Raw genomic sequence first — 144179 nt, forward strand, 5'->3', positions numbered from 1 at the left:
GGTAGGAGCTGTGTTGTTGTTGCTGTAGAGGGCAGAGGGTTAGCGCTTGGCCTTGCTGAAGTAGACTGTCTCTCTGAGAGGAGAGGAAAGGAAGAGAGGAAAGAGATGAGCGGAAAGGAAGAGGAAGGGAGGACAGCACTGAGATCTCTTCCTGTCTCTCTTGAGAATACATCTCACTGAATGATAGTCTACCGTTTGTCTGCCGTTCAGTCGCTGACAGCGCAGTGTTTTTTGAAGGTGTCTGAGTGCCGGCATTTTCGTCCATTTCTACACGTAAAATCGGTTCGCACTCGGTTGCCAAATTACGGCCGGCACTTTGTTCAGAGACGCTAAGTACCATCAGCTGGCAAACGTGAACTGTGTTGCTGTTCTGGGCAGATGGCAAGTGCTTGGCCCTGCTGGAGCAGAGGTCTCAGACTCTCTCTCTCTCAGCCCCTTGTCTTCTGTGTGTGGAGGGAATTTGATGTCTCTCTCTCCTCTCCCTCTGTTATCTTCCTGTGTGTGTGCAGTGGTGGTTGAGTTGTTTGTAATGGTGGTGACCCCCTGCCTGCTTTAAGACTGTTGTCCTGATGAAAATCTCTGTTCCACTGATGACATCACACTGATTAAGCCCTAGCATACTAATGAGCCTCGCTCTGGGTGTCTGGCAGCTGCTGTAGCAGCCTCAATTCAGAGACTAGACACACAGGGGCGAACACACACACACACACACAGGCGCAGACACACACAGGCGCACACTCAGGGGCGCAAACAAACATACACACACACGGGCGCAGACACACACAGGCGCGCAAACACACACACAAATGACATACACACAGAGCCGTGTACACACAACATTCCAGTCACAGAGGCAATGGAGACAATTGGGTCTGCCTCCACACTGTTAGCTGGCTCATTTGAAAACTGCTCTTTAAACCAGGATAATTGGTTTTGCATGAAGGGGAAGGATAATGTTCAACCTTTGGTAATAAAACCACACACACACACACACACACAGACATAGAAAGAGAAAGACAGAGCGACAGAGAGAGAGAGAGAGAGAGAGAGAGAGAGAGAGAGCTAGCTATTCTTGCATGGCTTTGTTTCTCTTGTTGTCCATGAAACCAAGATGTCACTCAGGGACAACACCAGGGTGGCAGCCATTTCCTGACTGTGAATCAATAACACTGACATCATGGTGCCAGGCTCTGGTCAAAAGTAGTGCACTATATAGGGAATAGGGTACCATTTGGGATGTGGACACACCTACTCATTCAAGGGTTTTTCTTTATTTATTATTTTCTACATTGTAGAATAATAGTGAAGACATCAAAACTATGAAATAACACATATGGAATCATGTAGCAACCCAAAAACTGTTAAACAAATCAAAATATATTTTAGATTTGAGATTCTTCAAATAGCCACCCTTTGCCTTGATAACAGCTTTGCACACTCTTGGCATTCTCTCAACCAGCTTCATGAGGAATGATTTTCCAACAGTCTTGAAGGAGTTCCCACATATGCCGAGCACTTGTTGGCTGCTTTTCCTTCACTCTACGGTCGTACTCATCCCAAACCATCTCAATTGGGTAGAGGTAGGGTGATTGTGGAGGCCAGGTCATCTGATGCAGCACTTCATCACTCTCCTTGGTCAAATAGCCCTTACACAGCCTGGTGGTGTGTTGGGTCATTGTCCTGTTGAAAAACAAATGATAGTCCCACTGATGGGATGGCATATTGCTGCAGAATACTGTAGTAGTCATGCTGGTTTAATGTGCCTTGAATTCTAAATAAATCAGACAGTGTCACCAGCAAAGAACCCCCACACCATCACACCTCCTCCTCCATGCTTCACGGTGGGAACCACACATGTGGACATCATCCATTCACCTATTCTGCGTCTCATTGAGACACAGTGGTTGGAACCAAAAATCTTAAAATTTGGACTCATCAGACCAAAATGACAGATTTCCACCAGTCTAATGTCCTTCGGTCGTGTTTCTTGGCCCAAGCCAGTTTCTTCTTCTTATTGGTGTCTTTTAGTGGTGGTTTCTTTGCAGCAATTTGACCATGAAGGACTGATTCACGCAGTCTCCTCTGAACAGTTGATGTTGAGATGTGTCTGTTACTTGAGCACTGTGAAGCATTTATTTGGGCTGCAATATCTGAGGCTGGTCACTCTAATGAACGTATCCTCTGCAGCAGAGGTACCTCTGGGTCTTCCTTTCCTGTGGTGGTCCTAATTAGAACCAGTTTCATCATAGCGCTTGATGGTTTTTGTGACTGCACTTGAAAAAACTTTAAAAGTCCTTGAACTGTTCCGGATTGACTGACCTTCATGTCTTAAAGTAATGATGGACTCGTTTCTCTTTGCTTATTTGAGCTGTTCTTGCCATAATATGGATTTGTTCTTTTACCAAATAGGCCTATCTTCTGTATACCACCCCTATCTTGTCACAACACAACTAATTGTCTCAAATGCATTAAGAAGGAAAAAATGACAACAAATGTCATTTTAACAAAGGCACACCTGTTAATTGAAATGCATTTCAGGTGACTACCTCATGAAGCTGGTTTAGAGAATGCCAAGAGAGTGCAGAGCGGTCATCAAGACAAAGGGTGGTTACTTTGAAGAATCTAAAATATATTTTGATTTCTTTAACACTTTTTTGGTTACTACATGATTCCATATGCGTTATTTCATAGATTTGATGTCTTCACTATTATTCTACAATGTAGAAAATAGTAAAAATAAAGAAAAACCCTTCAATATTTAAGTGTATCCAAACATTTGACTGGTACTGTACATTCACAGTCAGCTAGGCTTTGGCAGATGTCCCCTGGACAACCTTACCCACCATGACATAAGATTAGGGATGCACAATATATCTGTGAGCATATCGGAATCAGACGATATTAGCTAAAATGCCAACATCGGCATCGGCCCTGATGTCTAGTTTAACGCTGATGTGCAAAATTGATGTCAAAGCTGACGTGCATACCTATATAACGTAGGTAGATGGCGTGCATACCTATATAACGTAGGTAGATGACGTGCATACCTATATAACGTAGGTAGATGACGTGCATACCTATATAACGTAGGTAGATGACGTGCATACCTATATAACGTAAGTAGGTGACGTGCATACCTATATAACGTAGGTAGATGGCGTGCATACCTATATAACGTAGGTAGATGACGTGCATGCCTATATAACGTACATACCTATATAACGTAGGTAGGTGACATGCATACCTATATAACGTAGGTAGATGACCTACATACCTATATAACGTAGGTAGATGACGTGCATACCTATATAACGTAGGTAGATGACGTGCATACCTATATAACGTAGGTAGATGACGTGCATACCTATATAACGTACATACCTATATAACGTAGGTAGGTGACATGCATACCTATATAACGTAGGTAGATGACCTACATACCTATATAACGTAGGTAGATGACGTGCATACCTATATAACGTAGGTAGGTGACGTGCATACCTATATAACGTAGGTAGATGACCTACATACCTATATAACGTAGGTAGATGACGTGCATACCTATATAACGTAGGTAGATGACGTGCATACCTATATAACGTGCATACCTATATAACGTAGGTAGATGACGTACATACCTATATAATGTAGGTAGATGACGTGCATACCTATATAACGTAGGTAGATGATGTACATACCTATATAACGTAGGTAGATGACGTGCATACCTATATAACGTAGGTAGATGACCTACATACCTATATAACGTAGGTAGATGACGTGCATACCTATATAACGTAGGTAGATGACGTACATACCTATATAACATAGGTAGATGACGTGCATACCTATATAACGTAGGTAGATGACCTACATACCTATATAACGTAGGTAGATGACGTGCATACCTATATAACGTAGGTAGATGACGTACATACCTATATAACATAGGTAGATGACGTGCATACCTATATAAACCGTAGGTAGATGACGTGCATACCTATATAACGTAGGTAGATGACGTGCATACCTATATAACGTAGGTAGATGACGTGCATACCTATATAACGTAGGTAGATGACGTACATACCTATATAACGTAGGTAGATGACGTACATACCTATATAACGTAGGTAGATGACGTACATACCTATATAACGTAGGTAGATGACGTACATACCTATATAACGTAGGTAGATGACGTACATACCTATATAACGTAGGTAGATGACGTACATACCTATATAACGTAGGTAGATGACGTGCATACCTATATAACGTAGGTAGATGACGTGCATACCTATATAACGTAGGTAGATGACGTACATACCTATATAACGTAGGTAGATGACGTACATACCTATATAACGTAGGTAGATGACGTGCATACCTATATAACGTAGGTAGATGACGTGCATACCTATATAACGTAGGTAGATGACGTACATACCTATATAACGTAGGTAGATGACGTGCATACCTATATAACGTAGGTAGATGACGTACATACCTATATAACGTAGGTAGATGACGTACATACCTATATAACGTAGGTAGATGACGTACATACCTATATAACGTAGGTAGATGACGTACATACCTATATAACGTAGGTAGATGACGTACATACCTATATAACGTAGGTAGATGACGTACTGACGGCACGATAAATACAGAGCTACACAGAACAATACTAAGTGCACACCTTCCAACAACTAAACATGTTCAAGTCCAGCAGTCATTTGAAAAGAGTGAAAAAAATAAATTCAGCGAGACAACTCAAAGGCGAAATCCATGAATGTCAAGATAATGGAATTCATAGTCCTTGATAATCAACTGTTCTCTGTCGTGGATGATGTTGGCTTTCGCCGACTGGTCGAGCATCTTGAGCCCTGGTACACACTATCAAGTAGGCGCTATTTTTCAGATGTTGCCCTACCGGAGTTACACAGTATTGTTGAAACGTACATCTATGAGCTACTTGCTATGGGCGTCACTGCTATTAGCTTCACGACTGACATTTGCACCAGCGATGTCAGCCCCATGAGCATGCTGAGTGTGACAGCACAGTGGATCGACAAGGATTTCGTACTGAGCAAAGCCGTATTGCTCAAGAATGTGCTGGTTTTCATACCGCTGCTGCCATTTCAATGGCATTTGAGAACATGTTTGAAACATGGAAACATGAACACACTAGCTAGCTCCATTCAAACAACTGACTGGAGAAATAAGCTACTCAACTGTGTCTGCAGCAGACGTGATGCCCTCTGTCATGGCAGTGACACGCCTGCTCAACACAACTGCCCACACAGACCGTGGGGTTAAACTTACTAAAGTACTCAAAGCTGTGAACAAGCGATTCTGTGGCATTCTCTCTGAGCCTCTTTCCTGTGTCGCCAACATGCTGATGCTAGGTACAAGGACCGCTACTTTGATGCAGAACAGGAAAACAGGGTTTACGGAAAATGTTACAGACACAGCTGGACAAGATGGAAACGGACACAGTGACAGTGGGCACCAAGGAAGAGAGGCCACGGACAGACACAGCTGGACAAGATGGAAACGGACACAGTGACAGTGGGCACCGAGGAAGAGAGGCCACGGACAGACAGAGCTGGACAAGATGGAAACGGACACAGTGACAGTGGGCACCGAGGAAGAGAGGCCACGGACAGACAGAGCTGGACAATATGGAAACGGACACAGTGACAGTGGGCACCGAGGAAGAGAGGCCACGGACAGACAGAGCTGGACAAGATGGAAACGGACTCAGTGACAGTGGGCACCGAGGAAGAGAGGCCACGGACAGACAGAGCTGAAACTTCACTGCTTGACATGTATGATGAAATCCTGGTTGAGACTCTGAACAAATGAACAACAAAACAGCACAGCAAGTAAGTGAAAGAAATAGGTTTGATTATGTTTTACTAGTTATGGGGACATACATAAATGCCAACAAAATAACTTTTTGGTCAGAGTGTGTGTGTGTGTGTGTAACCTTTATTTAACCTGGACCACTAGATCCTCTACCACCATGACATAAGATGGATGATGTCCCCTGGACCACTAGATCCTCTACCACCATGACATAAGATGGATGATGTCCCCTGGACCACTAGATCCTCTACCACCATGACATAAGATGGATGATGTCCCCTGGACCACTAGATCCTCTACCACCATGACATAAGATGGATGATGTCCCCTGGACCACTAGATCCTCTACCACCATGACATAAGATGCATGATGTCTCCTGGACCACTAGATCCTTACCCACCATGACATAAGATGGATGATGTCCCCTGGACCACTAGATCCTCTACCACCATGACATAAGATGGATGATGTCCCCTGGACCACTAGATCCTCTACCACCATGACATAAGATGGATGATGTCCCCTGGACCACTAGATCCTCTACCACCATGACATAAGATGGATGATGTCCCCTGGACCACTAGATCCTCTACCACCATGACATAAGATGGATGATGTCTCCTGGACCACTAGATCCTCTACCACCATGACATAAGATGGATGATGTCCCCTGGACCACTAGATCCTCTACCACCATGACATAAGATGCATGATGTCCCCTGGACCACTAGATCCTCTACCACCATGACATAAGACGGATGATGTCCCCTGGAACACTAGATCCTCTACCACCATGACATAAGATGGATGATGTCCCCTGGACCACTAGATCCTCTACCACCATGACATAAGATGGATGATGTCCCCTGGACCACTAGATCCTCTACCACCATGACATAAGACGGATGATGTCCCCTGGACCACTAGATCCTCTACCACCATGACATAAGACGGATGATGTCCCCTGGACCACTAGATCCTCTACCACCATGACATAAGATGCATGATGTCTCCTGGACCACTAGATCCTCTACCACCATGACATAAGACGGATGATGTCCCCTGGAACACTAGATCCTCTACCACCATGACATAAGACGGATGATGTCCCCTGGACCACTAGATCCTCTACCACCATGACATAAGACGGATGATGTCCCCTGGACCACTAGATCCTCTACCACCATGACATAAGATGGATGATGTCTCCTGGACCACTAGATCCTCTACCACCATGACATAAGATGGATGATGTCCCCTGGACCACTAGATCCTCTACCACCATGACATAAGATGGATGATGTCCCCTGGACCACTAGATCCTCTACCACCATGACATAAGATGGATGATGTCCCCTGGACCACTAGATCCTCTACCACCATGACATAAGATGGATGATGTCCCCTGGACCACTAGATCCTCTACCACCATGACATAAGATGGATGATGTCCCCTGGACCATTAGATCCTCTACCACCATGACATAATATGGATGATGTCCCCTGGACCACTAGATCCTCTACCACCATGACATAAGATGGATGATGTCTCCTGGACCACTAGATCCTCTACCACCATGACATAAGATGGATGATGTCCCCTGGACCACTAGATCCTCTACCACCATGACATAAGATGGATGATGTCCCCTGGACCACTAGATCCTCTACCACCATGACATAAGATGGATGAAGTCCCCTGGACCACTAGATCCTCTACCACCATGACATAAGATGGATGATGTCCCCTGGACCACTAGATCCTCTACCACCATGACATAAGATGGATGATGTCCCCTGGACCACTAGATCCTCTACCACCATGACATAAGATGGATGATGTCCCCTGGACCACTAGATCCTCTACCACCATGACATAAGACGGATGATGTCCCCTGGACCACTAGATCCTCTACCACCATGACATAAGATGGATGATGTCCCCTGGACCACTAGATCCTCTACCACCATGACATAAGATGGATGATGTCCCCTGGACCACTAGATCCTCTACCACCATGACATAAGATGGATGATGTCCCCTGGACCATTAGATCCTCTACCACCATGACATAATATGGATGATGTCCCCTGGACCACTAGATCCTCTACCACCATGACATAAGATGGATGATGTCTCCTGGACCACTAGATCCTCTACCACCATGACATAAGATGGATGATGTCCCCTGGACCACTAGATCCTCTACCACCATGACATAAGATGGATGATGTCCCCTGGACCACTAGATCCTCTACCACCATGACATAAGACGGATGATGTCCCCTGGACCACTAGATCCTCTACCACCATGCCATAATATGGATGATGTCCCCTGGACCACTAGATCCTCTACCACCATGCCATAAGATGGATGACGAGAGCCGTGATGATTAAATACCAACCTGCCTCCTGCCCTCCACTCCCCCTTCCCTTTTCCCCTGACTTCATCAACACCACCATGACATAAGATAGATGACGAGAGCCATGATGATTAAATACCAACCTGCCTCCTGCCCTCCATTCCCCCTTCCCTTTTCCCCTGACTTCATCAACACCACCATGACATAAGATAGATGACGAGAGCCATGATGATTAAATACCAACCTGCCTCCTGCCCTCCATTCCCCCTTCCCTTTTCCCCTGACTTCATCAACACCACCAGCCTTATCAAAGTGTGTCTTTTTGTTTATTTTCTTTTTTTTATACCTTTGTTTAACCAGGCAAGTCAGTTAAGAATAAATTCTTATTTTCAATGACGGCCTACCGGGGAACAGTGGGTTAACTGCCTTGTTCAGGGGCAGAACAACAGACTTTTACCATGTCAGCTCGGGGATTCGATCTTGCAACCTTTCGGTTACTTGTCCAACGCTCTAACCACTAAGCTACCTGCCACCCCAGTGTGTGAGTGTCTGCAGTGTGTGTGTGTGTGTGTGAGTTGTCTGCAGTTTGTGTGTGTCTGCAGTGTGTGTGTGCGTAGTGTGTGTGTGCGCAGTGTGTGTGCTGCTCTAGAAGACTAATGTTCTCTCTCTCTCTCTCCACTCAGATGAGGTGTTAAGGTCATTTTAACCCCAGACAGGATGTGAGCATATCAACTAGCTTCTGTTCATGACCATCTACGTCTCTTATCTAAGACTTTGGCGATGTCATTTACAAAATAGCCTCCAACACCCTACTCAACCTATATGCTCTCGTTGCTAAACCCACTGGCTCCAGGTCATCTACAAGACCCTGCTAGGTAAAGTCCTGCCTTTTCTCTGCTCGCTGGTCACCATAGCTGCACCCACCAGTAGCACGCATTCCAGCAGGTATATCTCTCTGGTCACCCCCAAAGCCAATTCCTCCTTTGGCCGCCTCTCCTTCCAGTTCTCTGCTGCCAATGACTGGAACGAACTACAAAAATCTCTGGAAATGTAGTGCACTACATGGAATAGGGTGCCATTTGGGATGCCCACACATTACACTCTAATGGGTTTCATCATTATAACATGAAAGACACAAAACCTGAGATATTCCATCCTTGTTATTCCAATCCCCATGGCTGTGAGCATACTTTACATGTTGTATTTCACCTTTATTTATTAACCAGGTAGGCAAGTTGAGAACAAGTTCTCATTTACAACTGTGACCTGGCCAAGATAAAGCAAAGCAGTTCGACACAAACAACAACACAGAGTTACACATGGAGTAAAACAAACATACAGTCAATAAAACAGTAGAAAAATAAGTCTATATACAATGTGAGCAAATGAGTTGAGATAAGGGAGGTAAAGGCAAAAAAAGGCCATGGTGGCGAAGTAAATACAATATAGCAAGTAAAACACTGGAATGGTAGATTTGACAGTAGATGAGTGTGCAAAGTAGAAATACTGGGGTGCAAAGGAGTAAAATAAATAAATAAATAGAGTAGGGGAAGAGGTAGTTGTTTGGGCTAAATTATAGGTGGGCTATGTACAGGTGCAGTGATCTGTGAGCTGTTGACAGCTGGTGCTTAAAGCAGGTGAGGGAGAAAAGTGAGATAAAGTAGTGCACTACATAGGGAATAGGGTGCCATTTGGGACACCACCATGCTATGCCTTTCTAGTCTGGAAGGAAAGTTGCAGTTCAAGTTTTCAAAGGAAGCTATGAATCAGAGTGAAACTCGAACTACCTGTAACCTTTTTTCAATTAACACATCGGACCTGGCTCCACATCCTTCTTCAAACAACGACGACACGTGATTACAGAGCATTTTTCATGATTAGTTTCAAGGCAAGGGTAGCCTAGTTTCAGGGGAAGGACCTACTGTGACATGATTTGTATTTATTTCATCTTTATTTATTCAGGTAGTCTCATTGAGATAGCATCTCTTTCAAGAGAGACCTGGTAACTACTCTATAATGATTGCATAATAGCTGGTCATGTCACTTCACCTCTCTATTGTAGATAAAGACTTACACGTATTATTGCCGATTGTCCTCAGAATTGGCCTACATAGAGTTGGTATCAACTAGGCCAAATTAATTTAAAACATGTTTTTGCATTGTGCTTGACTATGCGTACAAATAGAGGTTGTTTTTCTAACTACAATAGGTTATAGTGATGACCATGTTTTTTTTAAGGATACTCCCTGTGTTCTTAGATGCACTCCATTTCATAATCAGCATCCATGCTGTTCCATGGAACACAATACAAATGAGGTTACTAGACAATCGCACACTGCACACACTGTGCAGCATAAAATACATCCAGATTTCTCATGTTTACATGCATCATTTCATAAACTAAAATTAATGGACACAACCTGATACAACAATACTTACAAATACGCGTGTAGACTATCCATTTGCACGAACATAATAGCATTTATCATCGAGCAAAATTAATCGTATCCACGTACCGTGTTGACGTCCCTTTCCTTACATCGCACATCATGCACTTGAAAGCCTCCGCGGTGTTCTTGTATGTGCAAACGCTACAGTCCCAATTTCCCTCTTCCGCCGAAGGCTTTGGTTGACGCTTCGGCCTTCGAACAAAACAAAAAGGACATAAAGCACATCAGTTTCACATCCCCAGTTCAGGGTGCTGCGTGTGCATCATGTGTAGGCTATAAGCTCGCGTTGTCAAACATCTGGGAAGATGATCCATTCAGTGTTCCGAAATTGTTCTGTTTTACGAGCTCGCGCTATGATTTGACACCGCAATAAAACAGACAGTCCGCCATGGTTGCTACACCGCGGCTACCACCCACACACACACACACACGCACGCACGCACGCACGCGCGCACACACACACACACACACACACACACAGACACACACACACAGAGAGAGGATTGTTTCAATTATGTGTCATGGTGTCCACTTCCAAGCATCAATGTCATCAGCGCAATGAATGAGTCAGACATTACCTGGTTGGACTCTTCTTGTCTCCCATGCCGCCAAAAGTTTGTTTGCGGATGTTGAAATAAGGACAGTCCCTACGTATTCTTTAAGAAAGCAATACGCGAGGAGGTATCGCACGGCTCCCAGCTGTCGTGGAAACTCCAGTTGGAGGATGGTCACATGACGCGGTTTGTCCAATCACATTTGAAGCCATTTCCTGAGGATATAGCGCAGACAGGAACAGACATTCCTGATTCGAATTGATACATTTGTAATAACACTCGTCTTTGTAACACATACGCTAATGTAACAGTAATTATGCATTATTAGGGTCTAATGAGGTGTCATTTGACATTTTATCATAAACTTCTTGAGATTGTTCAATGTCTTCGACGGGTGAATTCCCAATCATTATTGCGGCGGTGGAGAAAATGAGATTCCATCCTTTTGATTTATGATGATCTGACATTTAACGCAGTAGACAGACATAGTGCAAATGACATTAACATTATTGCATAGTTGAATGTTAAGCCCTATTCATGTTTCCTACTGTGATGGAGAGGCTACAGATTATGTACATAGTTAATAACTGGGGTTAGAAAAATGAATGACAGAACTGAAAAGTGAATTATGTATTTCACCTTGTATTTTAGTTGTCAAACATTTCTAAACCATAAATCTTTATAACGTAACTTCAGTGGCTCTCCTCCCATCCCACCTCATTGCTTTAAAAGGTAGCTCTTGAAGATGACCTGCCTAACAGACAGACGTGGCCTTGCAGGTATAAATCAGAATGTGCCAGGGCTGAGAGTTGCAGCCTGTACCGCCTGGCTTCCTGTCAGGACACTCCATCACATGGAGCTCTTGCTCTCTGATAGGGAACACGTCGTATATGAGAGGTGCACACTGCACTCATCAGGACAACATCCACCTTACTGTACTGTCAACAGCTATTGGAGGGGAAGAGTAGCCCCCACAGAATGGAAGATTAATATTGAAATACAGGAAGGAATGTTGCCTTGCTAGAGAACATGGAATATGGTGAGAAGCCCGGTGGACACATTAGGGTAACACTACAGTACACACACCTTACTACACCTTGCCTCTGGTTAGCAGCTGGTGGATGGGGAGCTGTGATCAATATTGAAATGCGGGAAGGAATGTTCATGACTTGAATGTTCTTTATTCCTATTTATCAGCAAAAGTGTGGTTCATTATTGTGAAAGACCACATGCCATCTGTGGTGTTCTACTCTTTCACTGGTGTTTCAATACCCTTTTCAAATAAATTGTGCATTCACCTAAAGATGGGGAAGGCTATCTTTAAACCGAATAGTTCTATTTCCCCTAATATTGACATACATAGGAAGGGTGAAAGACAGTAAAACAACTATGGTGTATTTACACAGCTGTTGAAAAGAAAAGCGCAGAAACACAGTTACTCTCCAATCACATTGTCCCAATGCCTGCGAAGAACAGTGGCGGAGTCCTCATTATAAAAAGGACACTAAGGATCAGAACAAATACTGATACAGAAACAGTTGTGGACTTCAACTAAACAATGGTACACTGTAACCCTTTTCATCAAACACATCTTTTCTCTTTTCTTTTCTCAGGTCGATGATGCCCTTGCAGATCTTGACAAACAGAATGTCCCCCCTCGTTCATTTTCAAATATTTGCTACTCAAGAGTCTGAATTATATCTGTGAAATCCCCTCAGTCGCTCAGTTCTTCCTCGTCACTGAAGTAGACACTCTTTTTGATCCTGGGTTTCTTGGAGTCGTCCGATGTGGAAGCCTCCTGACCGGCCTCCTCAGCCACAAAGGCCGTCTGCTGTCGCCTATGCTGCTCCTCCTCAAGTCGTGCTTGCTGTGGAACACATGATCCCACGTGCGATTTTAAAAGAGGGGTCAGATAAGGACAAATACCAAGTAAATAAATAGAGGGTTTCAAGTAATACAATAGCCTACTAACTTCCCCCTTGAAGTACATTTGTGCACATACCTGGAATGCTATGGCTTGACTTAAGCTGTCGAGAGCAGGGTCCTCTCCCTCTTCCTCACTTTCCTCCTCTTCTCTGTAAACGACAGAGGAAAAAGTAGAAAAGTCATAGAAACAAAAACACACACAGAGGACTTCACAAACAATGACAAATACGACACCACAATCAAACAAAGAATCTCTGAACTAAAGTCCATCTGAAATAGAACAGTTACTGTTAATATCAAGGACACGCTGCTGTTGACCACGATCATAGCCGTTTGCAAACACGGTAGAGTGGCATCAATGTCCTGATAAGACACTTACACTTCATCAGGCTCTTCAACCTTTTTCTTCTTCTTCTTTTCTTTCTTCTTCGGGGGTTCTCGTTCACCAAGCAAGTTTTTGGGGCATGCATAGCTTAAGTGCCCTGTATCCTATGACGTGAAAAGGACAGAAATGTTGTATAAATAGCACTAACATCCGGCTACACATTCCGGATGGGTGAAGAGGGAAATGGAGATGGCTTATCTAGGTAGAGAGTATCAACTTACCCCACATTCATAACATTTGGACTTGTCTGTGTAGTTTCGCCTCCTGATAAATTCAGTTGCTCGCCCGTTGTCGATTGCAATGCTCGCTTTCACTGTTCTTCCAAACAACTGCGGGGCGAAAAAGATGGGGACTTAAACACAAAAACAACACATCAGATATGTAACTTTTTATGAAAACAAGGAGAGGAAAAATGCCCACCTGTTTATTGTTGAGCGATCTAAAGCAGCTCTGTGCAGACTCTTTGTCCAGGAAGAGCACAAAAGCCACACCTTTACTTTTGCGTGTTTCTTTATCTTTGACTATTGTCACCCTGAAAGCATGAGACCATCATTATCTTCTCTGATCACCACAATACCAACATAGCTATAGATTTTGCTATAGATTTTTAGTTATTCACTATGTATTTATTAATCGTGTCACTATTTAAAAAAAAACATCTTTATCTTTAACTCTGCATTATTGGAAACAGACCCGTAACTAGGAAGTTCACTGTTAGTTTACGAAGCATGTGACCATTTTTTTGGTTTGTATTTGAGCTTTGTATAGCTCATTATTTTGAAACCAGTAACTTACTTCACAACTTTGCCATATTTGGTGAAAAGCTGAAATGAAAAGATCCAAGACATTATTTGAGGTCATTTTTCCAAATGGCATAAACAGCAGGATCACGAACTTGTGAAATAGTGTTAGGGAGGGGTTAAGTAGTTCTATTCCATTACTCTATATATGAAGACATTACAGCAGGTAGCCTTGTGGTTAGAGTGTTGGACCTGTAACCGAACGGTTGCAAGCTCGAATCCCTGAGCTGACAAGGTAAACATCTGTCGTTCTGCCCCCTAGCATTAGTTAACCCACTGTTCCTAGTCTGTCATTGAAAATAATAATTTGTTCTTAACTGACTAGTTAAATAGAGGTAAAAAATTGTTTTACCTTGTGTAGATCACTGTTGGTTAGAGAGAAGGGCAGGTTGGACACATAGACTGTGCTTCTACTGGGAGCCAAACCACCACTCATCTTGACTTCACCATCAGAGTGAGACAGTCACTGAAAACAGATTCATGGTGATGAATATTCAGATTGAAGCTAGTTAGTTATCTATTTCATTGAGCGATATGCAAGCTAGCCGTGATGCTAGCTCGAATCCGATGTATATTACCTGGAAATACACATTCAAGGAATCGAATAAATCACTTACCTAAATAGACAACATTGGTGACGTATAGTTATTGAGTAGAGTGGGCAAAAACATTGGTAAATATGTTGCTTTCTATTAGTTATTCAATCTCAGTAACATGTGTTTGCTATCTAGCTGCCAAAAACAAACGAGAACTGTTCGTCGTCACAGGAATATGACGTTTCACGTGACAGACTTTTTGTCAATCCAATCCAAATTCAGTGTGTACATGCGCCAACCGGAAGAAGGTGAAAAGTAGGCTATGATGAGCTTGTTTTCATATCTTTTGTGAAGACGACTTTATTTTCTCCAACGTGCGTATTGTTTATAGCGTGTCTAAATGTTTGTGTTAGTAAATATGTATTTGTTCTAAATATTGATTTCGTTTTGAGCGAATTAACTCAGCATGGACTGTGGACTAGCTTGAGCATGTAGCTAGCTAACGTAAGCATACGTAGCTAGCAGTTAAATCTACACAACCTGCGAAATATATATTAGAACAACGTTATGTGCTAAATACGGTAGCTAATTAGCAAGCCAGTAGAAATAGGTGTTTTCATATCACTAATCTCAGTGGTTGAATGTTTGCTTGAAAGAAGAAGAAGAGGAGGAGGAGGAGTAGTAGTAGTAGTTAGCTAGGAGTTAGTGCGGTTTTCTAACGCTGAACCAAAGATTATGGCTGAGCCTCAGAGGAACGCGCGCTAACATCCTGCCAGTACTTCTGGATCAGAGCTAGCTATTAGCTACAGTAGTTTCCTTACTATCACACATACTGATTTGACATATCTCTATGCTTGGGATTTCCTAACCTACATTGTTAATAGCTAATGTGCACGCCATGCAGTATTGTCAAACTAATACGTAACATCTTCTCTTTTCCCCAGTTAGTATTGACTGTCTCTATTGGCATAACCAACTCCCAATACTACTACATAGACTTGTCCAGACAAAACAAGTAAGTGGAAAATATCTTGCTTTCTTCCCAAAAAAGGTTTCTGGTTCTGCATACTAAACAATTCCACCAGGTCCACATGTAGGCATATTCATGAACACCTACCACAACTGTGATTGTCATTAACTGTGTAAAACTCCGGGTGGGTGTCATTTGTGGAACGTTCCAACAGGAATCTGTTCCATAAAACTTAGTAAATAACAGGGTTGCCAACAAACAACGCATACGCAGTTGTATAGTGGCAGAATAAGATACCGGGTAGGGGGTGGGCTATTTCATTAAGTTTTTCAGTCACCATGTTTGTTCTGAAAAATGTCTGTTCTCACTCTGGTAGCCTATGGACAAACATTAGGAATAAGCTACGTGGTGAGTTGATGCTTTTTCGACAGCTAGTTAGCCAGGTGAATTGATCATGATACTTTGTATATGTTGTTTGTTGGCATCCTTGTACTTTACGATGTTTTTGGAACAGATTCCTGTTGGAACGTTCCACAAATGATACCCACCCTAAAACCTCCCCTGCTGTCTACTTTGCAGTGGCCTACAGGAGAGACAGAAACATGAGGGATGTCTACGATGAACGCTTCCTACCAGACAGACCGGTGAGAGTTTCTGCCTGTGGAAAATGTTGTTTGGTTTATATATTTATAATTGTACTAATTTACTTTCCATTATAATACTTAACAGAACTTAACTGAGGAACGCTCAACTCCGTTCTCTTGTACAGAGGCGGAGGTGAGTATTGATAACTGGTCGCACGATTTGCTAGCAACAACATGGTCTCGCCGTCATTCGATACTTGTGAATATTTCTGAAAACACTTACCGTTCCTTCTGTGAGGTGCTGAAATTCTAGTTCTAGTGGCCTTGACGTACTAATCAGCTGAAATTCAATTGGCGCAAAAGTTGATCGACACAAATGAGGTGGTTGTATTAAATAAAAGCTGTTATTAAACGTATGAACTTCAGCACCTGCAGTTGTCCAGCGTTTTCAGAATGAACATTTGTTCAAGTATCAACTGATGGGGACTCAATGGCGTTGCTAGCAAGTCATGTGACTAGTTATCAATACTCAACTCCGCCTTGATATTAGAGGTCAACCATTATGATTTTTCAACGCCGATACCGATTTATTGGTGGACCCCAAAAAAAAGCCGATACAGATTAATCAGACAATTTTTTTTAAATATATATTTGTAATATTGACAATTACAACAATACTGAATGAACAATGAACCCTTTTGTTTGAGTTTAATATAATGCATCAAATCTATTTAGTCTCTAATGAAACGTTCGATTTGGTTTAAATAATGCAAAAACAAAGTGTTGGAGAAGAAAGTTAAAGTGCAAAATGTGCCATGTAAAAAAGCTAACGTTTGAGTTCCTTGCTCAGAACATGAGAACATATGAAAGCTGTTGGTTCAATATTCCCAGTTAAGAAGTTTTAGGTTGTAGTTATTATAGGAATTATGACTACTTCTCTCTATACCATTTGTATTTCATATATCTTTGACTATTGGATGTTCTTATAGACACTTTAGTATTACCAGCCTAATCTCGAGAGTTGATAGGCTTGAAGTCATAAACAGCACTGTGCTTTAAGCATTGTTAACAGCTGCTCGCAAATGCAGGAAAGTGTTTGAATGAATGCTTACGAGCCTGCTGCTGCCTACCTCCGCTCAGTCAGACTGCTCTATCAAATATCAAATCATAGACTTAATTATAATAAACACACAAAAATACGAGCCTTTGGTCATTAATATGGTCAAATCCAGAAACAGTCATTTAGAAAACAAAACGTTTATTCTTTCCGTGAAATACGGAACCATTTAGGTCCATTTGGAAGACCCACTGGTGGTGAAAATAGTTGAGTGTTCCTGAGCTCCACAGAACAACTGTGTCTTGTTTCCATCCTGAAAATTACATCAATTCTATGATTCACTGAGAATTACAATACATCATTTTTTCTAAAATAAACATTTTCATCTAGAAATAAAAATAGTAAATAGCTTACTAGAGGACATAACCCTAATCTTGTTTCTCTTTCTCTTCTTTCCCATCTAAATGTAATTAATTGTAGGCCCCATATCCCAGATCAGCTGGAGCAGGGCCTGTAGAGAGGAGGCCGGCTGGTTTCGGAAGGCCAGACGAGGAGTACAATCGAGGGTTTGAGTATGACGGGCCTCGCTTTTATCCAAATGGAGGCCCTCGAGGTTACCATGGCGAGGATCAAAGAGGCTACCATGGCGACAGCCTTCATTTTCCTAATGAGCGCAGAGGTATCCCACCTTCCCGGAGAGTAAGTGGCGCAGACAATGAATAAACCATTATTGTATACGCACAATTTAAGCCACATGCCAAGGAAGCATAATATCTGACCATCGATCTACTGTACATGCTGGGTTTACAAGCACAAAAGAATGTGCCCCATATCAAATCAAATGTATTTATAAAGCCCTTCGTACATCAGCTGATATCTCAAAGTGCTGTACAGAAACCCAGCCTAAAACCCCAAACAGCAAGCGATGCAGGTGTAGTTAGTATGATTTGAGAAACTGCAAGAAATATTTCTCTAAAGTGCTTCTACATCTTCATTGCTTGCTCTTTGGGGTTTTAGGCAGGGTTTCTTTATAAGCACTTTGTGATATCTGCTGATGTAAAAACGACTGTATAAATGCATTTGATTGAAGTACTGAATTTAGCTCATAGTACAGTCAATGCTGAAGTTGTAGGGTATATGATTATAGTACAGCTACAAATCCATTATATACACAGCCAACTGTATGAGGAGTTTATTTCAACCTCTGACGCCACTTGGTGTTCAGATAAAGAATTACATGTTGAGTAGAAGATGCTCTGTCAATCACTTTCATTGGTGCATGGACCCCAAGAAGAGTAGCTGTGGGCCCCAGGAAGAGTAGCTGTGGGCCCCAGGAAGAGTAGCTGTGGGCCCCAGGAAGAGTAGCTGTGGGCCCCAGGAAGAGTAGCTGTGGACCCCAGGAAGAGTAGCTGTGGGCCCCAGGAAGAGTAGCTGTGGACCCCAGGAAGTGTAGCTGTGGACCCCAGGAAGAGTAGCTGTGGGCCCCAGGAAGAGTAGCTGTGGGCCCCAGGAAGAGTAGCTGTGGACCCCAGGAAGAGTAGCTTTTGCAACCGCTAATGGGGATCCTAATAAAATACCAAATACAGAGGATTTGAATATAATATTTTAGAAAATACTGTCTAATCAACAGCAGCATCATTGTGTGTTTCGCAGGATAGGACACCTGTAGATAAAGTTGAAGTCAGAAGTTTACATCCACTTAGGTTGCAGGCATTAGAACTTGTTTATCAACCACTCCACACATTTCTTGCTAACAAACTATAGTTTTGGCAAGTCGGTTAGGGCATCTACTTTGAATGACACAAGTGATTTTTCCAACAATTGTTTACAGACCGATAATTCACTGTGTCACAATTCCAGTGGGTCAGAAGTTTACATACACTAAGTTGACTGTGCCTTTAAACAGCTTGGGAAATTCCAGAAAATGATGTCATGGCTTTAAAAGCTTCTGATAGGCTAATTGACATCATTTGAGTCAGTTGGAGGTGAACCTGTGGATGTATTTCAAGGCCTTCCTTCAAACTCAGTGCCTCTTTGCTTGACATCATGGGAAAATCAAAAGAAATCAGCCAAGACCTCAGAAAAAAAAATTGGAGACCTCCACAAGTCTTGTTCATCCTTGGGAGCAATTTCCAAATGCCTGAAGGTACCACGTTCATCTGTACAAACAATAGTACACAAGTATAAACACCATGGGACCACGCAGCCGTCATACCGCTCAGGAAGGAGACGCGTTCTGTCTCCTAGAGATGAACGTACTTTGGTGTGAAAAGTGCTAATCAATCCCAGAACAACAGCAAAGGACCTTGTGAAGATGCTGGAGGAACAAAAAGTATCTATAGCCACAGCAAAACACGTCCTATATCGACATAACCTGAAAGGCCGCTCAGCAAGGAAGAAGCCACTGCTCCAAAACCACCATTAAAAGAGCACATGGGGACAAAGATCATACTTTTTGGAGAAATGTCCTCTGGTCTGATGAAAGGAAATTAGAACTGTTTGGCCAGAATGACCATCGTTATGTTTGGAGGAAAAAGGGGGAAGCCGAAGAACACCATCCCAACCGTGAAGCACGGGGGTGGCAGCATCATGTTGTGGTGGTGCTTTACTGCAGGAGGGACTGGTGCACTTCACAAAAGAGATGGCATCATGAGGCAGGGAAATTATATGGATATATTGAAGCAACATCTCAAGACATCAGTCAGGAAGTTAAAGCTTGGTCGCAAATGGGTCTTCTAAATGGACAATGACCCCAAGCATACTTCCAAAGTTGTGGCAAAATGGCTTAAGTACAACAAAGTCAAGGTATTGGAGTGGCCATCACAAAGCCCTGACCTCAATCCTATAGAATATTTGTGGGCAGAACTGAAAAATTGTGTGCGAGCAAGGAGGCCTACAAACCTGACTCAGTTACACCAGCTCTGTCAGGAGGAATGGGCCACAATTCACCCAACTTATTGTGGGAAGCTTGTGGAAGGCTACCCAAAACGTTTGACCCAAGTTCAACAATTTAAATTTAATGCTACCAAATACTAATTGGGTGTATGTAAACTTCTGACCCACTGGGAATGTGATGAAAGAAATTAAATCTGAAATAAATAATTATCTATATTATTCTGACATTTTACATTCTTAAAATAAAGTGGTGATCCTAACTGACCTAAGACAGGGAATTTTTACTGGGATTAAATGTCAGGAATTGTGAAAAACTGAGTTTAAATGTATTTGGCTAAACTTCCAACTTCAACTGTATGTTCTCCAGTACTGTCTAATCAACAGCGGCATCACAGTGTTTCTCAGGATGGGACACCTGTAGATATGTTGTTCAGTACTGTCTAATCAACAGCATCACAGTGTTTCTCAGGATGGGACACCTGTAGATATGTTGTTCAGTACTGTCTAATCAACAGCATCAGTGTTTCTCAGGATGGGACACCTGTAGATATGTTGTTCAGTACTGTCTAATCAACAGCATCAGTGTTTCTCAGGATGGGACACCTGTAGATATGTTGTTCAGTACTGTCTAATCAACAGCAACATCACAGGGTTTCTCAGGATGGGACACCTGTAGATATGTTGTTCAGTACTGTCTAATCAACAGCATCAGTGTTTCTCAGGATGGGACACCTGTAGATATGTTGTTCAGTACTGTCTAATCAACAGCATCACAGGGTTTCTCAGGATGGGACACCTGTAGATACGTTGTTCAGTACTGTCTAATCAACAGCATCACAGGGTTTCTCAGGATGGGACACCTGTAGATATGTTGTTCAGTACTGTCTAATCAACAGCAACATCACAGTGTTTCTCAGGATGGGACACCTGTAGATATGTTGTTCAGTACTGTCTAATCAACAGCAACATCACAGTGTTTCTCAGGATGGGACACCTGTAGATATGTTGTTCAGTACTGTCTAATCAACATCACAGTGTTTCTCAGGATGGGACACCTGTAGATATGTTCTCCAGTACTGTCTAATCAACAGCATCACAGTGTTTCTCAGGATGGGACACCTGTAGATACGTTGTTCAGTACTGTCTAATCAACAGCATCACAGGGTTTCTCAGGATGGGACACCTGTAGATATGTTGTTCAGTACTGTCTAATCAACAGCAACATCACAGTGTTTCTCAGGATGGGACACCTGTAGATATGTTGTTCAGTACTGTCTAATCAACATCAGTGTTTCTCAGGATGGGACACCTGTAGATATGTTGTTCAGTACTGAAACAATAAAAGTAGTTGTCTGTGTTCTAGCCGGAGGAGCCGTACCCCTACCCTTCTAGACCACCTCCTAGAGAGGACCCCCATACAACACGCCAGATGGAGTTCAGGTAGGCTCAACTCTCTCACACACTCCTGGATATTTATTTTGAAACTTTCGTCAGGAGAATTGGAGTTTAATGTTCAAGCAGTCTAACCTTGTATAACCAAACTGATCACCATTCTGTTTCACTACAAGTAGCTCTCCTGAACCCCCCCCCCCAGGGAAAAATTATGCACTGTCATTATCGAAGTGACCAGAAGATGGCATTGTTGCACCACTTGTTTACCATGACAACCCGTCTTTTTGACACAGCCTCCCCAATCAGCCCTGTAGACTGAAGCCCATGTCATGTCTGTACTGATTTGCATATCTGTGTGTCTCATTCTGTGTGAAATGTTTACATAGTACCAGAGAATAATCACATACGCATCAGGTCTGGGCCACATCGGGCCCCGTCCACCTCTCTGCTCACATAGCTCTCTCCTGGGACAGGGAGAGAAACACACAAACACCTCAGGGTCGACTGCTGCCGCTCTGCTTTCACGCCACACCTGGGTTCAAATGGTACTTGAATTCATTTCAAATATTTTATCTTGGCTTGATTCAGCTTTGCCTGGCTGAATGGCTCCATAAAATAGTCCCAAAACAGAAAACCCTGCCCATCTGACACTCCAGGCAGACTAGAGCAAAAACTGAAAAGATTTCAAGTGGTATTTGAACCCAGGTCGGCACAGCGATGAGCGTACCATTCCTTGTGGCAGCCCGAGGTCGCATACTAGTCTTTAAAACCCTATCTGTCTGTCTGTCTGTCTGGTGTAACCTGACATGATAGAGGTGAAGGAAGGTACAGGGTTAACAATGGCGTCTACTGAGTCACCCTCCGGACAGCACCATCACTATGACAGGAGTCATAACAGGACATAGGTCTTGTCACAACTGTGTTGTAAGGTGATGGCCAGAGTGTGACAGAGCAGGGTTCTGTGACTGTCCCGGGGTCAGGAGAGGTACGTGCAGCAGCAGGACCCGTCTGTTATTTTAAGGGCCAGGTGTTCAAGGTTCTTTCTTCTCACCTTCTTCAGTTCCTCAGGTGAAATAATAGAGAAAGTAATTACTGCCATAAATCAAGTTAATGTTGAGAGGTTATGATAGTCACACACGCCCCGAGGCCCCCTGTAATCCGGTTAGTTAGGTCTGGCCGTTGTTGTTTGTCTTGGCGTATTTACCTGTCGTGATGGTGGAACGGTAAGGATGCATGAAGAGACTGAGAGATTACTTGGTCTGATTCAACCTGAAGTTGACTGATGTTCAAACTGTATTTCTCATACAGTTGTACTCTTGACCTGAACTCTAATCACCAGGACTAAAGTCATTAGATTGAGTTCTCCTTTTAGTGATCACTGATAATGTACATTTTAGGTAGTCATTTTGAGGTCCGTTCAGACACATGATTTAAAGACTGCAATATATATATATAATACAGTAACCACAGGTTTGGGTGTGAGGGCAACCACCTTACTTAATCAACACAGCAGCAATATATATATATATAGAATACAGTAACCACAGGTTTGGGTGTGAGAGCAACCACCTTACTTAATCAACACAGCAGCAATATATATATATATAGAATACAGTAACCACAGGTTTGGGTGTGAGAGCAACCACCTTACTTAATCAACACAGCAGCAATATAAATATATATATATATAATACAGTAACCACAGGTTTGGGTGTGAGAGCAACCACCTTACTTAATCAACACAGCAGCAATATAAATATATATAATACAGTAACCACAGGTTTGGGTGTGAGAGCAACCACCTTACTTAATCAACACAGCAACAATATATATATAGAATACAGTAACCACAGGTTTGGGTGTGAGAGCAACCACCTTACTTAATCAACACAGCAACAATATATATATATAATACAGTAACCACAGGTTTGGGTGTGAGAGCAACCACCTTACTTAATCAACACAGCAGCAATATATATATATAGAATACAGTAACCACAGGTTTGGGTGTGAGAGCAACCACCTTACTTAATCAACACAGCAACAATATATATAAATATATATATAGAATACAGTAACCACAGGTTTGGGTGTGAGAGCAACCACCTTACTTAATCAACACAGCAGCAATATATATATATATATATATATATATAAATATATAATACAGTAACCACAGGTTTGGGTGTGAGAGCAACCGCCTTACTTAATCAACACAGCAGCAATATAAATATATATATAATACAGTAACCACAGGTTTGGGTGTGAGAGCAACCACCTTACTTAATCAACACAGCAGCAATATATATATATATATATATATATATATATAGAATACAGTAACCACAGGTTTGGGTGTGAGAGCAACCGCCTTACTTAATCAACACAGCAGCAATATATATATATATATATATATATATATATATATAATACAGTAACCACAGGTTTGGGTGTGAGAGCAACCACCTTACTTAATCAACACAGCAGCAATATAAATATATATAATACAGTAACCACAGGTTTGGGTGTGAGAGCAACCACCTTACTTAATCAACACAGCAACAATATATATAAATATATATATATAATACAGTAACCACAGGTTTGGGTGTGAGAGCAACCACCTTACTTAATCAACACAGCAGCAATATAAATATATATAATACAGTAACCACAGGTTTGGGTGTGAGAGCAACCACCTTACTTAATCAACACAGCAGCAATATAACAAAATATGTTCTGATTGAACAACCGTCTCTAATTCAACACCTAGACTTTTCATTTCACCCCGTGGGTCAGTTAGAGCCCAGTGTTAAACAGCCAGGGGTCACAGTTCCAGCTCAGAAGAGGGAGGGGAAAGTAGCAGGCTAATATTTAGGGGTAATATCGGCAGTAAAGACGTGGCCATTTCCTTTGAGCACAGATGGGGTCAGACGAGGTCAGGTACCCTTCAAACAACACCCTGGCTGCGTTCCAAACGGTACCCATTCCCCTGTGTAGTGCACCCCTTTTAACCAGAGCCCACAGTGCAGTATGTAGGGGATAGGGGGCCATTTGGGATGCATCCCTTGGGTCATTAAAGTTTTGTGAGGTTGGTCACTCCAAGCTGCTGGTTGGTTGGTTGGAGGACGGGGGGAGATGAGGTTCACGCTGGGGTCGCTGAGACCAGGTGCCTTTCATTTGTTTATACCCCCTCCTGCCCCTTGGCCTGCCTGGCTGCCTGGCTGGGTCATTCTACTGCCTGTCGTATAGGAGGCACATCATCAGCGAGGGCAACAAACCAGAGAGGATCAACAATCCCAACAGGAGAGGAGAGAGAGGGCTGGAGGGTAAACTAATGTTCCTGGTTTTACTGCTGCTAACACAGATGTGTGTTTAGGAAGATAAAACTACTAGGGCTTAGCCTTTGCACAGAGAGCAACGGTAGAGTTTTAACAGAGTCATTAAAACCTCTTAGAAATACCATTTAGCCTGAAGATATTTAGATAAATATGTAGTTGGTTAGGTTTCTGTCCCAATTAATTTTGGAAGAAGCATTGATTCATGATGTGATGTTCTTGTGGACTTTCAGTCCTGATCTGTAGCAGAACTTTTCCCTCATTTTATAATGTCAGACATGAGAGGAAATGTGCAGATTATTCATGTTTGGTGCTCAGATTGTGACCAGGGTGGTGTCCTGTTGCTGTGGTGGTATGTCCTCTCTACGGTACCTCATCTGTACACCATCTACCTCGGCCCGGTGCTCCCCTGTCTAGGAGCCTGTCTCACCGGTCTCCGACCTTCACCCCTGCGACCACGGGGTCACCCCTCTCCCTCCTGTCCGTGTCTGTCCTGGCAGCACGACAGGCTCCAGTGCTGATCCACCGTGGCCAGGGGAGGAGTTATCTAAATAAACCCTTCAACATCTTGACAGGAGTGTCTTGTGTCCAGGAACGGCCCTTCTTAACCCAGATGTAGCAGAAGGTGGAGATCAACAGAGGAGGTTAATGGTTTCTCTGAGTGGAGTCGGACTCCTGGATACTTAGTGCTCAGTGACCGCCGTCAAATGACAGTTGGAGCAGTCTTGTTGAGCAGTCTTGTTGAGATGTCTTGTTGAGCAGTCTTGTTGAGCTGTTTTGCTGAGCAGTCCCTCTAAAGTCAGGCCTAATCGCTCTGACACAGTTCAGGCGGAAAGCTTTGAGGAACAGCAGATGTAGGCTAGTGACCAAGACTCCAAGACATTCCCCTCCTACCTTTTTATATACCAGTATGCAAAGTGATGGTGACCTTTGGTTAGATATAGTCCACTGCTTCCACTGATTTACTGTTTTTTAACCTCTTAGTTTACCTTAGTCCTTTAAAGGCCAAGTACCTCCAGTATTAAAGCTGATGTGTACAGTCTGCTGATGAGATGTGGTCCTTGATGTGTGATTGTCTTTCCACCCAGAAGCAGTGGCCGTGCAGCACCCCCTCCCCCCAGCGTCAGGGCTCAGGGGATGTACCCTGCACCCCGCTCCCTGTCTGCTGTGGTCCCAGAGGGGGGTGATGACACCCTGATGCAGGCCATCCTAAACCTGGACAGAGGGTATGTATCTGTCTGGTACTACTATCCATTACTAACTAGACAGAGGGTATGTATCTGTCTGGTACTACTATCCATTACTAACTAGACAGAGGGTATGTATCTGTCTGGTACTACAATCCATTACTAACTAGACAGAGGGTATGTATCTGTCTGGTACTACTACTATCCATTACTAACTAGACAGAGGGCATGTATCTGTCTGGTACTACTATCCATTACTAACTAGACAGAGGGTATGTATCTGTCTGGTACTACTACTATCCATTACTAACTAGACAGAGGGTATGTTTATCTGTCTGGTACTACTATCCATTACTAACTAGACAGAGGGTATGTATCTGTCTGGTACTACTACTACTATCCATTACTAACTAGACAGAGGGTATGTATCTGTCTGGTACTACTATCCATTACTAACTAGACAGAGGGTATGTATCTGTCTGGTACTACTATCCATTACTAACTAGACAGAGGGTATGTGTCTGTCTGGTACTACTACTATCCATTACTAACTAGACAGAGGGTATGTATCTGTCTGGTACTACTATCAATTACTAACTAGACAGAGGATATGTATCTGTCTGGTACTACTATCCGTTACTAACTAGACAGAGGGTATGTATCTGTCTGGTACTACTACTATCCATTACTAACTAGACAGAGGGTATGTATCTGTCTGGTACTACTATCCATTACTAACTAGACAGAGGGTATGTATCTGTCTGGTACTACTATCCATTACTAACTAGTCAGAGGGTATGTATCTGTCTGGTACTACTACTATCCATTACTAACTAGACAGAGGGTATGTATCTGTCTGGTACTACTATCCATTACTAACTAGTCAGAGGGTATGTATCTGTCTGGTACTACTACTATCCATTACTAACTAGTCAGAGGGTATGTATCTGTCTGGTACTACTATCCATTACTAACTAGACAGAGGGTATGTATCTGTCTGGTACTACTACTATCCATTACTAACTAGACAGAGGGTATGTATATCTGTCTGGTACTACTATCCATTACTAACTAGACAGAGGGTATGTATCTGTCTGGTACTACTACTACTATCCATTACTAACTAGACAGAGGGTATGTATCTGTCTGGTACTACTATCCATTACTAACTAGACAGAGGGTATGTATCTGTCTGGTACTACTATCCATTACTAACTAGACAGAGGGTATGTGTCTGTCTGGTACTACTATCAATTACTAACTAGACAGAGGATATGTATCTGTCTGGTACTACTACTATCCATTACTAACTAGACAGAGGGTATGTATCTGTCTGGTACTACTATCAATTACTAACTAGACAGAGGATATGTATCTGTCTGGTACTACTATCCGTTACTAACTAGACAGAGGGTATGTATCTGTCTGGTACTACTACTACTATCCATTACTAACTAGTCAGAGGGTATGTATCTGTCTGGTACTACTACTATCCATTACTAACTAGACAGAGGGTATGTATCTGTCTGGTACTACTATCCATTACTAACTAGACAGAGGGTATGTATCTGTCTGGTACTACTATCCATTACTAACTAGACAGAGGGTATGTGTCTGTCTGGTACTACTATCCATTACTAACTAGACAGAGGGTATGTATCTGTCTGGTACTACTATCCATTACTAACTAGACAGAGGGTATGTATCTGTCTGGTACTACTATCCATTACTAACTAGTCAGAGGGTATGTATCTGTCTGGTACTACTACTATCCATTACTAACTAGACAGAGGGTATGTATCTGTCTGGTACTACTATCCATTACTAACTAGTCAGAGGGTATGTATCTGTCTGGTACTACTACTATCCATTACTAACTATTCAGAGGGTATGTATCTGTCTGGTACTACTATCCATTACTAACTAGACAGAGGGTATGTATCTGTCTGGTACTACCACTATCCATTACTAACTAGACAGAGGGCATGTATCTGTCTGGTACTACTATCCATTACTAACTAGACAGAGGGTATGTATCTGTCTGGTACTACTATCCATTACTAACTAGACAGAGGGTATGTATCTGTCTGGTACTACTATCCATTACTAACTAGACAGAGGATATGTATCTGTCTGGTACTACTATCCATTACTAACTAGACAGAGGGTATGTATCTGTCTGGTACTACTATCCATTACTAACTAGTCAGATGTTATGTATCTGTCTGGTACTACTATCCATTACTAACTAGTCAGAGGGTATGTATCTGTCTGGTACTACTATCCATTACTAACTAGACAGAGGGTATGTATCTGTCTGGTACTACTATCCATTACTAACTAGACAGAGGGTATGTATCTGTCTGGTACTACTATCCATTACTAACTAGACAGAGGGTATGTATCTGTCTGGTACTACTATCCATTACTAACTAGATAGAGGGTATGTATCTGTCTGGTACTACTATCCATTACTAACTAGACAGAGGGCATGTATCTGTCTGGTACTACTATCCATTACTAACTAGACAGAGGGTATGTATCTGTCTGGTACTACTATCCATTACTAACTAGACAGAGGGTATGTATCTGTCTGGTACTACTATCCATTACTAACTAGACAGAGGGTATGTATCTGTCTGGTACTACTATCCATTACTAACTAGACAGAGGGTATGTATCTGTCTGGTACTACTATCCATTACTAACTAGACAGAGGGTATGTATCTGTCTGGTACTACTATCCATTACTAACTAGACAGAGGGCATGTATCTGTCTGGTACTACTATCCATTACTAACTAGACAGAGGGTATGTATCTGTCTGGTACTACTATCCATTACTAACTAGACAGAGGGTATGTATCTGTCTGGTACTACTATCCATTACTAACTAGACAGAGGGTATGTATCTGTCTGGTACTACTATCCATTACTAACTAGACAGAGGGTATGTATCTGTCTGGTACTACTACTATCCATTACTAACTAGTCAGAGGGTATGTATCTGTCTGGTACTACTATCCATTACTAACTAGACAGAGGGTATGTATCTGTCTGGTACTACTATCCATTACTAACTAGACAGAGGGTATATATCTGTCTGGTACTACTATCCATTACTAACTAGACAGAGGGTATGTATCTGTCTGGTACTACCACTATCCATTACTAACTAGACAGAGGGTATGTATCTGTCTGGTACTACTATCCATTACTAACTAGTCAGATGGTATGTATCTGTCTGGTACTACTATCCATTACTAACTAGACAGAGGGTATGTATCTGTCTGGTACTACTATCCATTACTAACTAGACAGAGGGTATGTATCTGTCTGGTACTACTATCCATTACTAACTAGACAGAGGGTATGTATCTGTCTGGTACTACTATCCATTACTAACTAGTCAGAGGGTATGTATATGTCTGGTACTACTACTATCCATTACTAACTAGTCAGAGGGTATGTATCTGTCTGGTACTACTATCCATTACTAACTAGACAGAGGGTATGTATCTGTCTGGTACTACTACTATCCATTACTAACTAGTCAGAGGGTATGTATCTGTCTGGTACTACTATCCATTACTAACTAGTCAGAGGGTATGTATATGTCTGGTACTACTACCACTATCCATTACTAACTTATTCAGTTGGATATATAGTGTTAGTTTTAATGTCACATACACAAGTACAGTGAATGCCTTTCTTGTGGCTCTAACCCCAACAATGCAGTCATCAATATCAATGTATTACTAGAAACATGAGGTAGGACAAAAACACACAAGAAATACGTAAGTAAGCACCCTATATACAGGGTCGGTTCCAGTAGCATATTTACAATGTGCAGGGATACTGGAGTAATGGAGGTAGATATGTATAGTGGTACGGAGACAGGGATACTGGAGTGATGGAGGTAGATATGTATAGTGGTAAGGTTACTATATACAGGGTCAGTTCCAGTAGCATATTTACAATGAGCAGGGATACTGGAGTGATGGAGGTAGATATGTGTAGGAGTGTGTCCGTGTGTAGGGCCCTGTGAGTGTGTCCGTGTGTAGGGCCCTGTGAGTGTGTCTGTGTGTAGGGCCCTGTGAGTGTGTCGGTAGGGCCCTGGGAGTGTGTCTGTGTGTAGGGCCCTGGGAGTGTGTCTGTGTGTAGGGCCCTGGGAGTGTGTCTGTGTGTAGGGCCCTGGGAGTGTGTCTGTGTGTAGGGCCCTGGGAGTGTGTCTGTGTGTAGGGCCCTGGGAGTGTGTGTGTGTAGGGCCCTGGGAGTGTGTCTGTGTGTAGGGCCCTGGGAGTGTGTCTGTGTGTAGGGCCCTGGGAGTGTGTCGGTGTGGCAGTGTGTAGGGCCCTGGGTGTGTGTAGGGCCCTGGGTGTGTGTAGGGCACACTGTGTATAGAGACAAAAATAAGAATAAAATACAAGGGGCAACTCAGTCTGTGTAGACATTTAGTTAGCTATGTATCAGTCATGGCATGGGGATAGAAGCTGTTCTGGAGCCTGTTGGTGTCAGACTTGATACATCGGTTCCACTAAGACTAGATATGTGAAGATGCTGATCTGATCTCTGTGTATCTTCTGTCTTGTCTTCTGTTATTTGACCCTTTACCATCTTTAGTTGAATGTACCGATTATATGTCACTCTAAGAGCATCTACAGGTGACTAAAATCCCCCTTGTCTCTCACACCCACAGAAGGAAAGGCCCCTTGCCTCCCCTGAGAGCAGACGTCCCCCCCTCCCCCCACAGCCGGTCCGGCTCCACTGTCAGTAGCAAGAGCTACTCTCCTGACAGAGCCAAGGGTCTCCCCCACCCCGCCCAGCAGAAAAGTAAGTACCTCCCCCACCACTCACTCCCCACCAATCATGTTCCTCTTGGGTTGCATTTAGTTCAGCAGCTTATGAAGAGCTGGGATTCCAGCTGAACTTGTCCAATAGACAGATGATAGCCCTGTGAATTGACATTTTGACCCCACTACATTATTGGAACCAGGGGGGAATCCTCAGCCTCTGTAGTTTCATCTTGTCGTCCCCATCTGATGATGTCATGGCGTGCTTTTAGGTGTGGACTATCCTGAAGCGCTCTCTGGTACCCCTGTGGCTGAGCAGCCCTGGGGTGGGTGTCTGTTCCCCAAACATGCCCGTGGACAAGTACCCATGGGTCAGTGGTGCCCTGTGCTGTGTTACAGGCCCAGCTTTAGGAGTCCACTACTCCATAGTAGCATGCAGTGTGGAGCATGGACGACTAACTCTCTATCCATACGGTGCTACCTGATTCACAATCTAGGGTCCAACTGGCCCGGTTCGGTTTCACATCCACATTAGTCTCTGGAACCGAGCTGGAAAGGACATTCTGGAGCCAGCAGCGTCCAGTTTGGGTCGCCCCTATAGTGTGAATCAGTCATAGGTGTGATTGTCTCTTCCGCTGAAAGAAAGCTCAGCATGTTGATTCTGCTCCTCCTCATCCGTGTATTGGTTCTAACAGCCATAATGATGGTCTATAGTAGCTCATTAGTCGACAGGAGCCGTTCCCAGCCGGCTGGCGGCCTGTGTGATTATAGTCTCAGTGACGTCCATGTTCTCTTCTCCATGGTCTCAGGGTGTGAGGAGTTTTGTCAGAGCGGGATGTCTGGTAAGTACAGGGAACAGAGGAAACTAGGATGGCTTCTAGAGACTATAGTGTGTGTTTTAGTCTAGAGAATGAACCGTTTCTGTAGCTAATATCATGAACAGAAATGTGTCTGCCGACTCAATGCTGGATTACTGTTGTTTCATCATAAGACTTCTGTCCTGTGTTTTTAATGACACACTATCGATCTAACCAAGGACGAAGTATGGAGAAATGGCTCTTTAGCTCCGTGGTCAAACACCAGCTCCCAAAAGGTTGAACCTCAACGTTGAATTGAGATATAGAATGAGGTTTAACAGTGAACCAACGTTCCCACCCTACGTCCAGCTCCGCCCATAAAAAAGAGATCTAGGTTTGACGTTTTTTGTGAAGGTCTTTGTCCTGCTGGGTCTTTTTCAGCTGAGGTAACCTGAGGGAGAGGTTTCTGTGAAGGTCTTTATACTGCTGGGTCTGTTTCAGCTGAGGTAACCTGAGAGAGTGGTTTCTGTGAAGGTCTTTATACTGCTGGGTCTGTTTCAGCTGAGGTAACCTGAGAGAGAGTTTTCCGTGAGGGTCTTTATACTGCTGGGTCTGTTTCAGCTGAGGTAACCTGAGAGAGAGTTTTCTGTGAAGGTCTTTATACTGCTGGGTCTGTTTCGGCTGAGGTAACCTGAGAGAGAGGTTTCTGTGAAGGTCTTTATACTGCTGGGTCTGTTTCAGCTGAGGTAACCTGAGGGAGAGGTTTCTGTGAAGGTCTTTATACTGCTGGGTCTGTTTCAGCTGAGGTAACCTGAGGGAGAGGTTTCTGTGAAGGTCTTTATACTGCTGGGTCTGTTTCAGCTGAGGTAACCTGAGGGAGAGGTTTCTGTGAAGGTCTTTATACTGCTGGGTCTGTTTCAGCTGAGGTAACCTGAGAGAGTTTTCCGTGAGGGTCTTTATACTGCTGGGTCTGTTTCAGCTGAGGTAACCTGAGGGAGAGGTTTCTGTGAAGGTCTTTATACTGCTGGGTCTGTTTCTGCTGAGGTAACCTGCGGGAGAGGTTTCTGTGAGGGTCTTTATACTGCTGGGTCTGTTTCAGCTGAGGTAACCTGCGGGAGAGGTTTCTGTGAGGGTCTTTATACTGCTGGGTCTGTTTCAGCTGAGGTAACCTGAGAGAGAGTTTTCCGTGAAGGTCTTTATACTGCTGGGTCTGTTTCGGCTGAGGTAACCTGAGAGAGAGCGTGGCTAATTGGTCGGCTGGCCTGCCGTCTTCACGCTCTCTCTGCCACTTTGTTATGGATCATAAAAACGCTGTCAGCTTGTGTGTGTAGAGACATGGAGGAAGGAGTAGGGTGTCGACTCTCTCTAATGGATATAACTGCTGTGTGGGTCGACATGTTAGTGTGGGAGATGGATGTTACTGGCCACCATGTTGGCTCTGTCAACCCTTTTCCAGGGGCAAGACCAAGCTAATATCCTCCACCCACAGGTTCTCTCTCTCTGGTCTTTCTGAATCCCACTTTCACATTCAGTTATGGAGTGTTTTTGATAACATGGAAATGAATTCTGTTCAACCCACAAAGTCGGCCAAGGGATTTGACACAGTCCCACATCTCTCCACTAGAGATGTCATTCAGAACGTATCGTCCATCAGAGTTGAGTTCATCAGTCTATCTGAATAATGGTATGTGGTGCAGGCAGAAGGGGCCCTCTTAATTAAATATGGAACCAGCACCTCATTTGAATTTCTCCTGGGAGTGTCTGAGCATGGTGTTTGAAGAACACAGACATGGACCTAATGGGTAATTGACCATGGCGCCCGCGGTGGTGCCCACTGGGCATCGATGCTGCTTGGGCATCAAGCCTCTGGCAACACAGGTCAGAGAGAGCGAGAGACAGAAAGAGGAGAGTGCCAACTGACGAATGAGGGCATGCAATTCAGTCTGACTAGCCTGCAGGGTGTCTCCTAATGCAGGCTTATTATGCAACCATCCACAGGATCTGATCAGTGCAGAGGGGATAGGAGGGGACAAGCCTGGCTGGAGAGGACTACAGAGGTTTAAACACATCCCAAATAATAACAGGAGCTGGACAAAGATCCAATGCAATGGTGGATGGAGACAGTCTCGCGGTGTGTCGGATGGAGACTGTCTGGCGGTGTGTCGGATGGAGACTGTCTGGGGGTGTGTCGGATGGAGACAGTCTGGGGGTGTGTCGGATGGAGACAGTCTGGCGGTGTGTCGGATGGAGACTGTCTGGCGGTGTGTCGGATGGAGACTGTCTGGCGGTGTGTCGGATGGAGACTGTCTGGCGGTGTGTCGGATGGAGACTGTCTGGGGGTGTGTCGGATGGAGACTGTCTGGCGGTGTGTCGGATGGAGACTGTCTGGCGGTGTGTCGGATGGAGACTGTCTGGCGGTGTGTCGGATGGAGACTGTCTGGGGGTGTGTCGGATGGAGACAGTCTGGCGGTGTGTCGGATGGAGACAGTCTGGCGGTGTGTCGGATGGAGACTGTCTGGCGCTGTGTCGGATGGAGACTGTCTGGCGCTGTGTCGGATGGAGACTGTCTGGCGCTGTGTCGGATGGAGACTGTCTGGCGCTGTGTCGGATGGAGACTGTCTGGCGCTGTGTCGGATGGAGACTGTCTGGAGCTGTGTCGGATGGAGACTGTCTGGCGCTGTGTCGGATGGAGACTGTCTGGCGCTGTGTCGGATGGAGACTGTCTGGCGCTGTGTCGGATGGAGACTGTCTGGCGCTGTGTCGGATGGAGACTGTCTGGCGCTGTGTCGGATGGAGACTGTCTGGCGCTGTGTCGGATGGAGACTGTCTGGCGCTGTGTCGGATGGAGACTGTCTGGCGCTGTAGACCAGGTGTGGTCTACACCGCCAAATCCCCTTGCTCCCCCCTCCACAGGAACCTACCTGGCGGTGTGGTGTATCCCCCTGCTCCCCCCCCCTCCCCTCCACAGGAACCTACCTGGCGGTGTGGTGTATCCCCCTGCTCCCCCCCCCTCCCCTCCACAGGAACCTACCTGGCGGTGTGGTGTATCCCCCTGCTCCCCCCCCCCCCCCCCTCCACAGGAACCTACCTGGCGGTGTGGTGTATCCCCCTGCTCCCCCCCCCTCCCCTCCACAGGAACCTACCTGGCGGTGTGGTGTATCCCCCTGCTCCCCCCCCCTCCCCTCCACAGGAACCTACCTGGCGGTGTGGTGTATCCCCCTGCTCCCCCCCCCTCCCCTCCACAGGAACCTACCTGGCGGTGTGGTGTATCCCCCTGCTCCCCCCCCCTCCCCTCCACAGGAACCTACCTGGCGGTGTGGTGTATCCCCCTGCTCCCCCCCCCCCCCCCTCCACAGGAACCTACCTGGCGGTGTGGTGTATCCCCCTGCTCCCCCCCCCTCCCCTCCACAGGAACCTACCTGGCGGTGTGGTGTATCCCCCTGCTCCCCCCCCCTCCCCTCCACAGGAACCTACCTGGCGGTGTGGTGTATCCCCCTGCTCCCCCCCCCTCCCCTCCACAGGAACCTACCTGGCGGTGTGGTGTATCCCCCTGCTCCCCCCCCCCCTCCACAGGAACCTACCTGGCGGTGTCAGAACATGTCAGACACCTTTGTTACCCCCAATAAGATCACACTATACACTGAGCTGTCTTTTTCATTGTACTGGCTCGAGGTGTTGTTCTGAATGAATCCCTCCTCCTCCATCCCTCAGACTCTGTGTTCTTTCTCTCTCCCTCTCCAGACAAAGACAGGCCCCCTGGTCATTCTCAGGACGGGTCACCACAGAGCATAGCGTCCACTAAGGTGAGTCCTGCTGACGAAGTGTTTTACACATTAAAAACAGGGGGAGGGGGCTGGACAAAAAGGAAGAGTCACCACTATAGTTAGCTGTTCATGCTTCAATTCATGTCAGTGTGTGATTTATTTAAGCAATAAGGCCCAAGGGGGTGTGGTATATGGCCAATATACCGCGGCTAAGGGCTGTTCTTAAGCACGACGCAACGCGGAGGTGCCTTATTGCTATTTAAAAACTGGGAGGAGAGAGAGAGACTGGCTGGCTGGCTGGCTGGCTGGCTGGCTGGCTGGCTGGCTGGCTGGCTGGCTGGCTGGCTGTTTCCTCTGCCTTTCTCTCGACGACTGAAGTGATACTGACTGAGTGGAACTAGACTCCCATGGGGATATGGGATAGTGAATGTGTGATGCTCCACCGTACTGAAAACACAGAGCTGCCTGATGCTCCACCGTACTGAATACACAGAGCTGCCTGATGTTCCACCGTACTGAATACACACAGCTGCCTGATGCTCCACCGTACTGAATACGCACAGCTGCCTGATGCTCCACCATACTGAATACACACAGCTGCCTGATGCTCCACCGTACTGAATACACACAGCTGCCTGATGCTCCACCATACTGAATACACAGAGCTGCCTGATGCTCCACCGTACTGAATACACAGAGCTGCCTGATGCTCCACCGTACTGAATACACAGAGCTGCCTGATGCTCCACCGTACTGAATACACACAGAGCTGCCTGATGCTCCACCGTACTGAATACACAGAGCTGCCTGATGCTCCACCGTACTGAATACACAGAGCTGCCTGATGCTCCACCGTACTGAATACACACAGAGCTGCCTGATGCTCCACCATACTGAATACACACAGCTGCCTGATGCTCCACCGTACTGAATACACACAGCTGCCTGATGCTCCACCGTACTGAATACACAGCTGCCTGATGTTCCACCGTACTGAATACACAGAGCTGCCTGATGCTCCACCGTACTGAATACACACAGCTGCCTGATGCTCCACCGTACTGAATACACAGAGCTGCCTGATGCTCCACCGTACTGAATACACAGAGCTGCCTGATGCTCCACCGTACTGAATACACACAGAGCTGCCTGATGCTCCACCGTACTGAATACACACAGAGCTGCCTGATGCTCCACCGTACTGAATACACAGAGCTGCCTGATGCTCCACCGTACTGAATACACACAGCTGCCTGATGCTCCACCGTACTGAATACACACAGCTGCCTGATGCTCCACCGTACTGAATACACACAGCTGCCTGATGCTCCACCGTACTGAATACACACAGCTGCCTGATGCTCCACCGTACTGAATACACACAGCTGCCTGATGCTCCACCGTACTGAATACACACAGCTGCCTGATGCTCCACGTTACTGAATACACAGAGCTGCCTGATGCTCCACGTTACTGAATACACAGAGCTGCCTGATGCTCCACCGTACTGAATACACAGAGCTGCCTGGCACGCTATTGACGCTACATTATCTCTGTTTCATCATATCTCTAACAAACAAACCTCTTGACAAATTATTCTGGAACATCTTAGAAGTGTTAAAGTGCTGTGAATCATCTGATGCCAGTTGTGTTGGTAAATATTTTCTGGATACTCTGGGTAGAATCATCCTTTTGATTTGGGCTGACATTTAGACAACCGTTTGAACCTAGCCAGACACTTTCTGAAACTTTATCCTCCGAGAGATCGGAAGGCGCACCGGTACCTCCCTTGGAGATCGTGTGTGTGTGTGTGTGTGTGTGTGTGTGTGTGTGTGTGTGTGTGTGTGTGTGTGTGTGTGTGTGCACCAATAAACCCTCTGTGATGAAAGTATATTTTTTTAGTGAGAGCCCCGCCGCGACCTCCTCCACCCCTCCAACCCTCTGTTTGATCTGGTCACGACAGGCAGGCGGGCGGTGTGTTCCCCTCCTCCACTCTCTCCCTGGTTTAGAACCCAGAACCTTAGCCAAGATCAAAGAGCTCTGCCATTAGTAAACTCATTTTATTGGGAGAGCGTGTAGGTTCAACAAACACTCTTGCTTTTGGGAGTTATCCTTAGGAGAACACAGACGCACACAGGCACCATGTCTCCCTGGGTAACTGCTCAGGCTTACACAGATCTGGGATGTTTAGGGTGTGTTCATGATGTGTTCTTAAAAGGCTAGACATTGAAGTGGGACTGGGAGAGAAAGAGAGCCTGACTGTGCTTACACAGGCAGACCAATTCTGATATTTTTCCCACTAATTGGTGTTTTGGCCAATCACATCAGATATTTTTTAGAGCCCCACTCTCTCTCTCTTCCTGGTTGCCCCCTCCCCCTCCCCTACACGCTTGGCTCTGTGATTGCCCCCCCCCCCTCCCCCTACACGCTTGGCTCGGTGATTGCCCCCCCCCCCCCCTCCCTACACGCTTGGCTCTGTGATGCCCCCCCCTCCCTACACGCTTGGCTCTGTGATGCCCCCCCCTCCACCTACACGCTTGGCTCTGTGATGCCTCCCCCTACACGCTTGGCTCTGTGATGCCCCTCCCCCTACACGCTTGGCTCTGTGATGCCCCCCCCCTCCCTACACGCTTGGCTCTGTGATGCCCCCCCCCTCCCCCTACACGCTTGGCTCTGTGATGCCCCCCCTCCCCCTACACGCTTGGCTCTGTGATGCCCCCCCCTACACGCTTGCCTCTGTGATGCCCCCCCCCTCCCCCTACACGCTTGGCTCTGATGCCCCCCCCCCTACACGCTTGGCTCTGTGATGCCCCCTCCCTCCCCCTACACGCTTGCCTCTGTGATGTCCCCCCCTCCCCCTACACGCTTGGCTCTGTGATGCTCCCCCTACACGCTTGCCTCTGTGATGCCCGTTTTCATATATTTGTCTTGTTTTTGAATGACTTAGGGTCACTAATGCGACTTGACTCTAACTTGCTTCCTCTCTCCAGAATGTTTAATCAAGCATAGCCAGCTCTCTGCATCCCCAGTCCCCTAGCTAGCCCCTTAAAGGACAATACGAAATGAGGACTGAGCGATGCAGAGGGAGAGGGGTAGAAAGAGCGAGAGACGGAGAGGGGTAGAAAGAGAGATGGAGAGAACCAGAGGGAGAGGGGTAGAGAGACAGAGAGGGGTAGAGGGACTGAGAGAGGGGTAGAGGGACTGAGAGAGGGGTAGAGAGACTGAGAGAGGGGTAGAGAGACTGAGAGAGGGGTAGAGAGACTGAGAGAGGGGTAGAGAGACTGAGAGAGGGGTAGAGAGACTGAGAGAGGGGTAGAGAGACTGAGAGAGGGGTAGAGAGACTGAGAGAGGGGTAGAGAGACTGAGAGAGGGGTAGAGAGACTGAGAGAGGGGTAGAGAGACTGAGAGAGGGGTAGAGAGACTGAGAGAGGGGTAGAGAGACTGAGAGAGGGGTAGAGAGACTGAGAGAGGGGTAGAGAGACTGAGAGAGGGGTAGAGAGACTGAGAGAGGGGTAGAGAGACTGAGAGAGGGGTAGAGAGACTGAGAGAGGGGTAGAGAGACTGAGAGAGGGGTAGAGAGACTGAGAGAGGGGTAGAGAGACTGAGAGAGGGGTAGAGAGACTGAGAGGTAGAGCGACTGAGAGAGGGGTAGAGAGACTGAGAGAGGGGTAGAGAGACTGAGAGAGGGGTAGAGAGACTGAGAGAGGGGTAGAGAGACTGAGAGAGGGGTAGAGAGACTGAGAGAGGGGTAGAGAGACTGAGAGAGGGGTAGAGAGACTGAGAGAGGGGTAGAGAGACTGAGAGAGGGGTAGAGAGACTGAGAGAGGGGTAGAGAGACTGAGAGAGGGGTAGAGAGACTGAGAGAGGGGTAGAGAGACTGAGAGGGGTAGAGCGACTGAGAGAGGGGTAGAGCGACTGAGAGAGGGGTAGAGCGACTGAGAGAGGGGTAGAGAGGGGTAGAGAGACTGAGAGAGGGGTAGAGAGAGACTGAGAGAGGGGTAGTGAGAGACAGAGAGGGGTAGAAAGAGAGATGGAGAGAACCAGAGGGAGCGGGGTAGAGCGAGCGAGGCGAAGAGGGGTAGGGAGAGGGGTAGAGAGAGAGATCCAGCAGTATAGAAGCAATGATCTAAGTTGGCCTCATTTTCTCCTCGTTTCTCCCTGTCTTAGTCTCTGACACATGGGGGGCCAGCGCTGGGGGGCCAGACTGTTATACCCAGTGGGGGGAGGGATAATGCTGTTGGCTGGCTGATCTCTCTCTATTAAAGAGGGTTAATTGGAGCTCTGCTGTGTGATTTGATCACCGTACTTAATGCAATGTTAACATCTCATTTTGTTTTGGGGTTTATTTGAACTTTTCCCATGATGCACATATGCAGAGTCTAGCTGAGCCCTAAAAGTAGGGAACGCTCCACTTCGATGCTGACCAGAGCACTGTGTGTGTTTGGACTCTCTGGACATGACCACACTGTTTGAGGGGATCACCCATATCGATTCACTGGTATTGATAGCAGAGTGGACAATGTAGAAGGACTTTATGCTTACAAAAGTTACGTTTTTTGTCTTAAATTGATCACTTAAAATAGACACTTGAATAAAATGAAATAAATTAAAATAAAAGCTTGGGATGAATCGGTTTTCAGAAATCCTTCTTCCAGCCAGCGGAGCGACCCAGGACACCATCTCTCTCTGTCTCTCTCCCCAGGAGGAGGCTCATGTCCTAGAGTGGGACCGTGAGGAGGGCTTGCCCCCCATCGATGAGACCCCCAAGACCCAGGATGACTTCCAGGAGCGCCGAGCGCAGGCCATCGGAGCCAAGGCCCGGGAAATAGAGCAGGTACCCAACACAGCCATGTCTGTGGCGTGGTGAGCCCACATACACACTTCAGCCCAACACAGCCATGTCTCTGGCGTGGTGAGCCCACATACACACTTCAGGTGTTTTATCATATGTATAATGATACAGAGACGTCACATTAAACAGTCCGGCCATGTGGTCTGGAAAAGTGGAATTCGGGCCTTGAGTTTTTCCTTATCCTGTCATCTGAAGCAGGAGAAACTCCTGGGCCGAGTCATGGTTTCTTATCAGTGTATTACTGCAAACAGCCAGATGCCCATACATACCAGGTTTATATACCACCCCCACCTGGCCTAGTTCTACCCAGGTTAATATACCACCCCCACCCGGCCTAGTTCAACCCAGGTTAATATACCACCCCCACCCAGCCTAGTTCTACCCAGGTTAATATACCACCACCACCCAGTCTAGTACTACCCAGGTTTATATACCACCCCCACCCAGCCTAGTTCTACCCAGGTTAATATACCACCCCCACCCAGCCTAGTTCTACCCAGGTTAACATACCACCCCCACCCAGCCTAGTGCTACCCAGGTTAACATACCACCACCCAGCGTAGTGCTACCCAGGTTAACATACCACCACCACCCAGCCTAGTGCTACCCAGGTTAACATCCCTCCACCACCCAGCCTAGTTCTACCCAGGTTAACATACCACCACCACCCAGCCTAGTGCTACCCAGGTTAACATCCCTCCACCACCCAGCCTAGTGCTACCCAGGTTAACATCCCTCTACCACCCAGCCTAGTGCTACCCAGGTTAACATCCCTCCACCACCCAGCCTAGTGCTACCCAGGTTAACATCCCTCCACCACCCAGCCTAGTGCTACCCAGGTTAACATACCACCACCACCCAGCCTAGTTCTACCCAGGTTAACATACCACCACCACCCAGTCTAGTGCTACCCAGGTTAACATACCACCACCACCCAGTCTAGAAGGGATAGAAAGCACCTGAGGCGTATGTTTTTATTTTATTTATTTATTTATTTAACCAGACAAGTCAGTTAAGAACAATATTATTATTTACAATGACGGTCTAGTAACAGTTACTGGCCGTTGTTCACCTTGTCAACTTTGGGATTCAATCGAGCAATCTTTCGGTTAGTGGCCCAATACTCTCCCCACTAGGCTACCTGCCGCCCCATGTGTGTGTATGTGTTGTCCTATGCTCCCAGTGAGCTAATTAAGGGCATCTGTGCTATTCTACTGAGTTCATTAAATCTGAGTGTCCTCCTGGGGTAGAAACCTAACACACACAGAGCCCTTCTGTAGAGCTGCACCTCAGAGCATGACCCTTACAACAGCCATTTGATGTCCTCTTCCCTCAGAGGAAAAAAAGCATGTTTGAGGGGCCATAGTAAGGATCCTGTCGTTAAACATAGCTCTCCTCTAGGTCTAGTCAGAACACATCTGGTCAGCTCTCCTCTAGGTCTAGTAGGGGGAACACATCTGGTCAGCTCTCCTCTAGGTCTAGTAGGGGGAACACATCTGGTCAGCTCTCCTCTAGGTCTAGTCAGGGAACACATCTGGTCAGCTCTCCTCTAGGTCTAGTCAGAACACATCTGGTCAGCTCTCCTCTAGGTCTAGTCAGGGAACACATCTGGTCAGCTCTCCTCTAGGTCTAGTCAGAACACATCTGGTCAGCTCTCCTCTAGGTCTAGTCAGGGAACACATCTGGTCAGCTCTCCTCTAGGTCTAGTCGGTGAACACATCTGGTCAGCTCTCCTCTAGGTCTAGTCAGAACACATCTGGTCAGCTCTCCTCTAGGTCTAGTCAGAACACATCTGGTCAGCTCTCCTCTAGGTCTAGTCGGGGAACACATCTGGTCAGCTCTCCTCTAGGTCTAGTCGGTGAACACATCTGGTCAGCTCTCCTCTAGGTCTAGTCGGTGAACACATCTGGTCAGCTCTCCTCTAGGTCTAGTCAGAACACATCTGGTCAGCTCTCCTCTAGGTCTAGTCAGAACACATCTGGTCAGCTCTCCTCTAGGTCTAGTCAGAACACATCTGGTCAGCTCTCCTCTAGGTCTAGTCAGAACACATCTGGTCAGCTCTCCTCTAGGTCTAGTAGGGGAACACATCTGGTCAGCTCTCCTTTAGGTCTAGTCGGGGAACACATCTGGTCAGCTCTCCTCTAGGTCTAGTCAGAACACATCTGGTCAGCTCTCCTCTAGGTCTAGTCAGAACACATCTGGTCAGCTCTCCTCTAGGTCTAGTCGGGGAACACATCTGGTCAGCTCTCCTTTAGGTCTAGTCGGGGAACACATCTGGTCAGCTCTCCTCTAGGTCTAGTAGGGGGACACATCTGGTCAGCTCTCCTCTAGGTCTAGTCAGGGAACACATCTGGTCAGCTCTCCTCTAGGTCTAGTCAGAACACATCTGGTCAGCTCTCCTCTAGGTCTAGTCAGAACACATCTGGTCAGCTCTCCTCTAGGTCTAGTCGGTGAACACATCTGGTCAGCTCTCCTCTAGGTCTAGTCAGGGAACACATCTGGTCAGCTCTCCTCTAGGTCTAGTCAGAGAACACATCTGGTCAGCTCTCCTCTAGGTCTAGTCAGGGAACACATCTGGTCAGCTCTCCTCTAGGTCTAGTCAGAACACATCTGGTCAGCTCTCCTCTAGGTCTAGTCGGGGAACACATCTGGTCAGCTCTCCTCTAGGTCTAGTCAGAACACATCTGGTCAGCTCTCCTCTAGGTCTAGTCAGGGAACACATCTGGTCAGCTCTCCTCTAGGTCTAGTCAGGGAACACATCTGGTCAGCTCTCCTCTAGGTCTAGTCAGAACACATCTGGTCAGCTCTCCTCTAGGTCTAGTCGGGGAACACATCTGGTCAGCTCTCCTCTAGGTCTAGTCAGAACACATCTGGTCAGCTCTCCTCTAGGTCTAGTCAGGGAACACATCTGGTCAGCTCTCCTCTAGGTCTAGTCAGAACACATCTGGTCAGCTCTCCTCTAGGTCTAGTCAGGGAACACATCTGGTCAGCTCTCCTCTAGGTCTAGTCAGAACACATCTGGTCAGCTCTCCTCTAGGTCTAGTAGGGGGACACATCTGGTCAGCTCTCCTCTAGGTCTAGTCAGGGAACACATCTGGTCAGCTCTCCTCTAGGTCTAGTCAGAACACATCTGGTCAGCTCTCCTCTAGGTCTAGTAGGGGGACACATCTGGTCAGCTCTCCTCTAGGTCTAGTCAGGGAACACATCTGGTCAGCTCTCCTCTAGGTCTAGTCAGAACACATCTGGTCAGCTCTCCTCTAGGTCTAGTCAGAACACATCTGGTCAGCTCTCCTCTAGGTCTAGTCAGAACACATCTGGTCAGCCCTCCTCTAGGTCTAGTCAGAACACATCTGGTCAGCTCTCCTCTAGGTCTAGTCAGAACACATCTGGTCAGCTCTCCTCTAGGTCTAGTCAGAACACATCTGGTCAGCTCTCCTCTAGGTCTAGTCAGAACACATCTGATCAGCTCTCCTCTAGGTCTAGTCAGAACACATCTGGTCAGCTCTCCTCTAGGTCTAGTCAGGGAACACATCTGGTCAGCTCTCCTCTAGGTCTAGTCAGAACACATCTGGTCAGCTCTCCTCTAGGTCTAGTCAGAACACATCTGGTCAGCTCTCCTCTAGGTCTAGTCAGAGAACACATCTGGTCAGCTCTCCTCTAGGTCTAGTCGGGGAACACATCTGGTCAGCTCTCCTCTAGGTCTAGTAGGGGGAACACATCTGGTCAGCTCTCCTCTAGGTCTTGTCTGAACACATCTGGTCAGCTCTCCTCTAGGTCTAGTCAGAACACATCTGGTCAGCTCTCCTCTAGGTCTAGTCAGAGAACACATCTGGTCAGCTCTCCTCTAGGTCTAGTCGGTGAACACATCTGGTCAGCTCTCCTCTAGGTCTAGTCGGGGAACACATCTGGTCAGCTCTCCTCTAGGTCTAGTAGGGGGAACACATCTGGTCAGCTCTCCTCTAGGTCTTGTCTGAACACATCTGGTCAGCTCTCCTCTAGGTCTAGTCAGGGAACACATCTGGTCAGCTCTCCTCTAGGTCTAGTCAGGGAACACATCTGGTCAGCTCTCCTCTAGGTCTAGTCAGGGAACACATCTGGTCAGCTCTCCTCTAGGTCTAGTCAGAACACATCTGGTCAGCTCTCCTCTAGGTCTAGTATGGGAACACATCTGGTCAGCTCTCCTCTAGGTCTTGTCTGAACACATCTGGTCAGCTCTCCTCTAGGTCTAGTATGGGAACACATCTGGTCAGCTCTCCTCTAGGTCTAGTAGGGGGAACACATCTGGTCAGCTCTCCTCTAGGTCTAGTCAGAGAACACATCTGGTCAGCTCTCCTCTAGGTCTAGTAGGGGGAACACATCTGGTCAGCTCTCCTCTAGGTCTAGTCGGGGAACACATCTGGTCAGCTCTCCTCTAGGTCTTGTCTGAACACATCTGGTCAGCTCTCCTCTAGGTCTAGTATGGGAACACATCTGGTCAGCTCTCCTCTAGGTCTAGTCGGTGAACACATCTGGTCAGCTCTCCTCTAGGTCTAGTAGGGGAACACATCTGGTCAGCTCTCCTCTAGGTCTAGTCTGAACACATCTGGTCAGCTCTCCTCTAGGTCTAGTCAGGGAACACATCTGGTCAGCTCTCCTCTAGGTCTTGTCTGAACACATCTGGTCAGCTCTCCTCTAGGTCTAGTATGGGAACACATCTGGTCAGCTCTCCTCTAGGTCTAGTAGGGGGAACACATCTGGTCAGCTCTCCTCTAGGTCTAGTCAGAGAACACATCTGGTCAGCTCTCCTCTAGGTCTAGTCAGGGAACACATCTGGTCAGCTCTCCTCTAGGTCTAGTCTGAACACATCTGGTCAGCTCTCCTCTAGGTCTAGTCGGGGAACACATCTGGTCAGCTCTCCTCTAGGTCTAGTAGGGGGAACACATCTGGTCAGCTCTCCTCTAGGTCTAGTCAGAGAACACATCTGGTCAGCTCTCCTCTAGGTCTAGTCAGGGAACACATCTGGTCAGCTCTCCTCTAGGTCTTGTCTGAACACATCTGGTCAGCTCTCCTCTAGGTCTAGTATGGGAACACATCTGGTCAGCTCTCCTCTAGGTCTAGTATGGGAACACATCTGGTCAGCTCTCCTCTAGGTCTAGTCGGGGAACACATCTGGTCAGCTCTCCTCTAGGTCTTGTCTGAACACATCTGGTCAGCTCTCCTCTAGGTCTAGTCAGGGAACACATCTGGTCAGCTCTCCTCTAGGTCTAGTCAGGGAACACATCTGGTCAGCTCTCCTCTAGGTCTAGTCAGAACACATCTGGTCAGCTCTCCTCTAGGTCTAGTCTGAACACATCTGGTCAGCTCTCCTCTAGGTCTAGTCAGGGAACACATCTGGTCAGCTCTCCTCTAGGTCTTGTCTGAACACATCTGGTCAGCTCTCCTCTAGGTCTAGTATGGGAACACATCTGGTCAGCTCTCCTCTAGGTCTAGTAGGGGGAACACATCTGGTCAGCTCTCCTCTAGGTCTAGTCAGAGAACACATCTGGTCAGCTCTCCTCTAGGTCTAGTCAGGGAACACATCTGGTCAGCTCTCCTCTAGGTCTAGTCTGAACACATCTGGTCAGCTCTCCTCTAGGTCTAGTCGGGGAACACATCTGGTCAGCTCTCCTCTAGGTCTAGTAGGGGGAACACATCTGGTCAGCTCTCCTCTAGGTCTAGTCAGAGAACACATCTGGTCAGCTCTCCTCTAGGTCTAGTCAGGGAACACATCTGGTCAGCTCTCCTCTAGGTCTTGTCTGAACACATCTGGTCAGCTCTCCTCTAGGTCTAGTATGGGAACACATCTGGTCAGCTCTCCTCTAGGTCTAGTATGGGAACACATCTGGTCAGCTCTCCTCTAGGTCTAGTCGGGGAACACATCTGGTCAGCTCTCCTCTAGGTCTTGTCTGAACACATCTGGTCAGCTCTCCTCTAGGTCTAGTCAGGGAACACATCTGGTCAGCTCTCCTCTAGGTCTAGTCAGGGAACACATCTGGTCAGCTCTCCTCTAGGTCTAGTCAGAACACATCTGGTCAGCTCTCCTCTAGGTCTAGTCTGAACACATCTGGTCAGCTCTCCTCTAGGTCTAGTCAGAACACATCTGGTCAGCTCTCCTCTAGGTCTAGTCAGAACACATCTGGTCAGCTCTCCTCTAGGTCTAGTATGGGAACACATCTGGTCAGCTCTCCTCTAGGTCTAGTATGGGAACACATCTGGTCAGCTCTCCTCTAGGTCTAGTCGGGGAACACATCTGGTCAGCTCTCCTCTAGGTCTAGTCAGAACACATCTGGTCAGCTCTCCTCTAGGTCTTGTCTGAACACATCTGGTCAGCTCTCCTCTAGGTCTAGTAGGGGGACACATCTGGTCAGCTCTCCTCTAGGTCTAGTCAGAACACATCTGGTCAGCTCTCCTCTAGGTCTAGTCGGTGAACACATCTGGTCAGCTCTCCTCTAGGTCTAGTCAGGGAACACATCTGGTCAGCTCTCCTCTAGGTCTAGTCAGAACACATCTGGTCAGCTCTCCTCTAGGTCTAGTCAGAACACATCTGGTCAGCTCTCCTTTAGGTCTAGTCGGGGAACACATCTGGTCAGCTCTCCTCTAGGTCTAGTAGGGGGACACATCTGGTCAGCTCTCCTCTAGGTCTAGTCGGTGAACACATCTGGTCAGCTCTCCTCTAGGTCTAGTCGGGGAACACATCTGGTCAGCTCTCCTCTAGGTCTAGTCAGAACACATCTGGTCAGCTCTCCTCTAGGTCTAGTCGGGGAACACATCTGGTCAGCTCTCCTCTAGGTCTAGTCAGAACACATCTGGTCAGCTCTCCTCTAGGTCTAGTCGGTGAACACATCTGGTCAGCTCTCCTCTAGGTCTAGTCAGAACACATCTGGTCAGCTCTCCTCTAGGTCTAGTCAGAACACATCTGGTCAGCTCTCCTCTAGGTCTAGTCAGAACACATCTGGTCAGCTCTCCTCTAGGTCTAGTCAGGGAACACATCTGGTCAGCTCTCCTCTAGGTCTAGTCAGAACACATCTGGTCAGCTCTCCTCTAGGTCTAGTCAGAACACATCTGGTCAGCTCTCCTCTAGGTCTAGTCAGAACACATCTGGTCAGCTCTCCTCTAGGTCTAGTCGGGGAACACATCTGGTCAGCTCTCCTCTAGGTCTAGTAGGGGGACACATCTGGTCAGCTCTCCTCTAGGTCTAGTCGGGGAACACATCTGGTCAGCTCTCCTCTAGGTCTAGTCAGGGAACACATCTGGTCAGCTCTCCTCTAGGTCTAGTCGGGGAACACATCTGGTCAGCTCTCCTCTAGGTCTAGTCAGGGAACACATCTGGTCAGCTCTCCTCTAGGTCTAGTAGGGGGACACATCTGGTCAGCTCTCCTCTAGGTCTAGTCGGGGAACACATCTGGTCAGCTCTCCTCTAGGTCTAGTCAGAACACATCTGGTCAGCTCTCCTCTAGGTCTAGTCAGAACACATCTGGTCAGCTCTCCTCTAGGTCTAGTCAGAACACATCTGGTCAGCTCTCCTCTAGGTCTAGTCAGAACACATCTGGTCAGCTCTCCTCTAGGTCTAGTAGGGGGAACACATCTGGTCAGCTCTCCTCTAGGTCTAGTCGGTGAACACATCTGGTCAGCTCTCCTCTAGGTCTAGTCAGAGAACACATCTGGTCAGCTCTCCTCTAGGTCTAGTCGGGGAACACATCTGGTCAGCTCTCCTCTAGGTCTAGTAGGGGGAACACATCTGGTCAGCTCTCCTCTAGGTCTAGTAGGGGGAACACATCTGGTCAGCTCTCCTCTAGGTCTAGTCAGGGAACACATCTGGTCAGCTCTCCTCTAGGTCTAGTCAGAACACATCTGGTCAGCTCTCCTCTAGGTCTAGTCGGGGAACACATCTGGTCAGCTCTCCTCTAGGTCTAGTCAGGGAACGCATCTGGTCAGCTCTCCTCTAGGTCTAGTAGGGGGACACATCTGGTCAGCTCTCCTCTAGGTCTAGTCGGGGAACACATCTAGCATTAAATTAATAATACAATTTTCCGTTTATGTTGAAAGCAATATCTTTGTGTGGCGTTGCTTATTGAAGCGTAGTATGTCTTGTCCTCATTGCAAACTGAGAGTGAGATAGACAGTGAGATTTCAATAGAAAGCTCATTTTTGTGTGTTTGAAGCGTAGGCGGTATGTGATGTGCTGGCCTAAGCTGTCAGATAACACCAAAGACACATCCCAAACCAGTACTTCAAAGCCAAGTGTTCAAACCTATTTCTATCTGCATAAAGAAGCATTGCTTCAGAGAAACTATCCCAGAGCGCACTGGGCCTCCCTCAACAACATCTGTTGATTTCCTCTGAGGTTTCACCTTGCTGCTCTTTCCACATCAAGTGATTGAAGTGTGTGTTTAGGTCCTCAGATCATGCATAGTTAAGTGACCCAGCATGGAAGCCTTTCAAGAAACAACCTCCTTATTTCACATTAGAAAGGTCTGTGAAGTGGGACTCTCCACTGCAGTAATGGTTAGCCGCTCAACAAGTGTCAAGCAGATGCCAACCACACACACACACACACACACACACACACAGAGAGAGCGAGATGTTTATTTTCCCTCCACAATCTGGTCTAGCCATCTCTTCCATTGTACACTTACACTGGCTCCCTCTACCCTTTTCACATATCACCTGTCGTCCCATATAGCCTACTGTGTTTGTGTAGCAAAGTGAAATTGGACTAAATTCCACCTCCATGGCCTTCTCACTGTAGAGGAGGAGGAAGATGAGGCATATGAATGGCGTTGACTTTGGCAGAGCTACCAGCTTAGCTCACTTCCATGGACTGGTTAAAAGGCAGAAAGGCATGGCTGGCATCCAGCTTCTATAGGGCCTATTCATCATCGTCTGGAATGTGGCACCAGACTAGGGCCCTATTCCCTTTAAAGTGCACTACCAGGGAGCCATTTGGGACACTGGTTTGAGGTCGACCATACCCCTCATAACCTGGAAAGCTGGGAGCATGTTTTGATTCATTAGCAACCCTTTAAGCTCCAGAGCCACACTGTGTGGCGCCTCCTCCTCCTCCTCAGCCCCCAGGCTCTAATCAGAGCGGGCTGTGGCCCCTGTCTCCGTGTCCCGGCTGGATCCCCTCCCTGTCCTTCCGGTATGCAGTATCTCTCTGATCCACAGCCCAGAGATCAGACCCTGCACTCCTACCAGTTGACGACTCCATGCTCAAAGCAATAGGCTCAACAACAGGACCCAAACCCACAGCCACCCACACCTCCAGTGGTCAAGAGCAACTTCCTCCCTGTTTGGGTAATGGGTTCAAGGGTCCCACAGGAAGTATGTGAAAGTACAGCGTGCTCTATGAAATGCGTTGTTAGGAGTTGGAACATGGCACTTCCTGCTTTGGACTGATTGGCTCCTCCTGTTATTAACAACTTAATTCCGTACACTTTCAGTGTAGCCTACCTATGAATCTGAACCGCTCATGGTAACTAGGGAGTTGAGGTTGGAAATACAGTCACTATGTTGCCTGACCATCTCACTATAGAACTAACAATACAGCCTTAACACAATGCAGTACTGATTATCACAGTCATGTATGTACGTGTGTGAATGGGTAGGGCTCTTGACTAACATACATATTGATATCGGGCGGCAGGATAGCCTAGTGGTTAGTGTTGGACTAGTAACCGGAAGTTCAAATCCCCGAGCTGACAAGGTACAAATGTCGTTCTGCCCCTGAACAGGCAACCCACTGTTCCTAGGCCATCATTGAAGTTAAGAATTTGTTCTTAACTGACTTGCCTAGTTAAATAAAGGTAAAATAAAAATATCATAGCCATTAGAAGTTTCATGCGATGTCATTATCATGGCCTCTGCCTTCCATACAGAGCCTGGCTCTAGTCCACAACCACCAACATTGTGATTGGCTAAAAATAGCCAGGAAGTGAAAAATGCCTAGCAGTACAGTAGCAACTGTTAATGGGGTTGGGTTGGGTGGAGGACTGAGGATGTGTCCCAAATGGCACCCTGTTCCCTACATGGCCCTATGGGTCTTGGTCAAAAGTAGTGCACTGGATAGGGTGCCATTTGGGATGCATCCTGAATGTAACCTGGCTTAGATGTCCTCATCTGACCCCCCCACCCCAACCTTCACATTCCTGCCCAGCCAAACTCAGCTGTGGTTCGTCTTCAACTCCAGCACGCACCCACTCACTCCCCCAGGCCTGTTAGCTTCCTGTATCGGCCTGGTCTTATCGAGCCCTAGAATCCAGATAATTAATAATCTAGTTTAAATTGGACTAAATCTATATTTGACCTAAACTCAACCTTGTGTCCTGATGACTTTCTGCTTGGTCTAATGAGCGTTAGTGAATGAATACATTTTTTATTAACATTTTATTTTCGTGTCAAATCGCCAGTTGGTAACCCGTCCCTTATGAGATTGTCACATAAACAAACATTATTACTTTGCTGTGATAATTCTTCTTCCGGGTTGCAGTGCACATCCCATCGAGTGAAACAAATACAATACCAATCAAACCACAATAAATAGTAAATAAGGTTATCCAAACAATACTTACATCACTAGAGCAGTAAAAGATCTACATCTAGAAAAATGAAAGCGAAGGCATTTGAACCCACAAAGAGAAGATTAATGGTAGTTCACCTCACTGTTCACACAGGACAGGAGCCAGTAGGAGAGAGAAGATTAGTGGTAGTTCACCTCACTGTTCACACAGGACAGGAGCCAGTAGGAGAGAGAAGATTAGTGGTAGTTCACCTCACTGTTCACACAGGACAGGAGCCAGTAGGAGAGAGAAGATTAGTGATAGTTCACCTCACTGTTCACACAGGACAGGAGCCAGTAGGAGAGAGAAGATTAGTGATAGTTCACCTCACTGTTCACACAGGACAGGAGCCAGTAGGAGAGAGAAGATTAGTGGTAGTTCACCTCACTGTTCACACAGGACAGGAGCCAGTAGGAGAGAGAAGATTAGTGATAGTTCACCTCACTGTTCACACAGGACAGGAGCCAGTAGGAGAGAGAAGATTAGTGATAGTTCACCTCACTGTCCACACAGGACAGGAGCCAGTAGGAGAGAGAAGATTAGTGATAGTTCACCTCACTGTTCACACAGGACAGGAGCCAGTAGGAGAGAGAAGATTAGTGGTAGTTCACCTCACTGTTCACACAGGACAGGAGCCAGTAGGAGAGAGAAGATTAGTGGTAGTTCACCTCACTGTCCACACAGGACAGGAGCCAGTAGGAGAGAGAAGATTAGTGATAGTTCACCTCACTGTTCACACAGGACAGGAGCCAGTAGGAGAGAGAAGATTAGTGATAGTTCACCTCACTGTTCACACAGGACAGGAGCCAGTAGGAGAGAGAAGATTAGTGGTAGTTCACCTCACTGTTCACACAGGACAGGAGCCAGTAGGAGAGAGAAGATTAGTGGTAGTTCACCTCACTGTCCACACAGGACAGGAGCCAGTAGGAGAGAGAAGATTAGTGGTAGTTCACCTCACTGTCCACACAGGACAGGAGCCAGTAGGAGAGAGAAGATTAGTGATAGTTCACCTCACTGTTCACACAGGACAGGAGCCAGTAGGAGAGAGAAGATTAGTGATAGTTCACCTCACTGTTCACACAGGACAGGAGCCAGTAGGAGAGAGAAGATTAGTGATAGTTCACCTCACTGTTCACACAGGACAGGAGCCAGTAGGAGAGAAAAGATTAGTGGTAGTTCACCTCACTGTTCACACAGGACAGGAGCCAGTAGGAGAGAGAAGATTAGTGGTAGTTCACCTCACTGTTCACACAGGACAGGAGCCAGTAGGAGAGAGAAGATTAGTGGTAGTTCACCTCACTGTTCACACAGGACAGGAGCCAGTAGGAGAGAGAAGATTAGTGGTAGTTCACCTCACTGTTCACACAGGACAGGAGCCAGTAGGAGAGAGAAGATTAGTGGTAGTTCACCTCACTGTTCACACAGGACAGGAGCCAGTAGGAGAGAGAAGATTAGTGGTAGTTCACCTCACTGTTCACACAGGACAGGAGCCAGTAGGAGAGAGAAGATTAGTGATAGTTCACCTCACTGTCCACACAGGACAGGAGCCAGTAGGAGAGAGAAGATTAGTGGTAGTTCACCTCACTGTTCACACAGGACAGGAGCCAGTAGGAGAGAAAGATGATTACACAGATCCACAAAGAATTCAACAGAAATAAATGTTTTTGATAAACTCCCATATCTACTGGGTGAAATACCAAGATTTGTGACCTTTTTCCACAAGAAAAGGGCAACCAGTGAAGAACAAACACCATTGTAAATACAACCCATATTTATGTTTATTTATTTTCCCGCTACTTTAACTATTTGCACATAATAAGACATTTTATGTCTATTATTTTGGAACTTTTGTGAGTGTAATGTTTACTGTACATTTTTTGTTTATTCCACCTTTCTTTATTATCTATTTCACTTGCTTTGGCAACGTTGACATATGTTTCCCATGTCAATAAAGCCCTTGAATTGAATTGAGAGAGAGACATAAAAAGAGATAAGAGAGCGAGTAGGGGAGAAAGGGAAAATAGAGTGACAGGTCTGTTTCCTAAAGGCCTTGACAGTGACTCACCTCTTATAGCTGCAGACTCAGAGGCCCTGGGAAAAGGACTGTAGCTGGAAGCTAAACTACTCTGGACGGCACAGCCCCGTGCTGTCTGAGACGGCTCACAGTGTGCAGTGGAGCGCTGTCAGGGTGTGGTAACCAAGGGCTAGTGAGTGGACCATGTTGGAATGTCCATAATGATCTTGACTGCATGTGTTCTCTGCTCCCATGTTGGTCTGTAGAAGGTCACAATTCTAAACAGGCCACTTTTCCACTTTTCTCTCTCCTTCTGCATGTTTATGATGAGAACCTTTTCCAGGTGTCACCCTGGGGCCATGGGGTGGACTGTTTTTCATCTTAATGACAGTTCAACAGTGTCTTCTCTTGGTGTTTTCCCTCCGTTATTTAAATCTTTCCTTGTCAGTGCATGTTTCCATTTGTGATTTATCGCGACGGGAAAGATTACAGATTTAAGGCCTTCTTTTATTTAGCTCTTGTAATCCAAATGTTGATGTTGGATTGAATTCATTTTAGATAAACTAGACAAATCCTCCTCTGATCAAATCATTAGACTGTGCACTAGGTCTGACCTTGTATGACATCCGCAGTGTATTTGCTGTATGGTCTGTGTGAGCCATTGAAGACTAGGTGTGGGGTCAGCAGTTCTCATCAAGGTTTTAACACCTCTCCTCTCATTGTTCCCCTCACACCTGTTACAAGCCCTAGAGCCTCAACTCCTCTACTTTACTGGGTTTTTATTGGCTCCGGGGCCAGGCTAGCCAATAAGAAGGCGTGTGTGCTGACAGGAGACCTGTGTCTACGTGTTAACACAATGAAGTGTGTGTTCACACCAGAGTGTTCTCTTCTCCCTTCGCAGGGCTATTGAACGAGCATGTAGATGTGAGCTAGCTCTGGGCTCATCAGGAAATAGTTTCTAAAACCAGACCCATTTTCCAAGGAAGTACTGATGTTCCTAATCTCTGAAGAGCTAGTACTGTTCATTTGTTCCAGCTCTGTAGTTGATGTTCACTACTTGTTGATCATGTTGTATTGTGATTGTTGTATTAGATTGCACTGACTGAAATTCCTTGTGGATAAGAGCATCTGCTAAATGACCAAAATGAAGTATTATTGGCTCCTGTTTCTGATGTTGTGTTGTTTTCCAGGTGTACCGGCAGGACTGTGAGACGTTTGGCATGGTAGTGAAGATGCTGGTTGCTAAGGACGCCAATCTGGAGAAGCAGCTGCAGACTCCACTCCGAGAGAACCTGGGAGAGATCAGGGAGCGTTGCCTTGACGACCTCAAGCACTTCATCACCGATCTGGATCAGGTGATTGAGGTCGTACGGCAACCGGAACCCTCCACCTGAGACAGACAGCCAATCGCGTCCCATCTTACTGTAAGGGAGCCAATCAGGTCCAGTCTTTTTTTTGGGCCTCCGGCATACAGTGAGGGCAGGACTCCCAGGGGTCTGCCATGTGTTAAGACTGTGGATATCTTGAGCAGTATTGGCCCCATGTTTTCCCATCTTTCTGGGTTTCAGGCCAGACGTGCACCAGGTGACCCATATGTACTGATAATGTCCAGCAGTAATTAGTCAATGTTGTCAAAAACAGTGTTCAAAGTTCTGTTCAGCTACTTCCTCACCACCCGATGAGGGTATTGGTTCTACAATGTCCTTAACAAGTAGAACTGGTATGTCAATTTAGGTTCATCTGGGATTTACTGATTTTAAAACTGTTGTTAACCAGTGTAACCATAGGGACTGGTCATCAGTGTTTTTTACTGAACTGGTAATCTAATGATGATGTGTGACGTGTTATAGCTCAGTATCCACTGGTACCACAAACAATGCTCTGCTACTACAGTACCAGTCAAAGGTTTGGACACACCTACTCATTCAAGGGTTTTTCTTTATTTTTACCATTTTCTACATTGTCGAATAATAGTGAAGGCATCAACACTATGAAATAACACATATGGAATCATGTAGCAACCAAGAAAGTGTTAAACAAATAAAAATATATTTTATATTTGAGAATCTTCAAAGTAGCCACCCTTTGCCTTGATGACAGCTTTGCACACTCTTGGTATTCTCTCAACCAGCTTCACCTGGAATGCTTTTCCAAAAGTCTTTAAGGAGTTCCCACATATGCTGAGCACTTGTTGGCTGCTTTTCCTTCACTCTGCGTTCGTACTCATCCCAAACCATCTCAATTGGGTAGAGGTCGGGTGATTGTGGAGGCCAGGTCATCTGATGCAGCACTGCATCACTCCTTCTTGGTCAGATAGTCTTTACAGAGCCTGGAGGTATGCTGGGTCATTGTCCTGTTGAAAAACAAATGATAGTCCCACTAAGCTCAAACCAGATAGGATGGCATTCGTAGCAGAATGCTGTGGTAGCCATGCTGGTTAAGTGTGCCTTGAATTCTAAAATCGCAGACAGTGTCACCAACAAAGCACCATCACACCACCTCCTCCATGCTTCACGGTGGGAACCACACACGTGGAGATCATCCGTTCATCTACTCTGCGTCTCACAACGACACGGCAGTTGGAGCCAAAAATCTCACATTTGGACTCATCAGACCAAAGGACAGATTTCCACCAGTCTAATGTCCATGGCTCGTGTTTTTTGGCCCAAGCAAGTCTCTTCTTATTATTGGAATCCTTTAGTAGTGGTTTCTTTGCAGCAATTCTACCATGAAGGCCTGATTCACACAGTCTCCTCTGAACAGTTGATGTTGATGTGTCTGATTCTTGAAGCATTTATTTGGGCTGGAAACTAATGAACCTACCCTCTGCAGCAGAGGTACCTCTGGGTCTTCCTTTCCTGTGGTGGTCCTCATGAGAGCCAGTTTCATCATAGTGCTTGATGGTTTTTGCGACTGCACTTGAAGAAACTTTTTAAAAGTTCTTGACGTTTTCCGGATTGACTGACCTTCATGTCTTAAAGTCGTTTCTCTTTGCTTATTTGAGCTCTTCTTGCCATACTATGGACTTGGTGTTTTACCAAATAGGGCTATCTTCTGTATACCACCCCTACCTTGTCACAACACAAATGATTGGCTCAAACGCATTAAGGAAAGAAATTATAAAAATGTACTTCTAACAAAGGCACATCTGTTAATTGAAATGCATTCCAGGTGACTACCTCGTGAAGCTGGTTGAGGGAATGCCAAGAGAGTGCAAAGCTGTCAGAATTGCAAATATAAAATATATTTTTTGTAACACTTTTTTTGGTTACTACATGATTTCATATGTGTTATTTCATAGTTTTGATGCCTTCGCTATTATTCTACAATGTAGAAAATGGCAAAAAATAAAGAAAATCCCAGGAATGAGTAGGTGTGTCCAAACTTTTGACTGGTATTGTATGAGTCCAGTTCTTGTTTTATGAACTCTTCCTGCTAGGTACATTTGATTTGAGATTGCTGCAGCTGAAGCAAGACTTTTGGTGCTACTGCCTGGGAGTAGGATTGTGCTACTTGTGTAAAGTCTTGTATGGTCTGAGAATATTCATGTTCTCGCTTTTCTTTTGTATGGAAAATGTGTTAATCTGACTATGTTCTACTTCAGCCAGTATGGCACTGGCCTGCTAAGTGTGATTTACATTTTGTGTTTCCTGGCAGAGTGTTGTATTCACCACCAGTGCTAATTTTCTCTGGCTGGGAGAAGAAGAAAAACACTTTCTAAACGTCAGATGCTCAACTCAACTTTCTATATGTGGAACTGACACATCTTTGATGATTTGTGGTTTAAAACGATTTTTGAGTGTGACAATAATAAAGATGGTTTTTATTATGTAAACGGTCTAGTAGACGGTGTAGTATCTACCATTCACGTATCAGGTTTGGTGCCATCCGATGAGACTGTGTGGGTCAGTGTTTGGTTTAGGTGCACTGCTGAAACACCAAGTTATTTGCATTGTATATTTGAATATTTACTATGTCTAAAAACGCTATCAAATCAGTTATTCTAGTACATACAAAAAACTGAAACATTTTCTGAAACGTTTGGTAAGAATATTTATTAAAAGCTTCTTTACATCACATAACCGTTAAGTATTCATGGTACAATGACTTGCGCTGTATAAAGGGCATGTATGGAGAAGAGCTCTGTAGTGTAACTGAATCTGGACAGGTTGGTTTTACGTTGTATTTTACACCCTGAGGGACAAGCGTGTTAGAGAATTAACATTGGAATACAGCGAAGACTCAGGGTATCACTTTGAAGTTGAGATGTTTAAGAGGTTTAAGAGCAACTTCATGTAAGTTGTTACCAGAAACCAGATATTATGGCATTTTGATTTGAGTAAGGAGATGGTTTGTATTCTGGCAATAATTGGTTTGTTTTTTGTAAAGCCTTGATTGGTTGACAAGTGATGCGTGCAAAATAGCTCTGCTTGTTACTACGACAACAGCTTGTCCCGCCTCCCTACGCCAACTTTGTTTACATCAAAACCAGAAAAATCTTAGTTAAAACTCAGGGATATAAAAATACCAGTATTAACATTTTAACTTAATATACACATTCCTATTTTGTACTATTAAATAATTATGTTGGTTAGTCCCTAGAAGTCTACTTTACTAACTATTCCTTTCCCTGTCAGCAATAACAATAGTGCATAATTGCCATTTAATGCACACAATGGTATTGCTGGAATACTTTCAATGGTTTATCATACAATGTAAAAACAAAAAAAGTGTTTTTTGATGAATTTTATAAAAAGAAAAGGAGAAAATGTCTTTTTTTTTTTAGGTCTTCTGGCATGGTTTGAGTTTTAGACATGACCCATAATAAGAAGTCCAATAATATGGACAATGTTTTGTCCAGCAAGTCCAACTACAAAGAACTGGTCTCACCTGTCCACAAATGATTAGTGCTGGAAGTAAAACAGAGAATGTACATCTGGATTATGAAATGATGCAGTTCTTGCCTCTGTGACCCTTCTTTCTGGATTTAGTCCGTGAGTCGTTGGGCGACATGGCCGTAACACGTGTTGGGAAGTCTTCAGTGTAGTATTGATACCTTCTAGGAACCCTGGGCTGGGGAATGAGCTGCCCCAGGAAGTAGCCTTCCTCCTCAGAGTCTGAGGAAGAGGAGGAGCAGGTGGAGCACCAGTCTTCCTCGTCAGCGTACAGGCCACCCAGGAAGCGGTCGCGATCCCGGTCACCCCGAGCCTGGAGGGAGTAGTCTGAAGTGGTGTGGGGATAGGTTGGTGGCCTGTGAGCACCAGGGCCAGGTTGGTTGAAGAGGGCCGCGTGGTGTTCCTGAAGGGAACTCAGACCATGTCCCTCGTAGGGCCTCTGCACCCGTTCCTTAGGCAGGAGGTTAAGAGCGTTGTCCGAGCGGGTTCTACGGTTGTGGTGGCGGCCGTGGTGGTGCCGGTGTGGCCTTTCGGGGTCCTCGTGGTGGTACACCCTCCGACGCGTCCTCTCACTCTGAGGAGGCTGACGCACCGCCAGGTTCTGGCAAGACCCGTTATCCACCGTGTCCTCGGAGAACTTGACCATCTGCTGGCCAGGTGGCCGTGTGGACTGGGACCTGCTCCTCCTCAACACTGGCAGCTGAAGGTGAGGTGGTGGAACCTCCTGTTTAGGAGGGAGGGGTGGGAGGGGCAAAGACACCGGCCCCTGTACCCTCTGCGCCCCCCTCCGCACCTCCTCTTCCTCCTGGTCTGCTGCCCCCTCCTGGTGATCCAGAGAGTTGGTGCTGCGGTGGAGCATGGAGGAGTTGAGGGTGCCCATGAGGCTCATCTTCTCACAGTCTTCTGGGTCCAGCAGGTTGTGGAGAGAGTAGAGGATCTGACCCTCCTTACTGTCTCCATCCGCTGACGCACCTGGGAGGACAGGACAATATAAAGCTGTGTTACTCGACAGAAGCAGGAAAACAAGAGTTATTTACTGTAGCTATTTTGTTTAATGGCTTTTCATACTATCTTTTCCTGTTCCATGTAAATCTCCATTATTAGACTGGAATGAATAACTGATCGCCGACTGCCTTTACCAGACTACTTTCACCAGAAGTTCACCAAACACTGTTTTACAGTGAACAAAGAAGCACATGTGATATGAACACTTACCAGTGATGTTAGAGAGGGCTAGAGAGTCCATGGAGTCTCCAACACTGTGCTCAGTCTTCCTCAGCTCGTCTGTGATACACTCCAGAGAGTCTTCACACCACTGCCTGGGGTCCAGCATCCATAACCCTGCTCCCCCAGCGCTAACCCTCTGGTCCATCAGCCCCTGGTCCAGCTCCAGATCATGGATCTTTCTGGCACTAGCAGGGCCCGGATGGCTTCCGTAAGCCGAATCCCCAAGCCCGTCTTGGGACTGTGCCCAGTACATCTCAGGCAGGTGCTTCTTACTGACCAGCCCATCCTGGGACTGGGCCCAGTACATCTCAGGCAGGTGGCTCTGGTTCGTGGGACTGGTGGTGGTGGAGGCTGGTTTAGTCTCAGGCTTCAGCCAGGGTTCGGCTGACCTACTGGTGCCGGGTTCCTCTGAAGGCTGCGTCTGGAACACCCCGGGGCGGGCCCCGAACTTGAGCAGGAGCTGTGTCATGTAGTCCTCGTGTTCGGCCCACTCCTCTGGATCCTCCGGAGCGTCCTCTCGGTCCCTCCAGGTGTGCTCCTCGGTGAAGCCCATGTGGGACAGCTTTTGACCCACAATATCCATTTCTCTGTCCCCTCTGTCTCCATATAGACTAGGAGTCTTGTTATAGTCAGCCACTGCAACCGGGTTGAAGAGCTGGGACTGCCTCCACTGTTCAGCCACCGGGTGGCTGCTCTTGCCCATGTGACTCTGGCGGGATTCACGAGAGCCGGCGGACTGGAAGACCGAGTCGGAGGAGTCTGAGGCGTAGACGTCCTCTCCCAGGCTGCAGGCCTTGGAGCAGTAGATACGGCCCTGCCTGGGAAGGAAGGGACAGCCCAGCAGGGAGCTCTTACACTGGGCACAGCAGAAACACGTGTCTGTAGCGTGCCAGTGGACACCCTCGTAGGTCATCTGGGCATGGTCCACTCCTGGTGGAGGCAAGAAGGGAGGGAGAGAGGAATGGAGGGAAGAGAGGGAGAGGTGGTGAATGTAGAGCAACATCTTTAAAAGGCTTCAGCAACAGGCTACACATTATGTCAACAACTCATAGTAGATTGACCACATATGAACCAGAGATATTGACTCACCTATATTCTCCCCGCAGGCTTCACAGTACTCCGCGTACAGAGACTCGAAGCAGCCGCAGCAGTAGGGGCGGCCATCTTTCATGATGTATCGCTGACCGCCGAGCACCGTCTCACACTCGAAACAGGCAAAGTGCTTCATGTGCCAGTGACGCCCCTCGGCCTCCGTGCACTCATCTGAAAAAATTATCTGAGAGGGGGGGATAAACAGACATGTTTAAATACTGTCTGCTACTTATAGAATAATTAGGAAACAGACAAACACAAGATGAATTCAACTTCAGTTACTAAATGTGCAATAAGTTTATTGGTCATGTCATGACGTTGGCCTGTGGGTAAGGTTTATGACCCCCCCCACCATAAACCCCTTTCTCCCTTCCCTCTCTCTTGACTCTATAGAGGGACTCTTGAATAGCCTTTGTTAAAGAGATTCTGGGAACATCAGAAGGTGGGGGGAAATGAACCATATTTTGGTAATCCAACCAGTTGAACGTATGTGTTGGTACTTAATGAATATGATGTCAGTTCGGTTGTCATCTGAGACATTCTCATCAATGATAGGATGACATAAACGATACAGTGGAAACTCTACACATTATAGTTATCAGATTCACATGGAATTGTTGTGCAATTTTAAATGTTTGAATATAAAATTGTTGGTGAAAAGATTAAATTTAATTTTAGCTTCCAATTGAGAGATTTGGGTTTTCATAAGGTTAGGGCTCTGCTCAATCAGTGGCCCGCCCCTGTGAAGAGACATGGGCTATAAACTATGAAACACACCCTTCTCCCTCCACTATATAAAAGCCCTTGACGAAAATGTAACCTCCTATTCCGGGTACATTAGGATGAAGGTCCGATGTCAGAAGGGTTCATATAATAACTACAGAACGAAGCCAACCTCAGCGTGAGCTTTGGTTGCGAATGGTATGAATTTTTAACTCTTATTCACTACAGAAGTGATACCTCCTAGCCGTTGAGTTAGCAACAGCAGCTGCAAACGTGGGCTAGGAAAGAACAGACAGAGTATCCCATCTACCACACAATGACGGTACTACAACGTATCCAATTTACCACCAGAGACATTCTTCAAAGGACTCTGTTGGGCAACGCGGCCTTCCATCTACCACCAACCTACCGAAGCGCAGCTCAGAGTAAATATTTATTGCATTTTCAAATGGGCGGTAATTTAGAATGCAGAAGATTCTGTATTTACGATAGAGTAGCTGCCTACGGCCCAATAGAGACATCGCTTCTCCCTTTGTTCTTCAGTCTTCCCGCTCTTTCACTCAAACCCAGCCCCCTTTTCTTTGGGTAACCAGCTGTCATATCTGTTCCGTCCGCAAGGGGCATTTTCCTTTATGATGTCATTTGTAATCAAGGTATGACTCCTTCTGTGTATATGTAATTCTGTGTGATTAGTTAGGTATTTAGTAAATAAATAATTAAACCCAATTTTGTATTGCTGATTCAACTTGTTAGCCAGGGTTCGTGAAGATATCTGAAAGTTGTAAATTCTTGGTTGAGACTGAGATAGGATTAATATTGACTGCCATTGATATAAAATATTTAAGAGTCTTTAAGAGTTTATTCGGAAGATAACAGCTCTATAAATATTATTTTGTGGTGCCCCGACTTTCTAGTTAATTACATTTACCTGATTAGCTCAATCAGGAAATTTTAATTACAGAGAAAAGATTTTATAGAATAGCATGTCCTATCACTTAATCCGGCATACAGTCACATCGTTTCAGTAGGCTACTGTCTATCTCCAGTGTTTAATGAGCAAACTGACTAAAGCCTAACTACTGTACTCTATGTTGAAAAAAAAGTCTGCCATTGTTTCAAGCCAACACTTCAATGTTTCATGTCTGCAATGAATTAACCTCATCACAGATTATGGATCACACACACACACAGTGATCTCACCTCATCGCAGGCTGAGCATCGTGGTTTCAGCAGCTCAGCGTGGTGTCGTCCACAGTGGATCTTTCCATCCTGGTGGAAGTAGATAAGGTCTACCAGTAGCTCCTGACACGTGGCGCACGCAAAGCATGCTGGGTGCCAGCACGGCCCCGGACCCGCCCGCGATGCAAAGATGGCCATCTCTCCTCCACTAATGCCCTCACCACACTGTGGATAAAACAACATGTTTTAAACGATGGGTCCTCAGTCCACACAAAAAACCAAGGAATGAGTCAATTGTTATGGTGTTTGTGTCCTTGTGTCTGTGTTGTTTTGTTCTGTACATGTTTAAGTAAAACCAAACAATATAATATAGTCTCATCCCTTCAGATTGTATGATTCCAGAAAGCTCACCAGAGCATGTCTGAACGTACAGTCATCAGTCTTTAAATAACTACTGCCAGACCTGGGTTCAAATACTATTAGAAATCTTTCAAATACTTTAATTGCTTGCTTTAACCTGCCTAGAGTGACAGATGGGCAGTGGTCCCATTGTGCTAGGCTAGCTCAATCAAGCCAGGCTAAAGTATTTGAAATTATTTCAAATATTATTTGAACCCAGGTGTGAGCACTAGGACCACAGGACACCACAGCTGTTGTCCATTATTACCAAGCCACCATCGGCCTTGGAAACCGGGGTGTTGTGTGTCCCCTGAAGGTACAGCAATCAAAACTACAGCTATGGGCAAAGCCACGCCGCTTTGTGAGTCTCTCTCTCGCTCTCTCTCTCTGTCGTGCTCTCTCTCGCTCGCTCTCTCTTTCTATGTCTCTATGTCTGTCTGTCTGTCGCTCTCTCTCTCTATGTCTATGTCTCTCTCTCTGTCTCTGTCTGTACGGGTAGTATTCCAACATGCCAGTACTCAGTCACTCAAACCAGCCATGCCTTTACAACATGCCAGTCACTAGTCTAATAGGATGTGGTCACTAGTCTAATATGATGTGGTCACTAGTCTAATAGGATGTGGTCACTAGTCTAATAGGATGTGGTCACTAGTCTAATATGATGTGGTCACTAGTCTAATAGGATGTGGTCACTAGTCTAATATGACGTGGTCACTAGTCTAATATGATGTGGTCACTAGTCTAATAGGATGTGGTCACTAGTCTAATAGGATGTGGTCACTAGTCTAATAGGATGTGGTCACTAGTCTAATAGAATGTGGTCACTAGTCTAATATGACGTGGTCACTAGTCTCATAGGATGTGGTCACTAGTCTAATAGGATGTGGTCACTAGTCTAATAGGATGTGGTCACTAGTCTAATAGGATGTGGTCACTAGTCTAATATGACGTGGTCACTAGTCTAATATGATGTGGTCACTAGTCTAATAGGATGTGGTCACTAGTCTAATAGGATGTGGTCACTAGTCACATAGGATGTGGTCACTAGTCTAATAGGATGTGGTCACTAGTCTAATAGGATGTGGTCACTAGTCACATAGGATGTGGTCACTAGTCACATAGGATGTGGTCACTAGTCCACAGTGATCAGAAAGGACTTATGGGATGTGGTCACTAGTCCACAGTGATCAGAAAGGACTTATGGGATGTGGTCACTAGTCCACAGTGATCAGAAAGGACTTATGGGATGTGGTCACTAGTCCACAGTGATCAGAAAGGACTAAATTAGTTTTTAAGGCCCTTTAACATGCCAAACTATGACCATTACATTTCACAAGCTGGAACTAAATCTATTGTACAGCACTAAGTCTTTTTAAACAGGATCTGAAGTCTTTCAACAAGCCAAACTGTGATCAATTCTATTCACAAGCTTTGGCAATATAAAAATGTGTTTCCCATGCCAAAAAAAAGCCCATTGAATTGAGAGGGAGGGAGCGAGAGAAAGAAAGAGAGAGTTTATTGTACAGTCTGTAGAGCACTGGGTTAACGGGTGCCTGCTGACCAGTGGTACAGTTAACCTTGTTAACATTTCTTTTTGACTGCAGGAAATTGGGCCCATTCTTTTTCCTGGAATAACTTCCACGCTCGGGTTGAGCATGAGCTCCTAATGTCCACACTTCCTCCTCTCTGCTCCTTCTGAGTGGGTTAGTTGTTAATGAGACAGACTCTGCCCTTGATTAAATCCTCACATTATCACTTGAGCTTTAGGGTCCCAAATGGCACCCTATTCCCTACATCGTGGCCTACTTCTCTCTGGGCCCTGGTCAAAAGAAGTGCACTATGTAGTGAATAGGATGCCATTTAGGACGCATACATTTAGAATAGAACAGAGCGAGGCCAAAGGGGGTCGGTAAGTCTTGAAATAAACAACTAATGTACTGCCCTGTGTTGTTAGCTTGTTGTCGTTTCCTGCTCTGCCTAGCAGGAAGAGCTTCAGGAGGAAGAAGCAGCTCTATATAGGATTGCTGCTCTGCCTACAGGAAGAGCTTCAGGAGGGAGAAGCAGCTCTTTATAGGATTGCTGCTCTGCCTACAGGAAGAGCTTCAGGAGGGAGAAGCAGCTCTTTATAGGATTGACATGTAATGAGGAAGGGAGAGACATATTTACTGGCTTTAACGTCATTTGGGAGAGATTTTCTTACTCACGTCCCAGACTTGTATTGAAATGTTTTATAAGATATCGATAGAGTTTGTACTCGCAGTGTGGGTGGGTGTGCATGTGTACGAACGTGTGTGTATGGTAATGTACATGTTCACAGAGTGTGTGTTGCAGGGCTCGGGGGAGCATCCTGGGGGTTCCTCTCCCCAGAGCCTCTCTCTTTCTCTGGACACTGAACATGTGGAGCTCCCTCTTCTCCTCCTCACTGAGAGAGTGGCAGTACCGTACCTGGGAGGGAGGGAGAGAGAGAGAGAGCAGGAGGGAGAGAGAAAGAGAGAGAGAGAAATAACACCAACTCAGATTTTACCCAACAGATAAAACCTAAACCCTCACTGCTTCCACCACAGATGTATTTTATGGTTATGTTATGGAAGGTGTTCTTCCCCTGGAGGCTCACCCCAAGGTTGGCATGAACGTGCACACATCAAGCCTGATGTTTAGAGCAGACAATTACCACACAGATAAATAAAAACGAGCGGAAGACTAACAACCAACAATGGGCCTTGTGGTTCCCTAACAACAGCAAACAACGCTGGTACACAACGAGAGCCCTCGGAGCGCCGCTCTCTAAACGTTCTCTGGTGTGTGTGTGTGTGTGTGTGTGTGTGTGTGTGTGTGTGTGCCCTACTTTACGGAGGCCTTGTAAACCACAGCTATGCCTGGAATCTCCCCTTCTCCCCTGCTGCAGTATGCCGCTCTGCTCTGAGCCTGGCAGCAAACATCATAAAGTCACTCAGTCAGACGCTTTATTGTTCCAAGGAACAAACGCCTGCCCACCTACAGGACTGGAGCAGAGCAGTCAAAGATGCCCTCTGTGATAGCCTCACATAGCCCCTCTGCACATCTCCCAGGGTAAACTGTGCTGACTAAAGGCGTGGTTTACAATGTGGGTCCAAGGAGTGCTGGTTTACAATCTAGAAAGACATTACAAGGATCCGGTTGTGTTTAAATGCAGTTATGCACCATATGTTACTATGGCGATCGTAGTAGGCGATGTGAGTGGTTTGTCTTTACTAGAATACCTCCACTGTGACGAGGTGACATTCTTTAGTCACCATTAACCTGGCCCGATCCCAAATCTGTGTGGTTAAAGCCATCTCCGCTGACTATCACTGTCTGGGTGAAGCACATTCAGATCTGGGACCAGGGCCTGTATTCACAAAGAGTGTCTAGGATCAGGTTTGTGAATACTAATCTCTCATGGACAGATGTATGTGAATTGAACTGGTACTGTAGAATCTGTTGGAATTGGAATGTGATCTGTGGGATAACGAGGAGCAGTAGGTGTTTTGCAGGTTATTCGGACTAATCACGATTTTGCAGGTGTTAGCATCCTTCGAATTTGGAAGGGGAGGGGACATTCAACCCGTAACTTGCACCGAGAGAGGGTGGAGCTCCTCGTTCTGGTTCCGTTCCTCGTTCTAGCATCTCTTAATTCCTTCTCTTAACACTTATGGACCCAGAACCTAATCAAGCAGCTGACCCATTACCTGAGACTTTAGTTCTGGGTTAACCGAGACTATGTGAATACAGACTCAGTAGATTAACTCTCTGTCCTGGGTTCAGTTCTTACCTCATTGTCATGAGGGGGCAGCTGGTAGAGCAGACCCAGTAGATTAACTCTCTGTCCTGGGTTCAGTTCTTACCTCATTGTCATGAGGCGGCAGCTGGTAGAGCAGCTGTCTGATCCTGTGTTTCTCTCCAGGACTGTTGACGTAGGGGACCTTGTCCTCCGGAAGACAGGAGAAATACTGCTGTACCTGGGGATGGGGGGACGGAGGGATGGGGGGAATGGTTAGAACAGTCTTAGTTCTGTCATACTGCAAATCCACCTTCAATCACACATGTTCCAGGTTGGTCTTAATGGTTCAGTAGTTCAGTTGGAGGGTGATGCTCACCCTAAAAGACCAGGCATACCTCCAGGATCTGTACTGCCCTGCAACATAAATACCCCACTGGGCTCCAGGACAAGAGCACAATCACAGCTGCTTAAAGAGCTTTGTTCGGGCCAGATCCACCATGGTATGCCAACAAAGGCCAGGGTCAGTCAGTCAGTCACAGTCAGTCAGTGGAAAATCACTCAGGTCACAGTTCATACAAGACTGGTGCTTCCGTTGACTGATTGACCATTTTTAAAATAGTTATCCCACCAACCAACTACCTTCTCTTGATGAATGTTTCCACCTCTCCACCATGAGTTCATGACTATCTATGAATATGAAGACCCTGTTTTACCTCCACACATTCTAGAGGTGTAGAGAGTGAAGGGCTGGGAAACATGGGGGACTGGTTGGGGGGGGAGTAAGGTTACAAAAACAAGGTATTTGGCTTGGGAGGCCTCCTGTTGATTTCAGACCTTCATTACTTCCATGTGTGCTCATGGTTAATGAGAGGGTGGGGGAGAGATAGAAGGAAGAGCGAGAGAGAGAGAGAGAGAGACAAGAGCTTTTGGGAAAGAGAGAGAGAGAGCTTTGGGAAAGTGCCACATAGCCTGGAGTCAGAGGCCAGCACTGTTTGCAGTCGGAGCTGAACTGTAAAGAAAGCAGCCAGTGTTAATGATGCTACAGCCACACAGTCAGTATCACTAGGAAGGAGGCATAAAACACTCTCAACCACTCTAGCCCCACAGGCTAACAGGCCACAGTAACGATCTGCTGAGGTTGCATGTTACTGCACTAACTGAAACAGGATGTGAACATGTTTTTATAATAGCTTGTACACTCTTAGAACCCTTTTAGGTTCTACACAGCACCTTCGGCTGTCCCCGTAGGATGATCCCTTGAAGAACCCTTTTGAGTTCCATGTAGAACCCTCTTCTACATGGAACTCAAAATGGTTCAACCTGGAACCGAAAAAGTTTATTCTAAGGATTGAACCTACCTGGAACCAAAAGGGGTTCTCCCATGGGGGCAGCTGTAGAACTGTTTGGAACCTTTTTTTGTAAGAGTGTATAGTTGATGCCACATTGGGACTTAATAGACTTCCGGTGCCGACAGAGATGGCCGCCTAGGTTCCTAGGAAACTATGCAGTATTTTGTTTTTTTACGTGTTATTTCTTACATTGGTACCCCAGGTAATCTCAGGTTTCATTACATACAGTCGGTAGGATAAGAGCAACGTCAACTCAACATCATTATGACCAGGAATACGACTTTCCCGAAGCGGATCCTGTGTTTTGCCCACCACCCAGGACAATGGATCGGATCCCATCCGGCGAACCAAAACAACGTCACCGTAAAAGGGGCAAACAAAGCAGTCTTCTGGTCAGGCTCCGGAGACGGGCACATTGCGCACCACTCCCTAGCATACTACTCGCCAATGTCCAGTCTCTTGACAACAAGGTTGATGAAATCCGAGCAAGGGTAGCACTCCAGAGAAACATCAGAGACTGTAACGTTCTTTGCTTCACGGAAACATGGCTCACTCGAGTGACGCTATCGGAGTCGGTGCAGCCAGCTGGTTTCTTCACACATCGCGCCGACAGAAACAAGCATCTTTCTGGTAAGAAGAGGGGCGGATGGGTATTCCTTATGATTAACGAGATGTGATGTGATCATAACAACATACAGGAACTCAAGTCCTTCTGTTCACCTGACTTAGAATTCCTCACAATCAAATGTCAACAGCATTATCTACCAAGAGAATTCTCTTCGATTATAATGACAGCCATATATATTCCCCCCCAAGCAGACACATCGATGGCCCTGAACAAACTTTATTTGACTCTATGTAAACTGGAAACCACATATCCTGAGGCTGAATTCATTGTAGCTGGGGATTTTAACAAGGCTAATCTGAGAACAAGACTCCCTAAATTCTATCAGCATATCGATTGTGCAACCAGGGCTGGTAAAACCCTGGATCATTGTTATTCTAACTTCCGCGACGCATATAAGGCCCTCCCCCGCCCTCCTTCCAGAAAAGCTGACCACGACTCTATTTTGTTGCTTCCAGCCTATAGACAGAAACTAAAACAGGAAGCTCCCGCGCTCAGGTCTGTTCAACGCTGGTCCGACCAATCTGATTCCACGCTTCAAGACTGCTTCGATCACGTGGATTGGGATATATGTTTCGCATTGCGTCCAACAACAACATTGACGAATACGCTGATTCGGTGAGCGAACTGAAAGCGCAAACCACTGCTTTTAACCAGGGCAAGGTGACCGGAAACATGACCGAACAGTGTAGCTATTCCCTCCGCAAGGCAATCAAACAAGCTAAGCGTTAGTATAGAGACAAAGTAGAGTTGCAATTCAACGGCTCAGACACAAGTGGCAGGTTCTACAGTCAATCATGGATTACAAAAAGAAAACCAGCCCCGTCACGGACCAGGATGTCTTGCTTCCAGACAGACTAAATAACTTCTTTGCTCGCTTTGAGGACAATACAGTGCCACTGACACGGCCCGCTACCAAAACCTGCGGACTCTCCTTCACTGCAGCCGAAGTGAGTAAAACATTTAAACGTGTTAACCCTCGCAGGGCTGCAGGCCCAGACGGCATCCCCAGCTGCGTCCTCAGAGCATGCGCAGACCAGCTGGCTGGTGTGTTTACGGACACATTCAATCAATCCTTATCCCAGTCTGCTTCAAGACATGCTTCAAGAGGTCCACCATTGTTCCTGTTCCCAAGAAAGCTAAACGACTACCGCCCGTAGCACTCACTTCCGTCATCATGAAGTTCTTTGAGAGACTAGTCAAGGACCATATCACCTCCACCCTACCTGACACCCTAGACCCACTCCAATTTGCTTACCGCCCCAATAGGTCCACAGACGACGCAATCGCAACCACACTGCACACTGCCCTAACCCATCTGGACAAGAGGAATGCCTACGTGAGAATGCTGTTCATCGACTACAGCTCAGCATTTAACACCATAGTACCCTCCAAACTCGTCATCAAGCTCGAGACCCTGGGTCTCGACCCCGCCCTGTGCAACTGGGTCCTGGATTTCCTGACGGGCAGCCCCCAGGTGGTGAGGGTAGGTAACAACATCTGGGAGGAGGTGAGGGCCCTCGGAGTGTGGTGTCAGGAAAATAAACTCACACTCAACGTCAACAAAACAAAGGAGATGATCGTGGACTTCAATAAACAGCAGAGGGAGCACCCCCCTATCCACATCGTCAGGACAGTAGTGGAGAGGGTAGTAAATGTTAAGTTCCTCGGCGTACACATCACGAGCAAACTGAATTGGTCCACCCACACAGACAGCGTTGTGAAGAAGGCTCAGCAGCGCCTCTTCAACCTCAGGAGGCCGAAGAAATTTGTCTTGTCACCAAAAGCACTCACAAACTTTTACAGATGCATAGTCGAGAGCATCCTGTCGGGCTGTATCACCGCCTGGTACGGCAACTGCTCCGCCCACAACCGTAAGGCTCTTTAGAGGGTAGTGAGGTCTGCACAATGCATCACCGGGGGCAAACTACCTGCCCTCTAGGACACCTACACCATCCGATGTCACAGGAAGGCCATAAAGATCATCAAGGACAACAACCACCTGAGCCACTGCCTGTTCACCCCACTATCATCCAGAAGGCGAGGTCAGTACAGGTGCATCAAAGCAGGGTCCAAGAGACTGAAAAACAGCTTCTATCTCAAGGCCATCAGACTGTTAAACAGCCACTACTAACATTGAGTGGCTGCTGCCAACATACTGACTCAACTCCAGCCACTTTAATAATGGAAATTGATGTCAAAATATATCACTAGCCACTTTAAACAATGCCACTTAATATAATGTTTACATACCCTACATTACTCATCTCATATGTATATACTGTACTCTATACCATCTACTGCATCTTGCCATCTGTATGTAATACATGTATCACTAGCCACTTTAAACTATGCCACTTTGTTTACATACCCTACGTTACTCATCTCATATGTACAGTGCCTTGCGAAAGTATTCGGCCCCCTTGAACTTTGCGACCTTTTGCCACATTTCAGGCTTCAAACATAAAGATATAAAACTGTATTTTTTTGTGAAGAATCAACAACAAGTGGGACACAATCATGAAGTGGAACGACATTTATTGGATATTTCAAACTTTTTTAACAAATCAAAAACTGAAAAATTGGGCGTGCAAAATTATTCAGCCCCTTTACTTTCAGTGCAGCAAACTCTCTCCAGAAGTTCAGTGAGGATCTCTGAATGATCCAATGTTGACCTAAATGACTAATGATGATAAATACAATCCACCTGTGTGTAATCAAGTCTCCGTATACATGCACCTGCACTGTGATAGTCTCAGAGGTCCGTTAAAAGCGCAGAGAGCATCATGAAGAACAAGGAACACACCAGGCAGGTCCAAGATACTGTTGTGAAGAAGTTTAAAGCCGGATTTGGATACAAAAAGATTTCCCAAGCTTTAAACATCCCAATGAGCACTGTGCAAGTGATAATATTGAAATGGAAGGAGTATCAGACCACTGCAAATCTACCAAGACCTGGCCGTCCCTCTAAACTTTCAGCTCATACAAGGAGAAGACTGATCAGAGATGCAGCCAAGAGGCCCATGATCACTCTGGATGAACTGCAGAGATCTACAGCTGAGGTGGGAGACTCTGTCCATAGGACAACAATCAGTCGTATATTGCACAAATCTGGCCTTTATGGAAGAGTGGCAAGAAGAAAGCCATTTCTTAAAGATATCCATAAAAAGTGTCGTTTAAAGTTTGCCACAAGCCACCTGGGAGACACACAAAACATGTGGAAGAAGGTGCTCTGGTCAGATGAAACCAAAATGGAACTTTTTGGCAACAATGCAAAACGTTATGTTTGGCGTAAAAGCAACACAGCTGAACACACCATCCCCACTGTCAAACATGGTGGTGGCAGCATCATGGTTTGGGCCTGCTTTTCTTCAGCAGGGACAGGGAAGATGGTTAAAATTGATGGGAAGATGGATGGAGCCAAATACAGGACCATTCTGGAAGAAAACCTGATGGAGTCTGCAAAAGACCTGAGACTGGGACGGAGATTTGTCTTCCAACAAGACAAATCCAAAACATAAAGCAAAATCTACAATGGAATGGTTTAAAAATAAACATATCCAGGTGTTAGAATGGCCAAGTCAAAGTCCAGACCTGAATCCAACCGAGAATCTGTGGAAAGAACTGAAAACTGCTGTTCACAAATGCTCTCCATCCAACCTCACTGAGCTCGAGCTGTTTTGCAAGGAGGAATGGGAAAAAATTTCAGTCTCTCGATGTGCAAAACTGATAGAGACATACCCCAAGCGACTTACAGCTGTAATCGCAGCAAAAGGTGGCGCTACAAAGTATTAACTTAAGGGGGCTGAATAATTTTGCACGCCCAATTTTTCAGTTTTTGATTTGTTAAAAAAGTTTGAAATATCCAATAAATGTCGTTCCACTTCATGATTGTGTCCCACTTGTTGTTGATTCTTCACAAAAAAATACAGTTTTATATCTTTATGTTTGAAGCCTGAAATGTGGCAAAAGGTCGCAAAGTTCAAGGGGTCCGAATACTTTCGCAAGGCACTGTATACACTGTACTCAATACCATCTACTGCATCTTGCCTATGCCGCTCTGTACCATCACTCATTCATATATCTTTATGTACATATTCTTCATCCCTTTACACTTGTGTGTATAAGGTAGTTGTTATGGAATTGTTTGGTTAGATTACTCGTTGGTTATTACTGCATTGTCGGAACTAGAAGCACAAGCATTTCGCTACAATCGCATTAACATCTGCTAACCATGTGTATGTGACAAATACAATTAGATTTGTTTTGATTTAATAGTCGACTGGTTTTAACAGAGAAAATAGAGGGAAGCAACTGAGACAAATATATTTCAACAACATTCCAGCAAAAACAAGAGGTAATAGGACGGTAGTACTATGAACCCCTAAACCATGGGATGTATAGCCTAGCCCTAGACTGACTCACTCTGAAACAGAACTCTAAACCATGGGATGTATAGCCTAGCCCTAGACTGACTCACTCTGAAACAGAACTCTAAACCATGGGATGTATAGTCTAGCCCTAGACCCTAGACTGACTCACTCTGAAACATAACTCTAAACCATGGGATGTATAGTCTAGCCCTAGACTGACTCACTCTGAAACAGAACTCTAAACCATGGGATGTATAGTCTAGCCCTAGACCCTAGACTGACTCACTCTGAAACAGAACTCTAAACCATGGGATGTATAGCCTAGCCCTAGACTGACTCACTCTGAAACAGAACTCTAAACCATGGGATGTATAGCCTCGCCCTAGACTGACTCACTCTGAAACAGAACTCTAAACCATGGGATGTATAGTCTAGCCCTAGACTGACTCACTCTGAAACAGAACTCTAAACCATGGGATGTATAGTCTAGCCCTAGACTGACTCACTCTGAAACAGAACTCTAAACCATGGGATGTATAGCCTAGCCCTAGACTGACTCACTCTGAAACAGAACTCTAAACCATGGGATGTATAGCCTAGCCCTAGACTGACTCACTCTGAAACAGAACTCTAAACCATGGGATGTATAGTCTAGCCCTAGACCCTAGACTGACTCACTCTGAAACAGAACTCTAAACCATGGGATGTATAGCCTAGCCCTAGACTGACTCACTCTGAAACAGAACTCTAAACCATGGGATGTATAGCCTCGCCCTAGACTGACTCACTCTGAAACAGAACTCTAAACCATGGGATGTATAGTCTAGCCCTAGACCCTAGACTAACTCACTCTGAAACAGAACTCTAAACCATGGGATGTATAGCCTCGCCCTAGACTGACTCACTCTGAAACAGAACTCTAAACCATGGGATGTATAGTCTAGCCCTAGACTGACTCACTCTGAAACAGAACTCTAAACCATGGGATGTATAGCCTAGCCCTAGACTGACTCACTCTGAAACAGAACTCTAAACCATGGGATGTATAGCCTAGCCCTAGACTGACTCACTCTGAAACAGAACTCTAAACCATGGGATGTATAGCCTAGCCCTAGACTGACTCACTCTGAAACAGAACTCTAAACCATGGGATGTATAGCCTAGCCCTAGACTGACTCACTCTGAAACAGAACTCTAAACCATGGGATGTATAGTCTAGCCCTAGACTGACTCACTCTGAAACAGAACTCTAAACCATGGGATGTATAGCCTAGCCCTAGACCCTAGACTAACTCACTCTGAAACATAACTCTAAACCATGGGATGTATAGTCTAGCCCTAGACTGACTCACTCTGAAACAGAACTCTAAACCATGGGATGTATAGCCTCGCCCTAGACTGACTCACTCTGAAACAGAACTCTAAACCATGGGATGTATAGTCTAGCCCTAGACTGACTCACTCTGAAACAGAACTCTAAACCATGGGATGTATAGTCTAGCCCTAGACTGACTCACTCTGAAACAGAACTCTAAACCATGGGATGTATAGTCTAGCCCTAGACTGACTCACTCTGAAACAGAACTCTAAACCATGGGATGTATAGCCTAGCCCTAGCCCTAGACTGACTCACTCTGAAACAGAACTCTAAACCATGGGATGTATAGCCTAGCCCTAGACTGACTCACTCTGAAACAGAACTCTAAACCATGGGATGTATAGCCTCGCCCTAGACTGACTCACTCTGAAACAGAACTCTAAACCATGGGATGTATAGTCTAGCCCTAGACTGACTCACTCTGAAACAGAACTCTAAACCATGGGATGTATAGCCTCGCCCTAGACTGACTCACTCTGAAACAGAACTCTAAACCATGGGATGTATAGTCTAGCCCTAGACCCTAGACTGACTCACTCTGAAACAGAACTCTAAACCATGGGATGTATAGCCTAGCCCTAGACCCTAGACTGACTCACTCTGAAACAGAACTCTAAACCATGGGATGTATAGCCTAGCCCTAGACTGACTCACTCTGAAACAGAACTCTAAACCATGGGATGTATAGTCTAGCCCTAGACCCTAGACTGACTCACTCTGAAACATAACTCTAAACCATGGGATGTATAGCCTCGCCCTAGACTGACTCACTCTGAAACAGAACTCTAAACCATGGGATGTATAGTCTAGCCCTAGACTGACTCACTCTGAAACAGAACTCTAAACCATGGGATGTATAGCCTAGCCCTAGCCCTAGACTGACTCACTCTGAAACAGAACTCTAAACCATGGGATGTATAGCCTCGCCCTAGACTGACTCACTCTGAAACAGAACTCTAAACCATGGGATGTATAGTCTAGCCCTAGACTGACTCACTCTGAAACAGAACTCTAAACCATGGGATGTATAGCCTAGCCCTAGACCCTAGACTGACTCACTCTGAAACAGAACTCTAAACCATGGGATGTATAACCTAGCCCTAGACTGACTCACTCTGAAACAGAACTCTAAACCATGGGATGTATAGCCTAGCCCTAGACTGACTCACTCTGAAACAGAACTCTAAACCATGGGATGTATAGTCTAGCCCTAGACCCTAGACTGACTCACTCTGAAACAGAACTCTAAACCATGGGATGTATAGTCTAGCCCTAGACCCTAGACTGACTCACTCTGAAACATAACTCTAAACCATGGGATGTATAGCCTAGCCCTAGACTGACTCACTCTGAAACAGAACTCTAAACCATGGGATGTATAGTCTAGCCCTAGACTGACTCACTCTGAAACATAACTCTAAACCATGGGATGTATAGCCTAGCCCTAGACTGACTCACTCTGAAACATAACTGTCATTGTTGGAAAACACTGAAAAACATTGACATGACGACCTGCGTTACCATGATTATTATTTGTCTTAAATCGTATAGATCAGTGTTGACTCCATCCTACTTTCTCCCCGCTCCTCCAGACGAACATTTCCAGGAGATCACAGGCACTCTGCAGGAGGGGCGAATGGCATGTCAGTATGTCTGTATTTATAGACTCCAGACATTAAACATTAAAGCCTGAAGTCTGGCTGCAGTTTGTTTGAGGATTTGTCTCGGATGGCCACACTTCTGTGTTCAGTCAGATCTCAGTGGAAGGCAGTGTGTGTGTGTGTGTGTGTGTGTGTGTGTGTGTGTGTGTGTGTGTGTGTGTGTGTGTGTGTGGAGGGGGGGGGGGGGGGGTTCTGTGTGTGTGTCACAGGAATTCTATGCCTGTGAGGGGTTGTTAGAATATCGAGGGCAGAGAGAGATATAGAATCTGTCAGGAGACATCAGTAGAGTTGGAGAATAGTCCTATTGCTGCTATTCTCTGTGTGCTGTAATGTCCACAGTTTGTGACACTGACAAATAGTGTGACTCTACATCTCACCACCAAAGGGATTTACAAATCAAATCAAATGGATCTATAAAGCCCTTTTTATGTCAGCATTCCTCCTGATCTCCAACAGTTAACATTAGGAGTGGACTGATTCCTCCTGATCTCCAACAGTTAACATCAGGAGTGGATTGATTCCTCCTGATCTGCAACAGTTACCATTAGGAGTGGACTGATTCCTCCTGATCTCCAACAGTTAACATTAGGAGTGGACTGATTCCTCCTGATCTCCAACAGTTAACATTAGGAGTGGACTGATTCCTCCTGATCTCCAACAGTTAACATTAGGAGTGGACTGATTCCTCCTGATCTCCAACAGTTAACATTAGGAGTGGATTGATTCCTCCTGATCTCCAACAGTTAACATTAGGAGTGGACTGATTCCTCCCGATCTCCAACAGTTAACATTAGGAGTGGACTGATTCCTCCTGATCTCCAACAGTTAACATTAGGAGTGGATTGATTCCTCCTGATCTCCAACAGTTAACATTAGGAGTGGACTGATTCCTCCCGATCTCCAACAGTTAACATTAGGAGTGGACTGATTCCTCCTGATCTCCAACAGTTAACATTAGGAGTGGACTGACTCCTCCTGATCTCCAACAGTTAACATTACGAGTGGATTGATTCCTCCTGATCTCCAACAGTTAACATTAGGAGTGGATTGATTCCTCCTGATCTCCAGCAGTTAACATTAGGAGTGGAATGATTCCTCCTGATCTCCAACAGTTAACATTAGGAGTGGATTGATTCCTCCTGGCAGGTCGGGGTCTAGTATTAGCCTATCTATGTGGATGGACATTCAGTTTGCCTGCTGTGTTTTGTGACATTCAGATATGGGTTACAACCAATGGTCACTGTGATGTGATCTGTCACCAACAGCTCCCCGCTACCTCTCCCCAGGAGGAGAGTCATGAACTGTTCCAGGTCCAGAGGCATGGTGAACTGGCCCCTTGTGTTCTACACTCAACGCTGCATCTCAGCCTCACCTCAGGAAGATGGCAACACCCTGTCACTTGGCTTTAAGTCCCTGTGACGTGTGTGTGTGTGTGTGTGTGTGTGTGTGTGTGTGTGTGTGTGTGTGTGTGTGTGTGTGTGTGTGTGTGTGAGAGTGAGAGTGAGAGTGAGAGTGAGAGTGAGAGAGAGAGAGAGAGAGAGAGAGAGATGCCCGTCCCAGTGTCACACCAGCCCTACCAGATGTTCTGTTTCCACCTCGAGCCGAAACTCTGGACTCATCCAACTCAATCCAATGGATGACAACACAGTATTGTCTATTGTCCATCATTATGTATCTCCATCATGTTATATTTACAGTCATATATCTCCATCATGTTATAGTTACAGTCATGTATCTCCATCATGTTATAGTTACAGTCATGTATCTCCATCATGTTATAGTTACAGTCATGTATCTCCATCATGTTATAGTTACAGTCATATATCTCCATCATGTTATAGTTACAGTCATGTATCTCCATCATGTTATAGTTACAGTCATATATCTCCATCATGTTATAGTTACAGTCATGTATCTCCATCATGTTATAGTTACAGTCATGTATCTCCATCATGTTATAGTTACAGTCATGTATCTCCATCATGTTATAGTTACAGGTTATAGTTACAGTCATGTATCTCCATCATGTTATAGTTACAGTCATATATCTCCATCATGTTATAGTTACAGTCATGTATCTCCATCATGTTATAGTTACAGTCATGTATCTCCATCATGTTATAGTTACAGGTTATAGTTACAGTCATATATCTCTATCATGTTATAGTTACAGTCATGTATCTCCATCATGTTATAGTTACAGTCATGTATCTCCATCATGTTATAGTTACAGTCATGTATCTCCATCTAATTTGACTGAAGGTGATGATGCTGTTGACCGTCATCTTGACTTAGCAGAGGCACCAAACACATATACACATGCATTAATTTACTGACTTTATGTGATGCCACTGAGGTGGTCGTTGTTAGCGACCGTAGTTACTGGAGAAGCTTGTGGTTGACTATTCAACAGACAAATGAGGATATGATGATGATGATGATGATGCCGTGCTGCTCACCTGTTCAGGTCTGAGTCCAGGCGGTACCCAGGCGTATTCCTCAAGGGCACAACCTGAGTCATCGTCTGACGTAGAGCTCCTCTGGAAGCCCATGGTCAGTTTCCCCAGCTTCCCCCCCGTCCGCTGCTCCATATCCAGGCCCCGGACACCCCCCGTTCGCTGCTCCACATCCAGGCCCCGGACACCCCCCGTCCGCTGCTCCACATCCAGGCCCCGGACACCCACCGTCCGCTGCTCCACATCCAGGCCCCGGACACCCCCCGTCCGCTGCTCCACATCCAGGCCCCGGACACCCCCCGTCCGCTGCTCCATATCCAGGCCCCGGACACCCCCCGTCCGCTGCTCCATATCCAGGCCCCGGACACCCACCGTCCGCTGCTCCATATGCAGGCCCCGGACACCCCCCGTCCGCTGCTCCATATCCAGGCCCCGGACACCCCCCGTCCGCTGCTCCATATCCAGGCCCCGGACACCCACCGGCCGCTCCAGGTTCATCACACGCGGGCGCTGCCCGAGGGAGACAGAAAAGGAGACGAAGTGTTATCAAATGCCCCCAAATTCAACGTTTAGAATAATTCCTCATTCAGTCAGTGGTTCTTCAGACTTTATATATCGGGAGGGACATCTCTATATCAAACGTTGTTGTCTGTTTCTGCTTTCCTGAAAACACTGGTCTGCTCTCGTATAGAAACAGAGCGGCAGGTAGCCTAGATCCTAGTGGTTAGAGCATTGGGCCAGTAACTGAAAGGTTCCTGGACCGAGCTGGCAAGGTAAAAATCTGTCATTCTGCCCCTGAACAAGGCAGTTAACCCACTGTTCCCCGGTAGGCCGTCATTGTAAATAAGAATCTGTTCTTAACTGACTTGCCTAGCTAAAGAAACAACAGTATCTGAATGGCAGGTTGTAGTTACAGTGGATGACAGGTTGTAGTGTGCCTATATCATGTACAGTGTGCCAATATAATCCTAGAGTTGAATCCCTACATGAAGTACCACTGTAACAGATACCTCCAACTCAGCATCGCTGCTGGAGGGCCTGGGTCTAACAGTGAGCTGGATGGATGCTCACAGCCCTCACTGTAGAGTTAAGACTGTGCAGTATATTAGACAGGTTAGTGGAGTACAGACTGACTGTTGGATCTGGTCTTATAATCATGATTAAATCCCCTTACATCACATGACACTGAACTGTACATTGAGTCAGAGACCTTTTGTACCGGTCACATCCAAAGCTGTGCGTGTGTAAAACATGTATTTAATACCTAGTGTGTGGCTTACAAGGACAGGACAGGGACAAGGACAGGACGCTTGTGGGACTGACACAGAGCGGTACATTCAGAGACCTGTTGTACTGGTCACAATCACAGTGAAACACTACTGGTTCATAGGTTGAGGTTGTATTGGGCACAGGGGGCTGGTGTCCATGACGACACCACAGTACACACGTAGGAGGACATGATATCTCCTCATATAACACAGCTTTGTGTCTGTGATTGTCTAAGGCACACACATCACTATTTCACAGAATCTCAGCCATTTTAGGTTCCTTTCAAAGCCTTTTAAAGGACCTGATAAGGAGGAGGTGTCGGGTTACATCAAGAGATGTTTATCACTTCAGTCTCTCTTCTCTCTTATCACTGTGTTCACCTACTTCAGAGCCCTCTCTCTATCCGCGTCGCAAATGGCACCCTATTCCCTATATAGTGCACTACTTTTGACCAGAGCTCTAAGGGAGCTCTATGTGCCCTGGTCTAAAGTAGTGCACTAAATAGGGAATAGTGTGCCATTTGGGATGTACGACTCTGTCGCTGTCAGATAACCTGGTTTAAGTCTTGGAGGTGTTAAAAACCCCACTTGTGTTTTGTTTGAGCTCCTTTGACGTGCAAATGAAGACCAGAATAGCCTGAGAAGAGCACCCTTGTTTGGGGAGAAAGTTTGAATTTCACAGACGCCCTCTAAACTTAATGGAAGTTCACTCTTGAGTCACAAGGAGGGACCTTCTTCTGAAAGATTAGGTATTTCACAAGGACTGTCACAAGAGACACCAAATGTCCCGAGAGTCTGAGTATGTAGGTCTAATACCTTTCTGTCTAATCATTTAAATAAAAAAGTTAAACAAAAACATGTCAGTAACCTGCTAGCTGTGGAAAATATATGTAAACTAATGTCAGCTAATGTATTCTGAGATATAATTTAAATGCCTTCACATGAGTTAATCACAGTCTAATGCCCATTCAAACAGAGATGGTAATTCTGACTCAGCCAGTCAACATCACTGTGGAGAAATGAATGGGGAAAGTTTGTTTGAATGTGAATACAGTTACAACAAGCCCTGCAGCTCCTAACCAACAAATACAAAAAGGGTTATAAAAGGCTCAGGCTGTAAAACTGGGACTGAGCTCATTTCACACACACAACACAACGTAGTGGCTCTGCCAGCTTTTTACCAAGTAGGACCAGATGACGACATAACTCATTAGTTCTTCTAATCTAACAGAACCCGAGCTCTCTGTGGTATGAGTAGTACTCAGTGTTGACAGCACACATATATATATTTTTAATTTAACTAGGCAAGTCAGTTAAGAGCAAGTTCTTATTGACAATGACAGCCTACCAGGGAACAGTGGGTTAACTGCCTTGTTGAGGGGCAAGAACAACAGATTTGACCTTGTCACCTCAGGGATTTGATCCAGCAACCTTTTGGTTACTGGCCCAACACTCTAACCACTAGACTACCTGCCACCCCGATATATCCTTTAATTAAATAACTGTATGTTTTATATGGATTTCTATGGTTGCCAGATTCTATTGACTCTTTCCCGCACAATCAGAGTCAATATCCTGCTCAATCCACTAAAAAGTAGCCCAATTTTAGATATACTTTCTTGCTACAGTAGGTGCTCAATGCCTTTCCTTGCGTGAGGTAAAACACTTTCCCTAAGTGCCCTTGAGACATTATCCAACGGCCAAGCAACCGAGTCACGAGATGGACGGAGAGATAGAGAGCCATTTGCTAAAGGCGTGTCATTACAATAATTGTCTAGGTCATGTCCTCAAGAGAAAACTGTGATGGATTTCTGGGAATAGCCTGCTAGCGCAGTGTCTAGACGTGAAATATGTTGTCCTCAAAACATTTAATTACAAGGGATAAAAATAACACATTTTGTGTAGCCCAGTTCTGACCACACCAAGAGAAGAGTTCCCTGTGAAAGAATCTAAGAAATTCTCCTGTCAATGTATTGCTAACCCCCATCCTCTTTACTCCAACCTCTGCTTTTAGAAAGTCAAGTAAGGAAAGTCAGAAAAAATCCCCAGCAGATTCCTGAGCCAACATACACAGGTATTCACATTACACCTTGTCACCCGCTGGCAATAACACAATGTGTCTTTAACATAAACAAAAACAAAACGTCTAACTTACTACCCTGCTCTGCTCCTTTAAACCCAGAGAGAGCCGACCGGAGGGAAAGAGAAACATTTGTTTAAAAAAAAAGGCATTTAAAAAGTCCCAACATCGGCACTATGTAAACACCCTCCAGGTGGAGGCCCTGTTGTTCCTATACTGACACATACTAAAGGCCTCTGAGTGGTGCAGCGGTCTGAGGCACTGCATCTCAGTGCTAGAGGTGTCATTACAGACCCTGGTTCGATTCCAGCCTGTATCACAACCGGCTGTGATTGGGAGTCCCATAGGGCGGTGCACAATTTGGCCCAGCATTGTCTGGATTAGGGTTTGGCTGGAGGTCAGCCGTCATTGTAAATAATAATTTGTTCTTAACTGACTTGCCTAGTTAAATAAAGATAAAAATAAAACATGGCAGTTTAAATGTAACAAGTAACCTAAGCAACAGGCGGTGCAAGGACTATGAAATTGTTCTCCAAATATGAAGTATTGGTACTTACGAGAACAGAAAATATGAGTGTAAGATTCATTACACAGTCATCTCCATTTTAAGTTTATTGTTTTGTTTTGCTTATTCTTTGGGGTTTTGAGTTCAATATTATGTTACGTAATGACTAGGCAAATAATATTTTATTTATCTAATGCAAATTATTACATTAGTTTAAAAATGCCTATAACAGATTTCATATGGCAATTTCCTGGAATATCAAATACAGTGTACGGAGATGTTGTTGTTATTACTACCAAATAGCATATACAGCCCTAGTGATTTACACTGAAGAATATGATGAATCCCTACATATAGGCAGAATACAATAGAAACACAATCATGTTGTTGTTATTACTACCAAATAGCATATACAGCTCTAGTGATTTACACTGAAGAATATGATGAATCCCTACATATAGGCAGAATACAATAGAAACACAATCATGTTGTTGTTATTACTACCAAATATACATATACAGCTCTAGTGATTTACACTGAAGAATATGATGAATCCCTACATATAGGCAGAATACAATAGAAACAACAATCAGAGCAGATAGTGAAAACAGTCATGCAGACAAGAGTCACTGACTCCTGCAGATGTAGGATCTTAATATAATCAGACATATGTAGGAGTTTCTCTTACCATAACCCTATAGAGAGGAGTATATCTAACCCCAACCCTATGTAGTATGTAGCTAGATCATTAGGGTTGGAGAGGGGACTCTAAAGCCAGAGGTCGTCCCTCACAGCCTGTCCTGATGAACTGATGAAGACTGTTATTCCAGGGCCAGATAGGTGTCAGGGCCAGATAGGGTGTCAGGGCCAGATATGTGTCAGGGCCAGATAGGTGTCACGGCCAGATAGGTGTCAGGGACAGATAGGTGTCAGGGCCAGATAGGTGTCAGGGCCAGATAGGTGTCAGGGCCAGATAGGGTGTCAGGGCCAGATAGGTGTCAGGGCCAGATAGGTGTCAGGGCCAGATAGGTGTCAGGGACAGATAGGTGTTAGGGCCAGATGGGTGTCAGGGCCAGATAGCTGTCAGGGCCAGATAGGTGTTAGGGCCAGGGATAGGGGGGCACAGGGGGACTAACACGGTTTGACTGAGACCACCTGCACACACACATCCTGCCTCGCTGTTGATACATATACTGGCAGCTGACAACACTGACAGTGGGAGCGGGCAGGGAGGCGAGAGAGAGACACACACCGATATAGAGCCTCATCTGGGAGGAGGAGAGAGAGAGACACACCGATATAGAGCCTAATCTGGGAGGAGGAGAGAGAGAGACACACACTGATATAGAGCCTCATCTGGGAAGAGAGAGAGACACACTGATATAGAGCCTAATCTGGGAGGAGGAGAGAGAGAGACACACACCGATATAGAGCCTCATCTGGGAGGAGAGAGAGACACACACTGATATATATAGAGCCCCATCTGTCTCACCTCCCCTCTGTTGACGTCAAACAACCACTCACGCATCACGTTCCACATACTTCTGAACTAAGCCTAACCATTCTGTCTGTCAACATATCGTTCATCCGTTTACAGCAGTTAGCTCCACCCATAACAAACCTGAATCTACCCAATAATTATAACTCTACATTCACAGAGCTTCCACTCCCTCTACATTGTAATGGTTTTAAATCAGTTTCCAAAAAGTATGAATTGCTCTCTGTTGCATCTGAAGGAGCCCAAGGCAGAACTCTTACCTCTATGAAAAGCATTGGTCCTCTCCTCTCTTCCCAAATCCCTCAGTCACAAGACGACTCTCCCAGCCTCCGCCACAGCGCTAGAGGTCCGGCTGCATGCCCACAACACTACTCCCACAGAGTCTAATCTATCCACAGGGTCCTCCAATTTCCTCCAACGTTGGTCTATCCAAGCTGTCTCAGTGTTAGACCAAGGATAATCAATTAGAAAATGCAAAGGTTTGAATCACAAACACATATACACATGGAGGTGATGTCTCTGTCTCCAGTGTCTGAGTGAGTGTGTGTGTGAGCTGCACTCACCCTGCTCTGGCACTCAGGCCAGCCCCTCCCCCTCATCCCTCCCCCCCCTCCTCCTCATCTCCCTCCTACTTATCCCCCTCCTTCCTCCCCCTCCCTCATCCTCCTCCCTCCTCCCCTTCTCTCCAGCCCTCACACTGCACTTCAAATACACTTCAAGAATCAACAGCCACAGCCAAGCTCCCCACCGTTCCCCTCACCCCTCTCCGCTGACCGTTCCCCTCACCCCCTCACCCCCTCCTCCTTTCCCCTCACCCCTCACCCCTCTTCCCTCCCATCCCCTCACCTTCCTTCTCTCTAACATCCCTCTGACCAGATGACTGTCCACAACATTTCCACACACTGACCGACGTTCCAATCACTGCACAGCCGTACACGTTCTCATTCTCAAGTGGGCAACAACTTACAGACACAAACGCTCTGCCTCTCTCTAACTCTCTCCCCCCCTTCTCTCTCTCTCTCTCTCTCTCTCTCTCTCTCTGCCTCTCTCTGCCTCTCTCTGTCTCTCTCTCTCTCCCTCTCTCCCTCTCTCTCTCTCTTGCTCTGCCTCTCTCTAACTCTCTCCCCCCCTTCTCTCTCTCTCTCTCCCTCTCCCTCTCCCTCTCCAAACCTCTGCTATCATCAAGTGGTTTCTCCTCACCAGAGAACAGATCCAGGGTTATGTCAGAGGCTCTCTGTAGAGAAAACATCTGTGGTTCAATCTGTTCCACCGTTTGTCTGATTTACTGGTGTTCCAGCTTTAAACCTCAAGTCCACAGAACAATAACCATTATGTGAAACAATCAAATATGGTTTAATTATTGCTTCCAGCTAAATAAATAGATGACCTCAGAATTATTGCAGGAAGCAAGCTGAGTGTTTTGGAAGTGTCTTCAAATCAAATTGTATTGATGTTTATGTGAGTGTAGCGAAATGCTTGTGTTTCTAGTTCCGACCTTGCAGTAATAACCAACAGGTAATCTAACAATTTCACACAACTACCTTTTACACACAAGTGCAAAGGAATTAATAAGAATATGTACATCGGCCATGAGCGATGGCCGAACGGCATAGGCAAGATGCAGTAGATGGTGTAGAGTACAGTATATACATATGAGATGAGTAATGTAGGGTATGTAAACATTATATAAAGTCGCATTGTGTAAAGTGACTAGTGATACATTTATTAAATCCATTTATTTTTATTTTTAAAGTGGCTAGTGACATGTAAACAGTGATACAAACTGTAGCCATCTCCTACTGTAGCCATCTCCTACTGTAGCCATCTCCTATCTGCGTCACATCTTTGTATATTTGACCTTTATCTATATTTTATCTTTTATCTTCTATCTTTAATCAGCATATGAAATATTCCCATGACGTTTTCTGCAGAGGCTGAGATGGTGAGAGTCCTCATCTATTCCTATGGATGTCACCACATACAACCCCAAACTGAGCTCCCCTACTCCCAGCCTGAATGAGTGTCACTGAGGAGTCACCTCTCATCTCAAATGATCCCAGAACAGTTCACATCAGCAGTGAACTCCCAACAGGCAGCCTAGTGGTTAAGCACATTGGGCCAGTTACCGAAAGGTCGCTGGTTTGAATCCCCAATCAACTAGGAGAAAAATCTGTTGATGTGTGCTTGAGCAATTCACTTAATCTCAGTTGCTCTGGATACGATCTTCTGCTAAATGATACACATGTATCACGCACATGTTCCAGAACCTCAACGCAATTCCATATAGGACAGAACGTTGTTTACTGGTCGGAGATCAACATTTAGAACGTCCATAAACAAGCTAGAGATGTTTCCTTGCTTTATTTGCACCAGGTCTTCACCATTGCTCATCATGAGGGGTTGATGGCTTCATTAAAGAGCTGAATGACAAATGTGTTTCCATCTTTGTGCCTGGGACAAAGGACCCTCCCTCAGGACGCCCTGCCACTGTCTATGGAGAATGGAGCAAAACAGTTTGTCACATGCCAAATTACCAGGTACACATGAGGAATAACTATGATTTAGGATTTGTGAGGGAGGGAGGGAGGGAGGGAGGGAGGGAAAGAGAGAAAAGGAGAGAGATACAGAGACAGTGAGAGAGAGAGCAAAGAGCAATTCTGGCATACCTTTCAGAGAGAGGCGAACAGACTCTCCAGGTTTCCAGGGTCTTGGCACAGCAAACTAAAAGCCACTTTAACTTAGCTCAGAGAATACCATGCTTTGAGTGGAAGATATTTATCTGGATCAACATGTAAAACTCCTGGTGGAAACGTTAAAGTAAGGTAAGAAAACAAATCCTAGTTTGACCAACATATCAAAATGGCCGAACCAAAGAGTCACTTTTCGGACCAAGACACCAACAAAAAAGCCCCAAAGCCACTTTTCCTCTCACAATATAGACAATGACAGGGTCACAAAATGCCTGAAGATTAAAAAATACTTCCAGGAATAGAGGCTCTTTCTTTCAGACAATAGAGGAGATATTATCCATTCAGATGTAGGCTGGGCTTGTGGCCAGAAGCCACCGTGGGGTCGTTCAGAGAAAGCCCTTCAGAAACAGAAGAGGCAGTTGACCTTGTCATCTGATCTGCTTCCTGAGGTGTGTGTGCATGTCCCACCATCCCATCCTTTCCTGCTTCCTCCAGTCCAGAATAGCAGAACCGTCTGTCCCAATCCACACTGTGAAACAGTGAAGAACCAAATATACCTCAGTGCTTTCTTAGTCAAGAGGAGGAAGTAATGTAGCGAAACACCTAGGGTGTATTTCCTGCCAGTTTCCTTCCTTCCCATTGTAAACCCCATTGACCTTCCCCTGGGTGGCCATTGTGGGGATAATGGTGATATTTCAACGACGTGCCAGGCCATCGGACATGCTCTGAGTGAATGATGCCTTGGCTGGTATTCAGATGTCCGCAGCCTTTCGAGTCAATGTAACTAATGAAGGGTTTATGCAGTAACCTTTGGCACTGTCACACACACCACTGACACACACAAACACACACTCCCGCTGTCATCCAATCCACCCATCTGCCTATTGCCTCGCTCCATTCACAACCCAGTCTAACTTCTAACCTGTCAGGGCTATGGTCAGTAAACCTGAGACCCAGTCAGATTCCAAACTAATATACCTACAGACCCAAAACAGAAAGCTGTGTCCCTCAACCCCCCTAGACTAAACAGAAAGCTGTGTCTCTCGACTCCCCTAGACTAAACAGAAAGCTGTGTGCCTCGACCCCCCTAGACTAAACAGAAAGCTGTGTTCCTCAACTCCCCTAGACAAAACAGAAAGCTGTGTCCCTCAACTCCCCTAGACTAAACAGAAAGCGGTGTCCCTCAACTCCCCTAGACAAAACAGAAAGCTGTGTCCCTCAACCCCCCTAGACAAAACAGAAAGCTGTGTCCCTCAACCCCCCTAGACTAAACAGAAAGCTGTGTCCCTCAACTCCCCTAGACAAAACAGAAAGCTGTGTCCCTTAACTCCCCTAGACTAAACAGAAAGCTGTGTCTCTCGACCCCCCTAGACAAAACAGAAAGCTGTGTCTCTCGACCCCCCTAGACAAAACAGAAAGCTGTGTCCCTCAACTCCCCTAGACTAAACAGAAAGCTGTTTCTCTCGACTCCCCTAGACTAAACAGAAAGCTGTGTCTCTCGACTCCCCTAGACAAAACAGAAAGCTGTGTCTCTCGACTCCCCTAGACTAAACAGAAAGCTGTGTTCCTCAACTCCCCTAGACAAAACAGAAAGCTGTGTCTCTCAACTCCCCTAGACTAAACAGAAAGCTGTGTCTCTCGACCCCCCTAGACTAAACAGAAAGCTGTGTTCCTCAACTCCCATAGACAAAACAGAAAGCTGTGTCCCTCAACCCCCCTAGACTAAACAGAAAGCTGTGTCCCTCAACTCCCCTAGACAAAACAGAAAGCTGTGTCCCTCAACTCCCCTAGACTAAACAGAAAGCTGTGTCCCTCAACCCCCCTAGACAAAACAGAAAGCAGTGTCCATTGACTCCCCTAGACAAAACAGAAAGCAGTGTCCCTCGACTCCCCTAGACAAAACAGAAAGCAGTGTGCATTGACTCCCCTAGACAAAACAGAAAGCAGTGTCCCGTGTCCCTCGACTCCCCTAGACAAAACAGAAAGCAGTGTCCATTGACTCCCCTAGACAAAACAGAAAGCAGTGTCCATTGACTCCCCTAGACAAAACAGAAAGCTGTGTCTCTCGACCCCTAGACAAAACAGAAAGCTGTGTCCCTCGACTCCCCTAGACAAAACAGAAAGCTGTGTCTCTCGACTCCCCTAGACTAAACAGAAAGCTGTGTCTCTCGACCCCTAGACTAAACAGAAAGCTGTGTCCCTCGACCCCCCTAGACTAAACAGAAAGCTGTGTCCCTCGACTCCCCTAGACTAAACAGAAAGCTGTGTCTCTCGACCCCCCTAGACTAAACAGAAAGCTGTGTCCCTCGACTCCCCTAGACTAAACAGAAAGCTGTGTCTCTCGACCCCCCTAGACTAAACAGAAAGCTGTGTCCCTCGACTCCCCTAGACTAAACAGAAAGCTGTGTCTCTCGACCCCCCTAGACTAAACAGAAAGCTGTGTCCCTCGACTCCCCTAGACTAAACCGAAAGCTGTGTCTCTCGACCCCCCTAGACTAAACAGAAAGCTGTGTCTCTCGACCCCCCTAGACTAAACAGAAAGCTGTGTCTCTCGACTCCCCTAGACTAAACAGAAAGCTGTGTCTCTCGACCCCCCTAGACTAAACAGAAAGCTGTGTCTCTCGACTCCCCTAGACTAAACAGAAAGCTGTGTTCCTCAACTCCCCTAGACTAAACAGAAAGCTGTGTCTCTCGACCCCCCTAGACTAAACAGAAAGCTGTGTCTCTCGACTCCCCTAGACTAAACAGAAAGCTGTGTTCCTCAACTCCCCTAGACTAAACAGAAAGCTGTGTCTCTCGACCCCCCTAGACTAAACAGATTTACAAGTCAAAGAGGTGTTATCCCAGATGTGTATTTTCCTGTATTCAACGAGGTGTCTATTTTCCTGTGCCGCATAACATCATTCACATACTGTCGGTGTCTATCAGAGTTGTGTATTAGAGGAGGGATGATGTGTTAATGTGGTCATTGATGTGCTCAGATGGACGACCATGTTGTTAAGTGTTTGAATTAGCACAGTAGAGATAGCCGGAGTTAGCTCCTAATGAGACGTTTAGCTACCAGTGTTCTGCACATCACACAGGTCAGATCACTACTAAGGATAGATAGGGGATAAAGTCCCATGGCTGATCAGTCAGAACACTGGCCGTGACCCCACTCTCAGAGGGTGTGTCAGGGGGAGTTGGGATATGCAAAAAACACATTTCTAATTAACACGTATTAATACACACTGGTACATGTGTAAAACAGGACAAATCAAATCACTTTTTATTGGTCACATACACATGTTTAGCAGACGTTATTGCAGGTGTAGCGAGTGTTCCTAGGGCCAACAGTACAGTAATATCTAACAATTCACAACAATACACACACATCTAAAGTAAAAGAATGGAATTAAGGAATATATAAATATTTGGACGAGCAATGTCGGAGTGGCATAGACTAAAATACAGTAGAAGAGAATACAGTATATACATATGAGATGAGGAAAGCAGTATGTAAACATTATTAAAGTGATTATTATTAAAGTGATTCCAAATGACCAGTGATTCCAAATCCAATCACCCACCTAATGATTATTTTATCAGGGTGTATAACTATTCGTCAGAAGCCATTTCCTCATCTGATGTCTTAGGAGACAACATCATCCTACTAATACAAGAACCTTCGCACTTAAAATATAGATTATTATGTTCTGTAGTTCAGTTTGGTGAGATAAAATATAGATTATTATGTTCTGTAGTTCAGATTGGTGAGATAAAATATAGATTATTATGTTCTGTAGTTCAGATTGGTGAGATAAAATATAGATTATTATGTTCTGTAGTTCAGATTGGTGAGATAAAATATAGATTATTATGTTCTGGTGAGATAAAATGTAGATTATTATGTTCTGTAGTTCAGATTGGTGAGATAAAATATAGATTATTATGTTCTGGTGAGATACAATATAGATTATTATGTTCTGGTGAGATAAAATATAGATTATTATGTTCTGGTGAGATAAAATATAGATTATTATGTTCTGGTGAGATAAAATATAGATTATTATGTTCTGGTGAGATAAAATATAGATTATTATGTTCTGGTGAGATAAAATATAGATTATTATGTTCTGGTGAGATAAAATGTAGATTATTATGTTCTGTAGTTCAGTTTGATGAGATAAAATGGTCAATAGAACTATCAAACTAAAACTACAATCCTCCTCTATATAATCAACATGTCCTAGCATACCCCCTCTAGATTTCACCCCCTCTAGATTTCACAACTCTAGATTTCACCCCTCTAGATTTCACCCCCTCTAGATTTCACCCCCTCTAGATTTCACCCCTCCAGATTACACCCCCTCTAGATTTGAATAAAACCCAATACAACTTAATAAAACCCAGTACAACTTAATAAAACCCAATACAACTTAATAAAACCCAACACAACTTAATAAAACACAATACAACTTAATAAAACCCAATGCAACTTAATAAAACCCAACACAACTTAACAAAACCCAACACAACTTAATTAAACCCAATACAACTTAACAAAACCCAATGCAACTTAATAAAACCCAGTACAACGTAATAAAATGTAATATATCTTAACAAAACAAAATGCAATTTAAAAAACCCAGTACAACTTAATAAAACCCAGTACAACTTAATAAAACCCAATACAACTTAATAAAACCCAACACAACTTAATAAAACCCAATACAACTTAATAAAACCCAGTACAACTTAATAAAACCCAATACAACTTAATAAAACCCAACACAACTTAATAAAACCCAGTACAACTTAATAAAACCCAATACAACTTAATAAAACCCAACACAACTTAATAAAACCCAGTACAACTTAATAAAACCCAATACAACTTAATAAAACCCAACACAACTTAATAAAACCCAGTACAACTTAATAAAACCCAATACAACTTAATAAAACCCAATACAACTTAACAAAACCCAATACAACTTAATAAAACCCAATGCAACTTAATAAAACCCAATACAACTTAATAAAACCCAATACAACTTAATAAAACCCAACACAACTTAATAAAACCCAATGCAACTTAATAAAACCCAATGCAACTTAATAAAACCCAATGCAACTTAATAAAACCCAATGCAACTTAACAAACCCCAATACAATTTAATAAAACCCAATGTAACTTAATAAAACCAAAAACAACAAAATAAAACCCAATGCAATTTAATAAAATGTAATATATCTTAACAAAACAAAATGCAACTTAACAAAACCCAGTACAACTTAACAAAACAAAATACAACTTAATAAAACACAATACAACTTAATAAAACCCAATACAACTTAACAAAACCCAGTACAACTTAACAAAACCCAGTACAACTTAACAAAACAAAATACAACTTAATAAAACACAATACAACTTAATAAAACACAATACAACTTAATAAATCCCTATACAACTTAATAAAACCCAATACAACTTAACAAAACCCAATACAACTTAACAAAACCCAGTACAACTTAACAAAACCCAGTACAATTTAACAAAACCCAATACAACTTAATAAAACCCAATACAATTTAATAAAACCCAATACAACTTAATAAAACCCAATGCAACTTAATAAAACCCAATACAACTTAACAAACCCCAATACAACTTAATAAAACCCAGTACAACTTAACAAAACCCAGTACAACTTAATAAAACCCAGTACAATTTAATAAAACCCAGTACAATTTAATAAAACCCAGTACAACTTAACAAAACCCAGTACAATTTAATAAAACCCAATACAACTTAACAAAACCCAGTACAACTTAATAAAACCCAGTACAATTTAATAAAACCCAATACAATTTAATAAAACCCAAAACAACTTAATAAAACCCAATACAACTTAACAAAACCCAGTACAACTTAATAAAACCCAATACAACTTAATAAAACCCAATACAACTTAACAAAACACAATACAACTTAATAAAACCCAAAACAACTTAATAAAACCCAATACAACTTAACAAAACCCAGTACAACTTAATAAAACCCAATACAACTTAATAAAACCCAATACAACTTAACAAAACACAATACAACTTAATAAAACACAAAACAACTTAATAAAACACAAAACAACTTAATAAAACCCAATACAACTTAATAAAACCCAATACAACTTAATAAAACCCAATACAACTTAACAAAACCCAGTACAACTTAATAAAACCCAGTACAATTTAATAAAACCCAATACAATTTAATAAAACCCAAAACAACTTAATAAAACCCAATACAACTTAACAAAACCCAGTACAACTTAATAAAACCCAATACAACTTAATAAAACCCAATACAACTTAACAAAACACAATACAACTTAATAAAACCCAAAACAACTTAATAAAACCCAATACAACTTAACAAAACCCAGTACAACTTAATAAAACCCAATACAACTTAATAAAACCCAATACAACTTAACAAAACACAATACAACTTAATAAAACACAAAACAACTTAATAAAACACAAAACAACTTAATAAAACCCAATACAACTTAATAAAACCCAATACAACTTAACAAACCCCAGTACAACTTCATAAATGAGTGTAGTCTGGCCCAGGAGTGGGAAGGTGAACGGAAAGGCTCTGGAGCAACGAACCGCCCTTGCTGTCTCTGCCTGGCCGGTTCCCCTCTTTCCACTGGGATTCTCTGCCTCTAACCCTATTACAGGGGCTGAGTCATTGGCTTACTGGGGCTCTCTCATACCGTCCCTGGGAGGGGTGCGTCACCTGAGTGGGTTGAGTCACTGATGTGATCATCCTGTCTGGGTTGGCGGCCCCCCCTTGGGTTGTGCCGTGGCGGAGATCTTTGTGGGCTATACTCAGCCTTGTCTCAGGATGGTAAGTTGGTGGTTGAAGATATCCCTCTAGTGGTGTTGGGGCTGTGCTTTGGCAAAGTGGGTGGGGTTATATCCTTCCTGTTTGGCCCTGTCCGGGGGTGTCCTCGGATGGGGCCACAGTGTCTCCTGACCCCTCCTGTCTCAGCCTCCAGTATTTATGCTGCAGTAGTTTATGTGTCGGGGGGCTAGGGTCAGTTTGTTATATCTGGAGTACTTCTCTTGTCCTATTTGGTGTCCTGTGTGAATTTAAGTGTGCTCTCTCTAATTCTCTCTTTCTCTCTTTCTTTCTCTCTCTCGGAGGACCTGAGCCCTAGGACCATGCCTCAGGACTAGTTGACATGATGACTCCTTGCTGTCCCCAGTCCACCTGGCCGTGCTGCTGCTCCAGTTTCAACTGTTCTGCCTTATTATTATTGGACCATGCTGGTCATTTATGAACATTTGAACATCTTGGCCATGTTCTGTTATAATCTCCACCCGGCACAGCCAGAAGAGGACTGGCCACCCCACATAGCCTGGTTCCTCTCTAGGTTTCTTCCTAGATTTTGGCCTTTCTAGGGAGTTTTTCCTAGCCACTGTGCTTCTACACCTGCATTGCTTGCTGTTTGGGGTTTTAGGCTGGGTTTCTGTACAGCACTTTGAGATCAAATCAAATCAAATCAAATCAAATTTTATTTGTCACATACACATGGTTAGCAGATGTTAATGCGAGTGTAGCGAAATGCTTGTGCTTCTAGTTCCGACAATGCAGTAATAACAAGTAATCTAACTAACAATTCCAAAACTACTGTCTTGTACACAGTGTAAGGGGATAAAGAATATGTACATAAGGATATATGAATGAGTGATGGTACAGAGCAGCATAGGCAAGATACAGTAGATGGTATCGGGTACAGTATGTACAAATGAGATGAGTATGTAAACAAAGTGGCATAGTATAGTATAAAGTGGCTAGTGATACATGTATTACATAAGGATACCGTCGATGATATAGAGTACAGTATATACGTATGCATATGAGATGAATAATGTAGGGTAAGTAACATTTATATAAGGTAGCATTGTTTAAAGTGGCTAGTGATATATTTACATCATTTCCCATCAATTCCCATTATTAAAGTGGCTGGAGTTGAGTCAGTGTCAGTGTGTTGGCAGCAGCCACTCAGTGTTAGTGGTGGCTGTTTAACAGTCTGATGGCCTTGAGATAGAAGCTGTTTTTCAGTCTCTCGGTCCCAGCTTTGATGCACCTGTACTGACCTCGCCTTCTGGATGATAGCGGGGTGAACAGGCAGTGGCTCGGGTGGTTGATGTCCTTGATGATCTTTATGGCCTTCCTGTGACATCGGGTGGTGTAGGTGTCCTGGAGGGCAGGTAGTTTGCCCCCGGTGATGCGTTGTGCAGACCTCACTACCCTCTGGAGAGCCTTACGGTTGAGGGCGGTGCAGTTGCCATACCAGGCGGTGATACAGCCCGCCAGGATGCTCTCGATTGTGCATCTGTAGAAGTTTGTGAGTGCTTTTGGTGACAAGCCGAATTTCTTCAGCCTCCTGAGGTTGAAGAGGCGCTGCTGCGCCTTCTTCACGATGCTGTCTGTGTGAGTGGACCAATTCAGTTTGTCTGTGATGTGTATGCCGAGGAACTTAAAACTTGCTACCCTCTCCACTACTGTTCCATCGATGTGGATAGGGGGGTGTTCCCTCTGCTGTTTCCTGAAGTCCACAATCATCTCCTTAGTTTTGTTGACGTTGAGTGTGAGGTTGTTTTCCTGACACCACACTCCGAGGGCCCTCACCTCCTCCCTGTAGGCCGTCTCATCGTTGTTGGTAATCAAGCCTACCACTGTTGTGTCGTCCGCAAACTTGATGATTGAGTTGGAGGCGTGCGTGGCCACGCAGTCGTGGGTGAACAGGGAGTACAGGAGAGGGCTCAGAACGCAACCTTGTGGGGCCCCAGTGTTGAGGATCAGCGGGGAGGAGATGTTGTTGCCTACCCTCACCACCTGGGGGCGGCCCGTCAGGAAGTCCAGTACCCAGTTGCACAGGGCGGGGTCGAGACCCAGGGTCTCGAGCTTGATGACGAGCTTGGAGGGTACTATGGTGTTGAATGCCGAGCTGTAGTCAATGAACAGCATTCTCACATAGGTATTCCTCTTGTCCAGATGGGTTAGGGCAGTGTGCAGTGTGGTTGAGATTGCATCGTCTGTGGACCTATTTGGGCGGTAAGCAAATTGGAGTGGGTCTAGGGCAGGGGTGTCAAAGTCAAATGGACGGAGGGCCAAATAAAAAAATCAGCTACAAGACGAGGGCCGGACTGTTCGAATGTTCATTGAAACATTTTTAAATGACGCATATAGTCTAGTGAACCTAATTGAACCTACTGAAAACCTAACAAATATATTACAATATGATCAGATAAATAAAGCAATATTTTCTTATGGCTCTGTCAGTAATCTTTAATTTTCAACAGACACAAAAGACAAATTTCCTTTATATAAATATCCCCATAACATGAACATTAAATGAAAGAAACCGGTATTCAAGGCACCATCAGTAGACTATATTTTCTATTTTAGCAAAAGTGGGCTAAATTTACTTCAAAGAAAAAACAATAATAGCAATTTTCTATCATCCACTCAACTGAAATATTTTTAAAATATAATTGGATTGAAATACAAAAAAATAAAGTGCAAAAATCTATTAATCAAAAACAACACTTTGTTTAAGGAGAAGTAACATGCAGTGAAAACAAATATTAAATTTTAACTTTTAAACTTGAACTGAGTAAAAACTCTAAATATGTGATTGCACAGTAATGTTCACTTGTTTGAGGTTGAGGGTGATACTTGGTGGTGTCCCATCTTTTCCACAAGTTCATCAATGTTCGGGGTAAGGCTCTGAGCTGAAGAAATCCTCAGAATTGAGTGGAGGTGTTCAGCAGTAAGTCGACTTCTGTGTGATGTTTTGTTCAGGTTCATCAAAGAAAACAGTTGTTCACACAGGTATGTGCTGCCAAACATAGACAACGTTTGAGCAGCCTGGATGCGCAGCTGGGGCATTGTGCCGGGGAGGAAACGGGCGAACTCCGCAGCACCCACTGCCGCATATTTTGCCCTCAGTGCATCATTGCATTGGAGGTCAATCAACTCCATTTGGAGGTTTGGTGGTGAGCTTTCCACGTCAACAGCAAATGGGTTACCGAGCAGTTCCAACCTGCTTTTTTGTGCTTCAAAGTCAGCAAATCGGCGTCGAAAGTCAGCGGCAAGCATACCTATTTTATCAGCCAACTGTGTGCTCGGGAACGCACTGGTAGAGAGCTTCTCTTTCATGGTCTGGCAGCTGGGAAAGTGGCTCAAATTTTCTTTCCGCATCTGCGTCTCCCACAGAGTCAGTTTGGTTTTAAATGCCTTCACTGTACTGTACATATCAGAGATGACACGATCCCGACCCTGCAGCTGCAAGTTTATTGCATTCAGATGACTCGTAATGTCACACAGAAAAGCCATTTCACACAGAAACATTTCGTCTCGGAGTTGTGTTGTGTCTTTCCCTTTGCTGTCCAAGAACAGACAAATCTCCTCACGAAGCTCGAAACATCTTTGAAGCACCTTTCCCTGGCTTAGCCATCGCACCTCTGTGTGATAAGGCAAATCACCATGCTCCGTTTCTAACTCCGTCAGAAATGCCTTGAACTGGCGGTGATTCAAACCTTTGGCTCTGATAAAGTTAACTGTGCGCGTGATGATGCTCATTACATGCTCCATTTTCAAGGCTTTACCGCACAACGCTTCCTGGTGTATGATACAATGATAAGCTGTCAGCTCACCTGTCGCGTTTTCCTCTTGCATCTTTTCCCGTATATTCGCCACCAGTCCGCTCCTGTGTCCACACATCGCAGGTGCTCCGCCGGTTGTCAAACCCACGAGTTTTTCCCAAGGCAGCTCCATCTCATTTACACATCTTGACACCTCTTCATACAAATCATGCCCCGTAGTTGTGCCATGCATAGGACGTAAAGCCAAAAACTCCTCTGTCACGCTTAGGTTGGAGTCCACTCCGCGGATGAAAATTGACAACTGGGCAATGTCAGAAATGTCGGTGCTCTCATCCACAGCCAAGGAATATGCAATAAAATCTTTTCCCTTTTTCACAAGCTGCTCTTTTAGATTGATGGACAACTGGTCTACTCTCTCGGCAATGGTGTTTCTGCTCAGACTCACATTTAAAAAGAGTTGCCTTTTTTCTGGGCAAACTTCGTCACAAACTTTAATCATGCAGTTTTTGATGAAATCCCCCTCCGTAAATGGCCGGGCTGATTTAGCGATCTCTTCTGCCAAAATAAAACTGGCCTTGACAGCAGCCTGGCCTTGTGATTTGGCTTTTTTGAACAGAGCCTGTCGAGATTTGAGGCCTCGTTTTAATTCCTCTGCCTTTTGTAGCCTTTGTTCCATGTCCATATTCTTGTTTTTGTCCGCGTGTTTCGTTTCATAATGTCGTCTCAGATTATACTCTTTCAGTACCGCCACACTTTCTCCACACAGAAGACACACAGGTTTTCCAGCTACCTTCGTGAACATATACTCCGACTCCCACCTTGTTTGAAACCCCCGGTTCTCAGTATCCACCTTCCGTTTTGCCATTTTTGATGGGTATCTGAAAGTTAATTTTACTGTGATGCTGACGACTGCTGTGCCAATAAATATTGAAATGAAGCAGCCTACTGCTCGGTGCGTCACCTTTGCATTGTGGGAAATGTAGTATTGGTGCGTGTAAAAGATCTGCGGGCTGCCGGCTTGCTGCGGGCCGGTTCTAATAATAAATCAAGATCATCCCAGGGGCCGTAAAAAACCTTCTTGCGGGCCGGATGTGGCCCGCGGGCCTTGACTCTGACATATGTGGTCTAGGGTGTCAGGTAGGGTGGAGGTGATATGGTCCTTGACTAGTCTCTCAAAGCACTTCATGATGACGGATGTGAGTGCTACGGGGCGGTAGTCATTTAGCTCAGTTACCTTAGCTTTCTTGGGAACAGGAACAATGGTGGCCCTCTTGAAGCATGTGGGAACAGCAGACTGGTATAGGGATTGATTGAATATGTCCGTAAACACACCGGCCAGCTGGTCTGCGCATGCTCTGAGGGCGCGGCTGGGGATGCCATCTGGGCCTGCAGCCTTGCGAGGGTTAACACGTTTAAATGTCTTACTCACCTCGGCTGCAGTGAAGGAGAGACCGCATGTTTTCGTTGCAGGCCGTGTCAGTGGCACTGTATTGTCCTCAAAGCGGGCAAAAAAGTGATTTAGTTTGCCTGGGAGCAAGACATCCTGGTCCGTGACTGGGCTGGGTTTCTTCCTGTAGTCCGTGATTGACTGTAGACCCTGCCACATGCCTCTTGTGTCTGAGCCGTTGAATTGAGATTCTACTTTGTCTCTGTACTGGCGCTTAGCTTGTTTGATAGCCTTGCGGAGGGAATAGTTGCACTGTTTGTATTCGGTCATGTTACCAGACACCAGATATCAGCTGATATCAGCTGATGTACGAAGGGCTAAATAAATACATTTGATTTGATTTGATAAATCCCAATACAACTTAACAAAACCCAATACAACTTAACAAAACCCAGTACAACTTAATAAAACCCAATACAACTTAATAAAACCCAACACAACTTAATAAAACACAATACAACTTAATAAAACCCAACACAACTTAACAAAACCCAACACAACTTAACAAAACCCAGTACAACTTAATAAAACACAATACAACTTAATAAAACCCAACACAACTTAACAAAACCCAACACAACTTAACAAAACCCAGTACAACTTAATAAAACACAATACAACTTAACAAAACCCAGTACAACTTAATAAAACACAATACAACTTAATTAAACCCAATACATCTTAATTAAACCCAACACAACTTAACAAAACCCAACACAACTTAACAAAACCCAGTACAACTTAATAAAACACAATACAACTTAATAAAACACAATACAACTTAATTAAACCCAATACAACTTAACAAAACCCAATACATCTTAATTAAACCCAATACAACTTAATAAAACCCAAAGCTCTGACTGTGATCTGCAGCGCCGGAGGCTTCGAGAGCTGAAAACCCTCCAAATTAAACTAGGTATGTGTCCCAAATGGCACCCCATTCCCTATGGGCTCTGGTCAAAGTAGTGCACTATAGTGAATAGGGTGCCATTTGGAAACACAACCCAGGATAACTCCGCTAGCCTCTCCACACTCAACCAACTGGCACTGGCAGAGTAGCAGTGACTAGATGAGATCTTCCATGCCGCTGCCCTTGTTATCCTGCTGGCTCTTAGGTAACCTCAGTTTAGAATTGTCTCACTGCTGGGTTGAGGCTGGCACAGACAGAGTAGCAGTGACTAGATGAGATCTTCCATGCCGCTGCCCTTGTTATCCTGCTGGCTCTTAGGTAACCTCAGTTTAGAATTGTCTCACTGCTGGGTTGAGGCTGGCACAGACAGAGTAGCAGTGACTAGATGAGATCTTCCATGCCGCTGCCCTTGTTATCCTGCTGGCTCTTAGGTAACCTCAGTTTAGAATTGTCTCACTGCTGGGTTGAGGCTGGCACAGACAGAGTAGCAGTGACTAGATGAGATCTTCCATGCCGCTGTCCTTGTTATCCTGCTGGCTCTTAGGTAACCTCAGTTTAGAATTGTCTCACTGCTGGGTTGAGGCTGGCACAGACAGAGTAGCAGTGACTAAATCAGATCTTCCATGCCGCTGCCCTTGTTATCCTGCTGGCTCTTAGGTAACCTCAGTTTAGAATTGTCTCACTGCTGGGTTGAGGCTGGCACAGACAGAGTAGCAGTGACTAGATGAGATCTTCCATGCCGCTGTCCTTGTTATCCTGCTGGCTCTTAGGTAACCTCAGTTTAGAATTGTCTCACTGCTGGGTTGAGGCTGGCTCAGACAGAGTAGCAGTGACTAGATGAGATCTTCCATGCCGCTGTCCTTGTTATCCTGCTGGCTCTTAGGTAACCTCAGTTTAGAATTGTCTCACTGCTGGGTTTAGGCTGGCACAGACAGAGTAGCAGTGACTAGATGAGATCTTCCATGCCGCTGTCCTTGTTATCCTGCTGGCTCTTAGGTAACCTCAGTTTAGAATTGTCTCACTGCTGGGTTGAGGCTGGCTCAGACAGAGTAGCAGTGACTAGATGAGATCTTCCATGCCGCTGTCCTTGTTATCCTGCTGGCTCTTAGGTAACCTTAGTTTAGAATTGTCTCACTGCTGGGTTTAGGCTGGCACAGACAGAGTTGAAACCCTTGGTCAAGTAGCAGTCATTCCTGCTCATAATATTTGACCAAGGGATTAAGTCATGTCTGCTGGTTTGAAAGCAGAACACTGGGCAGGGCTGTGGACATTAAGGCTCGAAAGGATGTTAACAACCTTGTTATAGGATTTATTTTATACAAATAAAATAATCACCATTTATTTTCTCTACATAGATTCTTAAAGCAGGGCACTGGGCAGGACTGAAGACACCAAAACACATGAACATTGACATCAACAGACTTTGTTACAGGACTCATTGCTATAGGATTTATCTATGCTTCCCAGTAGAGGCACTTTGATTAAGAAAAAGAATGACACGTCTAAATGTAATGTATTTTATTTCTCTCTACAGGTTTTCCTTGAAGTCTTTGGAATTGTAAATATCTGTCAATCTTTCCTTGCTGTGCTACGTTGCCCTGCGTCATATCCCAGGATATGTTCGAGAATTATGCTGTGGTTAAGTGGTTTTCTATAAATCCCTTGACTGCTTATGACTGGATTACATTATATTGAGGAATTATCCCACTTTAGAGTTTAAAGGTTCAACCAAATAGCACAGCGGGTTACTGCAGCTTTCCCATTCACTCACAGCAGAGACGGGAGTCCCCAAACAACCTGGGCTGACATCAATGTAATGGAGTATGAATGAGGTGAACCAAGAATGAAAATACATTATAGACCGAACTGAGTCTCCAATGAAAGAAAGTCATCCTGGGTTACTCTGTCTTCAACATCCATAAATGAGGTGAATCAAGTATGAAAATACATTATAGACCACACTGAGTTTATTCCTGTGTCTTTTCCCCAATAAAAGGAAGACAAACTCAATTAAAAAAGTTAAATGAAATTATCTATCCCATGCCACTCTAAGATTTGCTGTCCCTGTAGGCTATAGTGCAGTACATGAAGAGCCATTAATTTCACCCTCTAGTTTGTAGTTAAGGGTCTTGGGCAGAGTTGAGAAACAATGGTGGCTAAGTGGAGCTTATAGAGAAAGTTGTTTAATACAGGGTCGTTGCTTTGTTCCTCCAGAAGAGTGTGAAGATCTCCTCTATAACTGCTGAGCATTAGAATGGACTGAGGTTAGCACCTTCACACACGGTTACTACTTCACTAAGGAACTAATAAGGATCTGTCCTCCTGTTGAGGAATTCACCTTCACAGAGCTCTAATGACTGCATTAGTGGATGGAGGGAGCTTCCCATCATAAAGCTTAGGAAATGGATGCCCATATCTTGTTAACAGATCACTTCAATGCTCTTGTGCCATTTACCAACCGGTTGGTTTGACTAATCAACCAGTCTTAACTTGTTTTGACAGGATGGTGCTAGAAATCCCATCTCTGTTTAGGGAAGGTGGGGACATTGTGGACCATAAACTAGAGTGTAAGCTGTCAGGATGAGGACAGGTCTGTGTGGGACAGCTATAGCGGACAGGGTTACTATCAGGATGAGGACAGGTCTGTGTGGGACAGCTATAGAGGACAGGGTTACTGTCAGGATGAGGACAGGTCTGTGTAGGACAGCTATAGAGGACAGGGTTACTGTCAGGATGAGGATAGGTCTGTGTGGGACAACTATAGAGGACAGGGTTACTGTAAGGATGAGGACAGGTCTGTGTGGGACAACTATAGAGGACAGAGTAGACTGTCATGATGGGGACAGGTCTGTGTGGGACAGATTTAGAGGACAGGGTTACTGTCAGGATGAGGACAGGTCTGTGTAGGACAGCTGGAGAGACCATTACTTTGGGTTCACTCATACTGAGAGAGAAGGGTGTTTCAAGTCAGCTGCACAGAGAGGGAGATCACCTTTTCAGCATCAGAGAGAGAGATCACCCTTTCAGCAGCAGAGAGAGAGATCACCTTTTCAGCTGCAGGGAGAGAGATCACCTTTTCAGCATCAGGGAGAGAGATCACCCTTTCAGCATCAGGGAGAGAGATCACCTTTTCAGCTGCAGGGAGAGAGATCACCTTTTCAGCTGCAGAGAGAGAGATCACCTTTTCAGCATCAGGGAGAGAGATCACCCTTTCAGCATCAGGGAGAGAGATCACCTTTTCAGCTGCAGAGAGAGAGATCACCCTTTCAGCTGCAGGGAGAGAGATCACCCTTTCAGCATCAGGGAGAGAGATCACCTTTTCAGCTGCAGAGAGAGAGATCACCTTTTCAGCTGCAGAGAGAGAGATCACCCTTTCAGCTGCAGAGAGAGATCACCTTTTCAGCTGCAGAGAGAAATATCATATTTTCAGCTGCAGAGAGAGAGATCACCCTTTCAGCTGCAGAGAGAAATATCATATTTTCAGCATCAGAGAGAGAGATCACCCTTTCAGCATGAGGGAGAGAGATCACCCTTTCAGCATCAGGGAGAGAGATCACCCTTTCAGCTGCAGAAATAGAGATCACCCTTTCAGCTGCAGAGACAAAGGTCAGAGTGACTTCTAGACTCGTTAAGTGGAATGTGTCAGTTAACAATATTAAATTAGACTGACTGAGAGACAGAGGACAGGGAGTTGGCACAGGGCTACTACACAGCTAATAAAAACCTGGATATGCCTTTATGAGAGAGAGAGAGAAAGAGAGCGAGAAAGAGAGAAACAGAGACAGAGACAGACAGAGAGAGAGAGAGAGCGAGATAGAGAGAGAGAGAGAGAGAGAGAGAGAGAGAGAGAGAGAGAGAGACAGAGATAGAACAAGAGAAAAAGAGAGAGGGGACATCACCTCCTGGTCCTCAGCCCTGAGATTACAAGCTAGAGGCTTTATTAAGGACCAAGACCCCCTCAGAGTTATAGACATCTCAAAATTCATTTTAGAGAGAAATAATCCCATTGAAAAGTTTATTTCTGAAGAGTGAAATCTGTAGTGACATTTCTGTTAAACATGTAACTCATGTATCGTCAAGCAGGCTTACTCACAATCCAATGAGTTAGCTATTAGCAAGGAGGAAATGGAAATGCCCCCCCACCCTGCATCCTGTTAAGCATTATTTCAGACATTCATTCAAGATGAGCTTTGTTCATATGGAGTTCCCAGCAGACCACCCGGCTATGCACGACCCAACCCAGAGTTTAGTAGAGTACAGTGAAGCTCCATAGGGAGCACCCGGCCAAACAGGATCTAACCCAGAGTTTAGTAGAGTACAGTGAAGCTCCATAGGGAGCACCCGGCCAAACAGGATCTAACCCAGAGTTTAGTAGAGTACAGTGAAGCTCCATAGGGAGCACCCGGCCAAACAGGATCTAACCCAGAGTTTAGTAGAGTACAGTGAAGCTCCATAGGGAGCACCCGGCCAAACAGGATCTAACCCAGAGTTTAGTAGAGTACAGTGAATCTCCATAGGGAACACCCGGCCAAACAGGATCTAACCCAGAGTTTAGTAGAGTACAGTAAATCTCCATAGGGAACACCCGGCCAAACAGGATCTAACCCAGAGTTTAGTAGAGTACAGTGAAGCTCCATAGGGAACACCCGGCCAAACAGGATCTAACCCAGAGTTTAGTAGAGTACAGTGAAGTTCCATAGGGAACACGTGGCCAAACAGGATCTAACCCAGAGTTTAGTAGAGTACAGTAAACCTCCATAGGGAACACCCGGCCAAACAGGATCTAACCCAGAGTTTAGTAGAGTACAGTAAATCTCCATAGGGAACACCCGGCCAAACAGGATCTAACCCAGAGTTTAGTAGAGTACAGTGAAGCTCCATAGGGAACACCCGGCCAAACAGGATCTAACCCAGAGTTTAGTAGAGTACAGTGAAGTTCCATAGGGAACACGTGGCCAAACAGGATCTAACCCAGAGTTTAGTAGAGTACAGTAAACCTCCATAGGGAACACCCGGCCAAACAGGATCTAACCCAGAGTTTAGTAGAGTACAGTAAACCTCCATAGGGAACCCGTGGCCAAACAGGATCTAACCCAGAGTTTAGTAGTGTACAGTAAACCTCCATAGGGAACAATACTCAGAGGAGGAAAGGAACCATGTTTCAACATTATAATAATTTAATTCTCCTTCCAAATGAGCAACAAAACATCTGCTTCTCATAATAAAATCACTGGGATTAGTAGGGACATACATACACAAGCACGTACACACGTACGGACACGAACACGCACATGCAAGGATGCACACGCACACACAGGCACGCACACACCCCTGCACAGTCAGCGTCGAGGGAGGGAGAGGAAGAAAGGCCGACAAGAATAACAGATAAGAACTGAATTCAGGTCTTCATAATGGAGAAAATATAGTGATGCATTTGGGCTGCTATTTGATTATAACAGATAAGAACTGAACTCAGGTCTGTTTTCATAATGGAGAAAATATGGTGTGGCGTTTGGGCTGCTATGTGATTATTGTTATTTCTGGCTCCAGACTTTATTAATAAATGAACTGAGACAGATGTTCAACACTTGTCATTCTGTTGTTGTGGTCCATGTGTCTCTCTTCCTGTTAAGAAGTGATTTCCTATTTCAGCTGAGAAAACAGAAACGGAACGGCACGTTAAAATAACACGTCATTCACAGTTCATTTAGAAAACAAATGACTTTAGAGTCTAAATGAAAACTGGAATACGTGGGAACCCCTCTACAACACAAAACATCTCATGGCATATCATGCTCAGATTGGTGTGTGTGTGTGTGTGTGTGTGTGTGTGTGTGTGTGTGTGTGTGTGTGTGTGTGTGTGTGTGTGTGTGTGTGTGTGTGTGTGTGTGTGTGTGTGTGTGTGTGTGTGTGTCTGCGTGTGCGTGCGTGCGTGCGTGCGTGCGTGCCTGCATGCTTGTGTGTGTGAGTGTGGGTATGTGTGTCTGCCAGTGTACTGTATGTGTGTGTGTGTGTGTGTGATTGTGTGAGTGTGGGTATGTTTGTCTGCCTGTGTACTGTATGTGTGTGTGTGTGTGTATGTGTGTGCCTGTGTGTGTGTTGCATCACCCTAATTCTACTCCATAGCAGCTCTCCTGTACCCTGCTAGAATGTAGGCCAGGCCAGGGACCAGGCTCTGTGTATACAGAGTCATAATGATATGCCTCTAGGGAGGAGAGAGCAGAACAGAGTCACTCAAGTGGAACAAATACACACTGCCCTCTTACACAATGTGGTCACTTTCCCATAATGCACAAGCCATGACAGAAGGGTGGGAATCCGATGACCAACCTACATGTAAACATTGCTAGCTCTCCGGCTTCTACATATAGTTTTCTGAGTTTCCAGGTTGCCCTAGTTGTTTCCAGGTTACCCTAGATGTTTCCAGGTTACCCTAGATGTTTCCAGGTTACCCTAGTTGTTTCCAGGTTACCCTAGATGTTTCCAGGTTACCCTAGTTGTTTCCAGGTTACCCTAGATGTTTCCAGGTTACCCTAGATGTTTCCAGGTTACCCTAGATGTTTCCAGGTTACCCTAGATGTTTCCAGGTTACCCTAGATGTTTCCAGGTTGCCCTAGTTGTTTCCAGGTTACCCTAGATGTTTCCAGGTTACCCTAGATGTTTCCAGGTTACCTTAGTTGTTTCCAGGTTACCCTAGATTTTTCCAGGTTGCCCTAGTTGTTTCCAGGTTACCCTAGATGTTTCCAGGTTACCCTAGATGTTTCCAGGTTACCCTAGATGTTTCCAGGTTACCCTAGATGTTTCCAGGTTACCCTAGATGTTTCCAGGTTACCCTAGTTGTTTCCAGGTTACCCTAGATGTTTCCAGGTTACCCTAGATGTTTCCAGGTTGCCCTAGTTGTTTCCAGGTTACCCTAGATGTTTCCAGGTTGCCCTAGTTGTTTCCAGGTTACCCTAGATGTTTCCAGGTTACCCTAGATGTTTCCAGGTTACCCTAGTTGTTTCCAGGTTACCCTAGATGTTTCCAGGTTACCCTAGATGTTTCCAGGTTGCCCTAGTTGTTTCCAGGTTACCCTAGATATTTCCAGGTTACCCTAGATGTTTCCAGGTTGCCCTAGATGTTTCCAGGTTGTCCTAGATGTTTCCAGGTTACCCTAGATGTTTCCAGGTTACCCTAGATATTTCCAGGTTACCCTAGATGTTTCCAGGTTGCCCTAGATGTTTCCAGGTTACCCTAGATGTTTCCTGGTTACCCTAAATCCACTTCAATCACTGTAGATGAAGGAGAGGAGACAGGTTAAAGAAAGATTTGTAATCCTTGAGACAGCTGAGACATGGATTGTGTGTGTGCCATTCAGAGGGAATGGGAAAGACAACATATTGAAGTGCCTCTGAACAGGGTCTGGTAGTAGGTACCAGGAGGACCGGTTTGTATTGAGAACTGCAACGCTGCTGGGTTTTTCAAGCTCAACAGTTTCTTGTGTGTATCAAGAATGGTCCACCACGCAAAAGATATCCAGCCAACTTGACACAACTGTGGGAAGCATTGGAGTCAACATGGGCCAGCCTCCCTGTGGAACACTTTCTACATCTTGTAGTCCATGCCCTGACAATTTGAGGCTGTTCTGAGGACAAAGGGGGGTGTAACTTAATGTTAGGAAGGTGTTCCTAATGTTTGGTATACTCAGTGTATAGCAATTTTATGGTATAATATCCAGGACAATGCTTTACTCTGTGTTAAACTGTTTATGTAGGTTAAGTTATGCTGTAAATGACACAGAGGAGGATGAAGAACAGAGAAAGAGAGAGAGAGAGAGAGAGAGAGAGATAGAGAAAGAGAGAAAGAGAAAGAGAGAGAGAGAGAGAGAGAAAGAGAGAGAGATAGATGAATTTGGCACGTCTCTGTCACAGCAGCATTCCACACCAGGTCACTAGTAGTCAGGCTGAGGTTCAACAGAGAGCCTTCAGTGAGGGGGCTCCACCTGGAGAAGAGAACTCTCTCTCTCTCTCACACACACACACTCTCTCTCTCTCTCTCTCTCTCTCTCTCTCTGTCTCGGTCAGGACAGGCAGCTTGGTTATGCAGGTGGGTACATGGTCAGGACAGTCAGCTTGGTTATGCAGGTGGGTACAGGGTCAGGACAGGCAGCTTGGTTATGCAGGTGGGTACAGGGTCAGGACAGGCAGCTTGGTTATGCAGGTGGGTACAGGGTCAGGACAGGCAGCTTGGTTATGCAGGTGGGTACAGGGTCAGGACAGTCAGCTTGGTTATGCAGGTGGGTACAGGGTCAGGACAGGCAGCTTGGTTATGCAGGTGGGTACAGGGTCAGGACAGGCAGCTTGGTTATGCAGGTGGGTACAGGGTCAGGACAGGCAGCTTGGTTATGCAGGTGGGTACAGGGTCAGGACAGGCTGCTTGGTTATGCAAGTGGGTACAGGGTCAGGACAGGCAGCTTGGTTATGCAGGTGGGTACAGGGTCAGGACAAGCAGCTTGGTTATGCAGGTGGGTACAGGGTCAGGGGCAGGCAGCTTGGTTATGCAGGTGGGTACAGGGTCAGGGGCAGGCAGCTTGGTTATGCAAGTGGGTACAGGGTCAGGACAGGCAGCTTGGTTATGCAGGTGGGTACAGGGTCAGGACAGGCAGCTTGGTTATGCGGGTGGGTACAGGGTCAGGACAGGCAAAGGTAAAAAACCATGAGGACAAGAAAAGAGAGACTGGGGAGAAGCAGGAGCTGACCCAAAAACGCTTGTTGGATTGACAAACAAGAAACTGGCAACAGAGAAACAGAGAACACAGGTATAAATACACAGGGGATTATGGGGAAGATGGGCAACACCTGGAGGGGGGTGGAGACAATCACAAAGACAGGTGAAACAGATCAGGGTGTGACACTGTCTCTATCTATCTCTATCACTATGTCTCTCTAGCTCTCACACACACACACACACACACGCACGCAAGCACTCTCTCTCTCTCCTCTCTCTCTGTCACCGAGCCATACTATCCTGAGTTGGCCTTCGTTAACTCAGATGGTCAAGACCCACCTGCGAGTTCTCACCCATTGGAGCATCTCCCCCACTCATAAACATGGAATGTCTGGACCCTCTTCAACACAACAGCAACACAGGCTGATAGTCCTCAACAGATGGAGAAAGGAGGATATGAAGGAGTCTTCATGAGGAGAGAGTGTAGACAGGGGTTTTCCCTCCCAATCAAACCACAGGGCTTCATCTAAGGAACAAAACATGGCAGTGTACCATGTAATGGTGCGTATCTGCGGCAGGTGGACTCTGAGGCGTAACGGGCTGTATTGTTGAAAGGGAAGTTTTCAGACCCCCAGGGGGATTCTCTGGAGGGCTTTCTCAGGAGGAAATGCACACACACACACACACACACACACACACACACACACACACACACACACACACACACACACACACACACACACACACACACACACACACACTAACCCTAAGCCCTCACATGTTGGATGTCATAGTTGACCGGCTTTGGATAGTGACGTTTCCCCTGATCTAATTTAGATCCTGGTTTCCAGTCTGGTTTCAGTGGGTTTAGTAGTATTAACACACAATACATGTATTTACCCCATCATTAGTCATTCATTTAATCTCCATTTCACCCTCAAACCCTGAACAGGCAGACAGTCAGATCACTGTTAGTATTGTTTTGAAAGAGAAAGCCCAGGCCTTCATCATCTGACCTTACCATTATGGCAGCTCCATGGACACACCAGTATATCATTACACCCCTCTCTCTCTCTCTCTCTCTCTCTGAAATATAATGGTTGTAGTCAAGGAGGATATTCCGGCACTTAATTACAGACCCCAATAAACAAAGATAGTTTGTGTTAGAAACGAAAATGAATACTGTGGTTCTGCATCACAGTAAAAGTACACATTTCTCACCAAAATGGTGGACACCTCAATTTGTCAAAATACTTTTCTATCCACAGATCTCTACAGTACCAACACTGTAGTTTTTAAAACCTTTATTTAACTAGGCAAGTCAGTTAAGAACAAATTCTTATTTACAATGACGGCCTACCGGGGAACAATGGGTTAACTGCCTGGTTCAGGGGCAGAACAACAGATTTTTACCATGTCAGCTCGGGGATTCAATCCAGCAACTTTTTGGTTACTGACCCAACGCTCTAACCACTAGGCTACCTGCCACCCTGTAGTGAAACTACGGTAACCGCAACTACCTTGTTTACAGGGCTACCGGTACCGTAGCTACAGCACAGTTCTGTTCTCTGAAATGCTGTGATCTAAAATGCTGTGATCTAAAATGCTGTGATCTAAAATGCTGTGATCTGAAATGCTGTGCAGACTTTAGTACTGTGTTAGTATTGTGTTAGTAGTGCGTTAGTATTGTGTTAGTACTGCATTAGTACTGCGTTAGTACTGTGTTAGTACTGTGTTACTATTGCGTTAGTACTGTGTTAGTACTGCGTTAGTACTGTGTTACTATTGCGTTAGTACTGGGTTAGTATTGCTTTAGGACTGTGTTAGTATTGTGTTAGTACTGGGTTAGTATTGCTTTAGGACTGTGTTAGTACTGCGTTAGTACTGTGTTAGTATTGCATTAGTACTGTGTTAGTACTGTGTTAGTACTGTGTTAATATTGCGTTAGTACTGTGTTAGTACTGTGTTAGTACTGTGTTAGTATTGTGTTAGTACTGGGTTAGTATTGCTTTAGGACTGTGTTAGTACTGCGTTAGTACTGTGTTAGTATTGCGTTAGTACTGTGTTAGTACTGTGTTAGTACTGTGTTAATATTGCATTAGTACTGTGTTAGTACTGCGTTAGTATTGTGTTAGTACTGTGTTAGTACTGTGCTAGTACTGTGTTAATATTGCGCTAGTACTGTGTTAGTACTATGTTAGTACTGTGTTAGTACTGTGTTAGTACTGTGTTAGTACTATGTTAGTATTGCATTAGTACTGTGTTAGTACTGTGTTAGTACTGTGTTAGTACTGTGTTAGTACTATGTTAGTATTACATTAGTACTGCGTTAGTACTGTGTTAATATTGCGCTAGTACTGTGTTAGTACTGTGTTAATACTGTGTTAGTACTGTGTTAGTACTGTGTTAGTACTATGTTAGTATTGCATTAGTACTGTGTTAGTACTGTGTTAGTACTGTGTTAGTACTGCGTTAGTACTGCATTAGTACTGTGTTAGTACTGTGTTAATACTGTGTTAGTTCAAACCCTCTTTGACTTCATTATTATAATACGGTCCTTCCTGAAACAGGCAGGGTGGCATCATCATCTGATGAAATCGGACCAATCAAAAGGTTTTCCTTCTGGACAATCAGCTGCCGGTCCCCTGGTAAACACTTTGAGACAAAGTGGAGATCCACTGATGATACAGCATCACACTCCTCCCTACAGGCCGCTCATCAGGGTAATGGTGGTTGTGAGAGGGAAGGATGGGGGGGGGGGTGGAATGAATAAGAGCTCCTTGTGCAGGAGTCAGCTGAGGACTTCAGAAGAAGAGAGGAGACAGGGAGAGAGAGAAAGAGAGGGAGGGGGGAGGGGGAAGAGAAATAGAAAGAGAGAGAGAGAGAGAGGGGGGGAGGAGAGGGGGAGAGAGAGAGGGGGAGAGAGAGAAAAAGAGGGGGAGAGAGAGAGGGGGAGAGAGGGGAGAGAGAAAAAGAGGGGGAGAGAGAGAGAGAGAGGGGGAGAGAGAGCGAAAGAGGGGGAGAGAGAGGGGGAGCGAGAGAGGGGGAGAGAGAGGGGGAGCGAGAGAGGGGGAGCGAGAGAGAGAGAGAGAGAGAGAGAGAGAGAGAGAGAGAAGGGGAGATAGAAAGAGAGAGGGTGAGAGAGAGAGAGAGAGGGGGAGAGAGAGCGAAAGAGGGGGAGAGAGAGAGGGGGAGCGAGAGAGGGGGAGAGAGAGAGAGAGAGGGAGAGAGGGGGGGAGAGAAAGAGAGAGGGGAGAGAGAGAGAGAGAGCGAGAGAGGGGGAGAGAGAAAGAGAGAGCGAAAGAGGGGGAGAGAGAAAGGGGGAGCGAGAGAGGAGAAGAGAGAGAGAGAGGGAGAGAGAGAGGGGGAGAGAGAGAGAGAGAGAGGGAGAGAGAGAGGGGGAGAGAGAGAGAGAAAGGGGAGAGAGAGGAAGAGAGAGAGAGAGAGAGAGAGGGGGAGAGAGAAAGAGAGAGGGGAGAGTGAGAGAGAGAGAGAGAGAGAGAGAGAGGGAGAGAGAGAGAGAGGAGGAGAGAGAAAGAGAGAGGGGAGAGAGAGCAGGGGTTTCTAATTAGACTTGAATGAGGACATTCAGCTCATGAGCTTTTCTTAGCTTGACATGAGACACATTAGAAAAGGCAGAAGTCTTTTTTAAACCAATGAACCCACTTCTACGCAGACTCCTTCCTCCTTCTCAACTCACAGTATCCAATCAGAGAGTGTTATCATTGAGCATTCAGATTAGGACAATATATCTTTCTATCAGCACCTTCACAATCAAAAGAAAACCCCATCCAAAAGTCATGTAGTTTATAGTGCTGTTCCTTACCCAGGGAGATCGTTTTACTCAAAGTAATGATGTGGCTGTCATGAACTCCCCCATGTCTTTACATTGATGACTGCATGCCGAGCTGCTCTGTTTACCTCCAGCATCGTTTAGAATCACCTTGCTCTCATAACAATCATCTTTAATGTCTTAATAACTAGTGTGGGTGTGTGTGTGCATGCGTGTGTGTGTGTGGTGTGTGTGTTTGTGTGTGTGAAATCGCAGACGTCCTTTAATCATCTTCCAATATAAATAGTGTGTATAGGTAATTAACATGGTGCCAAGTTGACTTGCACTCCGAGGCATGAATTAAAAACTCCCCAAAACACATCACATATCAGTTTAGAATGACGTAATGCTGGCATCTTATAGACAGGCAGCAACTGCTGTTATCTTACAGACAGGCAGCAAACTGCTGTTATCTTACAGACAGGCAGCAAACTGCTGTTATCTTACAGACAGGCAGCAAACTGCTGTTATCTTACAGACAGGCAGCAAACTGCTGTTATCTTACAGACAGGCAGCAAACTGCTGTTATCTTACTGACAGGCAGAAAACTGCTGTTATCTTACAGACAGGCAGCAAACTGCTGTTATCTTACAGACAGGCAGCAAACTGCTGTTATCTAATAGACAGGCAGCAAACTGCTGTTATCTTACAGACAGGCAGCAAACTGCTGTTATCTTACAGACAGGCAGCAAACTGCTGTTATCTTACAGACAGGCAGCAAACCGCTGTTATCTTACAGACAGGCAGCAAACTGCTGGCATCTTACAGACAGGCAGAAAACTGCTGTTATCTTACAGACAGGCAGCAAACTGCTGTTATCTTACAGACAGGCAGCAAACTGCTGGCATCTTACAGACAGGCAGAAAACTGCTGTTATCTTACAGACAGGCAGCAAACTGCTGTTATCTTACAGACAGGCAGCCAACTGCTGTTATCTTACAGACAGACAGCAAACTGCTGTTATCTTACAGACAGACAGCAAACTGCTGTTATCTTACAGACAGGCAGCAAACTGCTGGCATCTTACAGACAGGCAGCAAACTGCTGTTATCTGACAGACAGGCAGCCAACTGCTGTTATCTTACAGACAGACAGCAAACTGCTGTTATCTTACAGACAGGCAGCAAACTGCTGGCATCTTACAGACAGGCAGCAAACTGCTGTTATCTGACAGACAGGCAGCCAAATGCTGTTATCTTACAGACAGACAGCCAACTGCTGTTATCTTACAGACAGGCAGCCAACTGCTGTTATCTGACAGACAGGCAGCAAACTGCTGTTATCTTACAGACAGACAGCCAACTGCTGTTATCTTACAGACAGGCAGCAAACTGCTGTTATCTTACAGACAGGCAGCAAACTGCTGTTATCTGACAGACAGGCAGCCAAATGCTGTTATCTTACAGACAGACAGCCAACTGCTGTTATCTTACAGACAGGCAGCCAACTGCTGTTATCTGACAGACAGGCAGCAAACTGCTGTTATCTTACAGACAGGCAGCAAACTGCTGTTATCTTACAGACAGGCAGCAAACTGCTGTTATCTTACAGACAGGCAGCAAACCGCTGGCATCGTACAGACAGGCAGAAAACTGCTGTTATCTTACAGACAGGCAGCAAACTGCTGTTATCGTACAGACAGGCAGCCAACTGCTGTTATCTTACAGACAGGCAGCAAACTGCTGTTATCTTACAGACAGGCAGCAAACTGCTGGGATCTTACAGACAGGCAGCAAACTGCTGTTATCTGACAGACAGGCAGCCAACTGCTGTTATCTTACAGACAGACAGCCAACTGCTGTTATCTTACAGACAGACAGCCAACTGCTGTTATCTTACAGACAGACAGCCAACTGCTGGGATCTTACAGACAGGCAGCAAACTGCTGTTATCTTACAGACAGGCAGCAAACCGCTGTTATCTTACAGACAGGCAGCAAACTGCTGGAATCTTACAGACAGGCAGCAAACTGCTGTTATCTTACAGACAGGCAGCAAACTGCTGTTATCTTACAGACAGGCAGCAAACTGCTTTTATCTTACAGACAGGCAGCAAACTGCTGTTATCTTACAGACAGGCAGCAAACCGCTGTTATCTTACAGACAGGCAGCAAACTGCTGTTATCTTACAGACAGGCAGCAAACTGCTGTTATCTTACTGACAGGCAGAAAACTGCTGTTATCTTACAGACAGGCAGCAAACTGCTGTTATCTTACAGACAGGCAGCAAACTGCTGTTATCTAATAGACATGCAGCAAACTGCTGTTATCTTACAGACAGGCAGCAAACTGCTGTTATCTTACAGACAGGCAGCAAACTGCTGTTATCTTACAGACAGGCAGCAAACTGCTGTTATCTTACAGACAGGCAGCAAACCGCTGTTATCTTACAGACAGGCAGCAAACTGCTGGCATCTTACAGACAGGCAGAAAACTGCTGTTATCTTACAGACAGGCAGCAAACTGCTGTTATCTTACAGACAGGCAGCCAACTGCTGTTATCTTACAGACAGGCAGCAAACTGCTGTTATCTTACAGACAGGCAGCAAACTGCTGGCATCTTACAGACAGGCAGCAAACTGCTGTTATCTGACAGACAGGCAGCCAACTGCTGTTATCTTACAGACAGACAGCCAACTGCTGTTATCTTACAGACAGGCAGCCAACTGCTGTTATCTGACAGACAGGCAGCAAACTGCTGTTATCTTACAGACAGGCAGCAAACTGCTATTATCTTACAGACAGGCAGCAAACTGCTGTTATCTTACAGACAGGCAGCAAACTGCTGTTATCTTACAGACAGGCAGCAAACCGCTGTTATCTTACAGACAGGCAGCAAACTGCTGGCATCGTACAGACAGGCAGAAAACTGCTGTTATCTTACAGACAGGCAGCAAACTGCTGTTATCTTATAGACAGGCAGCCAACTGCTGTTATCTTACAGACAGGCAGCAAACTGCTGTTATCTTACAGACAGGCAGCAAACTGCTGGGATCTTACAGACAGGCAGCAAACTGTTGTTATCTGACAGACAGGCAGCCAACTGCTGTTATCTTACAGACAGACAGCCAACTGCTGTTATCTTACAGACAGGCAGCAAACTGCTGCTATCTTACAGACAGGCAGCAAACTGCTGTTATCTGACAGACAGGCAGCCAACTGCTGTTATCTTACAGACAGACAGCCAACTGCTGTTATCTTACAGACAGGCAGCCAACTGCTGTTATCTGACAGACAGGCAGTAAACTGCTGTTATCTTACAGACAGGCAGCAAACTGCTGTTATCTTACAGACAGACAGCAAACTGCTTTTATCTTACAGACAGGCAGCAAACTGCTGTTATCTTACAGACAGGCAGCAAACCGCTGTTATCTTACAGACAGGCAGCAAACTGCTGGCATCTTACAGACAGGCAGAAAACTGCTGTTATCTTACAGACAGGCAGCAAACTGCTGTTATCTTACAGACAGGCAGCCAACTGCTGTTATCTTACAGACAGGCAGCAAACTGCTGTTATCTTACAGACAGGCAGCAAACTGCTGTTATCTTACAGACAGGCAGCAAACTGCTGTTATCTTACAGGCAGCAAACTGCTGTTATCTGACAGACAGGCAGCCAACTGCTGTTATCTTACAGACAGGCAGCCAACTGCTGTTATCTTACAGTCAGGCAGCAAACTGCTGTTATCTTACAGACAGGCAGCAAACCGCTGTTATCTTACAGACAGGCAGCAAACCGCTGTTATCTTACAGACAGGCAGCGAACTGCTGGCATCTTACAGACAGGCAGAAAACTGCTGTTATCTTACAGACAGGCAGCAAACTGCTGTTATCTTACAGACAGGCAGCAAACTGCTGTTATCTTACAGACAGGCAGCAAACTGCTGGCATCTTACAGACAGGCAGCAAACTGCTGTTATCTGACAGACAGGCAGCCAACTGCTGTTATCTTACAGACAGACAGCCAACTGCTGTTATCTTACAGACAAGCAGCAAACTGCTGGCATCTTACAGACAGGCAGCAAACTGCTGTTATCTTACAGGCAGCAAACTGCTGTTATCTGACAGACAGGCAGCCAACTGCTGTTATCTTACAGACAGGCAGCCAACTGCTGTTATCTGACAGACAGGCAGCAAACTGCTGTTATCTGACAGACAGGCAGCAAACTGCTGTTATCTTACAGACATGCAGCCAACTGCTGTTATCTTACAGACAGGCAGCAAACTGCTGTTATCTTACAGACAGGCAGCAAACTGCTGGGATCTTACAGACAGGCAGCAAACTGCTGTTATCTTACAGACAGTCAGCAAACTGCTGTTATCTTACAGACATGCAGCCAACTGCTATTATCTTACAGACAGGCAGCAAACGGCTGTTATCTTACAGACAGGCAGCAAACGGCTGTTATCTTACAGACAGGCAGCAAACTGCTGCTATCTTACAGACAGGCAGCAAACTGCTGTTATCTTAGAGACCGGCAGCAAACTGCTGCTATCTTACAGACAGGCAGCAAACTGCTGTTATCTTAGAGACAGGCAGCAAACTGCTGTTATCTTAGAGACAGGCAGCAAACTGCTGTTATCTTACAGACAGGCAGCAAACCAACCAACTGCTGAAAGTTTAGACACAGATTTGATCATATAAATCAAACAAACTGTTTCAATTATAAATGTATCTAAAGGAGTTAGTTCTCCAGTCCTGTTCCTATCTGTGACACAGCCAGACCATAATATGAGGCTTGGGGAGCAAATGCGGCCGTCTTGGGTTGGGTTAGTGACCGCGGACAAGCAGAGCCCTGGTTCATGGTGATTAGAACAAGCCACAGCTCGTAGATGAGTTCCCTTTCATCACCATGGTTACGGCCAGGCCTCCTTACACATGTTTTTCTTCTCCCTAGAACTACACAGCTGACTGACATAATTAAAGATTGATGATGAGCTGGTTATTTAAATCAGCTTTGTTGTGCTATTGCCCAGGACCGTGTTTAGGAAACCCTACACTTCACTGTCCTGTACTGAACACACACACACACACACACACACACACACACACACACACACACACACACACACACACACACACACACACACACACACACTCCTTCACGAGTCGTGCACACGTCTCACTGGCCCTCTGTCAAACCCCAACTGACAGCGTTATTCCAACATTTCCACAACCCAGAGCTGTCTGCTGTTAGTGCTACCCCCATTCAATATTTATCTCAGCTCTGTGAGTAGCCGTGCACGTTTCTCACTGTGCTTCTCATCACATACTAAGTGACAGCATTGTTCCAAAACCTCCAGAACCCCGAGCTGGTCTGCCTGCCTGCCACCATCCAGTCCATGTTTTACCCAGCCTCAGCCTGAGAACACAACTCGAGGGACTAGAAACTGGCCAGGAGTGTTTTGAGGTTAGCAGTGATTTACATTGCCCTGCGTACAGATTCATTCCTCCAGGAACAAACATGGCTCTGTGTACCTTACCTGGTCTGAGATATTACTGCAAACCAACTGAGGTGATACACACACACAACACAACACACACACAACACAACACACACAACACAACACGCACACAACACAGACACACACGCACAACACAACACAACACACACACGCACGCACGCACACACACGCACGCACGCATACACACACACACACACACACACACACAACACAACACAACACACACACACATAGCCCATGGTGATATACAGCACAACTCTCCTGACCCCTCCTGTCTCAGCCTCCAGTATTTATGCTGCAGTAGTTTATGTGTCGGGGGGCTAGGGTCAGTTTGTTATATCTGGAGTACTTCTCCTGTCCTATTCGGTGTCCTGTGTGAATCTAAGTGTGCGTTCTCTAATTCTCTCCTTCTCTCTTTCTCTCTCTCGGAGGACCTGAGCCCTAGGACCATGCCCCAGGACTACCTGACATGATGACTCCTTGCTGTCCCCAGTCCACCTGGCTGTGCTGCTGCTCCAGTTTCAACTGTTCTGCCTTATTATTATTCGACCATGCTGATCATTTATGAACATTTGAACATCTTGGCCATGTTCTGTTATAATCTCCACCCGGCACAGCCAGAAGAGGACTGGCCATCCCACATATGCTCTCTCTAATTCTCTCTTTCTTTCTCTCTCTCGGAGGACCTGAGCCCTAGGACCATGCCCCAGGAATACCTGACATGATGACTCCTTGCTGTCCCCAGTCCACCTGACTGTGCTGCTGCTCCAGTTTCAACTATTCTGCCTTATTATTATTCGACCATGCTGGTCATTTATGAACATTTGAACATCTTGACCATGTTTTGTTATAATCTCCACCCGGCACAGCCAGAAGAGGACTGGCCACCCCACATAGCCTGGTTCCTCTCTAGGTTTCTTCCTAGGTTTTGGCCTTTCTAGGGAGTTTTTCCTAGCCACCGTGCTTCTTCACCTGCATTGCTTGCTGTTTGGGGTTTTAGGCTGGGTTTCTGTACAGCACTTTGAGATATCAGCTGATGTACGAAGGGCTATATAAAATAAATTTGATTGATTGATTGAATTTGAACTCCCCAGAACAGAAAGACTTATTAGAAGACGAAAGGAATACCTAGTCCTATATATTTTATAAAGGAATACCTAGTCCTATATATTTTATAAAGGAATACCTAGTCCTATATGTTTATAAAGGAATACCTAGTCCTATATGTTTATAAAGGAATACCTAGTCCTATATATTTATAAAGGAATACCTAGTCCTATATGTTTATAAAGGAATACCTAGGCCTATATGTTTATAAAGGAATACCTAGGCCTATATGTTTATAAAGGAATACCTAGGCCTATATGTTTATAAAGGAATACCTAGGCCTATATATTTATAAAGGAATACCTAGTCCTATATGTTTATAAAGGAATACCTAGGCCTATATGTTTATAAAGGAATACCTAGGCCTATATGTTTATAAAGGAATACCTAGGCCTATATATTTATAAAGGAATACCTAGGCCTATATATTTATAAAGGAATACCTAGGCCTATATGTTTATAAAGGAATACCTAGTCCTATATGTTTATAAAGGAATACCTAGGCCTATATGTTTATAAAGGAATACCTAGTCCTATATGTTTATAAAGGAATATCTAGTCCTATATATTTATAAAGGAATACCTAGTCCTATATGTTTATAAAGGAATACCTAGTCCTATATGTTTATAAAGGAATATCTAGTCCTATATATTTATAAAGGAATACCTAGTCCTATATGTTTATAAAGGAATACCTAGGCCTATATGTTTATAAAGGAATACCTAGTCCTATATGTTTATAAAGGAATACCTAGTCCTATATATTTTATAAAGGAATACCTAGTCCTATATGTTTATAAGGGAATACCTAGGCCTATATGTTTATAAAGGAATACCTAGTCCTATATGTTTATAAAGGAATACCTAGGCCTATATGTTTATAAGGGAATACCTAGGCCTATATGTTTAAGTGAGATATACCACAGATATTGTAACAATTAACAAAGGGCTCTGAAACTAATACTGTACCACTGCCAAGACCTCACAGAGTTTTAGCTGTAAAAGCAGAGGTTTTAACAGGGGACCCAAGCAGAGTTCTGGTTCTATCTGCAGAGCATGGCTCAGGACCAGAGCAGTCCAGACCAGGGAGTCACTGAGTAAAAGGTTTTCCAGGAGTAAGGCCAAGAGCATCAAAACGAACTCCAGGATGGATTTCCTCTCTGGGGTTCGTTCAGCAGCACATTGTGAAGGTTAAATACATAGACATTTTAGTACGTTGAACTGAAGCCTTGTAGGCTTTAATCTCATAACACAATCTAAACATTACAAGGGTCTGGTGTTGCTTCATAAGCCGCTGACACAGAAAACATGTTTCCAGGAAGATGTTGGAGTTCTCAGAGCAGACTGTGTTTGTGACAACTCATAACTCAATGAAAGCCTGTTTGAATTGCACTTAGTAACAAAATGCCAGTTCAGCTAAATGTGCACATGAGATGGTCATTACATCATATTTACACAATGTACCAAACAGGAACGGTGCTACTCTGCCACAGTGTTAAATAATGTTTAGTTGACAAGAGCACAAGTGTTGCTTATGCTCATCGTTGTTGCCAGAGAGAAAGAACGCGCGCGCAAGAGAGAGCGACAACGCTCCACACATGCATGTAGGCTAGCTGGAACATTCCAATCACCTGAGCTACACTAGAGCCTTCCATGTGGTCTTAATGGCTGATGTATTACCAGAGGAAGAGAGAGAGGCTTGGCATCACACTCAGGTCCATAGCTCCCCCCCTCAGCCCCACTGCTCCTTCAGCCCCTGGCTTCGTCTCAAATGGCACCCTGTTATCTATATAGCGCACCAGAACCCTCGTCAAAAGAAGTGCACTCACTATATGCCACTTGGGACGCAGACCCTCCTCTCTGGTTGGCTGGCTGCCATTTGGCTCCGCTGGTCACATGATACCCCCCTGGGTCTGCTTTACTAGTTTGTTATTCACAACCCCCCAGGAGAGGGGAGGGGCTGAGATGAGAGGGGAGTGGCTGAGAGGAGGAGGGAGGGACTAATAGGTGAGAGGAGGGGCTGAGAGGAGAGGGGCTGAGAGGAGGAGGGAGGGGCTAATAGGTGAGAGGAGGGGCTGAGAGGAGAGCGGAGGGGCTGAGAGGAGGAGGGAGGGGCTAATAGGTGAGAGGAGGGGCTGAGAGGAGAGGGGCTGAGAGGAGGAGGGAGGGGCTAATAGGTGAGAGGAGGGCCTGAGCTGTATACCTGGGAACCAGTGTGACAAAGGCCTTCAGCTGAAATGTTGTTACACTTCATTATATTTTTATTGAACCTTTATTTAACTAGGCAAGTCAGTTAAGAATTCTTATTTACAATGACGGCCCCCCTGGCCAAACCCTCCCCTAACCCGGACGACGTCCCTGTGGGACTCCCGATCACGGCCAGTTGTGATACAGCCCGGGATCAAACCTGGGTCTGTGGGAAGCCTCAAGCACTGCAATGCAGAGCCTTAGACTGCTGCACCACTCGGGAGACCAAATGTGTGGAACTATTATGAGGGGAGAACAACTCATCTAAAACTGTTATCTGGGAAAATACGATGAATGTATGAACTGAGAGATGAACATGTTGTAGCGGCCTACAATATACATCTGAATTGCATGCAACGTTATTTTACTGTAGTACACCACAGCTTGATGCTCTTATAGGAACATCTAAACTGCCACTAGGGGACCCCACTACCTTCATTACAGTACCTAAAAATGGTCCTCCACTCTACTGCTCTATGTGAAACATCACTTCAGTTTTATATTGTTTCCTAAACTATTTGGTCGAATTCGTCTATTAGTCTGTCAGTCAGTTGAAGCATTTGGTGTAAACACGAAAACTTCCACAGGACAAGTGCCAGGTGAGAAGTGACAGTCAAGCCTTATACACCCCTTCGCTGTTTTGATAGATCCTCTCTGGTCTGGACCATGTCAGTCCGTGTGAGGAAATTATATATATAAAAAAACACTATTGGAAGGAGGTGTAAGTGTATTTTGAGAGGTTTTGCTGTGAGATTTATTGCATAACGTCAAGATGGTTAACAGCAGGACGGCTTCACGCGCCAAATAGCATGATATTATTCGTTATGTTCACTAAAGCAACCGCGTGTAAGGAGAGAGAGCTGGAGAGAGAGAGATGGTGTCGTCACATGAGTGACAAGCAACAGCTGAATCCACACATCTGGAACCTTAGGAGTCGCGCGGCACACCAAATGACACCCACAATGGGGTGCGTCTTTACGCGCACGTTTTAACGAGCTACTGTCTCTTTTCTGGCTTAAAGTTTCACAGTTTAAGTTTCTGTAATGTTTAAATTACCAGGAATAAGCCATATGCAGTAGTTTATAACAACAACTTGTAGAGATTGTCAGAACACATTCGCAGACCTTCATCCATTCATAGAAAAGAAGCACGAGTGACAGAAACACAATTTTCACGTCAGGGGGGAAATTACATGTGGGCCAGATCTGACTTCCACATTTCTATACTAAACAGGTCTGGAAGACAACTGTATATTCAAACACATATTTCATGAAATGTGAAGGTGAAATCAGTATACCTGGAGTTGAAATTGCAATTTCATGCAGTAGCGGTACAATTTCCAAGTATTGCAAAGTATGGTAAAGATTTAAATGGCAAGCTATTCCACTCACCGACAGACAGACAGATCCGAAACTGATAGCTACTCACCAGAAAGACTGATTGCGCGGAGTTATGCGTAGGGGTAAAAGGATATTCCGTTAATTGAGTAGAACAATATTCACGATTGGTGTCATCGGCGCCACTTTAAATAGTAGTGCTGCACCTACAGTATTATGTTCCTCCGTTCTAGTCTCACCGTGAACTATTCGAAGTTCGAATGAATAGAATACAACGACTTTTCAGAACATCATATAGAGAGAAACGACGTTAGAGTTTCAACACACAGACCAGCAGCGGCGTTGATTTAACAGCTCAGCTCGCGTTCTGGTGTTGGTACAGCACCACAAGTTAAAGCGCAGAGAGACTCACGGGCGGCGAGATGACATTAACGCTGTACTCTCTGCCTATTGGCTTAAACAAGCAGCCCCACCAATCCCTCTAAAGGCTGACATTCTTGGCAGTCTGGAAAACACGGCTGGTATCTCCCTCTCACTTTACAGAAAGACCCTGTACACTGCACACACACAAGCACGTTGAATACCTCTATATGCGTAAATGGCATTTGGGCGTTTGGCTCTTAAATTGTTATTACATTATCCATGTTGGTAACATACGGGGAAGCGTCTATGGTATAAAACAATGCTTTGGTTTTCAACCCTCCACGTGTTTATGGTGTCGTTTTGACGCTGTTTATCTTCACTACATATAGAAAGACTTCTATCTTCATGATTTGAGATCGGCACTGAATAGACTCCTATTTGACAATGTACACAATCTAATTGTTGCAGATAAAGGACCTATCTCAGAGACGAGATATGTAGACATCTTCCATGTAAACCTCAGAGTGCCTTGGGGAATTTTAACCCCTCTTGGTGGTGGTGATGTGTGGAAGGATCTGTCTACAAGGCCAGGCATGACAACCCTGTCTGTGTCTAACTGATACACTGTGTGTGTGTGTGTGTGTGTGTGTGTGTGTGTCTGTGTGTGTGTGTGTGTGTGTGTGTGTGTGTGTGTGTGTGTGTGTGTGTGTGTGTGTGTGTGTGTGTGTGTGTGTGTGTGTGTGTGTGTGTGTGTGTGTGTGTGTGTCTCTGTGTGTGCATTGACAACCCTGTTTGTGTCTTCCTGACATTGTGACACTCTGCCAGATCAGGTTTCACAGCATAGTCCTCCACACACACACACACACACACACACACACACACACACACACACACACACACACACACACACACACACACACACACACACACACACACACACAAACACACACACACACACACACACACACACACACACACACACACACACACACACACACACACACACAGCTGAGGGGCCCCTGACCTAATTCACAGGGGTTGCCTGGCCTGCTGTCTATCTCTCTGCCAGGGCTCCCATATAAACTGTTCCACACCGGGCTCCTTTGTCATTGTGTTAGCAGTGGGAAGTGAAACCTCTCTCTCTTTAATCTGAGATGCTAATCTTTCTATTCACTCACCTGCTGCGGCCCCCGCCACAATCCCCATCCCCGCCTCACCCTCAGAAACCAAGAGCCCCAGAGCCGGCGACGGGAACTTGATCAGCTTTAGTGTCCCGGTTGCTCTCTTTATTTCCACCTGTTCTGTGGGCCTGTTCCCTGTTCTGCGCCCACACAGAGTTTTCATCCCAAATTACACCCTATTCCTTATGTAGTGCACTACTTTTAACCAGGGCTCATAGGGAAACTATTTAGTGAACAGGGTCCATTTGGGATGCACAGCAGAATAGGCCGCTGCACTGTGCTGCTGTGTTAACAGGTCTTTGTGGTGTGGAGCGCCACAGACATCTGCAACATTACTCCCATTTACTGAGAGGAGAGCATATTAAAGGTACTCGTATAGATTAGAGCATATTAAAGGTACTCCTATAGATTAGAGTATATTAACGGTACGCCTATAGACTAGAGTATATTAACGGTACGCCTATAGACTAGAGTATATTAAAGGTACTCGTATAGACTAGAGTATATTAAAGGTACTCCTATAGACTAGAGTATATTAAAGGTACTCGTATAGACTAGAGTATATTAAAGGTACTCGTATAGACTAGAGTATATTAAAGGTACTCCTATAGACTAGAGTATATTAAAGGTACTCCTATAGACTAGAGTATATTAAAGGTACTCGTATAGACTAGAGTATATTAAAGGTACTCGTATAGACTAGAGTATATTAAAGGTACTCCTATAGACTAGAGTATATTAAAGGTACTCGTATAGACTAGAGCATATTAAAGGTACTCGTATAGACTAGAGTATATTAAAGGTACTCCTATAGACTAGAGTATATTAACGGTACGCCTATAGACTAGAGCATATTAAAGGTACTCCTATAGACTAGAGCATATTAAAGGTACTCCTATAGACTAGAGTATATTAACGGTACGCCTATAGACTAGAGTATATTAACGGTACTCCTATAGACTAGAGTATATTAACGGTACGCCTATAGACTAGAGTATATTAACGGTACGCCTATAGACTAGAGTATATTAACGGTACGCCTATAGACTAGAGTATATTAACGGTACTACTATAGACTAGAGTATATTAACGATACGCCTATAGACTAGAGTATATTAAAGGTACTACTAGACATACAACCAGAGAGGAAGCAAAGATCCAGAATGTGGAGATAGCAGCACAAAAGTCCTCTGGTTCAGGGAACTTTCCCCAGTTGTCACACACATTCCCACACACACTCACACACATGCACCCACACACACACGCATCCACATTTCCCTGGCCAGCTACATTGATGTGGAATTGTTTGTTTTGTGATTGTGGTTTGGGGAACATCATTTATGAAAGGCAGGAAGCCACGAGGAAAAGTCACACTGGATATCTGATCAGTCAGCCTCTAGTAAAAGGGAGAGGGAGAGGTAGAGGAACAGGGAGTGGAAGAGTCAGGGAGAGGGAGAGGTGGAGGAACAGGGAGAGGAAGAGTCAGGGAGAGGGAGAGGTGGAGGAACAGGGAGTGGAAGCGTCAGGGAGAGGTGGAGGAACAGGGAGTGGAAGAGTCAGGGAGAGGGAGAGGTAGAGGAACAGGGAGTGGAAGAGTCAGGGAGAGGGAGAGGTGGAGGAACAGGGAGTGGAAGAGTCAGGGAGAGGGAGAGCGAGTGAGAAAGACAAGGATAGTGAGAGGCAGAGGTAGAGGTAGCGGGAGAGAGAGAGATAAAGGTGAAAAGCGAGAGAGAGGGAGAGGAACGTGTGATATTGTACCCACTTCTCTCTGTTTGCAACAGGATCTATTCACTTCATTAAATCAACACACATCATAAATGTGACTAATGCATTACTGGGGTTTGTTGGATACTTAACCTCTGAACTTTAACCTCAACCCGACGTTGGTTGTCTGACTCCAAATTGACCCTTGTTCGTGACCCACTAACAAAGATTCACCCTCTCTTTTCTCCTCCATGTGAAAGCCATGGTATATGGCTCCAGGTTTGGCCGGCACACCGAAACCAAAGCTGTCCATCATGTTCGGAGATTCTGGTGTTCCGAAGCTCCTTGTGGTCTTCAGTGGAAACACATGGAAACACATGGTTGTCGTCTATCATAATTCCAAAGAGTTTTTGTGAGTTTTCTCATGTCATCTCTTTATCTTATTGTGCCAGCAGTTTTTATCGAAGTCAGGTAGAGAGAGAGAGCGAGAGAGAGAGAGAGAGAGAGAGAGAGAGCGAGAGAGAGAGTGCGAGAGAGAGAGAGAGAGAGAGAGAGAGAGAGAGAGAGAGAGAGAGAGAGAGAGAGAGTGCGAGAGAGAGAGAGAGAGAGAGAGAGAGAGAGAGAGAGAGAGAGAGAGAGAGAGAGAGTGGAGACAGTGGCACTTGTTATCACGTCACTGTCATCAGAATTTCACCCAAGCATCCGAGACTCTCCAATTACACCGCCTTTAGTTTCCATACAATCAAATCAAATCACATTTTATTGGTCACATACACGAGTTTAGCAGATGTTACTGTGGGTGTAGCGAAGTGCTTGTGTAAGTAGTATCTAACAATTTCACAACAATACACACAAATCTAAAGTAAAGTAATGGAATTAAGAATAAATAAATATACGGAAGAGAAATGTCCGAGCGGTGTTTGCAGTTGAAGTTATTCTTTAATAACACGGACCCCAAAGCCAATCAGGGGGAGGAAAAGAGGTTGATTCAAAGAGGATAAGTCATAGATGTAGATGGTCATTCCTTCCCTGTCCTCAGCAATTCCCTCTCAGTGATTCATTCTCTCAGTGATTCATTCTCTCAGTGATTCATTCTCTCAGTGATTCATTCTCTCAGTGATTCTTTCTCTCAGTGATTCTTTCTCTCAGTGATTCATTCTCTCAGTGATTCATTCTCTCAGTGATTCATTCTCTCAGTGATTCATTCTCTCAGTGATTCATTCTCTCAGTGATTCTTTCTCTCAGTGATTCTTTCTCTCAGTGATTCATTCTCTCAGTGATTCATTCTCTCAGTGATTCATTCTCTCAGTGATTCATTCTCTCCTGTGATTCTTCCAAGTGAACAGAGGAACAGGATGTAGTTTATACCCAGCCCTCGCCTTTTTATTTTTCTGTAGGTTACCTTTATTTAACTCGGCAAGTCAGTTAAGAACAAATGAGTATTTTCAATGACAGTCTAGGAACAGTGGGATAACTGCCTTGTTCAGGGGAACAGTGGGATAACTGCCTTGTTCAGGGGAACAGTGGGATAACTGCCTTGTTCAGGGGAACAGTGGGATAACTGCCTTGTTCAGGGGAACAGTGGGATAACTGCCTTGTTCAGGGGAACAGTGGGATAACTGCCTTGTTCAGGGGAACAGTGGGATAACTGCCTTGTTCAGGGGAACAGTGGGATAACTGCCTTGTTCAGGGGAACAGTGGGATAACTGCCTTGTTCAAATCAAATCAAATCAAATTTTATTTGTCACATACACATGGTTAGCAGATGTTAATGCGAGTGTAGCGAAATGCTTGTGCTTCTAGTTCCGACAATGCAGTAATAACCAACAAGTAATCTAACTAACAATTCCAAAACTACTGTCTTGTACACAGTGTAAGGGGATAAAGAATATGTACATAAGGATATATGAATGAGTGATGGTACAGAGCAGCATAGGCAAGAGACAGTAGATGGTATCGAGTACAGTATATACATATGAGATGAGTATGTAAACAAAGTGGCATAGTTTAAAGTGGCTAGTGATACATGTATTACATAAGGATACAGTCGATGATATAGAGTACAGTATATACGTATGCATATGAGATGAATAATGTAGGGTAAGTAACATTATATAAGGTAGCATTGTTTAAAGTGGCTAGTGATATATTTACATCATTTCCCATCAATTCCCATTATTAAAGTGGCTGGAGTTGAGTCAGTGTCAGTGTGTTGGCAGCAGCCACTCAATGTTAGTGGTGGCTGTTTAACAGTCTGATGGCCTTGAGATAGAAGCTGTTTTTCAGTCTCTCGGTCCCAGCTTTGATGCACCTGTACTGACCTCGCCTTCTGGATGATAGCGGGGTGAACAGGCAGTGGCTCGGGTGGTTGATGTCCTTGATGATCTTTATGGCCTTCCTGTGACATCGGGTGGTGTAGGTGTCCTGGAGGGCAGGTAGTTTGCCCCCGGTGATGCGTTGTGCAGACCTCACCACCCTCTGGAGAGCCTTACGGTTGAGGGCGGAGCAGTTGCCGTACCAGGCGGTGATACAGCCCGCCAGGATGCTCTCGATTGTGCATCTGTAGAAGTTTGTGAGTGCTTTTGGTGACAAGCCGAATTTCTTCAGCCTCCTGAGGTTGAAGAGGCGCTGCTGCGCCTTCTTCACAATGCTGTCTGTGTGAGTGGACCAATTCAGTTTGTCTGTGATGTGTATGCCGAGGAACTTAAAACTTGCTACCCTCTCCACTACTGTTCCATCGATGTGGATAGGGGGGTGTTCCCTCTGCTGTTTCCTGAAGTCCACAATCATCTCCTTAGTTTTGTTGACGTTGAGTGTGAGGTTATTTTCCTGACACCACACTCCGAGGGCCCTCACCTCCTCCCTGTAGGCCGTCTCGTCGTTGTTGGTAATCAAGCCTACCACTGTTGTGTCGTCCACAAACTTGATGATTGAGTTGGAGGCGTGCGTGGCCACGCAGTCGTGGGTGAACAGGGAGTACAGGAGAGGGCTCAGAACGCACCCTTGTGGGGCCCCAGTGTTGAGGATCAGCGGGGTGGAGATGTTGTTGCCTACCCTCACCACCTGGGGGCGGCCCGTCAGGAAGTCCAGTACCCAGTTGCACAGGGCGGGGTCGAGACCCAGGGTCTCGAGCTTGATGACGAGCTTGGAGGGTACTATGGTGTTGAATGCCGAGCTGTAGTCAATGAACAGCATTCTCACATAGGTATTCCTCTTGTCCAGATGGGTTAGGGCGGTGTGCAGTGTGGTTGAGATTGCATCGTCTGTGGACCTATTTGGGCGGTAAGCAAATTGGAGTGGGTCTAGGGTGTCAGGTAGGGTGGAGGTGATATGGTCCTTGACTAGTCTCTCAAAGCACTTCATGATGACGGAAGTGAGTGCTACGGGGCGGTAGTCGTTTAGCTCAGTTACCTTAGCTTTCTTGGGAACAGGAACAATGGTGGCCCTCTTGAAGCATGTGGGAACAGCAGACTGGTATAGGGATTGATTGAATATGTCCGTAAACACACCGGCCAGCTGGTCTGCGCATGCTCTGAGGGCGCGGCTGGGGATGCCGTCTGGGCCTGCAGCCTTGCGAGGGTTAACACGTTTAAATGTCTTACTCACCTCGGCTGCAGTGAAGGAGAGACCGCATGTTTTCGTTGCAGGCCGTGTCAGTGGCACTGTATTGTCCTCAAAGCGGGCAAAAAAGTTATTTAGTCTGCCTGGGAGCAGGACATCCTGGTCCGTGACTGGGCTGGATTTCTTCCTGTAGTCCGTGATTGACTGTAGACCCTGCCACATGCCTCTTGTGTCTGAGCCGTTGAATTGAGATTCTACTTTGTCTCTGTACTGACGCTTAGCTTGTTTGATAGCCTTGCGGAGGGAATAGCTGCACTGTTTGTATTCGGTCATGTTACCAGACACCTTGCCCTGATTAAAAGCAGTGGTTTGCGCTTTCAGTTTCACGCGAATGCTGCCATCAATCCACGGTTTCTGGTTAGGGAATGTTTTAATCGTTGCTATGGGAACGACATCTTCAACGCACGTTCTAATGAACTCACACACCGAATCAGCGTATTCGTCAATGTTGTTGTTGGACGCAATACGAAACATGTCCCAGTCCACGTGGTTCAGTGGGGTTCAGGGGAACAGTGGGATAACTGCCTCGTTCAGGGGAACAGTGGGATAACTGCCTTGTTCAGGGGAACAGTGGGATAACTGCCTTGTTCAGGGGAACAGTGGGATAACTGCCTTGTTCAGGGGAACAGTGGGATAACTGCCTTGTTCAGGGGAACAGTGGGATAACTGCCTTGTTCAGGGGAACAGTGGGTTAACTGCCTTGTTCAGGGGAACAGTGGGATAACTGCCTTGTTCAGGGGAACAGTGGGATAACTGCCTTGTTCAGGGGAACAGTGGGTTAACTGCCTTGTTCAGGGGAACAGTGGGTTAACTGCCTTGTTCAGGGGAACAGTGGGATAACTGCCTTGTTCAGGGGAACAGTGGGATAACTGCCTTGTTCAGGGGAACAGTGGGATAACTGCCTTGTTCAGGGGAACAGTGGGATAACTGCCTTGTTCAGGGGCAGAACAAGAGATGTTTTACCTCGTCAGCTCAGGGATTCAATCTTGCAACCTTTCGGTTACTAGTCCAACTCTCTAACCACTAGACTACCTGCTGCCCCTAGCCTGTGATATACCAATTAGAATTCCTTGCAATAAAACTGGGCCAATGGCCAAATAACAAGTATCCTATTTCAGGCTCACTGCATAGACCAATTCCTCCCATGTCTCTGACTTTGAATTCCTTGCAATAAAACTGGGCCAATGGCCAAATAACAAGTATCCTATTTCAGGCTCACTGCATAGACCAATTCCTCCCATGTCTCTGACCCATTGATCAATAATTCCCTATTACAGAAAAAACACTATTTCCATTGATCGTTACTCTATTGACTCGTCCTCTGAGTTGTGTATTTATCTTCTAAATATTATCACAGCGGCATAGACTAAGATACAGTAGAATAGAATACAGTGTATACATATGAGATGAGTAATTCAAGATATGTAAACATTATTAAAGTGACTAGTGCTCCGTTATTAAAGTGGTCAGTGATTATATGTACATAGGGCAGCAGCTTCTAATCAGATGTCAAATGCAGGACCATCCTCAGGACCAGCCTCAGGACCATCCTCAGGACCATCCTCAGGACCAGCCTCAGGACCATCCTCAGGACCATCCTCAGGACCATCCTCAGGACCAGCCTCAGGACCATCCTCAGGACCAGCCTCAGGACCAGCCTCAGGACCATCCTCAGGACCATCCTCAGGACCATCCTCAGGACCAGCCTCAGGACCATCCTCAGGACCATCCTCAGGACCATCCTCAGGACCATCCTCAGGACCAGCCTCAGGACCATCCTCAGGACCAGCCTCAGGACCAGCCTCAGGACCATCCTCAGGACCATCCTCAGGACCATCCTCAGGACCATCCTCAGGACCATCCTCAGGACCATCCTCAGGACCAGCCAACCACAGGTACTTCATAAGACAGTGTGTCTTTATGTTGGCTGGAGGAAGTTTATCCATTGTTCAAGACTCCCTTCTGTTGAAGTGCTGTTGTCCTTTGTGTTCAGATAACAGTGCTTACCTATGCAGGGCAGGTACTGTACATCTAGTGTTATAGAGGGGCGGACTGGGATCAGAAATCACCCCTGGCATCTTTCTAACACATCAGCCCATTTTGGTCCTCGAAGCCCCAAATATTAGACAGACATTTAGCATTTTGTGCAAAAATTCTAAATTCAAATGGCCAAGCCCGTCTGGCATTTGCCCAAAATGCCCTGTGTCCAGTCTGCCCCTGGTGTTGTAGCTTCCCTGTACTGTATTGCAACACACCCAGTTGGAATAAACCAACCTGAACATCCATACTGCCACATGTTTGAGAAGCTGTTAGAAGTGTTCTCATGGCCCAGGCCTGATGCGTGGACTTGACCGTCATACAGTCATTTGTGATGACTGGTTCAGGGTCAACTACTTCAGCTGCTTCTGAAAGGAAAGAGAAACATAATGATTGGACTATAATACAATGTTTCCTCATTTCTGGAATTCCAGACAGTGGATATTTACCCCCTACTGGCACACACAGACACACTTACACACACACTTACACACAAACACACACACACACACACACTTACACACATACACACACTCACACAAACACACACACACACACACACACACACACACACACACACACACACACACACACACACACACACACACACACACACACACACACACACACACACACACACACACCACAGGTTTTCTGACAGGAGTGAGTGCTCTGGTTAAATGTTAATCCTTCTAGGGAGATTGGATTCTCAAGGCCCCCCCACTGAGTCAGCTCTCAAGCAAACATGGCGTAATTAGACTGAGACACGCTGCATCCGGAACACACACACACACACACACACACACACACACACACACACACACACACACACACACACACACATACACACACACACACACACACACACACACACACACACACACACACACACATCCTTACCTCCTACCTTCAACAGGACCGGGACCCATTACATTACAGACATACCTGAGCACTTTGTACACCACTTGAACCACTGCTCTCCACACGCTGCTTGTCTTTCCAGTTCTTTGGTTCTATTAGCTGAACTCTAGGAGCTTTTGGGAGTTCTAAATGAGTGGCCGGAAGTCTCATGCTGTTACTATAGAATTGGAATTAGAATCCTTCTGATTCCATGGCTGTTGCCCCCGTGGCTGAGGTCTGGCTGGGACTGCTAGACTGGCTGTCACTCCCCTGATAGAAGACAATAGCACGCCATGTCACTCAGAGTCCTGGACAATACACAGACCTGGACAATACACCTTTACTTGTGTTACTTCTCAGAGTCCTGGACAATACACCTTCACTTGTGTTACTTCTCAGAGTCCTGGACAATACACCTTCACTTGTGTTACTTCTCAGAGTCCTGGACAATACACCTTCACTTGTGTTACTTCTCAGAGTTCTGGACAATACACCTTCACTTGTGTTACTTCTCACAGACCTGGACAATACACCTTCACTTGTGTTACTTCTCAGAGTCCTGGACAATACACCTTCACTTGTGTTACTTCTCACAGACCTGGACAATACACCTTCACTTGTGTTACTTCTCAGAGTCCTGGACAATACACCTTCACTTGTGTTACTTCTCAGAGTCCTGGACAATACACCTTCACTTGTGTTACTTCTCAGAGTCCTGGACAATACACCTTCACTTGTGTTACTTCTCACAGTCCTGGACAATACACCTTCACTTGTGTTACATAAAGGGCTTTCTGGTGGTCTCCCTTCACCTGTCAGAAAACCCACAGAGAACATTAATGAGCGACACATGACACATTATATATACATGTACCTGTACTGTATTGTAGGCAGTACTAAAAGGTAGTATCTCATTGGTCTCTAGAAAAATATAATCTTAACCATCATATGGAGGACATGAACTGCCTCTTATCAAGACATAGGAATGGAATGTTCTGAATCTAATTGTTAAAACACTATCAAACCCAATGTGAAGATCCAGGCCTGATTCAAACCCAATGTGTAGATACAGGCCTGATTCAAACCCAATGTGAAGATACAGGCCTGATTCAAACCCAATGTGTAGATACAGGCCTGATTCAAACCCAATGTGTAGATACAGGCCTGATTCAAACCCAATGTGTAGATACAGGCCTGATTCAAACCCAATGTGTAGATACAGGCCTGATTCAAACCCAATGTGTAGATACAGGCCTGATTCAAACCCAATGTGAAGATACAGGCCTGATTCAAACCCAATGTGTAGATACAGGCCTGATTCAAACCCAATGTGTAGATCCAGATCTGATTCAAACCCAATGTGAAGATACAGGCCTGATTCAAAACCAATGTGAAGATACAGGCCTGATTCAAACCCAGTGTGTAGATACAGGTCTGATTCAAACCCAATGTGAAGATACAGGCCTGATTCAAAACCAATGTGTAGATACAGGCCTGATTCAAACCCAATGTGCAGATACAGGCCTGATTCAAACCCAATGTGAAGATACAGGCCTGATTCAAACCCAATGTGTAGATACAGGCCTGATTCAAACCCAATGTGTAGATACAGGCCTGATTCAAACCCAATGTGAAGATACAGGCCTGATTCAAACCCAGTGTGTAGATACAGGTCTGATTCAAACCCAATGTGAAGATACAGGCCTGATTCAAAACCAATGTGTAGATACAGGCCTGATTCAAACCCAATGTGTAGATACAGGCCTGATTCAAACCCAATGTGAAGATACAGGCCTGATTCAAACCCAATGTGTAGATACAGGCCTGATTCAAACCCAATGTGTAGATACAGGCCTGATTCAAACCCAGTGTGAAGATACAGGCCTGATTCAAACCCAATGTGAAGATCCAGGCCTGATTCAAACCCAATGTGAAGATACAGGCCTGATTCAAACCCAATGTGAAGATACAGGCCTGATTCAAACCAATGTGAAGATACAGGCCTGATTCAAACCCAATGTGTAGATACAGGCCTGATTCAAACCCAATGTGAAGATACAGGCCTGATTCAAACCCAATGTGTAGATACAGGCCTGATTCAAACCCAGTGTGAAGATACAGGCCTGATTCAAACCCAGTGTGAAGATACTGGCCTGATTCAAACCCAATGTGTAGATACAGGCCTGATTCAAAACCAATGTGAAGATACAGGCCTGATTCAAACCCAGTGTGTAGATACAGGCCTGATTCAAACCCAATGTGAAGATACAGGCCTGATTCAAACCCAATGTGAAGATACAGGCCTGATTCAAACCCAGTGTGTAGATACAGGCCTGATTCAAACCCAATGTGAAGATACAGGCCTGATTCAAACCCAATGTGAAGATACAGGCCTGATTCAAACCCAATGTGTAGATACAGGCCTGATTCAAACTTAATGTGAAGATACAGACCTGATTCAAGTGCTGTTTGTTGTACACAGTCACAGTGTAGTACAGTTGAAATGGAACAGCACTCCATGCCTAATGGAATAACACACATGCACGTGCGCGCACACACACACACACACGCACACGCACACACAAACAACAGTGTGGGAATGTTTTTTTTATGATGTCGTGAAGCTCTGTAGCCCATGGTCACGCATGTTTTCATCTCTTTCATTCCAGGCGTCTGTCTGTAGGCCTACGGAGCGCTAGCAAGAGAGCCTTGGGGCGTTGTGCCTCTCTGCAATGTGTAACTGGAAACTCTGGGTAGAAACCTCTTTAGGGCTGATCTAGGAACAGCTTTCCCTTTCGCCAAACCTTATGTCAACCAATAGGGTCGGAATGAAAAAATTGATCTTGGATCAGTGTTTAAGGAAGATGTCCTCTTTCTCCCTAACAGCTTATCGGTTTGTGACACCCACTTCCTGTTCCTGTAACATTGATCTTAGCCCTGTTGGTTAATGTTAAACCACTAACTTACCGATTTTCATCATGGTTTGTAATCTTTAAGCCCAATGCTAACCTAAAGAGCTGTGCGTGGGTGTTTTGGCATTTCCCTAAAACCGTAAATCAAATTGAATGACGGTTGGTTGGATGCCTGGGATACATAAACCCCACAGTCAGTAAAGTTGAATTAGGCAGAGAAATTTGAGGGATTTGTAGTGAGGTAGTAAAGTAAAATCTAAACGTTGTGTGTGTGAGTGTTTTAGTAATTCATTCATGGTTTTCTTGGAGGACTCCACCAAGCATAAGTTTGAGCGGAGTAGAGTGAGGGAGGGAAAAGGAGGGGGGGGGCCCTCTGAGGGGGGGGGGGGGACCCTCTGGGGGGGGGGGGGGGGGGGACCCTATGAGGGGGGGGACCCTCTGAAGGACAAAAAAAGGCATTTAGAGAAAACACAAATACAGGGAACAGGCCTCAGTAGTAGTTTGTCCTTCCTGGTGGACCTGTGTTCAAGTAGTATTTGTTTTCTTAAATACTTTAGCTGTTCTTCACTGAGCTTGCCTGGCCCAAATAAACCAATCAAACACACTCTAAAGTGCAAACCTCACCTGTCAGACACTCTAGACAGGCTCAAACAAAACACTTAAAGTATTTGAGAGATAACACATACTATTTGAACCCAGATCTGCTTCCTGGTTGCCTGGCTTCTCTCCAAATTCATCACAGGACCAATGAACTGTCCAAAGACAGTGTACCGCACCAGCTGTACCTGTATTAGTAACAGAACCAGATTTAACTTTTTGTTCATTCGTCCAAGTCTCCCTACTCCTTAGATATTTGTGTTTGATGTTCTGTAAACCTTTGCCAAATATGAGATGCTGAATTAGTCATTTTATTGAATTGACCACTTGCACGTCCGAAACCACTGATTTAAATCACAGTGATACAACGTTTGGATTTGCACTCATGGGTACACAGGATTATAACCTTAATAACAGATGTTAGAACGCTCTGTCCTCCCGTCCTCCTCTTCCTCCTGTCCTCCTCGTCCCATTCTCAGTCCTCAGGGCTGGAACACAACCTGAGCCACGGTTACCACGGTTACCATGGGAGTGAACGACTGTAGTCTTCTTCTCTCAGGGGAAGGAGGGAAGAAGCTCACCTCTCTTAGTAGGGGACTGGAATTAAATAGTATTTTAAAGGGGGAAGGGGGGGTAATTTCACCTCTCTGGGTGGGTGAGAGGCTGGAAGGAAGGAAGGGGGAGACTCACCTCTCTCGGTAGGGGGCTGACTGCACTGGCTGCTGGGAGGAAGTGTCTGACAGCACGTAGCTCCTGGGTCACTGTGGAATGCCACAGACACCCAAGGGCTAAGTAAGCCAAGGGCAAGACAAAGGGAGGAGGGAAGGAGGGAGGGAGAGAGGCGGGGAGTGAGCAGAGAGGGTAGAAAACAAGGGAGAGAGAGAGAGAGAGAGAGATGATGTAAGGGGAGAGGGTAGAAAACAAGGGAGAGAGAGAGAGAGAGAGAGAGAGAGAGATGATGTGAGGGGAGAGGGTAGAAAACAAGGGAGAGAGAGAGAGAGAGAGAGAGAGAGTGATGATGTGAGGGGAGAGGGTAGAAAACAAGGGAGAGAGAGAGAGAGATGATGTGAGGGGAGAGGGTAGAAAACAAGGGAGAGAGAGAGAGAGAGAGAGAGAGAGATGATGTGAGGGGAGAGGGTAGAAAACAAGGGGGAGAGAGAGAGAGAGAGAGAGAGAGAGAGCGAGAGAGAGAGAGAGAGAGAGAAAGAAGATGTGAGGGGAAAGGGGAAACAGAGAGTAGAAAAAAGAAGCAGCAAGGTCTGGGATGCTCTCTCTCTCTCTCTTTCGCTCTGGGAGGGCTGAGAACAAATCGTTTTGACAGTCACCAGAAATACATTTTCCTGCCAAGTCTTAAACAACTGCAGCCAAGTGTATCTCCCTCCCTCCAGTCTCTAACCTTATGTGAAGAAATAGGGGAGCAGTCTACACAAATATTTTATTTGGGATCTCACTAGGAGTCTCCTCAGGAGGACTGGTCTATATATTCAATTAACATTTTATTGCAGTGGGCTAAATCAGGGTCGCACAGAGTGATTCTTGGTGTTATTAAACAAATCTAATTTGAAACAAAAGTATACACCTCGCACACATGGTTATGGGCTTTAAAAAAAGAAGACACCTGTACCATGACAGATATAGAGTTGAAATGTATTACATTTTGAGTTTTCACCCCAATATTACACTTTATATACATCACAGAAGACTGAAATATAGCAGAACCGTTTGACATAGGAACACCGGATTTTCTGAATGGTTTTTAAATAATGTTTATTAATTATGAAATTCTGAAAAATATTAAGAACATTCCACCCATGAGGTCACTAGAGGGCGATTTGGTGATTTGACTGCAAGAAAGGGGTACGATTTGAGGGCTGAGATTTGGCTGGAGATTCAGTAATGGCTGGTGAGAATACCCTGTGCTAAATACTCTAAATGGCTCTCACATGACACAGATAAGCCTGGCCTGGAAGAGCCTTGGGGACCCTGTATGGCTGTGTATTGACAGGGGCTGCCCTCATTTACCCCCTTCACCCTGGTAGGGCTCCATGCTCCACTCTGTGAATCCCTGCAGATTTGGTTATGGCTAACGAGAATAGCCTGAGTTAAATACTCTGAATACTCAGTAGCTCTCACATTGCAGAGATAAGCCTGGCTTATCTGTCTGACTGGCTCTTGACTGGGGTTGCCATCATTTACCTCCTTCACCCTCAATGGTCTCCAGTTTCACCCTCTTAGTCTCTACTCCCACCAGGTGTAGGAAGAAGTTACCCACTGACCCTCCAACCACTGATCCAAGTTCAGATATTATTCAACTCCCTAATTGTTATGGTTAGGATCAGAGGTTAAACTGATCCTAGATCTGTTGTTAATAGCAACTTCAATTCCTTCCTCTACCTGTTGATTCCCAGTCAGACAGACCAGACAAACTGCACTCTGACCTCTCTGTAACCCTGCTCACACAGGAAGCTGCAGCCAGGGGGAAGGTGTTGTGAGGAGTTCGGTGAATCCCAAACCACACCCTCGCCCCTACCAACTCTCTCGGAGGGCCCTCCATTGTCACGTGTTACTGACGAAACTCAGAGGGTGACTTCCAGAGAGTGGTGTGGGCATCAATAAACCCATCAACTTAACCAATTCCCCTTATCCTTTTACAAGATATACACTTCAGGAACAGTTAAACATTTCATTTGGGAGGTGTTTCATATTTTACATGTGTCAAGTCTCAAAATCAGACATAAACAAATGCAGGTAGCATACAATTAGGCACGTCTCTCCATTATTTTGTATTATCGTGGTGCATGTCGGGATAGCACTTGGCTCTAAAGTCTGCAGCCTTGCTGGTTTGGCCGAAGTGGCTATTGGAGGGTCTAATAATTAGCCCCTATATCCTCTATGATTTTCAATCCCTCCACTTTGGGGCACTTGTGCATGGAGGACGGAGGGGTGAGGGGAAGGGGAAGGGAGTGATTTGGGATTCAGCCGTTGTGTTTCTGAGTCACAGTGGGTAGTCAGGAAATGGCTGCTAGCCCCTCTGACTACCAGCGTCAACCCAGCATCCCCCATCCCGTCCTCCCCTGACCACCCAGGTTTAGGTTTAAACAAGAGCCTTATAGGACCACCATCCTAACAAGTCCCTTACCCCGTGAAATTTTCTCTCCCCCACCTCTCTCTCTACCCCACGTCTCTCTCTCTCTCTCTCTCTCTCTCTCTCTCTCTCTCTCTCTCTTCTCTCTCATTAACTCACCTTCCCTCTCTCCATCTCTCTCTCTCTCTCTCTCTCTGTCTCTCTCTCTCTCTCTCTCCTCTCTCTCATTAACTCACCTTCCCTCTCTCCATCTCTCTCTCTCTCTTAAATTAGTTGATGAAATGAAAACAGTATAAAAAACAGATGGACAGTGCGGTCATCTATTTTCAAATGTTTTACTTATTAAAAGTGAGTAAGTTACCCTCTTAAAACCCACTAGAGCCACACAGTGTTCTGAGTACTTCTCCATCATTCCCATGTAAACCTTAAGGGTTGGGGAGGTGAGAAACCCAATGGACAGGCTCAACCCAATGAAAACCAATGAGATCCACATGTAAAAAAAAACGTGCAAAACTGAACTGATGTTCTGAACTCCCCTGATTACGTCCCAAATGAAACCCTATTACCTATATAGTGACTTTGGTCAAAAGTAGTGCACTATACAGGGAATAAGGTTCAGTTTTGGAGGTAACCAATGACTCATCCCTCTTTGAATGTCTAGGGCTTAATCAGTGGTCCTGCTCTTATGACATATCACATTATCATCCATATACAGATGATGCAATGCTAAGTTTTATATAAAGTATGTCAAAATATATCATAAATGTAAAGCCCAAAACTCATCTAAAGTCCTACTCCCAAGAAATAACTTTTGCTCCCATGATTTTGAAGTCTATATTCTCAGTCCTGCTTCGATAATGCAGTCATAACTTTACTTCAGGAGAAGCAACATAATTCTAGCTACTTTCAAACAATCCTGCGGTAACTCCTTTTGATTTAGAACCTTTTAGGGCTAGGCGTCCTGCTAGCGGGACAACTTCCGGTGAAACTGGAGGGCGCGAAATTCAAATAAATAATCATAAAAATTATGGATATTAAACATTTAGGTACATGTAAGTGTCTTATGTCGGTTGAAAGCTTAAATTCCTGTTAATCTAACTGCACTGTCCAATTTATAGTAGCTACTACAGTGAAAACATGCCATGCGATTGTTTGAGGATGGCGCCCCTCATCAAAATATTTTTCATAAATTCACAAATAGCGATTAATTATTCACTTACTTTAAAAAAATCTTCCTCTGATTTGTCATCCAAAGGGTCCCAGCTATACCATGTAGTGTCGTTTGGTTAGATAAAATTCTTCTTTATATCCCAAAAAGTCTGTTTAGTTGTCGCCATCGATTTGAGTAATCCACTCGTTCAACATGCAGAGAAAGGAATCTGAAAATCTACCCCTAAACTTTGTTTCAACAAGTCAAAATAAGTTTCTATTTACTCCTCAGATACCCTAAAATGTAATCAAACTATAATCTTTCTTACGGAACGAAGTATGTTCAATAGGAAACCAATTTTAGCAGGTGCGTCCTGTCTTCATGTCGCTCGCGAACACGAATTTCCAATACTGTGTCCCTATACTAAAAATTATATTTCTTATTCATTTTTTACAAGCCTGAAAACTTGAAAATAGACTGCTGACACCCTATGGAAGCCATACGAATTGCGTCCTGGGAGCTAATTGTCAGTATACCCTTATACATGCTCATTGTAAGAGCATGGTCTCTTTCCACAAATAAATTTGGTTGGTTTTTCTTTGGATTTTCTCCTACCATATTTATTGTGTTATATTCTCCTATATTATTTTAACATTTCTACAAACTTCAAAGTGTTTTCTTTCCAATGGTACCAAGTATATACATATCCTGGCTTCAGGGCCTGAGCAACAGGCAGTTTACTTTGGGCACGTCATTCAGGCGGAAATTGAGAAAAAAGGGGCCTAGCACCTAGAAGCCAGCTGCACCAATGTGTCAGAGGAAACACCGTACACCTAGCAACCTGGTCAGCGTGCACTCTGCCCGGCCCGCTACAGGAGTTGCTAGTGCGGCCAAACCCTCCCTAACCCGGACGACGCTGGGCAATTGTGCGCCGCCCCATGGGCCTCTCGGTCGTGGCTGGCTGCGACAGAGCCTGGGCTCGAACCCAGAAATTCTGGTGGACCAGCTAGCACTGCAATGCACCCGGGAGGCACCCCTAAGAAGTTTTTAAGGAGCTACAAATTTGGCGCTGCAGTATTTAAGCCAGGTTCCATGGCTCAGGAAAAAAACATCAACAGATTTTTCCTCTGAATCTAGTCTGCTCCAGGGCGCTTTCTGATGCACTCTCTGCATGCCAAATGGCACCTTATGGCACCCCATGGGCCCTTGTCAAAAGCAATGCACTTTGTAGGGAACAGGGTGCCATTTGGGATGCACATACTGTCTTTACAGCCTAGTAATGGCCACAGAAACATAGAAATATACTTAACCCTGAATGGCTCCTACACAGTGGGGAGTTATTTTCCATTACCTTGGCTTTGGCAGCAGTGGTTGTATTGTAGCTGTGATGGAGAGAGAGTGAGCGTGAGAGAGAGTTTGAGAGAGAGGGAGAGAGAGATAGAGAGAGATAGAGAGAAATAAAGAAAGTGTGAGAAAGAGCAAGAAAGAGAAAGAGAGAGAGAATGAGAGAGAGAAAGAGTGAGCAAAAGCAAAAGTGAGAGAGAGAAGGAGAGCGAGAGAGAGCGAAAGCGAAAGTGAGAGAGAGGAGGAGAGAGAGCGAAAGCGAAAGTGAGAGAGAGAAGGAGAGAGAGAGAGAGCAAAAGCGAAAGTGAGAGAGAGAAGGAGAGAGAGAGAGAGCGAAAGCGAAAGTGAGAGAGAGAAGGAGAGAGAGAGAGAGCGAAAGCGTGAGACAGAAAAAGATTGCTTGTGTCTTGAGCGAGTGAAAACGGATAAATACAGAGAGAGGTAAAGGTTAAATGAAAAGATAGAAAGATAAATATTTTCCACTCCCTCCCCCTTCTCTCCTTCTCTCCTTCTCCCTTCCTCTCCTCAGGAGGTGCCGTCAAAGCCCCGCTGGCACGTGTTCAGCAGATGGACCCATGGATGGACCCATGGTCCAGGCTTATAAGGACTCTCTCTCTCTCTCTCTCCCTCTCTCCCTCCCTCCCTCTATTGCTCTCTCTAAATTTCAATTAAATTCAAGGGGGTTTATTGGCATGGGAAACATATGTTTACATTGCCAAAGCAAGTGAAATGGATAAACAAAAGTGAAATAAACAATAGAAAGTGAACAGTAAATAAATAAAGACATTTCAAATGTCATATTATGTCTATATACAGTGTTGTAACGATGTGCAAATAGTGAAACTACAAAAGGGAAAATAAATAAGCATGGGTTGTAATTACAGTCGTGTTTGTTCTTCACTGGTTGCCCGTTTCTTGTGGCAACAGGTCACAAATCTTGCTGCTGTGATGGCAAACTGTGGTATTTCACCCAGTAGATATGGGAGGATCTGTGAAATCTGAGGGAAATACATTGGGGCAAAAAAGTATTTAGTCAGCCACCAATTGTGCAAGTTCTCCCACTTAAAAAGATGAGAGAGGCCTGTAATTTTCATCATAGGTACACTTCAACTATGACAGACAAAATGAGAAAAAATGATTAAAAAAAATGATTAAAAAATGATTTTTAATTAATTTATTTGCAAATTATGGTGGAAAATAAGTATTTGGTCAATAACAAAAGTTTATCTCAATACTTTGTTATATACCCTTTGTTGGCAATGACAGAGGTCAAACGTTTTCTGTAAGTCTTCACAAGGTTTTCACACACTGTTGCTGGTATTTTGGCCCATTCCTCCATGCAGATCTCCTCTAGAGCAGTGATGTTTTGGGGCTGTTGCTGGGCAACACGACTTTCAACTCCCTCCAAAGATTTTCTATGGGGTTGAGATCTGGAGACTGGCTAGGCCACTCCAGGACCTTGAAATTCTTCTTACGAAGCCACTCCTTCGTTGCCCGGGCGGTGTGTTTGGGATCATTGTCATGCTGAAAGACCCAGCCACATTTCATCTTTAATGCCCTTGCTGATGGAAGGAGGTTTTCACTCAAAATCTCACGATACATGGCCCCATTCATTCTTTCAGTCGTCCTGGTCCCTTTGCAGAAAAACAGCCCCAAAGCATGATGTTTCCACCCCCATGCTTCACAGTAGGTATGGTGTTCTTTGGATGCAACTCAGCATTCTTTGTCCTCCAAACACGACGAGTTGAGTTTTTACCAAAAAGTTATATTTTGATTTCATCTGACCATATGACATTCTCCCAATCTTCTTCTGGATCATCCAAATGCTCTCTAGCAAACTTCAGACGGGCCTGGACATGTACTGGCTTAAGCAGGGGGACACGCCTGGCATTGCAGGATTTGAGTCCCTGGCGGCGTAATGTGTTACTGATGGTAGGCTTTGTTACTTTGGTCCCAGCTCTCTGCAGGTCATTCACTAGGTCCCCCCGTGTGGTTCTGGGATTTTTGCTCACCGTTCTTGTGATCATTTTGACCCCACGGGGTGAGATCTTGCGTGGAGCCCCAGATCGAGGGAGATTATCAGTGGTCTTGTATGTCTTCCATTTCCTAATAATTGCTCCCACAGTTGATTTCTTCAAACCAAGCTGCTTACCTATTGCAGATTCAGTCTTCCCAGCCTGGTGCAGGTCTACAATTTTGTTTCTGGTGTCCTTTGACAGCTCTTTGGTCTTGGCCATAGTGGAGTTTGGAGTGTGACTGTTTGAGGTTGTGGACAGGTGTCTTTTATACTGATAACAAGTTCAAACAGGTGCCATTAATACAGGTAACGAGTGGAGGACAGAGGAGCCTCTTAAAGAAGAAGTTACAGGTCTGTGAGAGCCAGAACTCTTGCTTGTTTGTAGGTGACCAAATACTTATTTTCCACCATAATTTGCAAATAAATTAATTAAAAATCCTACAATGTGATTTTCTGGATTTTTTTTTCTCATTTTGTCTGTCATAGTTGAAGTGTACCAATGATGAAAATTACAGGCCTCTCTCATATTTTTAAGTGGGAGAACTTGCACAATTGGTGGCTGACTAAATACTTTTTTTGCCCCACTGTATGTGTCTCTAATATGGTCACACATTTGGCAGGAGGTTAGGAAGTGCAGCTCAGTTTCCACCTCATTTTGTGGGCAGTGTGCACATAGCCTGTCTTCTCTTGAGAGCCATGTCGGCCTACAGCGGCTTTTCTCAATAGCAAGGCTATGCTCACTGAGTCTGTACATAGTCAAATCTTTCCTTAATTTTGTGTCAGTCACAATGGTCAGGTATTCTGCCACTGTGTACTCTCTGTTTAGGGCCAAGTAGCATTCTAGTTTGCTCAGTTTTTTTGTTAATTCTTTCCAATGTGTTTGGTCTAATTGTGTTGCAGTCTCTCTCTCTTGCTCGCTCTCTCACTCTCTCTCTTATTCCTCTCCTCATCCATCTCTCTCAGGCATTGAAAGCCCAGGTCCACATTCTCCTGCTTTCTCATATTCCACTAAAGCCCACACACTTTAAGTGGATCTTTATCAGCAATACCCCAGTCAGGCTCTGTTGTGTTCTGTTGTGTTCAGACGTGCTCTACCTTCCAATCTATCTTCTATCTCCTCCTCTAGCCTTCTCGTCTTCTCCTCCATACTGCCTAGCTAATCCTACTTATATCTCAGTTTTCCTTCCTCCACAACATAAGACTAATTGTTCTCTTACTGCAGCCCTCTGTGACCCTGTGCAAGGTTGATATCAATGTGTACATTGGTGTCACATTAGACCCTATGAGTATCA

The 144179-nt window shown here is 45.2% G+C and overlaps 4 protein-coding genes across 17 annotated transcripts in view; 1 reads left to right on the forward strand and 3 right to left on the reverse strand.

Moving 5' to 3' along the window:
* Nucleotides 1–11428, reverse strand: part of LOC110499697 (YY1-associated factor 2) — a 24211-nt gene extending 12783 nt beyond the window's left edge. Inside the window, exons 1-2 of one of the 3 annotated variants that reach the window (XR_005038531.1) lie at nt 11271–11411; nt 10759–10884 (exon numbers count right to left, since the gene is read on the reverse strand). Coding sequence is in view for 2 of the 3 variants with exons in the window: in XM_021576757.2 (XP_021432432.1) it covers nt 10759–10884; nt 11271–11296 (152 nt within the window). In the remaining variant the exon portion in view is untranslated. Of the gene's footprint in view, nt 1–10681; nt 10720–10758; nt 10885–11270 lie in introns of those variants that run through there. The other 2 variants (XM_021576757.2, XM_036956918.1) reach the window with 2 other exon arrangements.
* A 979-nt stretch (nt 11429–12407) lies between these two features.
* zcrb1 (zinc finger CCHC-type and RNA binding motif 1) lies at nt 12408–15356 on the reverse strand. Its single transcript, XM_036956917.1, has 8 exons — nt 14975–15356; nt 14710–14823; nt 14353–14381; nt 13978–14089; nt 13779–13886; nt 13552–13661; nt 13249–13321; nt 12408–13113 (listed from the first exon to the last, which is right to left on the reverse strand). Exons 2-8 carry the CDS (start codon nt 14791–14793, stop codon nt 12961–12963), a joined length of 669 nt encoding a protein of 222 aa, XP_036812812.1. The 5' UTR covers nt 14794–14823; nt 14975–15356; the 3' UTR covers nt 12408–12960.
* Nucleotides 14574–55097, forward strand: pphln1 (periphilin 1). 12 transcript variants are annotated; one of them, XM_036956912.1, is made up of 10 exons: nt 14574–14592; nt 15838–15908; nt 16443–16507; nt 17985–18203; nt 21763–21839; nt 26218–26355; nt 31015–31148; nt 35647–35708; nt 40372–40503; nt 54303–55097. In XM_036956912.1, coding segments are annotated over exons 2-10 (1032 nt in total). In that variant the 5' UTR covers nt 14574–14592; nt 15838–15907; the 3' UTR covers nt 54507–55097. The 12 variants fall into 12 exon arrangements, with proteins under 12 accessions (XP_036812807.1, XP_036812802.1, XP_036812799.1 ...); XM_036956907.1 differs by lacking the exon at nt 14574–14592 and adding an exon at nt 15074–15208; XM_036956904.1 differs by lacking the exon at nt 14574–14592 and adding an exon at nt 15130–15267.
* Nucleotides 55098–57150: 2053 nt separating this feature from the next.
* Nucleotides 57151–78326, reverse strand: prickle1b (prickle homolog 1b). The gene is made up of 7 exons (XM_036956919.1): nt 78212–78326; nt 66491–66604; nt 64935–65072; nt 62250–62453; nt 60324–60510; nt 59223–60164; nt 57151–58979 (listed from the first exon to the last, which is right to left on the reverse strand). The coding sequence occupies exons 1-7, from the start codon at nt 78302–78304 to the stop codon at nt 58054–58056; spliced, it is 2604 nt and encodes an 867-aa protein (XP_036812814.1). The 5' UTR covers nt 78305–78326; the 3' UTR covers nt 57151–58053.
* Between the last annotated feature and the right edge of the window lie 65853 nt (nt 78327–144179).

This window comes from Oncorhynchus mykiss, chromosome 21 (genome assembly GCF_013265735.2).
Source record: "Oncorhynchus mykiss isolate Arlee chromosome 21, USDA_OmykA_1.1, whole genome shotgun sequence".
NCBI lineage: Eukaryota > Metazoa > Chordata > Actinopteri > Salmoniformes > Salmonidae > Oncorhynchus > Oncorhynchus mykiss.

Excerpts from the sequence above, each read along its gene's own strand:
- zcrb1 (XM_036956917.1), bottom strand. The coding sequence starts at position 14,793 with ATGAGTGGTGGTTTGGCTCCCAGTAGAAGCACAGTCTATGTGTCCAAC. Across the intron at positions 14,382-14,709 it reads CCAACAGTGATCTACACAAG|CTTTTCACCAAATATGGCAA; the intron begins GTAAAACAATTT and ends TTTTCATTTCAG. Across the intron at positions 13,662-13,778 it reads CCAAATGTTATGAATGTGGG|GATACAGGGCACTTAAGCTA; the intron begins GTAAGTTGATAC and ends TTCACGTCATAG.
- pphln1 (XM_036956912.1), top strand. Across the intron at positions 26,356-31,014 it reads ATCCTAAACCTGGACAGAGG|AAGGAAAGGCCCCTTGCCTC; the intron begins GTATGTATCTGT and ends TCACACCCACAG. Across the intron at positions 31,149-35,646 it reads CCACCCCGCCCAGCAGAAAA|ACAAAGACAGGCCCCCTGGT; the intron begins GTAAGTACCTCC and ends CTCCCTCTCCAG.
- prickle1b (XM_036956919.1), bottom strand. The coding sequence starts at position 78,304 with ATGGGCTTCCAGAGGAGCTCTACGTCAGACGATGACTCAGGTTGTGCC. Across the intron at positions 65,073-66,490 it reads TGCCGCCTCATGACAATGAG|GTACGGTACTGCCACTCTCT; the intron begins GTAAGAACTGAA and ends CCTCCCTCCCAG. Across the intron at positions 60,511-62,249 it reads GATGCTCAGCCTGCGATGAG|ATAATTTTTTCAGATGAGTG; the intron begins GTGAGATCACTG and ends CCCCCCTCTCAG.